This window comes from Hypanus sabinus, chromosome 8 (assembly GCF_030144855.1).
Source record: "Hypanus sabinus isolate sHypSab1 chromosome 8, sHypSab1.hap1, whole genome shotgun sequence".
NCBI lineage: Eukaryota > Metazoa > Chordata > Chondrichthyes > Myliobatiformes > Dasyatidae > Hypanus > Hypanus sabinus.
This window is the reverse complement of record NC_082713.1, coordinates 71,671,076-71,815,254: the sequence shown is the minus strand read 5'-3', so window position 1 is coordinate 71,815,254 and position 144,179 is coordinate 71,671,076. Positions and strand designations below refer to the sequence as shown.

At 41.5% G+C, this 144,179-nt stretch overlaps 2 protein-coding genes across 2 annotated transcripts; one reads left to right on the top strand and one right to left on the bottom strand.

Moving 5' to 3' along the window:
• Positions 1-77,672: 77,672 nt before the first annotated feature.
• On the bottom strand, positions 77,673-129,678 carry LOC132397634 (interleukin-10 receptor subunit beta-like). The gene is made up of 8 exons (XM_059976406.1): positions 129,527-129,678; positions 123,886-123,986; positions 118,303-118,432; positions 110,949-111,124; positions 88,807-88,985; positions 81,363-81,525; positions 79,658-79,791; positions 77,673-78,607 (listed from the first exon to the last, which is right to left on the bottom strand). Exons 2-8 carry the CDS (start codon positions 123,935-123,937, stop codon positions 77,774-77,776), a joined length of 1,668 nt encoding a protein of 555 aa, XP_059832389.1. The 5' UTR covers positions 123,938-123,986; positions 129,527-129,678; the 3' UTR covers positions 77,673-77,773.
• Positions 129,679-136,303: 6,625 nt separating this feature from the next.
• Positions 136,304-137,382, top strand: LOC132397762 (general transcription factor II-I repeat domain-containing protein 2-like). The gene is made up of 2 exons (XM_059976527.1): positions 136,304-136,988; positions 137,074-137,382. The coding sequence occupies exon 1, from the start codon at positions 136,382-136,384 to the stop codon at positions 136,982-136,984; it is 603 nt and encodes a 200-aa protein (XP_059832510.1). The 5' UTR covers positions 136,304-136,381; the 3' UTR covers positions 136,985-136,988; positions 137,074-137,382.
• Positions 137,383-144,179: the final 6,797 nt, after the last annotated feature.

Below are 144,179 nucleotides of genomic sequence, written 5' to 3'. Positions count from 1 at the left end.
GGGCAAGAGAGTGGCAAATGAAATACATGTTGGAAATGCATGGTCATTCACTTTGGTAGTAGAAATAAATGTGTGGATTATTTTTTAAACAGGGAGAAATTCCAGGATTCTAAGATGCAGAGGGACTAGGGAATCATTGTGCAGAACTCCCTGAAGGTTAACTTGCAGGTTGAGCTGGCGGAGGGGAAGGCAAATGCCATGTGTTGTAACGTGAGTATTAATAAAAGTAAGTTAATACTAATCGGTGAGCTGTTGGTAGCAAGAAGCGGGATCCGGGGTTGGCGGGGTCTTTACTTCCACTCTTTTTACTCCCAGTATGCATTGTATATAGTTCCTCCACCCATGCTGCACGAGGTACCTGGAAGCCTCTGTATTATAAATATCGTTTGCCGTCCCAGATAAAGATGCTCTTTTGGCCATCAAATTGTCAAGTGGTCTTTTTGTAAAGTAGAAGTTACCACACCATGTTAGCATTCTTTTCAAGCGGTCTACAACATAAGAGAAAGGATGTGAAGCTGAGGCTTTATAAGGCACTGGTGAGGCCTCACCTTTAGTATTGTGAACAGTTTTGGACCCCTTATCTTAGAACTGATGTGCTGGCATTGCAGAGAGTCCAGAGGATGTTCACAAGGATGATTCCAGGAATGAAAGGGCTACCATATGAGGAATGTTTGATGGCTCTGGATCTGTACTCACAGGAATTCAGAAGGATGAGGGGGGATCTCATTAAGACCTTTTGTTTGTTGAAAGGCCTAGAAAGAGTAAATGTAGAAAGGATGTTTCCCATGGTGGGGGAGTCTAGGACAAGAGGGTACAGCCTCAGGATAGAGGGGCATCCATTTAAGATAGAGATGCAGAGAATTTTCTTTAGCTAGAGTGTGATCAATTTGTGGAATTTATTATGACAGGAAGCTGTGGAGGCCAGGTTGTTGGGTGTTTTTAAGGCAAAGCTTGATAGGTTTTTAATTGGCTACAGCATCAAAGGTTACGGGGAGAAGGCCGGGACTGGGGCTGAGGAGGGGAAAAATGGATCAGCAATTATTGAATGGTGTAACAGACTCGGTGCGCTAATAAGACCGTAAGACCATAAGATATAGCAGATGTAGGCCATTCAGCCCATCAAGTCTGCTCTGCCATTCAATCATGGGCTGTTCCAATTCTTCCAGTCATCCCCACTCCCCTGCTTTCACACTATACCCTTTGATGCCCTGGCTAATCAAGAACCTATCTATCTCTGCCTTAAAAACATCCAATGACTTGGCCTCCACAGTTGCTCATGGCATCAAATTCCACAGATTTACCACCCTCTGACTAAAGTAATTTCTCCACATCTAAATGGATGTCCTTCAATCCTGAAGTTGTGCCCTCTTGTCCTAGAATCACCCAGCATGGGAAATAACTTCGCCATATCTAATCTGTTCAGGCGCTTTAACATTCAAAATGTTTCTATGAAATCCCCCTTCATTCTCCTGAACTCCAGGGAATACAGCCCAAGAGCTGTCAGACATTTCTTGTATGGTAACCCTTTCATTCCTGGAATCATACTCATGAATCTTCTCTGAACCCTCTCCAATGTCAGTATATCTTTTCTAAACTAAGGAACCCAGAACTGCACGCAATACTCCAAGTGTGGTCTCATGAGTGCCTTATAGAGTCTCAACATCACAGCCCTGCTTTTATATTCTATAACTCTAGAAATGAATGCCAACATTGCATTTGCCTTCTTCACAACTGACTCAACTTAGAGGTTAACCTTTAGGATATCTTGCACAAGGACAACCAAGTCCCTTTGCATCTCTGCATTTTGAATTCTTTCCCTATCTAATCAATAGTCTGCCCATTTATCTCTTCTACCAATGTGTATGACCATATACTTCCCAACGTTGTATTTCATTTGCCACTTCTTTGCCCATTCCCCTAAACTAGTGGTCACCAACCTTTTTAAGCCCAAGATCCCCTACCTCGGTCTTAATAAAAGGCAAAATTGACCCCAGATCAATTAGTTACTCGTATGTGCACCGGGGCAGAAAAGACTGGAAGTAAAACCCCACAACCCGGAAGTAGAAATAATGTATAAACACCAGGGGTACCCACCCATTTTTTTGCAAACGTGGACCGGTTTAATATTGACAATATTCTTGCAGACCGGCCGACGGGGGGGTGGGGGTGTTAAACATGATGGGAATACAGCAATACTTGAAGCAGGTTTGTTATGTCCAGTGTATTCAGCAATTTAGTTTTCGCAGCTCTCGGCACTTAGCTTTTGTCCCGCGCTGCTCACGTTTTTTTTCCGCTGAGAAAACTCAACGGGTTTGTCTTTAAATGCAGGGTGCTTGGACTCAGGGCCGAAGCAGTTTTGAGGGCTTCATTGCCTCATTAGACAGCTTTCGGGCCTGAACTCCAGACTCTGCCCGCCCACCGCCGCCAGACGCCTTGGCCAGGTGCAGCTGGTCATAGGTGGGGTGAGAGGATGAGGTCAGGGCCAGAGGTCCCCGTTTCGGGGCCATGGCGGTCACAGTCCAGAGAGAGCGAGCAACTAAGCGGAGAGTGGGACAGGATGCCCGCCCACCCCCCCCCCCCCCCGTAGGATCTATCGGCCGACAAAAGTTTGCTTCAGTAGATCGCAGAGAAGTAGCTGCTCTGATACTTACAAAAATCTGAGCCCGAATTAGGTTGTCTGTGAATATTTTAGCACTGGATTCCCTACGATTCCATTCGGTGTGCTAAACAGGTTTAGAGGCAGCACTCCAGGCCAGTAGTGACGGCATTTACCGCCGCCCACCTGAGTCCAACCTGTGATCCCTGGCATCAGGGTGTCGCTATGGTTAGGCGACTGATGACCTTGTGTGTATTCAAGTTCAACAGTGGGCATGACAGGAACGGAGGAAAGGTGCAGCTGACTCGTGTCGGGGAGCTGCATGCATGTGCACTGGGCAGAAAGAACAGAACTAAAACCCCGCAAACCGGAAACAACAGTATTTGTGTATTTATTCTTTATTTTTTTTCGGGATCTGCTGGGAAAGTCTCAAAGATCGACGGGTTGGCGACCACTACCCTAAACTATCTAAGTCCCTCTGCAGGCTTTCTGTTTCCTCATCAATACCCACTCCTCCACCTATCTTTGTATTGTTACGTCCGTAGCCCCCTCCTTTGTGAGAATTGCAAGGTCATCGTTGGGTTGGGTCAAGGGGCCCAGGAAAGGAGAATGGGACGTGCAAAATGCCTTGTTTCCCCGGCGATGTAAAGCTACGGGACATGGCCATTGTCTCCGGAAGACCAAGTTGTGTATTGAGTACTGTACTATTCATTGAAGCCCCTCAGGGGATGACCAAAGTGGGCTGGTTGAGGGATTGCATTATCCCAACCTGATTGACATCTGAAACCCCGTGAGGAAGTATAAAAGAGGGTCTGGGGAACAAACCCTTCAGACGCACCAGAAGAAACATTAAACGACCACGTAACAGCAGGAAGTCATCTGAAGGAAGCCACGTGCGTTTGATTCCATGGCTTTTAGCTAACAACGGGGAAGCCCACTCCCCTGACTCAACAGATCGGCATCTTAAAAGACCTGGGGCAAGTTTAAACCACATCACTTTTAAACCCAACAACGCTGCAGCTTGGACGAACTGATAGTGACTGTTATCTTTCCATCGGACAATACATTAACCCCTAGACAATGATAGAGCTATTTCTTATTGGTTATTATTATACCTGCACTTAGATTTAATATTGACGATGTATGTTATCTGTATGTTTGCATTAATCTTATTTTTGTGCCCTTTATCAATAAATACTTTTAAAAATAGTACCATCAGACTTCAATGGACCTCTCTATCTTTGCTGGTAAGTTATCCAGTTAAGGGAATTCGTAACAGTATCACTAGCAAATTTAGCCACAAATCTGTTAACACTGTAGTCCAAATTATTGACATACATCGTAAAAAGCAACGGTCCCAACATTGACCCCTGTGGAACTTCACTGGTAACTGGCAGCCAGCCAGAATAGGATCCCTTTATTCTCACTCTCTGCTTTCTGCTGACCAGCCAATGCTCCACCCACACTAGTAACTTCCCTGTAATTCCATGGGCTCTTATCTTGCTAAGCAGCTTCATGTGCAGCACCTTGTCAAAGGCCTCCTGAAAATCCAAGTACACCATCTCATTTTTCTACCCTGCTTGTAATTTCCTCAAAGAATTGTAGTGGATTTGCCAGGCAAGATTTTCCATTCAGGAAACAATGCTGATTTTGGCCTATCTTGTCATGTGCATCCAGGTACTCTGTAATCTCAACCTTAACAATTTCCCAACCACTGATGTCAGGCTTACAGGTCTATAGTTTCCTTTCTGCTGCCTCCACCATTCTTAACCAGTGTAGTAACATTCATAATTTTCTAGTTGTACCAGAGTACAATGCCAGAATCTATCAATTCTGGTTAGACCATCGTTAATGCCTCTGCAATCTCTCCAGGCTACTTCCTTCAGAACCCGAGGGTGCATTCCATCAGGTCCAAGAGACTTATCCACCCTCAGACCATTAAGCTTCCTGAGCAGCTTCTCTGTTGTAATTTTCACTGCACAAACTTCACTTCCCTGACACTCTTGAGTGTCCAGTAAATTGCCAAAGTCTTCCACTGTGAAGACAGATGCAAAATATGCATTCAGTTCCTCTGCCATCTCTGCATCTCTCAATACAATATCTCCTATATTGTATTGGTCCTATATCTATCCTCGACTTTCTTTTACCTGTTATATACTTTAAAAAGCTTTTAGTACCTTCTTTGATATTAGTCCTTTTATCATTAACCTGTTCCTTCCTAATGACCTCCCAATCCTCTATCTTCCCACTAGCCCTAGCTTCCTTGTATGCCTTTTGCTTTCACTTTGGCTCTGACTTCACTTGTCAGCCACAGTAGTGTCCTTCTTCCCTTTGAAAATTTCTTATTTGGAATATATCTGTCTTGCAACTTCCCGCATTTTGCACAGAAACTCCAGCCATGGCTCCTCTGCTAACTTTCTTGCAAATGTCCCTTTCCAGTCAACTTTAGCCAGTTCCCCTCTCATGCCATTGTAATTTCCTCTATTCCACTGAAATTCCAACATATTGACTATTTTTCCCTCTCAAATTTCTATGTGAACTCGATCATATTGTTCTTTAGCCTTAACCTCTTTTATCACCTCTGGATCATTGCACAACACCCAATCCAGATCCCCTAGTGGGCTCAACAACAAGCTGTTCTAAAAAGCCATCCCTTAGGTATTCTACAAATTCTCTTTCATGAGGGCCAGTACTGACCTTTTCGATCTCCTGCTGTAATTTGTAATCCACATCCTGGCTGCTGTTTGGAGGCCTGTATACAACTGCCATTGTGGTCCTTTTACCCTTGCCTTTACTTAACTCATAAATGGCCTAATCCTGCTCCTATGTCTTATTGTCTATGGTCTTATTGCCAAATAACCAACACCCTTTTCTAATAGGGATTGGCAAGTTCTTTAAAATATACAAGAAAATGCTACTTCAAATGATTTCAAGAGCATAGTGTTATCACATGATAACTCTATCATGTCTACCTTTTACAGACAAAGGGTGTCTGACAGAATAGTGCAGGAGAAAAGTACATGACAGCTCTGGAGGGAGTGCAGAGAAGATTCACCATTATATTGCCCGGATGGAACATTTCAGTTATTAGGAGTGACTGGCAAGGCAGGGTTTGTGTTCCCTGGAAATGAAGAGTTTAAGTGGAACATGAAGGAGGCGTTAGTGGAAAAAACGCAGAAATGTTCTGGCTTGAAGTGAATAAAACTAGAGGACATAGATTTAAAGGAGAGGCAAGAGATTTTGAAGGTAATTGAGTGAATTTCTTTTCACTGAGAGAGGGATAAGTATCTGGACCACACTGCCTAAGAGAATGGTGGAAGCCCAGATGCTGATATTATTTAGAAAACGTCTAGATAAGCACTTAAATTCCTTTGACACATGATGCTATGAAATTAATACAGTTGAGTCAGTCTGGAAGTAGTGGGTTGAATGGCCTGTTTCTTTGGTGTATGACTGTGCCAACAGTGCAAATGAGTAGCAATAATAAATATTAATATGCAAGTGGATATTAAGCTTGGATCAAATTATTCGTGATTGCTTTAAGTTACAATGCAAGTCAAATTTCTCATTAGATTTTTTTTTCCTTTTTAATCATCTCCTAAAAGCAATCCATCCAAATTTCTTCTCCTTGGAGTTGCAGACAAACTTTCTTAATGAAAACTGATAGTCTGACAGAGGGATCTGGAAATGTCAGTGACAAAGGAGCACTGAAAGAACTGTCTGACACGACAAGAAAGAGCTGTCCATTAAACACCTGAGCAAATCAACCAGAATGTTTCAATCAGGAGTGAGTGCCTCAACTCCATGGTCGACCATCCATCTTCAGGACAATCATCCAATTAACATGACAAAGAATCGTAACAAATGGAGCGAGGAGAATCTTCTGTGAATTTATTTGCAGCACTAAATACCATGATAGATCTAAAGAGAACTTCCTTTAAAAGAGGAAGCTAGATAAATATAAAAATGAACAGAAGCTAATGTTAAAAAAGGGTGAGATACAGAGTGGGTGGATGCTCATGTGGAACAGAAACAGCAGGATGGACTGGATAGAGAGTATGGCCTACTCGTGCTGTGCAATCAATGCACTTTTGTTCATTTTTAAAAATTCTCTTTTTATCTTATAAATGTTTTTTTATTTTGTCACAACATTTTAATCCTTCACTTTATAATTTGAATCAAGAAATTATAAATGCCACCTTTCAGTGACAGAAGTATGTAATCTATATTGAATTTGGAAGCAATTCATTCTACTTGCTTCTTTGTCTTCACTGCAATGAAGATGACTTGTTTCCATTCTGATTTCCTGCATTCTGAGGTGACCAATGAAGCCAATGTGGAAACCACAATCCCTCTACAGATGGGAAAGGAATGCTTATCAAAGCAGACTAGTTAATAGCTTATGAACTGGGACATTACTTCCATCAGACACACAGAACTTGTTTGTGCTCTTGATCCATTGACTTGAGATTCTCTAAGCAATTGCAAATACCCTTTCATTTTGAGTGGACGTGGGCCATGGATTCCAGGGATGCAAAGACTGTATGGATCATTGCATTTTTTTCAAGGAGACTGAGTCTTTTTTTCTTTGAACTTCGTAGTATCTATTTGTGATAGAGCATTGAACAGACTGTCCTGTTTCAGAAGGATGGGTGTGGCCTAAGCGCAGCCTTCCCAACAGAGCTTAGCATTCATAAATAAGGGAGAGGACACTGACTTCTTATACTCTTTTAGTGAATTAGGGTGGTTTTGCAGAGAAATGGTTGGAGACATCTTTCCACAGTCTACAGGTGCCTTCTTCTGTTTATCGATTAGAGCCAGGCTAAAGGAGATAACAGAAAGGTGGGTGTCAATCCAGTAGTCATCTGAGCCTGCTATAAAATGCGTGATGCAGAACTGTTTGAGGTCTCTTGTTGGATACCAATGCTTGGACCAGTGATGGGCTATGATGTCCTAAGTCTATCCTTCTGATGAAGCATGTATTTATTCTGACCAGTCTGTGCTCCAAGCGTCTTGTCAAGAAGTTGACTCCATTCACTCAATTGGTAAGGATTGCGTCTTTTCTAAACCTGGTATTGAAGTTACACAGGGATGCCAACTACATTTATTTATGCAGTCAGCCTTGGTCCAACCAAGTAGATGTATGGCTAAGAAAGCACAACAGCACCTACAGTTCCTCAGAAACCAGCAAGTCCCTGATTTTACAGATGCACCATAGAAAGCATCCTAATAGATGCACCACAGCTTGGTAAGGCATTTTCTCTGGCCAAGACCACAAGACAACCCAGTTCATCATGACAACCGTCTTCTCCAGCCCAATAAGCCCACACTGCCAAATTATACTCACATCACCATTTAATGTACTAACCTCCATATCAATACATCTTTGGAATGTGGGTGGAACGTATAAACTCCTTACAGATAGCAGGGGAAATTGAACCCAGGACACTGGCACTAAGCATAACGCTATGCTAACAGCTCTGCTGCTATGCCACATCTATTGACTCTATCTACACTTTCCACTGACTTGAGAAAGCAACGAAATGTCTTTCCCACCCCAGTCATTCTCTCCTCTCCCCTCTTTCACTGGGTAGAAGATATAAAAGTTTGAAAACACAGTCCACCAGGTTCAAGGTCAGCTTCTGTCCCATTGTGATGAACTCTTGATCTCCCATTCTACCTTGACATGGCACCTTATTGTCTACTTGCACTGAACTGTCTGTAATGTTAACTGTAACACTATTCTATATTTATTATTATCTTTCACTTTGCAATACGTTAATGTACTTATGTTTTGGATTTATTTGTGTGGAAGGCACCCAAAACAAAGTCTTTCACTTTATCTTGATTCGTGTGACAACAATGAACTAATTAGATAGAGGGGTTTTTTTGTCCCTGTCCTAGTCCCTGGCTTCATTTCCACACTAGAATCACAGTCTAAAGCAGATTTAGTTGAATACTTGTTTCATGTTCCCAGTCTCAGATCTGGCCACACACTGACAGTATTAAATAACATAAAACTGAGAGAAATACAGTATTGATGGTACTACTGTGCTAGAAATCTGGCGTGAATACCTGCCCCCCCCCACACACACACACACACACCATGCTTAGCAGCAATGTACACAACATTGATCACTGGCTAATAAGCTGGTTGTCAGAGACAAAATCAAGAGCTACACACCTAAAAGAAAAAAAAGGCATCAGCTTCTGTTTCATGCCACATACCCCATTATTGTCATTATTGTACCAGGGAGACAGACTGAAGGAGGAAGAGTGGCTATAGTCGCTGTGAAGTCCCATAGAATGCATTTTATGTTCCTTTTCAATCAGGGCATTTGATGAGGGAATACTACACAAGACATAAAGGAGGTGATAAATTACTACAAGACACTGAAGGGAGACAAAAAGAGAGGGAGAGGAGAGAGAGAATGGAAAGTTAGATAGATCAAGGAGAGAGAGAGAGAGAGACAGATGAAGAGGGAAAGAGGGGGACAGGTGGAGAGAGTAAGAGGAAAAAAACATGCAAGACATTAGTGCAAAAAAAAACAATCAGAGACAAGTGCATGATAGAACGAGAGGTGATCTGTAATGCTCCATTACTGAGGTAAGGTTAGTGTTGCGCAGGCAGTTCCTGAACCTGATAGTTGTAGAAAAGCAGCATTTTCTGAACTCGTTGGTGTGGGATTTCAGACTTCTGTACCTCCTGCCTGAAGGAAGCCGCAAGTGGAGGGAGATCCTTGATGATAGATGCTGCCTTTTTGAGATATGCAGTTAATAATTAATAATATAAATGGCTATTGTTCAAAGTCTCATTATGTTTAATTGACCATGAATATTTATATTGTTATATATTCTTTAGAAATGTAAATTCTGAATCTATAATTTGTCCATGGAAAATTGTTTCTTCAAGTTATACAGAACTAAAACAGGCTCATTAGTCCATCAAGTTAACTCTGACCTTCAAGCAATCATGAACATTAATCCCATTTTATGATCCTCGCATTGTCTTTGACTGCTCCCCCATCATCACTCACCTTCAAACTACGGGCAATTCACAACAGACAATTAACCTACCAACCAGCATGTCTTTGTGATGGGGGACGAAACTGGAGCACCCAGAAGAAACCCACAGAGTTACAGGCAGTGTAATGTATGGATCTATTTCTTTTAGAGCAATGACTCCCCTTAGCACTATGCATGATCATTGTCTACACATGCACAGTGCTCTCTCTTGTTCTCTATCTCTCTCTCGCTGCAATGTGAAAGCCATCACCAAATGAGTGAAATGTAGTTGCACAGACACAACAAATTGGTGACAAATACGAACATGAATGTCAGAAAATATCATGAACTGCACCAACAGTTATGGGACGAAACAGTGAGAGGAAAGAATTAAACAGTCCGAAGGCTGTCACAAATGCTAACGAAGGGATGTGTGGTTAAAAAGACGCAACTAGCAAATTTAGAGTAACAATGGCTTTATTCGGAAAAACTGACGAATTTGATAGCACTAATGAAGTATGGGAATCATATATTGAGAGAGTTGAACTAGAATGGAAGGCAAACGACATGGTTGAGCGAAACCGTCTTTCCACTACATTAAGCGACAGGCTTGAATGTGGCATACATAGTCAAAGCACTCAGAAGAGGCTACTGTCAGAAAGAGACCTAACCTTACAACAGATGTTGACCATTGCAATATTGTTAAGGCCTGCAGCAAAGGATGAAGCAGAGCTACAGAAAAGGAGGTTAGGATGTGAAATGCACAAAATGTCCCTGAACGGTGCAAAAAGCCAAAAGTGTTATCGATGTGGCAAATCCTTCCATGATGCAAACGACTGTTGGTTCAAAGAAAAAGTCTGCCGGAAGTGTCACAGACAAGGCCACAGAGAGAGAGTGTGCAAGGTGGATAAAAAGCACAACCAAGAGAAAAGTTTAAAACACAAAACTAAGCAAATGCATTGTTACCAAATGTGGAACAGACTCAGACAACACAGCATCTGACAATGGTGAGGTGTCATGCCGAGAACTGCATAGTATAACTGAAGCAGATCACAAATTCATATGGATCTCAATAGTTGTGTCTGGTATCAAACTGGATACAGGGTCAGCTTTGGATATAATTCCAGAGGCTGACCACAACAGATTGTTTTCTAAGATACCATTAGAGGAGACCTCACTGATGCTAAAGACCTACACAGGTGAATAAGTGTCTCCCAAAGGCAAACTGAAAGTAAATGTGACATATGGAGGCCAAACACAACAGTTAGAGCTTTATGTATTGAAAAGTGGAGGGTCAGCACTTTTCAGATGTGAATGGTTGAGAAAAATCCAACTAGACTGGCACTCAGTCAAAGTTCTCCGTGAGGCGTCAACAGGCAATGGTAGCACTAACCCAGAGGCTGCCGCAGCTGCTTAATGCTAATGAGAAGGTGTTTGAGAAGGGGATTGGTAATCTCAAAGGCACAGAAACCAGAATTGAATTGAATGAAGCAGTAACATCAAGATTCCATAAAGTGCCATACACACTATGTCCTAAAGTGGATGCTGAATTTCAGAGCTTGGAGACATCTAGAATTCTCTCCAAGGCTGAGTGAAGCAGTTGGGCCATGCCCATTGTCCCAATGATCATGAAAGGAAAAGCCGGAGCCATTCGCAGATGTGGGAATCTCAAAGCGAGATCAACCCTGTGCTGCAAACTATGCAGTATCCCCTGCCACAAATAGAAGATGTTTTTACATCTTTGGCAGGCAGGGAGAGGTTTTCAAAGATTGACTTGTCACAAGTTTATCTGTAAATGGAGTTGGAGGAGTCAAGCAGGAAGTTCCTCAGTATCAACACTGACAAGGGACTGTCCAGTATAATCGTCTTGCCTTCGGTATCACATGAGCTCCAGCAATTTGGCAAAGAACAATGGACCAAGTTCTCCAAGATATCCTAGGAACACAATGTTATCTTGATGACATCATCATGACTGGCAAGAATGATGAAGATTACCTCCAGATCCTTGGTAAGGTACTTACCAGGCTGAGTGGGTATGGTCTGCGTGCAAAGAGAGAGAAATGTGAGATTTTCAAGAATGAATCTGATATTGTGGACATGTCATTGACAAGCATGGCTTACATAAGTCACAAGAGAAGAATGAAGCAGTGCTACAGGCACCCAAACCTGAAAATGTATCACAACTCAGGTCATACGTGGGCCTTGTAAACTTATACCACCGGTTTCTCCCAAACATTGCTACAGCACTGCACCCAATGAATGCACTGTTACAGGCAGGAGTAAAGTAGGAATGGTAATAAAGATGTGAAAGAGCATTCAAGGAAAAAAAGGGACTAATAACATCAGATGAACTGTTCACCCACTATGACCCTTCTCTGCCCATCAGACTGGCATACAATGTGTCCCTTGATGGTGTTGGTAATCATTTTGTCACACACAATGAAAGATGGATCTGAACGCTCGATTGGATTTGCATCAAGATCACTGAGAAGCGTAGAGCGCAGGTGCACACAGATCAACTGAGAGGCCCTTAAATCTAGTATGGGGAATAAAGAGGTTCCACTACTATGCCTATGGATAAAAGTCTACACTAGTGACAGATTACCAGGCCCTTGTGTCCATTTCCAATCCCAGGAAGGGAGTTCCAGTGATGTCTGCTACCCGGTTACAACATTGGGCACTATTCTTAGGAGCCCACTCTTAAGGTATAGAGTTCAAGGGCACCAAACAACAGAATGCTGATGGATTGTCATATCTTCCACTATCAGTAACTGAAGAAGTCTTCATACTGTGACCCAACAGAAGTGCCCCACACAGCATTGTTGGACCAGTTTCCAGTAACAAAATTCAGCAATACAGTGGGAAACAAGGAATGACACACCATTGCCAATGGTTTGTGACATCACCATGCAAGATGGCCAGCTCATGGTAACCCTCTGTCAGTGAGACAAGACCAACTGTCAGTATGACAAGGAATGCTGATCTGTGGATCTTGTGTTGTGGATCCCTCCAGACTGTACACCAGAGTGTTAGAAAATCTGCATGAGGGACAGCTAGGTGCAGTCAAGATGAAGAATCTCACCCGGAGCTACATGTGGTGGCAGGGAGTAGATGAACAAATGGAAGACTTGGCCAAAAGCAGATCAGGATGCCAAGAAATTCAAAATGCATTCCACAGGCACTGTTATACCTGTGGGAGCGGATATGGCAAAGAGTCCATATTGACTTTGCTGGGCCAATCATGGATTCCATGTTTCTGATTCCTGTGGATGCTCATTCAAATGAACTGGAGGTTATACTAATGAAATCAACCAACTCAGCAAAGACTGTCTCTGCTCTACGTATCTTCACCAGAAATGGCTTCCCAGAACAAATTATGAGCGACAGCAGACCATGACATTTCAGAAAAATTCCAACTGTTCATGAAGAAAAATGGCATCAGACATTTCAAGTCAGCCCATCACCACCCAGCAAAGAATAGGTTAGATGAAAGGTTTATCCAAACATTCAAGAAGTCCATTAAAACTATGGACAAGGAAGACATTTTTCTACAGCACAAGGTGGACAACTTCCTTCTTGTGTATCGGAATTCTGTTCAAACAATGACAAATCAAATACCTGTAATGCTATTCATGAACAGGAATCTGAGATTTTGCATAGACCTCCTTAAACCCGATCTACAGAATAAACAGTTCAGCCAGTTGCCAAATGAAGCAGCAAGGAGCTTTCAGATTGGACAGAAAGTCCTAGCACATGATTACCAAGAGGACAAGTGGACACCGGGTAGAATAGCTACAAGAACTGGACCACTGATGTACACAGTGGATGTTAGAGATCAGACTTGGAGTCGTCATGTGGAGCGGATACCGGATGCTCAACTGAAGGACAGCTTTGAGTCGATTGCATCCAACGAGACGGACATGTTACAATCACCAGACTTACCTCTCAGTGATGATCATGTCATAGGCAGCAACGTGACACTGGAAACTGAGAATGTTGTGTTGGACCCCTACCAAACCTGTTGCCACTCCACAGGTCCAGAGGTGTGATGAGAACGATATTGTTGACAAGATCCCTACCGAACCTGATGCCACTCCACAGGTCCAGAGGTGTGATGAGAACGATATTGTTGACAAGATCCCTACCAAACCTGATGCCACTCCACAGGTCCAGAGGTGTGATGAGAACGATATTGTTGACAAGATCCCTACCAAACCTGATGCCACTCCACAGGTCCAGAGGCGTGATGAGAACGATATTGTTGACAAGATCCCTACCAAACCTGATGCCACTCCACAGGTCCAGAGGTGTGATGAGAACGATATTGTTGACAAGATCCCTACCAAACCTGATGCCACTCCACAGGTCCAGAGGTGATATCCTGAAAGAAAGAGAGCGCCACCCAAAAGACTGAATCTTTGAACAATGAAGGTAATTATGGACCTGTTATTGTGAAAGCATGTTTATTTGGAAGGTGGGTTGAAAAGGGGAAATTGGACATTCTGTACATATGCAGTTTTATGTTACATTAATCGAAAGGGGAGGAAGTGTAGCACATGTATCAATTTCTTTTAGAGCAATGACTTCCTGTAGCAGGATGCATGTTGTGTATCGGTTGTCTACACATGTGCATTGCTCTCACACTCTCTTTCTCTCTCGCTGCAATGTGAACACACCAGTTAAAGGCATCTTCCATGTTGCGTGCTTTTATTTGCTTGATACGTCTTTGCACAGACACAACATAAGCAGCACCCAATGTCCATATTAAGTCTGGGTCACTGGTGCTGTGAAGTAGCAGCATCACTCCATCACTGTGTCCCATGTTTGTGTTTACTGATAAGCTGATCAGTGGCAATCTTCCCCAGACAACCATGCTTTGTAAATTAATCGAGTGCTACATGGAGTAGCAGTAGAGAAGGGCAGAAGAATACCTTGCCTTGAATAATGAGCAAAAGCTCACAGCAGATATACTGAGAGACCTTATACTGAAAATCAGACACAAAACAGATACACTTCTGATCCTGACATCCCATGAGGGAGGCAAATCATTGTAGTGAAAATGATACACAGTTGTCCTCACCATTGTCATGCAGCACTGTCACACTGATGAATGGCATGCACACTGGATTCTGGAGAAATCATGAAGGACACAGATCAGAGAAGTACAGGAGCAGCCCTTTCACCCAGCAATGTTTGTGCTAATCATGATGCTAAATAAAACCAAACCTAAACTGAACTAAACTTGCTAATAGTCCATTATCTCTCTGTTCCCTGTCTGCTCATATATCTGTCTAAGCACATCTTAACCACCATGTTTTCTTCCACAAGCATCACTGGGAGAATGTTCTAGGCATTCTGCTTCTGGAAAAAAAACCCTAACCTTATAGATCTCCTTTAAACATTTTCCTTCTCAACTTAAAGTTATCTCCTCTAGTGACATGTCTATACTGGATAAAAATTTTATTACCATCCACCCTATCTATTCCGCTCATGATTTTACATATTTCAATCAGGTCTCTACTCTGCCTCCAGTTCTCTAGAGGAAACAAGGCTCTCTTTATGCCTAGTACTCTCCAACCCTGGTGAATCTCCTTTGCACCCTCTCCAGAACTTTCACATCCTTCACGTAATGGGTTGACCAGAACAGCACACAACAGATCAGATGAACCCCAGTTTACACAGATGCAACATGATTTTCTGACTCTTATACTCAAAAAGCCCCCCTTCATCCTTGTTGTCTTGCATTAGTAAATGTAGAAAGAAAACAAATCTCAAAAACTACTTGTCTATCAAATAAAAGGAAGATTGTGGTTAAAGACAGTCAGTACAATTCAACAACACTAATACCATTCTGATCACTTTGCACTAAAATAGACTGTTTATTCAATGTAATTTTTCTTATTTCTTGTTTAATGTTATGTTATGCTTATATTTTTCTTGTGAATCCTACTTATATGATAATATGCACTTGTGATGCTGCTGCAAGTAAGTTTTTATGGCACTGGACGTAAATGTGATAACAAATAATGTTCTGACTTCACTCGTTGCATTGCTCCTGGAAAGTGTTCTCCACCAGTCAAGCAACAGAAACCTTGTCCTCTCCTTACATTACTCACCCCCTGAGTTGCCCAATCCTGTCATCTCTCTGATTACTCTATATCAGAGTTCCAGGGAACTCTATATATACTCTATATCTATATCCTTACTCTATATCAGACACTATGCAGTATAGACTCCAGGTAAGCACAGAGTTGACTAAAAATAAAATTCCCGCTAACTGGTGCGGATATGCTTCAGGTACGTGCATGGTTGCAATACTGAGCGTCGATTACTGCTGTAATGATGTCGGAATGAAGATTTTTCTCCTCAGGAATAACTGTATTCAGAACTCACCATATTTTCTGACCTATCATTGTCAATGATTCACCAGTCCCGATGAAGTGTCTCAGTCCGAGTTGTCGACTGTTTACACCTCTCCATTGATGCTGCCTGACCTACCTGTTATGTTCCTCCAACATTTTGTGTGGATTCTCCAGTTGATTTGGGTAACCTTGAGCCATGTTTGGTTTATTTTTTTTAAGGATCCAGGATCTTATCCGTGGTATGATCCAGGAAATAGGCATGATATCCCTATTTCCTTTCTCTTCTTGCCTTGATCTGTAGTTACTTGCTAATCAATGACATGAAGGATTGCCCCCATGATGGTAGGATGTACAACACAAAACAGACTCACAGAAAACTTGAGCCCCACTTTGCTAACTACCGCATTGTTCTTCCTGGAACATTAGGAACTTGAATCATTGTCTCAGCATGTCAGATGGTGAACCTTGCACCCCACTTCTGTGACTAGTGTTCTATTTAATTGCTCTAAGGCTATTTGTAGAAAACTGGGTCACTCAGTAAAAGCATAGAATGGAATACCTTATGTAGCTCTTGCTACACAGAAACAAGTCATTTCACCAAAGGTCATTATGATGCTGTTAATGGTCCAGATGAGCTTCCTGCCACCCAATTTCATCTCAGTCAATCACCAACTTTCAGTTCCTTACAGCTATGTGTTTCTTCATCAATTTCTTGGTAATTCCTTGTACTCTTCTCCTTCTCCTTGACCATACAATATTTGCCCTTTTCCCTCTTGTCTTCCCTCCATCCAGAGGTACAAAACAATCCTTCCAGGTGAAACAGTGATTCACTTTCATTTGGTAATCACCATGTGGACTTCTCTACTCTGGCAGAATGAAACTCGTTTTGTAAATCACGCTCATTCTATCAGCAGTAGCAACTCTGAGCTTTCAGTTGCCCATCATTTTAATTTTCTGTCAAACTGCCACCCTGGCCTTTGCTTTTGGCCCCCATCATTGTTCTAATAATGTCCAATGCAAGTTCATGGACAGTAGAGCATTGCATTTAACAATTGCAGGTAACACACAGAGCTCCCCCCACCCCCTTGCAGATTCAGCTGCAACATAATCTTTCAATACTGTGGAAAGCAGTTGGTCCATAACGACAGATGAAGAAGCTCTTTAACTCAACAACAGCTTTATTGTGATAGACACAAACAGACCAGGTACCATGATCCAGAGAGTGAACCCAACCAGTCTCACACCAAAAGGGGAGGTGACCTTCACACACCCCGGTTACAGTTCTGGTGAGCCACAAATACACAAGCAAGTAACTGTATAATGCAAACTAGAATGTAACAGTAAATGAACTGGAACTTCCCACCATAATTCAGTAAAAGCATTTTAGCACAAGAATAATAAACAGCACGGGTCATTAGAAACGCAGGGACGGGCTGTCAACGACACCCTCACCCAGAACATCACAATACGTTTATTTTTCTCTCTTCTGTCTCCAGCATAATTGCTACCATGATGGCTCTGTTCTTCCCCCTTTTACAAATATTTTCTTTATTCTCACCACCTCTCCCTTCCTCTGAAATTTAAGACATTAATGTACTCATATTTCCAGTTCTGGTGAAGTGTCAATGGCAAAACCTTTGACTCCATTGCTACCACCTGCTGAGTTTCCTGCATTCTGTTGTAGTTTTGTACTTAATTCACATTTCCCTTAAATGCATGAAGGAAGGAAATCAAATAATAATACTATTAATGCTATAGGGAGAGAACAGATTTAGTATTTATTCTTAAGCAAACAAGAATAGTACAAGTCAGCCAAATGGGGAATGCATGTGAAAGCAGCTTTTCACAGCGTGCATTCTGTATTAATATGCAAAGCATAGTTATGGCCATCAGAGGCAGACAATTTATAAGAATTCCAAAGTACATGTTGACATAGTGGCAAAAATATGCATAACATTCTCTTGCTCAATTCTTCTAGGGGTCTAAAGGCTCTATCAATAATGTTACTACTTCTTTGCAAGCATAGAATGTTGAATAATTAGAACATTTGGAATGAATTCTAATTTAGATTGAAACCAATGGAGTAATAAAAAGGCTGACACGTAGCTTTATCTTATAATGAATACTATCATCATGATACCTAAACTTAGAACTTGTGACATTGTTCACCTTTCATTGAAGGAGAATCTTTTGAATGCCTCAGTTCATAGTGATTAGCACCTTACAATTCAAAGGAGGAATTATTCTTGGATTTAAACTGAACACTAGACTATTTAACTCTCACATTCCCTTTGGTTGCTGTGACAAAGTTTTGTGTTTATTGAGTCTATCCCATTACAAGTGGATAAAAACAAGTAAGAGAGAAAGACCCCAGTTAATAATGCCCAAGAAATACACGGGGGAAGAAAAGATATGTGTTTACAGCATTTCTGATAACCTCAGGATATTCTACAGTATTCTGTGGTTGACTTTTTGAAGTGAGATTTAACATAAAAATATTGTGTGTAGTACGTATAGATGACTTGGGTGAGAATGTAAGTGCTCTAAGATTGGAAAGTATCGAGAATTGGTAGAGTCATAGCTAATGAAACAAATCATCTCAGGATGCAGCAAGATACATTGTAATTATATACATTTTTATACAACTTTGTAATTATATAAATTTCTACAAAATCACTCCTCAACCTCATACATTCCATTGAGGTTAAACCTAGTCCATCCAGCCTCTGATTATAACTACACTCCTCCATTCTAGGCAACACCCCGGTGTATTATTTCTGCATGCTTTCTAAAGCTACCATATCCTTCCCGTAACATGGTGACCAGAACTGAATACAGTACGTCATATTGCGGTCTAACCAAATTCTTTTATTTGTAGTTGCAACCTGACATTCCAGTTCTTATACTCTGTCTCAGCCCACGAAAACAAAAAGGCCAAAAATCTTTGACGTGACTGTCACTGGATAGGATGGATAGTCTGTCTTTTCCATAGAATATGGGAATCTAAAACTAAAAGGCACAGGTTTAAGGTGAGAGGGGAAGATTATAATATGTTCCGGGGATAAGCTAATTCACACAAAAAGTAGTGTGTAGACAGAACAAGCTGCCACAGGAAGCAGTGGAGACAGATACAATTACATTAAAAAGGAACTTTAGACAGAAAGAAAATGCACAGAGGGGCATGGACTTTAAGCGGGTGAATAAGATTAGCAGAAATAGGCATCATAGTTGGTATGGACAAGGTGGGGTAATAGAGCCATTTCTGAACCATTTCTAAACAATTCTATGAATTTATTATAAAGCTGGATTTCTGTTATTGCAAAAATTGTTGGTTTGCATTTTGGTGCAATTAGAGGCAATAATGAAAAATTTAAGTTATAAGACAGTAAATCAGTGGGGTGAATCAGTGGCGAGAAAAAGTAGCAAGGGTACTTCAGAAATCTTCCTGAAGATTTACTGCAATTAATGGAGGGAGAACACAGAATAAATATTTTGGGAGTAGTGGGGATGGAGAAAGAGTGAACAAAGTGAACAGGTGAGCTTTGTTCCTATATAAATAATCACCTGGATGTGCAAACTTGGACAGACAACACAAAGATAAAAGAAGCATAAATACATTTTTATAAAAAAACAGCACAAAATTACAAAATACCTCACAAAAATGCAGACTTAACGAAACAGCTCTGGCTGGCAAATCTGCACAATGAAAAACTCCCAGACTCAAATTTATAGCTGGGTCAGGTGCATATTGTTGGTCTGAAGTGCCTTGGACTCATAGGCACAGCATGGGTGTTACAAGTACTGTATCCTGAAGCCATTGGCAAGGCAGGGGTGTTGCAAAGTATGTGAGCTGTTGGACATCACAGAAGTATCCAAAGATATTTTGAGAAAATACCATCATATTTCTGATGGAATACAAGATAAATAAATTGAATATGGATGCATGTGTTTCAATTATAGCACTGGGCTCAGACTGAGACATTCAGTGAATGTACAGAACTCAGCAGCAAGATTCAGAGAAGGTACAAAACTCAGAAGTTGATGGAAACTCTTAACCTCTGATCTTACAGATGAAGAAAATTCATCTCTAAATTATGTGACTAGACATCTATTATATCTTAAGGTTATAAATGAGATCCAGAAGCAAACTAAGCAAAGAAAAAACTGATTAACAAAGCTAAAAGTAGGTAACATATCTACAGAATGTGCTTAATCCTTCTCATTACCTAGATATTCAAAGTGAATAAGAGTAAAATCAGTCAAAGTGTTTCTTGCTAATTGGAAGATATTTTGATATTTCTCAAGAAGGGACATGTGTTGTGTTAAGGTTTGCTGAAAAAATTAATTCACTAAATGGTGTATAGGCGCTCCACCTGGTTAACAGTCTGAATTCGCCATCTGTGGTGACTTCCACCACATTAATCTGATCCAGGTAGGGAAAGGGCACTGCAGACGCTGCCATAGAAAGGTATTCCTACAAATTAGGGGCTACAAAGCCTGGCTTTTTTTATGGGTGGCCCTTAAATTACTTTTAATTGTGTTGTCACCCTGTGGGTCTACGCTTCCTCACACTGTATTCAATCTGCCATTTCTTTGCCCATTCTTCTAATCTGTCCAAGTCCTTCTGTAGTCTCTCTGCTTCCTCAATACTACCTGCTCCTCCACCTATCTTTGTTTCATCTGCAAACATTGCAACAAAGTCATCAATTCCATCATCCAAGTCACGGACATCCAACATAGACCCCTGTGGAACATTATAGTGACTGGCAGCCAACAAGAAAAGACTTCCTTTATTCCCATTCTTTGCCTCCTGCCAATCAGCCAATGCTCTATACATGGTAGTATCTTTCCTCTAATACCATAGATTCTTAACTTGTTAATCAGCCTCACGTGTCGCACTTTGTCAAAGGCCTTCTGAAAATCTAAGTGCACAACATCTACCGATTCTCTTTTGTCTCTCCTGCTTGTTACTTCTTCAAAGAATTCCAGCAGATTTGTCAGACAAAAATTTCCCTTAAGGAATCCAAGATGACTATGGTCTATTTTATCACCTGACTCCAAGTACCCCAAAACCTCATCCTTATTAATCCACCATCTTCCCAAGCAATGAGATCAGACTATATGGCCTATAATTTCCTTTCTTCTGCCTCCCTCCCTTCTTGAAGAGCGAAGTGACATTTGAAATTCTCTTTTCCTTCAGGATCATGCCAGAATCAATTGATTGTTGAAAGATCATTACTAATCCATCCTCAATTACTTCAGCCAGCACTTTCAGAACCATCAGGTGTACACCATGTGGTCCAGGTGACTTATCTACATTCAGACCTTTCAGTTTCCCAAGAACCTTCTCCCGAGTAATGGTAACTTTATACACTTCTGCCCCTTTACACTCTCGAATTCCAGTTTACTGCTAGTGTCTTCCACTATGAAGACTGATACAAAATACTTATTCAGTTCATCCACCATTTCCTTGCCCTCCATTATTATCTCTCCAGCATTGTTTTCCGGTATCCACTCTCTCCTCTTTTACACTTTATGAATCTGAAGAATCTTTTGATATCTTCTTTAGTGTTATTGGCTACCTTAATTTGTATCCCATCTTTTCCTTTTTATGACTTTTTAGTTGCCTTCTGTTGGTTTTTAAAAGCTCCCCACTCCTCTAATTTCCCACAGATTTTTTTCTCTATTATGTATCCTGTCTTTGGCTTTTTTGTTGCCTTTGACTTTTCTTGTCAGCCATGGTTGTTTCATCCTGCCGTTAGCATACTTCTTTCTCTTTGGGATATATATATCCAAGATGGCGGCATGACGCAGCATGCAGCGTCCACTCCGGAGCTGATTATCTGTTATTTGTGAAGCGGGGTGTTGTGCGCAATCATAATCAGTTGAAAACGGAAGTGGGAGCATGGAGGGACATTTGGAAATCTCCAGGAAGACCTTCTTCATTGCTGCTGCTGCTGTGAGGTCCGGGTCTCTGCTGGGAAGAACAGGCCCCCAGTCCTTGGGGTCGCATTGCCAATAGCCGTTGGCAGGGGCGTCTTAATACGCTCGGCAGAGGATGGTGCTCATAGAAGCTGTGCTGGAGGGGATGGTCGGAGGTTTGACGGACTCTGAATCCGCTGCGGTCACATGACTTTCACTGCGTGCTGCATCTGCGAGGCTGGGTTCAATGGAGCTTTCACTGTGTGCTGTGTCTCCGAGGCTGAGTCGGGCAGTGCCGTGGAAGTCCATAGCGGTGGTATTCCCTTCTGTCGTTGGCGTGGGATGATGAGTCTGTCGGGACCCTGAGGACTTGTGGAAACTGTATGGTGGTTTCTTTTGAACTTATAGTCTTTTAACATCTTTGGACTATTTTTACTGTACCCATGGTCTGTTTTTTTTTTATCAATTATGCTATTGTTTGCACTGTTGTAACTATATGCTGTAACTATGTGGTTTTGTACAGGTCTTGTAACTTTAGTTTTTGGTCTTGTTTTGTCTGGTGGTTTTGGAGCTCCTTTCTGGGAAACGCACTAAGATGGTAGCGCGATATTAATATGCAGCAGCCTCTCCGGACTTTTGATTGGGGATTGCCAAACGTTACGGGGTTTTCTGGTGTAGTCTGTTTTGTCATATGCTTTTGTGATAACATTCTGGAGGAACGTTGTCTCATGTTTTAACTGCATTGCATTGTGGTTTCTAAATGACAGTAAACTGAATCTGAATATATGCTGCACCTTCCGAATTGTTCCTAGAAATTTCAGCTACTGCTGCTCTGCCATCATCCCTGTCACTGCTCTTTTCCAATCAATTTTGGCCAGCTCATCTCTCATACTATTGTAATTCCCTTTATTCCACCGAAATACAGATACATTTGTAATCCTCTCAAACTGTAGAGTGAATGCTGTCACATTATGATCACTTGTACCCTAAGTGTTCCCTTACTTTTAGCTCTCTAATCAATTCCGTTTCATTACACAACACCTAATCCAGAATAGCTAATCCCCTCTTGGGCTCAGTCAAGGGCTGCTTTAAAAAACATTCCAGGCATTCTTGAAAATCCTCCTCTTGGGATCCAGCACCAATCTAATTTTCCTAATCTACCTGCATTCTGAAATCCCCCATAACTATCATAACATTGCCCTTTTGGCATGTAGTTTCTATCTCCTGTTGTAAATAGTAGACCACATCTTTACTATTGTTTCAGGGTCTGTATATAACTCCCGTCAGGGTCTTTTTACCCTTGCAATTCCTTAGCTCTACCCACAACGATTCTACACCCTCTGATCTGATGTCACCTCTTTCAAATAATATTTAATGGAATGGTTCCCAGGTCCTGAAGAAATCTACCTTGGGCTCATGAAGGAGGCAAGGGAGGGAACACTGGGATCTTGACAGAGGTCTTTGTATTCTAGCAAAGTCACACAAGACTGGACATTTGCTTGGATGTTATGAATGTGAGTGAATGTGGTGAATGAGTACCTTGCTTCAGTATTTACCAAGGAAAAGGATATGGAGGACCACAGGATTAGTGCTGTATGTATTTAAGGCATTTAAGGCTTAGGGAGGAGAAAGTGATGGGCCTCCTCGTGATTATTAAGGAGAATAAATCCCCAGGGCCTGATGAAATTTACCCCAGGTTATTGAAGAGGCAAGGGACGAGATCTCTGGGGTTTTGACCAGTATCTTTGTGCCCTCTATAGTCGCAGATGAGGTCAAACAGGACTGTCAAGTGGTTAATCTGGTACTTCTTCTTAAGAAAGGAACAAGGGAAGATCCTGAGAACTATAGACTGGTGAGTCTCAATTCAGTTGTAGGGATATTGTAGGAGGAAATTCTTAGGGATAGGATATATGAGCATTTGGGAACCCATGGTCTAATTAGGGAGAGCCAGCATGTGAAGCCGGTTGTGTCTTACCAACTTGATTGAGTTTTTTGACAAGGTGGCAAGAGAAATTAATGGGGATAGGGCAGTGGATATTGCCTACACGGATTTTATTAAGGGGTTTGACGAAGTCCCTCATGGGAGGCTAATGCAGAAGATTAAAATGTATGGGGCCCCTTCGAATTGCTTGTTTGGATTCAGAACTAGCTTGCGCATAGAAGACAGAGGGTAATAGTCAAAGAGACTTATTCGAGCTGGATGTTCTGCAGGGATCTGTGTTGGGACCTCTGCTGTTTGTGATGAATATAAAAGACGTATGAAAATGTAGATGGGTAGGTTAGTAAGTTCATAGATGATACCCAGATTGGTGGAGTTGTGGACAGTGTAGAAGATTGGCAAAGAATACAAAACGATATAGATCTGTTGCAGATATGAGGATTGAAATAGCAGATGGAGTTTAGACCAGATAAATGTGAGGTTTTGCACCTTGGTAGGGCAAATGCAAGGAGACAAGTTAACTGTTCAGGACAAGATCCTTAACAGTGTTGCTGAACAGAGAGATCTTGGGATCATAGCTCCTTGAAGGTGGCTACACAGGTTGATACGGCAAAAGGAATGCTTGCTTTTATTAGTTGAGGAATTAATTTCGAAACTCAAGAGGTTATGTGGCAACCTTACAAATCTCCGGTTGGGCCACATCTGGAGCATTGCGACAGAACTGGTCACCTCACTATCAGAAGGATGTTGAGGCTTTGGAGAGAGTGCAGAAAAGGTTGACCAGGATGCTGCCTGGATTAGAAGGCATGTGATATTGCGAAAGTGGATAAACTTGGGCTGTTTTCTCTGGAGTGGCAGAGGCTGAGGGGAGATCTGAAGGAGGTTTATAATATTATGAGAGGTGTAAATAGACAGGGATGATCTGTTTCCCAGAGTTGAAATGTATAATACCAGAGACATGCATTGAAGGTGTGAGAGGGAGTTAGCTCCAAGGGGTTGTGGGGGGTATGTTTTTCACTCTGAGAGTCGTGGATGCCTGGAATGTGCTGCCTGATATGGTGATAGAGGCAAATACATTATATGCTTTTAGGAGATGTTTGGATAGGTACGTGGATAACAGAAAGATAGAGCGATCTGGACATTGTGTATGTAGGAGTATTTGGATGTTTTTGATATGGCTTTTAGCTGGCTCGACACATTGTCTGCTGAATGGCATTTCCTGTACTGTACTGTTCTATTCACATTTAGCAAACATGGACTGCGAAGTCAGCAGAAATTTGTGTGGGGAAGGTTCTGCCTTACAAATCTGATCGAGTTTTTTTTTGAGTAGATGACAAATATAATTGTAGTGGATCTTGTCCACATAGACTTTTGTAAGGCATTTGATAAGTTCCCTCACAGCAGGGTGGTGCATATTAAGTTACATGGGATTTATGGTGAGTTGACAAGTTCAATACAAAATTGTCTTAGTCATTGATGACAGAAGGTAGCAGTAGACGAGTGCTTTTCTGCTTGGAGGTCTGTGACCAGAGTTGTTCCACAACAATCACATTGGGACCTCCAGTTGAAATGATTTGGATGAAAATTTTAATAATATGATTAGTAAGTATGAAGGTGGCACAAAAATTTGTGGATTTGTTGATGGCGATGCAGTTGTCAAAGATTACGGCAGGTTGGAATGTTGGGTGGAAAATAGAGATCGAGTTTAATCTGGACAAGTGCTGGATGCTGCACTTTGGGAAATTTGATGTAAGATGAAAGTATACAGTAAACGTCAAGACCTTTAGGAGCATTGATGAAACGGAGAAGCTTGGCTACTATGGACTTACAATCAAGACCACTCTATAATTCACTGATCCTGGCCACTTCACACGACCAGATTAAACTGAATTTCCATACTTGCCTTCATCAGTTGGGACACTGAATATGAAGGCTGAGAAGCTGCAATGCAGTTGTATAAAACTTTGGTTAGGCTACATTTGAAATATTGCGTGAAATTCTGCTTGCCCTGCTTTTGAAGGGATGTGCTGGCTTTGTGAGAATGCAGAAAAGGTTGTTCTGAATGTCTCCTGGATTGGTGTGTATTAGCTATAAGACTGGAAAAACTTAGATTGTTTTATCTGCAGCATCAGAGTCTGAGGGGCGAACTGATCAAAATAAGTAAATTTTGAGAATCATAGGTAGTTAACATACTTCCCCAGATGGAAATGTCAATTGCTAGAGGCCAGAGCTTTATGGTGACAGGGGAAAGATTTATAATGGAGTGGTGGGTGTCTGGAATATGCTGTCAGAAGAGAATTAGATATGACAGCAATATTTAAGTGGCATTTAGACAGATAAATGAACAGCCAGAGATGAGAAGATGGATTAGTCAGATTGGCACGATAGTTGAGAACCAAAGACCTGTTTCTGTGCTGTACTAATCTGTGTTTTGTGTTTCAAAGCCAAAATTACACCAAAGTGAGTAAAAATAACCCTTCAACCTAGACTGGACTTACAGGCCCACAGCATCATTATCAATGGACAAACCTGCATCTAGAAGAATGAAGAGGAATTAAGTTTCGATGTGTTTCCATTCAAGTTATTAAAAATGCTATTTGGCATAATTTATCTTTTGTGGCCTTTGTCTTCTCAGTGAGGTTTGTTTTCCCTTGGGAAGATATATTGGCATAGGACATCTGAAATAGATGGTTGGGCATGAAGAATGATGATGAACAGAGAAACGTGGGGGTCATAGTTCCCTGGAAGAGGCAGCATAGGTAGATAGGATGATGAAGAAGGTACATAATTTGCTTGCCTTTATATGCCAAGCATAGGGAAAGAAGAAATAGAGTTGGGATGTAACACTACAACTTTAAAACATACTGGTTTGGCTGCACTTGGACTCACATTTGCAGTTCTAGTTGACAGTCTAAGAGTAAGGTTGAACTGGAGAGAATGCAGAAGAGATTCACAAAAAAATTGCCTGGATTAGAAAATGTTAATTATGGAGTGAGATTAGATCTATTAGGTTGCCTTCCTGGAGTGAAGAGGTCTGAGGGGCTGATCTGCTAGTTGAATGTACGCATGATTATGAAAGACAGACAGGTTATATGGGCAAAATCTTACTCCCGTAGTAAACGTATTAAAAACAAGGATTACAGTTGAGGGTGAGAGGAAGGAGTTTATAAGGGGATATAAAGGAAAAGCATTTTTTTAAAAAAAAGTGGTTGTCATCTGAAAAAATACTACTAGAGGAGGTGCTGGAGTCAGTTATGTTATTAAGTTGAAGAGGCAATCCAGCAGACACCAAATAAGCATGGCATAGAAAGACATGGTCCTAATACAAACAAATGGGCAAAAAAAAGTTAACATGGACAGGATTGGCCAATGGACCTGTTCTGGTGTTTTACATTTCTATGACGATAACACTGTAAAACATTTTGTGGATTGTTCGCCTCCAACTTACTAAAGTATTTTCATACAGTAATAATAAACCTGAAGGTCTAACTCTCATAATGGACAATCATAACCGAGCTTTGTCTTGAACACATTGCTGGAGGAGTGAGTAAACAGTTTGAAGAATTGGCATCAATTCTGAGACTGTTACAGTTAACTGAAACCTGAATCAAAAGAAAAACATAAGATCCATCCAGAGAGATTTTCAAAAGCTGGGATATCCATAAGATAGGAAAACTAGTGTCAGATTTGGAACAGTCACATGAGTTCATCAAGATAGAAAGGTTAAGAAAGTAGCAATCCTCCAGTAACTTTTTCCAAAGTGGCTGTAAAACAAAAAAAAAGGCTGTATGTAAAATAGAAATTAATCAGGCTCTGATTTTTGATATGAGTTTGACTTTCCTTCATCACATTGTGGAAGATTTATGGTAGACTTTCTATCACACTGACCAGTATGAGAGCTGAGATCTTATTTTCCTGTATCAGCATTTGTCACTTCATCCAAGAGATCTTACAACAGCAAGGAGGAGCCTGTCACTATTATGAAAGGAGCAATGACACTCCTCCTCTTTAGACTTCTTTGTACTACCCACTTGTAACTCTCGCTTCGGCTAGTGGCTTAATATAGGGAGTGATAGCCCCTGGCCGGGCCAAACTTCAGAAATCTCATTTGGGTGGATGCTGCACGATATGTTAATGTTACTAATCAGTGCCACCAAATAACAAAAAATACACAATATGTGAAAGAAGGGCCCAATCTTACTAAACAGTCTGTTGTGCAAAGTTGGAGCTCACTGATAAGCTGATCATCCACCATCGACCTCCTCCGAACATCGCTGGCCTTCGGACCCTCGCTCCAAGTCCACTCTGTCCGGCGGTCTACCAAATCTCTCCATTCGCGTCTTCTCTCCTCATCTCTCCCCGGCAAGAGCCCACGAGAAATCTCCTTTCAGGTTCACAAGACAGGGAAACAAAATCCTGATTGGCAAACGTGCATACCACAGTCCCGTTATCTCCAGTCATAACCCAAACATTGCTGCTACAGAGAAACCATTACCTCAGCAGTGAACATTACAGAGAAGCCATTTCATCAGCCTTAGCAGAGAAACATTACAGAGACCATTACATTAGCAGCAAATCCTTACAGTGCGTTACACAATTTATCAGAACCAGTCAGACTCTACTGGCCCTTTCTGGAAGGAAAGAAGTTGCAGTGGCTGATATCACAGTCTACCAAGCAGATGACTGCAGAGTAATTAAGTCGTTTCTCTTGTGGCTTGACTGCAGTCACAGAAAATAAGATTCGTAGTTTTGGTTAAGCCCTCACTGTCACAGCAGGAAATACATTAACCAGAGTTATCTATCAATCAGCTGACTAAGTGCTTAAATGGTTGATGATAAAATTAATCCCACTCAAGCAAACTACAATGGGAAGTAAATAATTGCAATCGTGTGGTCTTTGGTATGTCCCTACATCCATTCCTGTACAATTTCTTCTATTTGCAAAACATTCTGATTCGACATATCAACGTCTTCACCAAATCCTCCAATACCAATGGCGGAATATGCAAACCAATGTCAGGATTCTCTTCCAAAGCAACACACCTAACGCTACAATTACTCTCAGGCCACTCTTCTCCAATGGTCATGTTGTTCATATGTCCAACGCCAGTCTCCTGAAACACACTATTATTTCAAGAGGTTGACAGGAGGACAGAGGAAAAGATTTAATGATGTTCTCAATAACTCCTTGAGGAACTTCCCATCCACTGCTGGATCGTGATGGCTCTAACTGGAGTATTCAGACTGGCACTGAGGTCATGCACTAGAGCAGGGGTGGGCAAACTTTTTGACTTGTGGGCCACAGAGGGTTCTCAAATTTGACAGGGGGGCCGGACCAGGAGCAGATGGATGGAGTGTTTTGGTAATACACCTCATAAGAGAAAATAAAATATCATGGGATATGTAGAAAACATGTGCTTTAATTTCAATTGAAAATGAACAAATGCATTACAACAAAATATCTGTCTTTGAAGTCCCATGGTATTTAGCTATTTATTGAAATGACTTTTAAAACACTGAAAATTAAATGAATAAAATACAGCTTTTTTTTAATAGTAACAGTTATTATTTTAAAGCACTGAAAATTCTGTTATCCTTCAAGATATTATCATCATCACTCTCCTCCTGCCTGTCTTTCTTTCAAAAACGGTAGGAGATGCAGGTCTACTTGTCCTGCTCCTTCTTATTCAATTGTCCCCTGTGCCAAAACTCAACAACCACCAGCACAAGGACAGAACAGTGACAGCGCGCCAGTATGCGAAGCGCGTTATTTGATCTGGAGCACATTTTTAAAATTTGAGAACGTACATGCACCTGCGCACTTCTCATGTCCATCACTTAACAGAAATGACATGTAACATGTAAGGCTTATTGAAAAAAATATTTTCAAATGCATTTTTTTACATAACACAATGAAGAAACTTATTTTTAATTTCAGTGGAAACAGTGTTGTTGGTCTCCTTTTTTAGCCAGCACATCAAAGTCTGGATTTAGTTTTGTTGTGGCGTTTCTCAGGATGGATCTGAGGTGTTGGTCAGTTAACTTGGATCTGTGGCTGGCTTTGTTGATGTTCATGAATCTGAACGTCTGTTCACACAAATAGGTCGAGCTGAACAAAGAGTAAAGCGCAAATGTGGAGTAATACGCTGCACCTCAACAAAGGTCAATGTATGTAGAGTGCGTCATCTATTGGGAAAACGCCAGAATTGCGGGGAAAAAACGTTAACAAGGTTTATTAATATAATTTCATCAAGTTCTGCGGGCCGGATTAAAAAGCTTAATGGGCCGCATATGGCCCCCGGGCCGTTGTTTGCCCATGCCTGCACTAGAGGCAAACAGATCACCCCCCATTTGGCTAATAGCAATTTACTTTTACAGAGTTCACAAACCACTGCCCCAAAATATTGAGATACAGAATAAAATTCACTCTTACATAATTTGTGCAAAAGTAGTAAATAAATAAAATCACCGATTCTCTTTTTTAGATTAATTTCATGATGTATTCACAGATCACAGCGCAGATGCAGACAGTCTGCACTGTGAGAAGGATATGGGGGGGGGGGGCGGGGGGGGGGTCACTCACAGAATCTTTCCTCCAAGACAACCACTTGAAAAAATAAGTTGTCACCGAGGCTCTGGCAGAGTACGGCACACAAAAAAAATTCACAGATCACGCGGCTTCACATTGCAGAAAAACCATAATACAAACAACTTTCTAGGAACAGCCACGCAAGACCCTCTTACCCAGCACATGGCAGGTTCTGTGGGTGCCACATTAACTGTGCTAGTCACTTCAAAGCTCGCAGGCCGCAACATCAATGTAAATAGACAGACAAAACCACCACACAAGGCATTTATTGTCAGGTCAGCAAAGGCATTATCTGAAGCAAGGTGTAAATAACAAGAAAAATAATCTTTTTCTTAGTGTACAGTAGGCCTTTGATCATTACATCCTTGCCCACTTGTGGGATTTAAATTACTCTCATTCAATAATATCCTGTAACGAATTCTGAAATCTTTCAATTCTTTGTATTCATTTCCAGGAGCGATGAGTACATTGTAGGAGAGAATCATTCATCTATTAACCGGAATAGGGCTAAATTTGGGGGTGGATTTAGATAGGTTTTAACAGAGGTCAAATGGTTGAGCCTGTTTGAAGGGAAAGGAATGAATGTCAAGTGGAAGGCTTTTCTAAGTGTCTGGGAGCAGCATGACCCTGTCAGGATGAAGGGCAGTTTAGGGAATCTTGGCTGATGAGAGATATTGAGGATCTGATCAAGAAAAAAGGATGCATACATAAGGTTTAGGGGGGTTGGGATCAAATGAGTCCTTTGAAATCAGGAAAGCAAAGATAAGGTATGAGATTGATCTAGAAGGTAAGTTTAAGGAAGGTTCTAGGGGGTTATATCACTATATTAAGAATAAAAGTGTTTCTAGGGAGTCCTTGGTGTTCAGCAGGGCTGCTTATGTCTTCAGCTGCGGGAGATAGATAGGATTTTAACAAATATTTTCCTTCATTTTCTACTGAGGTTAAAACCATGTTTGCTCAAGAGATAAGGGAAACAAGTGAAGCTGTTTTGGAGGATATTCCTATTACCAGGGAGGAGGTATTTGCAACCCATTAAAGTGCATAATTCCTCAAGGCCTGACCAAGTGTGCCCTTAGACTTCACAGAAGGCTAGAGAGGAAATGGCAGAGGTCCATGGGGAGATATTTGCTTCATCGCGAGCAAATGATGAAATTCCCAAAGACTGGAATGTGACTAATGTTGTTCCATTGTTTAAAAAGGGTAGGATCAAGCCAGGCAACCACAGGCTGGACAGATTGACATCAGTAGTGGGGACATAACTGTAGGGAATTTTGACAGGCAGAATCTACCAGTATTTGGATAAACAGAGGCTGATTAGGATGAGTCAGCATGGCTTTGTGCATGGGAAATCATATTTAATGAATGTTTTAGAGTTCCCTGAAGAAGCAAAATTAGATGAAGATAGAGCAGTGAATGTTGTCTATTTGGACTTTTACAAGGTTCCACATGACAGGCTGGTCTGGGAGGTCCCATGGAATCCAAGGAGAGAAAGTTCAGTGGATTCAAATTTGGTTCAGAGGTCAGAAAAAGAGGATGGTGGTTGATGGTTGTTTCTTTGAATAGAGGCTGGTGACTAGTAGTTTGCCACAGGGAACCTTGATATTTGTTGTTTATATTAATGAGTTAAAATACAAATGCACCAGGTTTGATCAGTAAGTTTGCAGTTGACATGAAATCAGGAGGTGTTGTTGACTGTGCAGATGATTATCTTGATCAGTTTAGGAAGTGGGCTGAGAAGTGGCAAATGGATCTTGATACAGATAGGTGTGAAGTGATGCACTTTGGAAAGTCAGACCAGAGTAGAACTTAAACCTTGAGTGGTATGACTCTGGGAAGAATAGTGGAACAGAGGATTGAGGAACACAAGTACACTTTTCATTGAAAATGGCATCACAAGAAGACATGGTGGTGAAAAAGGTGTCAACACACTGGCCTTCATCAGTCAGGGCACTGTATAGAGGAGCTGAAACATTATATTGCAGTTGTCAAAGTCATCGGTGAGGCTGTGCTTTAAGTAGTGTGTACTGTTTTGATCAAACTATTATAGGAAATGCACGGTTAAACGGGAAACAGTGCAGAAAAGATTGAAGAGGATGGTTCCAGGACTTAAGAGCCTGAGTTATAAGAATTGTCCCAGCTAAGTCTTTATTTCTTGGAATGTAGAGTAAGGGAGAAATGTTTAAAATTAATGAAAGACATAGGTAAGGTTAATGATAATAATTTATTTTTCCCTCGTGAAACAGAGTCCAAAAGTAGGGGATTAGATTTAGGGTGAGAGGAGAAAAATATGAAAGGAAACAGAGGAGCAACTTCTTCCATGCAGAACTTGGTGAGAATGTTATGTTTGAGCTAGCTTTTAAGCTGCTCTGCAGCTTGTAGTTCCAAAAGGTAGAGACTCCAGTATGCACTTCAATGCAATAGATTTTTCATTATGTGAGGCTTTGTAAAATGAGTTACACATTATACTCTATAAATAATGTTAACAATCAGTAAATGATTATAGTTGCCTCTACACCTCTTTTGCACTTGCTTAAACATAATTAGGAAGAAACTTGTCAATCTAGAGAACTGTGTGGTTTTTTGCATTCAAACAGGAAATAAATGAAAGAAGAGTCTTACAGATCAAGTGTGTGCAGCAACTCTAATAACTCGACCACACTATAAAGATCAAATCCCCACGTGACAGTTCTGTAACGTTACAACCACCTACAGAGCCAAACAACTTCTGGGCCAAGTCTGAAATTCAGACACAGCATTTGTTGATAGATTTCAAGGTGGGGCGCATTCTTAGTGTTATTGTCCCCAGAGAAGGTACTGCAATTATTTAGGAGGGTGGGCAGAAAATAGAGACTTAGAACAATACAGTACAGACACAGGTTCTTCAGCCCAATAACCCATACTGACCAGGGGAACCACCTAGCTAATCTGTTTCTTGCATTTGACCCATATACCTCTAAGCCTAGGCTGTTCCATGTACTTATTCAAATGTTTCTTAATTACCACTACTGTGCCTGCCTCAACCACTTCCTCTGGTAGTTCACTCCACATTCTCACCAAGTTCTGCATGGAAGAAGTTGCTCCTCTGCTTCCTTTCATATTTTTCTCCTCTCACCCTAAATCTAATCCCCTACTTTTGGACTCTGTTTCACGAGGGAAAAATAAATTATTATCATTAACCTTATCTATGTCCTTCATTAATTTTAAACATTTCTCCCTTACTCTACATTCCAAGAAATAAAGACTTAGCTGAGACAATTCTTATAACTCAGGCTCTTAAGTCCTGGAACCATCCTCTTCAATCTTTTCTGCACTGTTTCCCGTTTAACCATGCGTTTCCTATAACAGTTAGCTGTTAACTAACATCAGCAAGGCACTTTGATATTCTCCTCTACTACCCACTGCCTCTCAGTCTCACCTTTATAACAAGTACTCTTACAATGTTAGTTTGTATTAAATGAGGGAATTAACAGTGCTGTAATACCTGTCAGTCTCTTAGAAAACACAAAAAATATGTTGCAACTGTTCCCACAAGGCTGCTCTCACTAGATGTGATTTTTTTTACTTTAAAGGGAGCCAAGATGGGCAAGAGGGAGTCTGACATGAGCTGATTATTATGTTTAGTTCCATCCGCACAGAAGTCAGTTTTGAATCGGACAGATACAATTATAAATTTTGTACAATCAACCACTTTGCTAAATGTAAATTCTCCGTAACTTCCACCACCTCCAACATGATTCCACTACCAAGCACATCTTTCCCACTCCTCCCTCTTTCTGCTTTCCGTAGGGATCACTCCCTACGCGACTCCCTTGTCCACTCGTCCCCCTCCCCACCCCATCCCTTCCCACCGATCTCCCTCCTGGCACTTATCCTTGTAAACGGAACAAGTGCTACACCTGCCCTTACACTTCCTCCCTCACCACCATTCAGGGCCCCAGACAGTCCTTCCAGGTGAGGCGACACTTCACCTGTGAGTCGGCTGGTGTGGTATACTGCCTCTGGTGCTCCCGGTGTGGCTTTTTATATATTGGTGAGACCCGACGCAGTCTGGGAGACCGTTTCGCTGAACACCTACGCTCTGTCCGCCAGAGAAAGCAGGATCTCCCAGTGGCCACACATTTTAATTCCCCATCCCATTCCCATTCTGATATGTCTATCTATGGCCTCCTCTACTGTCAAGATGAATCCACACTCAGGTTGGAGGAACAACACCTTATATACCGGCTGGGTAGCCTCCAACCTGATGGCATGAACATTGACTTCTCTAACTTCCGTTAATTCCCCTCCTCCCCTTCTTACCCCATCCCTGATATATTTAGTATTTTTTGTTTTCTTTCCCCCTTCTTTTTTTCCTTTCTCTCTCTGCCCATCACTCTGCCTGCTCTCCATCTCCCTCTAGTGCTCCCCTCCCCTTTCTTTCTTCCTAGGCCTCCCATCTCATGATCCTTTCCCTTCTCTAGCTCTGTACCCCTTTTGCCAATCACCTTTCTGGCTCTCAGCTTCAACCCACCCTCCCCGGTCTCCTATCATTTTGCATTTTCCCCTCCCCCTGCTTTCAAATCTCTTACTATCTTTCCTTTCAGTTAGTCCTGATGAAGGGTCTCAGCTGGAAATGTCAATAGTGCTTCTCCCTATAGATGCTGCGTTCCACCAGCATTTTGTGTGTGTTGTGTTGCCTCAGTCTCCTTGCTTTTCAACTGTCTCTCACTATTGTTCACAATCTTGTCTCTCCAAAGATAGAGCAAAGTCATTTCCATAACACATTAAAAATGCTCAGCACAAGCCAACAGTTTTCAGAAATCATGAATAGTGAGTCAGTATCTGAAAACTGTTTTGCTGCACTCTCTTCTCACTCGACACCGCAGAAAGCAGATGAGAAACAGGTGTGTGATTTGACTGCACATGCAGCAGCCTATCCAAAGTGTGATCACAGCTACAGAATATTCAAAGGGAAAGAATTTTCAGTGTTGCCCTTTTATGTGTGGGTGCATGTATTTATGTTTATCTGAAGATTTCCAGATAGAATGCCAAAATGTTAACTACTTCAAGATGTTTGAAGAAGTCAAGGCAATGATAATGTGATTGGAAGGAAGCACTCTGTGGCAAATCAACAATGTGCATGCAACATTGCCCAGCTCCACATTTGAGAGAAGCTGTGGGGTTTCTTGTAGTTCGATCATGTGATAAGATTGCCGAATTTTTTCTTCATCTCTGCCACATTCTCAATAGAGCTGTGCAAATGCTTACAGGGGAAGCAGTACGCCCAGCCTTTTCCAAGGGTGTCTGTGCAGTTCACTTCTGTGATGCTTGGAAGAGCTTTATGAAATCTCATCTCTCCACGAGGACAAGATAATGAGTGCAGGAACTCTCTTGCAGCAAGTGCTGGGTTTGGAGCTCCAAAGCAGCATTCCCAAAAATAATGGTTTTGATATTGTCTTTCCTATGATTTGATCCCAAAGTGTCAGCTGTAAACAGCATTAACTATATATCTTTTCTTTTTCAATCTTTTTATTAGTTTTAAAAAAAACATAACATAATATTATATTACATATGTTATGAATACAATAGATTTGAAATTGAGTTGATAACAAGATAACAATATCTTATTAAACTATCAGTGAAAAAGGATCATACAATATCAATCTAATCTATATTGATTATACATGAAAAGATTAAAAATAATCATCAATAGAAAAAGAAAAAAATGTAAAATATAAGAAAAAATGTATATTTAAAGAAATAATAAAAAACTAAACCTAAACTAACATGGGCAATAATAACAGTTTATAAGTATATGATAGTGTCAAAAAACTCCGGAACTCCATACCTGAACAAGAATAATAAGAGTAAAGGTCTGGAAGAAGTCAAATTAATTCTTGTGAAAGTGTCGAATGAACGGTCCCCAAGTTTCTTCAAATTTAATTGATGAATCAAAAATAGTACTTCTAATTTTTTCTAAACTTAAGCAAGAAATAGTTTGAGAAAACCATTGAAATGTGGTAGGAGGATTTACTTCTTTCCAATTTTGTAATCTCCTGGCCATTAATGTTACAAAGGCAATCATTCGTCTAATTGGAGGAGAGAATCGACTATCATCTTCATTTGGAATACCAAAACTTGCAGTGATAAAATGAGGTTGTAAATCAATATTCCAAATTGAGGAAATGGTAGCAAATATGTCCTTCCAATAATTATGTAAAGTAGGACATGACCAAAACATGTGGGTCAATGAAGCCACATCTAAATGACATCTGTCACATTGAGAATTAACATGAGAATAAAACCGAGCAAGCTTATCTTTAGACATATGAGCTCTATGTACAACCTTAAATTGTATTAAAGCATGTTTAGCACAGATGGAAGACGAATTAACCATTTGTAAAATTTTTTCCCATTTTTTCGTTGAAGTATTGTATTGAAGTTCTTTTTCCCATTCCTGTTTAATTCTACCTGATATCTCTGGTTGTATCTTCATAGTCATATTATAAATAAGAGCCACTAATCCCTTCTGACAGGGATTTAAAGTAAAAATCATATCTGAAAAATCTATCAAAGTTGAATTAGGGAAGGATGGTAAAACTTTATATAAAAAGTTTCTAATTTGTAAGTATCTAAAAAAATTAGATTTAGGTAATTTAAATTTGTTAGAAAGTTGATCAAAAGACATCAAACTACCTTCAGAAAAAAGATCGCGAAAACATATTATACCTTTCCTTTTCCATATACTAAAAGCTTGATCTGTTAAAGAGGGTTTAAAGAAAAAATTAAGATAGGGCTATCAAGAACAAAGTTTTTTAGAGTAAAAAATTTACGAAATTGAAACCAAAAGCATTAACTATATATCAACCATGAGAAAGAATAATTTGCAGCAGTAAAGGGAAATAAGACCCTAATGACCATACGATATAGGAGCAGAATTAGGTTATTTGACCCATTGATTCTGCTCTGCCATTTCATCATAGCTGATCAATTTTCCTTCTCAGCCCCAATCTCCTGCCTTCTCCCCTTATTTCTTCATGTCTTGACTAATCAAGAATTTATCAACTTCTGCCTTAAATATACCCTTCACAGTTGCCGGTGGCAACTAATTCCACAGATACGCACTTCCCAGCTAAATAAATTCCTCCTCATCTCCATTCTAAAAAGATGCCCATTTATTCTGAGGCTGTGAATTCTGGTCTTAGTCTCTCCCAGCATAGGAATCAACCTCTCCACATCCGCTCTATCGAAGCCTTTTAGCATTACAGGTTTCAACAAGGTCACCCCTCATTCTTCTGAATTCCAGTGAATAGAGGCCTAGAGACATCAAATGCTCCTCATGTGACAAGCCTTTCAATCCTGGAGTCATTTTCCTGAACCGCCTTTGAAGCCATTCCTATGTCAGCATATCCTTTCATAGATAATGGACCCCAAACTGCTCACAATACTGCCAATGAGGCCTCACCAGTGCCTTATAAAGCCTCATCGTTACATCCTTCCTTTTATATTCTAGTCCTCTTGAAATAAATACTAATATTGTATTTGCCTTCCTCACCACAGACTCAACATAGATTAACCTTTAGGGATTCATACACAAGAACTCCCAAGTTCCTTTGTGCCTCAGATTTTTGAATTTCCTCTCCATTTAGAAAATAATCTACCCTTTTATTTCTTCTACCAAAATGCATCTCCATACACTTCCTGACACTATATTCCATCTGCCACTTTTTGCCCATTCTCCTAATCTACCCAAGTCCTTCATTAGTCTCTGCTTCCTCAACACTACCTGCCCCTCCACCTATTTCAGGATCATCCGCAAACTTTGCAACAAAGTCATCATCGTGGTCCCAACACAGACTCCTATGGAACATGACTAGTCACCGGCATCCAACAAGAAAGGGCTCCCTTTATTCCCACTCTGTCTCCTGCCAATCAGCCAATACTCTACCTATGCCAGTATTTTTCCTGTAAAACTATGGACGCTTAACTTCTTAAGCAACCTCATGTGTGGTACTTTGTCGAAGGCCTCCTGAAAATCCAAGCACACAACATCTACTGATTCTGCTTTGTCTATCCAGCTTGTTATTTCTTCAAAGAATTCCAACAGATAGATCAGGCAAGATACTCGCTTAGGAAAACCATACTGACAAAGCCTATTTTATCATGTGCCTTCCTCCAAATACCCTCAAACCACATCCTTAACATTCAACTCCAACATCTTCCCAACCACTGTGGTCAGACTAGTTGGTCTATAACTTCCTAAAAGAAATGAATTATTCCTCCTCAGAGCAGACACCACAGCGTAAACTGTTAGGTTTCACTTCCACGTGTAACGCTTGATGTACAGGTGCACAAAATATTGGTGCCTTATTACAGCAAACACGAGGAAATCTGCAGATGCTGGAAATTCAAGCAACACATACAAAATGCTGGTGGAATGCAGCAGGCCAGGCAGCATCTATAGGGAGAAGCGATGTCGACGTTTCGGGCCAAGACCCTTTATCAGGACTCAAAGCCCCCATTTACCACTTCATCTGGCAGCTCATTCCACACTCCCATCACTCTCTATGTGAAGAAGCCTCCCCTAATGTTCCCTTTAAACATTTCCCCCTTCAGCCTTAACCCATGTCCTCTGTTTTTTTTTCTCCCCTAGCCTCAGTGGAAAAAGCCTCTGCCTCTTCTTGCACTACTTATTTAATTTATTGTTTATATTTATTTCTTATTGTAATTTATAATATAAACTGCTATTCATAACATATGCCAGTGATATTAAACCTGATTCTAAATCAGGTCCATTGACTAATACCATTATGTAATAAAAGGCACTGTATGACATTTGTCACAATGGATGAAGGATTAACTGTTTAATACCACCAAGCTCAAGGACGGCTTCTATCCCATTGATACAAAACTATTGAATGGACTCTCACAATCACATCATCACAGCCTTGCACCGTTATGGTCTCCACTGCATTTTCCTCTGCAAAATCTAACACCGCATTCCAAGGTTCAAGACTGTTTAATGTCATTTCCAGTACACAAGTGTAAAGGAGAACAAAATAATTGTTACTCTGCATCCGATGCAGCACAAACAAAAAAAAATAAAGAACACAATAATAATAAAAACCATAAATATAAATACACAAGATAGCTTAAAGACAGATTGATTGTATGTCCATAAAGAGATGCTTGGCACAGGAGTGTAAGTTGAGAGACAGGAGATTATTAAGTAGTGGGGGTTGGGGTTGTGGAGTGATGGAGTTAGTGGGTGGAGGTGGTGATCAGCCTCACTGCTTGGGGAAAGTAACTGTTTTGGCGTGGATACTATGTAGTCTCCTTCCTGACAGGAGCAGGAGAAACAGTCCATGAGCAGGTTGGGCAGGATCCTTTATGATGTTACTGGCCCTTTACCGGCATTTTTCTATATATAGATGTCCTTGAAGGTGGGTAGGCTGGCATCGTTGATGCACTGGGCAGTTTTGACTACCTGTTGTCGAGCTTTCCTCTCTGCCACAGTACATTCTCTGTACCAAGCATTAATGCAGCTTGTTAGGATGCTCCCTACTGCACATCTGTAGAATGGTATAAGTATAGATGTGCATAGTCCAGCTCTCCTCAGTCTCCTCAAAAACAAGAAGTGTTGGTGAGCTTTCCTGGTTGTGTAGAATGTGTTCTATGATCGTAAAAGGTTATGGCAGGTGTGCCCGCAGTTTCCGCTGCTGTTCTGACAATGTGGAGGGTATGAGTGGTGCAAATTTTCCTGAAGTTGCTAACCGTCCTGTGCACTGGTAACACTGAGGACACCAGGCCTTGAGCTCTTCCACCTCCTCTGTTGGTGATGATCCACACCACTGTCCTGTCCTCAGCAAACTTGGCAATATGATTACTCGGATGTACAGTTATGTGTAAACAGAGAGTACAGTAATGAGTTCAACACTCAGCCTGAAAGGGGGGTGGGGGGTATCCATGTTGATAGTGAAGGGGAGGGAGGAGAAGTCTTTCCACCTGACTATGTGAGGTGTACCGGTTAGGAATTCCAACAGCCCGTTACACAGAGGTGTATTTAGACCAAGGAGTAGGAGTTTGTTCACCAAGTTCTGTGAGACAATAGTGTTCAATGCCAAATTGAAATCCAGAAACAGCATTCTGACATACTATAAGTGTCCTTGTTTCCTTGATTTGTCAGGGCCAGTTGCATGATTGATGCTATGGTTTGTTGGAAAATGTATTAGTGAGTGTCCAGTGTGGCAGGAATGGAATTTTTGATATGTCCCACTACCAGCCATTCAAAGCACTTCATGATGATTTGTGTCAGTGACACCAGGCAGTATTCATTTTCCAAATGTGCAGTGTTTTTAGGTCCAGAGATGATGGCAGCTGATGTGAGGATGAGAGAAGTGTTAAAGACATTCTGAATCTGATTGACTGTGAAGACATAGTGAGCTGGAGTGCACACTCTGTATTTGGCATGGGAGGTTGTCTGGTCCGGCTGCCTCCCTGCAGAATCACTTTCACGTGGCCGGCGTTGTGCTGCGTGCCTCGAAGAGTGCATGGAAGTTGTTCAGAGTGCCAGGGAGGGAGGCGTCGACATGGCATTTCCTTGCACAGTCAGGAATGTCCTTGATGCCCATCCACCTGGGCTGGAGATCGTCATCGCAAAGGTGTTCCTGAATTTTCTGAGTGTAGATCATCTTTGCCCTCTTGATACCCAAGATGAATTTCTCATGACTGCTCTGAGAGATGTCCTGTTATCAGAATTGAAGACAGAGCCCTGGGCTTCTAGTAGGGAGTGAACCTGTGTAGAGCCAGGGCTTCTGGTTGGACTGCTAGGTGACCATTCTTGAGGGACAAATGTCATCTACACACTTGCTGATGTAATGGTGACAGATGAAACAGATTCATTGAGATCTGTGTATACTCTGTTTATGGCAGCCACCTTGAACATCAGATAGTCTGTTCAAAACAGTCCTGAAGCAGAGAGATTTCCTCATTAGACCACACGGTGATGGTCCTCTTGCAAACACGAGTCCTGACAAAGGGTCTCACCCCAAAATGTCAACAGTGCTTCTCCTTATTGATACTGCCTGGCCTGCTGTGTTCCACCAGCATTTTGTGTGTGTCAGCTCTGTATCCCTTTTGCCAATCACCTTTCCAGCTCTCAGATTCACCCCACCCCCTCCAGTCCTCTGCTATCATTTTGCATTTTCCCATCCCCCTCCCATTTTTAAATCTCTTACTATCTTTCCTTTCAGTTAGTCCTCACGAAGGGTCTCGGCCCGAAACGTTGACAGTGCTTCTCCCTATAGATACTGCCTGGCCTGCTGTATTCCACCAGCATCTTGTGTGTTGCTTGATGGTCCTCTTGACTGGTTTCTCCATTTTCAGCAGTGGTTGGTATGCTGAGATTAACATTATGGAGATGTGCTCAGAGAGCACAGGATGAGGGTTTGGGATGGCTTTGCAAGTACCACGACTGTTTATGTAAATATGGTCCAGTCTGTTTGTTCCCCTAGTGGCCATGGTGATGTGCTGGTGGAATTTGGGTAAAATGGTCTGCAGGTTAGCTTGATTGAGGTCTCCCTACAATTATGAAGAGACCATCTGAACGTTTGTTCTGTGGAGAGTTGATTATATTGTTAAGCTCTCCTAGTGTGCCCTTGATGATTGTGTTTGGGAAGATGAGGACAGCTGTGACAAACACAACAGTAAACTCCCTGAGCAGGTAATGTGGCCAGCATTTAATTGTAGATGCTCACAGTTTCCTCAGAACAGTGACTTCTAACTACAGATAAGTTTATTTACCAACCTTTAACGTACACACAGATTCCACCTCCTTTGGATTTCTCCAACGGAGTTCCTGTCTGTGCTGAACAGAGTCATCCTGACAAGTTGAAACGCAGAGTTGTGCATGTTGTTATTTAACCATGTTTCAGTGAAAACCACAATACAGCAGTTTCTCATCTCTTTCTGTGCATTCGTTCTCAGTCTCAGTGAGTCCATTTCATTTTCTAGCAAGTGGGCATTGGCCAGGAAGAGTGGTGGCACTGTCAGCCTGGTCAGGTTAACATTATCTAGCTAGTTCCTCAGCTCTCCTGCTGTATTTCTGCTTGCTTTTACAAAGCCTGCCTCTGCTGCATCCTCGGACAAGCCACCTAGGCTATGCCATGGTCACATAGACAGTTTATTCTTGCTAAGGAGCATTCTGGGATGGGACACAGAAAGGGAAAACCAAACTTATTTCTGTACGGTAACTTGTCTCATATAAAATACTCTATGTTCCCAGAACAGCATCTCTCAGAAAAACAGAAAAACATATTAATAAAAACAGAACTATGCTACACTACCAATTGAAAGGAATCTGTTTTAGAGCAGTTAATTTCAGGGAAGAGAGGTAGAGACACAGCTAGCTGCAAAAGAAACATTTTTGCTGCCTCAATTTTCTAAGTGACATTTGAAACCCAAAAGAAAGGAAATCTAGAATTGTGAGCAACAGATTTCTAGCAACACTTAAGGGCACGAGATTCTCACCAATGTACTCCATTAACATCAGGAAGGGAAAATGTATTTCAGTGATATGATTCATAAATTTCCAGGCTGGACATGGAAAATTCAATTGCAGTACCCATCCCTCAATCAGTCATTTAAAAACATGCTAATACTTCCAACTACACTAAGTCTTAACCGGCAGAACATTACACAACGAAGGGGATCTCTTATACTAATGACAACACTGATAAAGTTCCTGTGGTTGTGGTTTGACTTTCAGTTGTGGAGAAATGAAAATAAAATTAAAGTGTATAAATTGAAACCACTCATTTGTAACTCTCAGCCTTTTAAACTTAATGAAGATGACAAATATTAGAAAGGAAAAGGAGCATTATTTCAATTGGACCCAATTGCAATCTTCAAATTATCTTTTGAAAATAATCATTCACATAACAAATAGAGGAACAGAAAGTGGGAACTTGAAGGAAATCAGTGTTTTTAATGTGGCCTCATACAGCTCAGCAAAATCATTCAAATATCCTCCTCAAAAATATACACAAGTTATTGGGAATAAGGGGAGAATTCATCATTTGACATGCACTTGTAAACTGTAAGCTAGATCATGACAAGTTTATCTCCTGATATCCTATCCAAACATATCCTACATTTCAATAAACAGGTGATCCAGATACAGGCATCTTAACTTTCTCTAACAATTTATCCAGAACAATCCATGTCTCTTGCCATTTGTTCCTTTCATTCATCAAGGGCTTGAAATTAAAAAATGCCAAAATTACTCATCAGGTCAGGCAGCAGAGTTTGGCATTGTAATCTTTTATCAGTTTTCATTCTTTAAACTCAAGAACCTTTTCCTGAAATCCTTTATTTACAGCCTCTACAAATGCAAGATACATCTCTATATTCAGAATGTTTCTTGGTTTCTAGATTTCCTGATCATTCTGATCAAACCAGTCCTGATGTTTCCTACTCCATTCTTAAAAAGCTTGTCCCACATCTGAGATACAGAAAAATAACCTTCCCAAGCAACTGATGCTGAGCTCAGAAAAGGAATGATTAGAAAGGATGGTGCATGAAAAGCTAACTCTAGTGGAATTCTCTTCCTTGCAAAATAGCTAAATTTCTTTGATATAACCAATGCTTTCTTTCACCTGGCAGACATACACAAAACTTCATCAATATCCCATATGTCCAGGCAGTGGCACTTGGCAATATTATCATCGGGACTAGAAAGATGTCAAGGAAAAAAACCATTGGCCTGGCCAAATTGTTGCCTCTGTTGTTTCCATTACCCAGGCCCCAATACAACAGCAATGTTACCAGAAGAAAATCAACAGTGCAGGTCTGTAGGGCCTTGGAACAACCACTCTTCTCAGACAAGTGGGGAGACATCCTCCAGTGCAGTTCAAATATCTATATAGAGATAAAAATGCTCTATAGAAGCAATATTACACAAGGACAACATGGTTCCATTTCTTAGGCAGCCCCCCCCCCTCAGAATACCTATCATTCTCTTTCATAACTTATTTACACTAGGGGTGTTGCAAGGACGTGGCAGTGGAACAAACCCAAGTGCAGAACACAGGCATGGGGGCAGAGTCAGGAGACATTATTAACATAGCAAGCATGGAGTCAGTATCCAGGAGTAATGCTAGACCTAGAACTGATAGTCCTAAGAACCATGAAACAAGGTACCTCTTACCAAAGACAAACCAGCAGTACCTTACTGGGTACAGCACAGGGTTTTTATACTGCAGTTGCTGATGAAAAGCAGGTGTTTGTAGTTAGTGGGACCTGGGAATGATTGGAACTAAACAAGGTGATTGAGGCCCAATTCCTGAGGTAAATAGCCAGGTGGGGGATTGCCAGAAGGGACCATGTCAAGGGGTCAATTATTGCAGCCAATCAACCTATCAGCATGTCTCTAGTACAGTAAATTCTAAAATCTTTTTCAGCTGGCTAAGAAATACAAAAAAATAAAAGCTGAAATATATAAAAGACTGTACTACATAGCCTGTGGTACCTGCTCTTCTATTCATTTGTGGACCTTTTACCTCTGTACCCCTTTCTTGTACTAAACTTGTATTCATTTACAAGGATGTTGCCTGAATTGGGGAGCATGCCTTATGAGAATAGGTTGAGTGAACTCGGCCTTTTCTCCTTGGAGCGACGGAGGGTGAGAGGTGACCTAATAGAGGTGTATAAGATGATGAGAGGCATTGATTGTGTGGATGGTCAGAGGTTTTTTCCCAGGGCTGAAATGGTTGCCACAAGAGGACACAGGTTTAAGGTGCTGGGAAGTAGGTACGGAAGAGATGTCAGGGGTAAGATCTTTACTCAGAGAGTGGTGAGTGCGTGGAATGGGCTGCCGGCAACGGTGGAGATGGATACAATAGGTTCTTTTAAGAGTCTTTTGGATCGGTACATGGAGCTTAGAAAAATAGAGGGCTATGGGTAAGCCTAGTAATTTCTAAGATAGGCACAACTTCGTAGGCTGAAGGGCCTGTATTGCACTGTAGGTTTTCAATGTTTCATTGACTCCCTTATCATCTATTTATCTGTTCTTGAACCTTTCCAGCAACTTCACTGTCATAGGTAGAGAATTCCAAAGAGTTACAATCACCTGCATGAAGAAAGATTGTCTTAATGTGGTCCTGAGTGGGCAACCCTTACTTTGACATTGGTTTAAATACGCCCCAGCCAGAGGAAACATCAACTCTGCAGTGACCCAACTGAAATTCAGAAGACTTCTTATTAGTTTCAATGAGATCACCACCTCTCATTTTCCTACATTTTAGGGAATAAAAGCCTTATGTCTGCATATATGAAAACCTATCATTTCAGGAATCTATAAGCCCATTTGATGATAATATACAAGAACTGAAGTATCCCATTTGGTCCACCAAGTCAGCTCTGCCATTCAATCATGGCTGATACTTTTTCAAACCCATTCTCCCCATAAATCTTAACTCCTTACTAACCAAGCACCCAGTAGTCTCTGCCAAATAACTTGGCCTTCCTTCACAGCCCTCTACAGCAATGAATTCCACAGATTCACCATGCTCTGGCTGAAGTTACCCCTCCTCATTTCAGTTGTAAAGGGATGTCCCTTTATTTTGATTATGTGCTCTCAGTTTCTGAACTCTCCACATACATTGTATTCAAGCCTCTCAGTATTCAGTAGGTTTCAGTAAGATTGCACTCCTCCCCTCAATGCTTTATTGAGCACAGGCCCAGGGCCACCAAATGCAGTTCTAATTTTATCAAAGGGAACATGCCTCAAGGTCATTAACTTATCACGAATAGAAGCTATTAAGCTTTTACCCAATGGATTAATACAAAGGAACTGGTCCACAGCATTTATCCACATTTTGGCTTCTGCCCCTTATTTTTAAGTGGTCCTCTTTTGGTTTTTAAAAGGCTTTCTAATTCTCTGGCTTCTCACTAATTATCTCCACTTTTTATACCTTTCTTTTTACTTCTATGCTGAGCCGACTGTCCTCGTCATTTGCATTTGCCTTGTCCTGTCATTGCTACTCCACCATCTTCCCTGCGAGACTCCCCATCCATTCATCTATGGTCAGCTTTCCCCCCATTCCTATGATGCACATTCTTGTGCACCCTCTTACTTCTTTTACTTAAGGACGCATTGATATTTAATTCCCAGTAATGAAGATCTTCAATTACTCCTCTGTGATAGTAAATAGATGGAATACATTTATTTCTACTTTTGTTTTTAATTCAGCAAGCTTGAAATGATTAATTTGCACATTGGCTAAGGAGCTTTCAGTTTCATCATAGTACCACTTTCTCTGCTTAGACTCCCAATGGATGTATATTCCTATATATGGTTCCTCTTTGATTCCAGTTATTGTTACTCGCCATACTATCCTGAACTATAGTTTTATCTTTCCAGAGTTCAAAGTTCCTTTGGCAGATCCTAAATTTCTTCTGACCAGAGCAAACTGTCTGCCCCAAAATTTTAATTTTAAAGTACTTGCAACTCTAGCTTTTTAATTTGCTCAGACACTGGTATGAGAGGAACTGTGCTAATGGAGCAGCTCTTTGTTTCCTCAGACCTTTTATCCTACTCCATTTTCCATGCCCGCATTCTTCGGCAATCGGTAGATCAGTCAGCTAGTGATTCAGAAGTTCACCTTGTCACTCTGCATTTTAAACTTATACCTTTACTGCTCATGTTCCTTTAGCAGAACCTTCTCTTTCTCCTAACTGTGTTACTCAGTTCTAACACTGAACATATCTTTACTTCCCCCCCCAATCCACTTTCTGCTGTGATCACTCCCTCCACAATTTCCTTGACCTTTCATTCCTCCCCACTTATCTCCCTGCAAGCAGTCTAAATGCAACAGCTACCCACTCACCTCCTCCCTCACTGCCATTCCTGGCCCCAGGCAGTCCTTTCAGGTGAGATAACATTTCACCTGTGAATTTACCTGGGTTGTCTGTAGTACTTGGCACTCTCGATGTGGCCTTCTCTATATTGGTGGGGCCCGTCGTGAATCAAGGGAAGGCTTTATCGATCAACTCTGCTCCATCCACCACAAGTGGGGCTTCCTGGGTGCAGAAGTAACAGCTTAAAGTATACTCTGTCTGGGCAGCCTCTGGCTGGATGGCACGATAGTTGGTTTCTCCTTAGAGGTTGGTGACCAGTGGTGTGCCTCAGGGAGAAGCACGTAGGTGCAGAGGAGATGTCAGGGGTACGTTTTTTACGCAGAGAGTGGTGAGTGCGTGGAATGGGCTGCCAGATGCGGTGGTGGAGGTGGATATGATAGGGTCTTTTAAGAGACACCTGGATAGGTACATAGAGCTTGGGAAAATAGAGGGCTATGGATAAGCCTAGGTAGTTCTAAGGTAAGGACATGTTCGGCGCAGCTTTGTGAGCCGAAGGGCCTGTATCATGCTGTAGGTTTTCTATGTTTCCTTTCAGTGACGAAATCTCCCCCTTCTTCTATTTCCCACTTTGACCTTTTACCTCCTCTCACTGCCTATTACTTCCTCCTGAGTCCTCCTCCTCCTTCCCTTTCTTCTACAATCCACCCTCCTCTCCTATCAGATTCCTTCTTCTCCAGCCCTTGACCTTTCCCATCCACCTGGCTTCACCTGTCACCTTCCAGCTTTCCCCTTCCCAAGTCCTGGAAAAAGGTCTCCGACTGAAACTTCAACTGTTTATTCATTTCCATGGATGCTGATGGACCTGCCAAGTTCCTCCAGCATTTTATATGTGTTGCTTTGGATTTCCAGCATCTGCAGACTTTCTTGTGAATATGTTACTCTGTTCACTGTTCCTTTCCAAGCCCAAGAAATGTCGTGCCATAGTGTTAAAGATAGTATTCAGGATACAACAGCACCAAACCTCTAACCTGTACTGTTCCCTACTGCCATTACATTCCTATTCATGCTCCAGCTTCACTGTACCCTGTACCACCATGCCATAGTTAGCTTGCTCATCCACCCTGCGGGTAGTTACATGCATGAGTCTCTCACCGACTTTCAAAGTTTTTTTCAGAATCATTGCAACAAATGATTGCAACAGTCAATAATTAGATAAATAATTTGCATCTTCCCTGCAGAAAAAAATATCTGATGTGTTTGATATGGAGGGAGAGTGCAGAGAAACATTTGGATGCCTGCCTCACAGGTTCATTGATAACCCTGCTTGTACAGCATGTGACGCCTCCCATATGGGACTGGCTAACTGAGTGGCATAGGAATAACACTATTAAATACATCTCCCCTTCTTGAAAAAAAACTATCTGTGTACTTGGCTAGAGCACTGCATTGAAATTGTGTAAGGAACACATAACTCATGCTCCTTACATAAACGTAAAGAAAGAATTCTCAACATTATAACAGTCTTTCTCTTTGTTTTTCACAGTGAAAATTGCAAGTTCTCCTACCAGAACAAAATTATTTAGATGTGCAATCTACCCTCCCCGTCTCCAGTCCCCCCCCCCCTCCCTCCCTCCTATAGACAGACATTCCACCTCTCCTGGAAGTTCCAGGAGCCTCCCACATATTGATAGTGGCTTCCTGATACCCGCAAATTATATACAATATCCTGGAAATCGATTTTTTTGAGAGCAAGTGAGCAGAGGGGAGGAGACAGACATAGCAAGAGAGTGACATAGAGAGCATCCTGATTGGTCTCTCTTTGTGCTAAGTAGACCTATCAGTTTTCTCTGTGGGCGGGCTTTACAGTCGACCTCTCTCTCTTTCATCGTCCATCAGTTCAGTTTAGTGTCCTGCAGTGCCATAGGAGAGTGTTCCAAAAAAAAGAAAATATAAAACGTACTTCACCCAGACTACATGGAAGTGTACCCTGTAGGGGTCAAAAATAATGGCAGTGTTGCTCGCTGCACTGTTTGTAACAGTGACTTTTCTACTGCCCATGGAGGGTTAAATGACTGTAAAAAACATGTTGAGGAGAGTTTAACAGGTGTCATTCGTTCATTAGTATAGTTAATGTTATTTAAACTAGCTGGCTAGCTGCTAAGGAGCTACTCTATTGATGTCCTATGTGATGAGACCAAACTCCCTGTAGACTTGCTTAAAGTTGTAATAGAATTATAAAACAACTACATAATAATATAATATAAGTACATATTTTAATGTCACATTTTCTGCACAAGACAATATAATAAGGTTATGCTTTTATTTCTTTTAGGGACCACAATATATTAGGGAAGCTAAGTGCAGAGAAGGTTGCTCAAATATTCCAGTTCTTTTCAGCAGAAAACCAAAGTCTGACAGAGAGCTTGTCTGTCTAGCTTCACTAGAGCTGAGGTGTACTTTACATCTTTCATCGTTGAGCGTAACCTGACATTCCAGGCGTGTAAGCACACAGGCAAGCTATTCAGGAAAATGTTTTCTGATTCAGAAATAGCTAAAAACTACGCCTGCTCATCAACCAAGACAGCAGCTAGTGTGAACATGGCACTGGAACCTGAATGTTCAGAGGATCTGTACAAGTTCATCCGGACAGAAAAAAGGCCGTACAGTATTTTGGTTGATGCAAGCAATGATATCATGTGTGAGAAGGAATGTGCCATTTTAGCCAGGTACTGTAATGAAACACAGGATAAGGTAACAGTTGGATTTGTAGACATGCCATTGTGCAATGATGCCAAAGCTGAAAAGCAAACCACATCACAGTACAAGGGAAGTTTGCATAAAAATAGAAAAGCCATTTACTAGGATGTTACCTGGGTTTCAATACTTAAGTTACAGAGAAAGGTTGAACAAGTTAGGTCTCTATTCATTGGAGCGTCGAAGGTTGAGGGGGGATTTGATCGAAGTATTTAAAATTTTGAGAGGGATAGGTAGAGTTGAGGTGAATAGGCTGCTTCCATTGACATCATTTGAGAGTTAGGGGGCAAAAGTTTAAGGGAAACACGAGGGGGCATTTCTTTACTCAGAGTGATAGCTGTGTGGAATGAGCTTCCTGTAGAAGTAGTAGAGGCCAGTTCAGTTGTGTCATTTAAGGTAAAATTGGATAGGAATATGGACAGGAAAGGAGTGGAGGGTTATGGGCTGAGTGAGGGTAGGTGGGACTAGGTGAGATTAAGAGTTCGGCACGGACTAGGAGGGCCGAGATGGCCTGTTTCCGTGCTGTGATTGTTATATGGTTATATTTGTATTAGCACTTAGCTTTTACCATTGAGACTGCCAACAAAATGGAATATATATATGTGAGTGTGTGTGTGTGTGTGTGTGTGTGTGTGTGTGTGTGTGTGTGTGTGTGTGTGTGTGTGTGTATATAAATAGTTTCAATATGTGATCAAATAAATTGTTGTGTTCTTTCACAATCAAATGTCCTGTATACATACACTCTTTGAGGTAGACCGGAGGGGGGGATATGGGGTTGTGGAGGACGGGGGGTTGTGATGCTACCTCCCTGAAATGACTTTTTGCAGGGTGGGATATCTGTATAGAAGAAGAAACAGTTAATATTTCCAATCAGAGACTCTTGTTCTATTTTGGGATAAATCACTTTGATGAGCACTTTTGTTCCATCTGCCAAGCTAGCTGGGATCTTCACGTGGTCAGCCAGTTTAATTCCACTTTTCATTCTCACACAAATATATGTGTCCGTTGCCTCCTTCACCATGTTAAACTAGTTCAGATTAGAAGAACAACACTTCATAGGCCACTTTGGCAGCATTCAACCTGACAGCCTGAGCACTGATTTCCCTAACTTTTAGTAACCACTCTCCTCTGTCACTATTTTACCTCTTTATCCCACTGATCTGCCATCACCTCATCCCTTCTTTTCATCACCCTCCTTTACAATCTGCCCATCAACCACACATTTCTCCCGCTGGTTGCTCACCACACATCCTACATTTATTCCATGGATTTGTTCCGAAGGGACGGTTTACACCTGAACTGGAGCAGTACTAACATTCTTGCAGGGAAGTTTGCTAGTGCTTCTTGGGGGGGGTTTAAACTAAATTTGCAGGGGGCGGGGATCCAGAATGTGCGAGAGGATAGCGAGAGGAAGATTAAAGGACAGGTGGGGACTACACGGTTCTGGAATATTAAGTGTGTAGCAGAGAAAGGTGAGGCAGAACAAGTGATAAGGAGGACACATGTACAGAGGGATGGTCTGACGGAACGTGGAGTTAAATGTGTTGAAAGAATAAGTAAATTTAGGAAGGACAACAAAATTCTAGGGGTGTATAGCCCAATGGGAGTTCGGGGAGCTGGGTTAAGCACAATAAGCAGCGATTTGAACATAGAGAGGAGAAATGGGCTAAAAATTCTATATCTGAATACACGAAGTGTCAGAAATAAGGCGGATGAGCTTGAAGCTCAGGTGCAAATGGGTAACTATGATGTTGTTGGGATTACAGAGACATGGCTGCAGGGAAATCAGACCTGGGAAATGAATGTACAAGGGTATACGTGCTATCGTAGGGACAGAAATGTAGGCAGAGGGGGTGTGGTGGCCCTGTTGGTGAGGAATGAGATTCAGTCCTTTGCAAGGGGGGACATAGGGTCAGGAGAAGTAGAGCCTGTATGGATAGATCTGAAGAACAGTCAGGGCAAAAGGACCCAAATGGGTGTTGTCTACAGGCCACCAAACAGTAGCATGGATATTGGGTGCAAGTTGAATAGGGAATTAACATTGGCATGTGGCAAAGGTAATGTTGCAGTAGTTATGGGGGATTTCAACATGCAGGTGAACTGGGAGAATCAGGTTGGTGCTGGACCCCAGGATAGGGAGTTTGTAGAGTGCCTACGGGATGCATTCTTGGAACAGCTTGTACAAGAGCCAACCAGGGACAAGGCTATTCTGGATTTAGTGTTATGTAATGAACAGGATTTGATAAGCGATCTTGCAGTAAAGGAGCCATTAGGAGGTAGTGACCATAATATGATAAGTTTTTATCTGCAATTTGAGAAAGATAAGGGCAGCTCGGAGGTGTCAGTGTTGCAGTTGAACGGGGAAACTATGGAGCCATGAGGGAGGAGCTGGCCAAAGTTGACTGGACGGATAGCCTAGCAGAAAAGACAGTGGAACAGCAATGGCAGGTATTCTTGGGAATAATGCACAAGGTGCAAAATCAGTTCATCCTCCAGAGAAGGAAGGATTCAAAGGGGGGAAAGGGGCCACAGTGGTTGACAAAGGAAGTCAGAGATTGCATAGCATTAAAAAAAGGAAGTATGACAGAGCTAAGGTGAGTGGGAGGACAGATGATTGAGAAGTTTTTAAGGAACAACAGAACTTAACTAAAAAGGCAATACGGGGAGAAAAAAATGAGGTACGAACGCAAGCTAGCCAGGAATACAAAGGAAGATAGCAAAAGCTTTTTATGGTATGTGAAGAGAAAGAAGATAGTTAAGAACAATGCTGGGCCCTTGAAGAATGAATTGGGTGAAATTGTTATGGGAAACAGAGAAATAGCAGAAGAATTTAATGAGTACTTTAGATCTGTTTTCACTAAGGAAGACACAAGCAATCTCCCAGATGTATGGATGGGCCAAGGACATAGGGTAACAGAGGAAATGAAACAGATTGACATTAGGAAGGAAACGGTGATGAATAGATTGATGGGACTGAAGGCTGACAAATCCCCAGGTCCAAATGGTCTGCATCCTAGGGTACTAAAGGAGGTTGCCCTGGAAATTGCGGATGCATTGGTAATCATTTTCCAATGTTCCTTAGATTCAGGATCAGTTCCTGAGGAATGGAGAATGGCTAATGTTATCCCACTTTTTAAGAAAGGAGGGAGGGAGAAAACAGAGAACTATCGACCTGTCAGCCTGACATCGGTGGTGGGGAAGATGCTAGAGTCCATTATTAAGGATGAAATAGTGGCATGTCTAGATAGCAGTGATAGGATTGGGCTGAGCCAGCATGGATTTACCAAGGGTAAATCATGCTTGACTAATCTGTTGGAGTTTTTTGAGGATGTGACCAGGAAGTTAGATGGGGGAGATCCAGTGGATGTAGTGTACCTCAATTTTCAGAAGGCATTTGATAAGGTCCCACATAGGAGATTGGTGGGTAAAATCAAAGCTCAGGGCATCAGGGGGAAGACATTGACATGGATAGAAAACTGGTTGGCAGATAGAAAGCAAAGGGTAGCAGTGAATGGGTGTTTCTCAGAATGGCAGGTGGTGACTAGTGGGGTGCCTCAGGGCTCGGTATTGGGACCACGGCTGTTTACGATTTACGTCAACGACTTAGATGAAGGCATTGAGAATAACATCAGCAAATTTGCTGATGATACTAAGCTGGGTGGCAGTATGACATGTGATGAGGATGTTAGGAGAATTCTGGGTACCTTGGATAGGCTGAGTGAGTGGGCAGATACTTGGCAGATGACGTTTAATATGAATAAGTGTGAGGTTATCCACTTTGGGAGTAAGAACAGGAAGGCAGATTATTATCTGAATGCTGTAGAGTTAGGTAAGGGAGAAATACAAAGAGATCTAGGAGTCCTTGTTCATCAGTCACTGAAGGTGAATGAGCAAGTGCAGCAGGCAGTGAAGAAGGCTAATGGAATGTTGGCCTTTATTACAAAGGGAATTGAGAACAAGGGCAAGGAAATCCTCTTGCATTTGTACAGAGCCCTGGTAAGACCACACCTGGAGTATTGTGTACAGTTTTGGTCTCCAGGGTTAAGGAAGGACATCCTGGCTGTAGAGGAAGTGCAGCGTAGATTCACAAGGTTAATTCCTGGGATGTCTGGATTGTCTTACACAGAGAGGTTAGAGAGACTGGGCTTGTACACGCTGGAATTAAGGAGGTTGAGAGGAGATCTGATTGAAACATATAAGATTATTAAGGGATTGGACAAGATAGAGGCAGGAAATATGTTCCAGATGCTGGGAGAGTCCAGTACCAGAGGGCATGGTTTGAGAATAAGGGGTAGGTCATTTAGGACAGAGTTAAGGAAAAACTTCTTCTCGCAGAGAGTTGTGGGGGTCTGGAATGCACTGCCTCGGAAGGTAGTGGAGGCCTATTCTCTGGATGCTTTCAAGGAGCTAGATAGGTATCTTATGGATAGGGGAATCAAGGGATATGGGGACAAGGCAGGAACCGGGTATTGATAGTAGATGATCAGCCATGATCTCAAAATGGCGGTGCAGGCTCGAAAGGCTGAATGGTCTACTTCTGCACCTATTGTCTATTGTCTATTGTTTACTGTCCTCTCAATCGGATTCTATCTTGTTCTACCCCGTGTCACTTCTGTATGTCACCTCTCAATTCTTTCATCATTCCAATCTTCCTCCTCCTCACCTGCCTATTAATCCGCTGACCTGGATCCACCAATCAGCTCTTCTTCCGCCCCTTCACCATTTTATACTAGCCATGCCCACCCCGCCCCCACCCCCCAGCTCCCGGCACACACTTTTTTCGTGTCCTGATGGAAGGTCTCAATCCAAAATGTCCTAATTTAGTGTCCTATTCATAATAGTTCCATCAATAAAACTTGAAATTTGTTGATGGTGCTTAATGTTTATAATTCCGTATTATTGTTGTGAATGATAGTGGCCTAGTGACTATCATTTGAAATGCCACAATGTTATTTATCATTTTTTGTACTCAACTTCCTGATCAGTCTGTTGTCGGAAATTCAAATACCAAACAAATGTCACAGCTTATAAGAATGTTAAGCATTTAGTTCTGGATGCAAATCAAGATGGTGTTAACAAGACACTATTGAAGTACAACCATGCAAAAGCAGGTCTTTGGATATTGTCATACAATATCTCAGTAGCTTATAAGTTTATGGAAAAATATAAAACTGAAGTAAAACTGATTAAGGCAAAGTGATTAAGAATTTGTACTACTAAACACAGTTCTGTAGTTCCTTATATATTTCATTGATAACAGAAATTAATTTAAAAAAAATACAGAAAATGTCAGAAACTCAGCATACCAGGTTTCATCTGTGGAAAAAAAAACAGAAATAATGCTTCAATGTCAAGACCCTTTGCTAAAATTATTATTTAGTTCCATAAAAATTGGTTGTACAATTGCTTAATTGTATATGGTTACGGGTATTTAATTGTATATGGTATGGTATATCATTGTATATGGTTGTGTAATTGGTTGTGAAGAAGGTTGTATAAAGTCACAATGAGATCTAGATCAATTGGGAAAGTGGACAAAAGAACAACAGATGGAATTTAACTCAGCAACAGCAAAATGATGCATATTGGGAAGTTAAAACAGGGGTGGAGATACATCTCCACCAAGGGAGGTGTAAGGCATTCCTTCTCTCTATTAGTCTACAGGTCATCCTTGGGCAAAGTGTAGCACTTGCTTAGCCCACCAATCAGAGTCATGTGAAACAATGGGAGCAGGTGGAGAACGGTCATGGGAGCAGGTGGAGAACGGTCGTATGAGCATCAAAGTCCTGGTTAATGTGACTACTGATGCCAGGCAGACAATCTCTGAAGAGTATTGATAACGACTGGGGTCACCTGCTTTGTAAAGACACTGCCCAGAAGAAAACAATGGCAAGTCACTTTTGTAGAAAAATTTGCCAAGAACTATAACGCTCATGAGAACAAAATCGCCTACGTCAGATAACCTGGCGCATAATGATGATGATGGAAGCAGGGCAAGCCATCTGCAGGAAATGGCAGGGCCTTGGGGAGTGTTAGTGAACAACAAGGCCTTGAAGTACAAGTACATAGTTTCTTGAAAATGGTGACACAGGTAATCAGAGTGAAGGCTTTCATCAGCTGAAGCATTCAGTTTAAGAGTTGGGTGTTAAGTTACAGTTGTACAAATTATTGGTGAGGCCACACTTGGATTACTGTGTACACTTCTGCTTGCCATGTTGTAGAAAAGAGGTAAATAAGCTACAGAGGATACAGAAAAGATTCACAGCATGTTGCCTTTGCTGGAGGGCTTGACTTATAAATTGAAGATGGTATCAGATGGCTATCAAAAGCAACATCTTCAAGACAGGTCACAAAGCAACTTTCACTTCTTTTACACCATTTTATTTCAGATGTGGTTCTGCTACTGCTGGAGCCTGATATCTACGATCTGTCAGTGTGAGCCTCAACCACAGATTCGGCAGTTGTGCTTGTGTGTATGCATGTATCAGTTAATTATTATTTCATTGTGATAGTATTTAACCCCATTCATTCCATCGTAGTTTTTGTCAAGACTTGAACCCAGGACACAATAACACTTCGCTGCCTGAATCCCGCCTTGCCTGAGAAATTGGACTGTTGAGTCAATTGAACCTGAAGACTAGTGGTATTTGTTCAATTCTTAGTTGTTCTTTTCAGCCGCAGCGTAGGCTTTGTTTTCCATTTGAGAGTTTTAGTTAACGGTCCTCTTTGGCCTAGCATTTATTGTTTTCCTTTCCCTTTAACACTGTTTGCATTAAAGTCTGTGAAATATCAACCTCTTTCAGTGTCTCTCAGTCCACATTTTGGCCATTGTCCGCACCATGGTGAGTGTGCTTGTTGGCTGATTGGGCGAGTTGACGCTTTGCCAAGAGTGCTTCACGAGGCTGCAGGCAAGGTATGAACTTCATGAACTCCAGGAGACAGGGCTCAGGCCCAATATCGACAGCATCTCTCGTTGCTTGCTTGTTTTGTTTTTGCTGCTATTTGTGCAACTTGTGGGGGTTGCACAAGTGGGGGTTAACTTTTTATCTTTGAACGGGTTCTGTGGTTCACTTTGTTTTGTGGCTGGCTGTGGGAAAGACGAATCTCTGGGTTGTATTCTGCATACATCGATATTCAACGTACTTTAAATTCTTTGAAATTGGATAGGCTGGTATTGCTCTCCCTGAAGTGAAGGGGTGACGTCAACAACTGCTATTTATAGTATGCTTCCATCTGGAAAAACAAGCACTGCTGTATGGTTAGATGTTTCCTGCTTCATAAACAATGTGAAGCTTCACCTAATGTTCACCATATACAATATATAGGTGTATTGTGTACAGTTCAATAGTACAGGTGAACTTATTTTCTCAAAAAGCTATTTAAATTGGATTGTAAATATTATGTCTTGTTTATCCTTGACAACTTAAAACCCAGCTGAAGTACCTTTCAAATTCATGATGTTGTTATATAAAGTAATAATTGCTTCTTCCTCCTCTTTAAAGCACATGCTCTGTGGAAGGAATGATCATGAAGCAAGCCTGCTGTTCTTTAAAAAGTAACCATATCTGCAGAAGTGTTACCTAGAGTACTGTATGCTACACAGTAAAACAATATAGCCAGAAAGCATTGTTCATTTTTAGAAGTACTTTTACTTTTGTGGTCTTGCTTGCACTTCAGAATTTTTTTTCTTACAAAAGAAGCATCATTCCATGCAAAATTCACATATTAGGCCTTTTCAATGGGATTCCACTGCCCCTCCTACCCCATCCTTTTGGTCTGCAGCAAAGCTAAGCAAGGTTGCACGCCTTACACATCCAGTTTTCATCAGTTGAACAGGGGAGTGCAGAAACACACTGGAATGGGAAGAATGACATCCTTGAAAGAGAGTATTGGTTTTGGTGGGGACAGACCAATACGAACAGAGGTGTTGATACGAATGGAAGGGCCAAAGACAACGTACCTGGAATTTTGAAAGTGCAGTTGTACCAGAGCTTTTAGATGGAAACCAATGCAGAGGTTTAAAAGGAGGTGTGGATAGAGGATGAAGCAACAGAGGATGAAAATAAGATTTTGGAAATTTTGTAGGAATTTACAAAGACTCTGCATGACATCTAAAACTTTGACAAACTTCTATAGATGTGTATGGACAGGTTGTATCACAGCCTAGTATGGAAAAACGAACGCCCTTGAATGGAAAATTCTCCAAAAAGTAATGGATACAGTCTAGTCCATCACGAGTAAAGCCCACCACACCACTGCGCACATCTACACAGAGTGTTGCTGCAGGAAAGCAGCATCCACCATCGGGGACCCCACTGACCAGGTCATGCTCTCCTCACACTGTTGCCATCAGGAGGAAGGTACAAGAGCCTCAGGACTCACACCACCAGATTCAGCAACAGTTTTTACCCCTCAACCATCAAGCTTTTGAATCAGAAGGAGTAACTTTACTTGCCCCCATTACTGACCTGTCCCCACATTCTCTGGACTCACTCTCAAGGACTCTTAATCTCATATTCTCAATATTTATTGCTTATTTATCTATTTAGTATTTACACAATTTGTTGTCTTTTGACTGCCTTAGTTGTACGGTCTTTCATTGATTTTACTCTGGTTATTGGATTTACAGAGCATTCCTTCTAGAAAATAAATCTCAGGGTTGTCTTCGGCTGTCCATCGATTTTCGATGATGACTGAGTCCTGGGCAAGGTTGTATATGGTGGCATACCTACAGTAAAGGTACTTTGATAATAAATTTACTTTAAACTTAGAACTTCTGAACTTTAAAACCAACATGAGTATACTGAAAGTAAATTGATGCCAATTAACTTGAAATTTTGCTATCCTTAAATGACAGAGAGGATCAACAGGTCAGTAGTTTTCTCAGAGACAATTAAGAAGGTGAAACATTTGGCTGGTCCTAGACTCGAGGCCATCAAATAAATAGGGGAAAAAAGCTAAATTAAATCAAAGAGGGAAATCTAAATTAAAAACAAAAAATGGTGGAAATATTCAGTAGGTCAGGCCACATACCATATGTGGGAAGAGAAACTTAACTTATGAAGCAGTCAAATGAGGTTGTTTCCCAGACAGAAGGAAGGTGAACTCTGGAGATCCCCAGGTTCTCTGACCTTTACTTTTCCTTTATTTTAATGACTATGATATGAGTGATTAGGGCAAAATCTCTAAAATTTGCATCTAGGAGATGTGTAATATGAGAATTAAAAGATCTGAAGAATAACTGCAGCCCGATGTAAAGAGGATAGGTGGCAGATTATCAGATTACTGCTGATAAATATGAAGCATGACATGGCAGGAAGAACAAGCAACAGCAATGTATGCTAGAGAAGACTATTGAAACTATTAGACCATGAACTGTGGTAAATATGCATTCATTGAAAATGGCAAGTCAGGCTGAGAAAGTGATCTTTAATAGCAGATAGGGTTATTGGCTTTATAAAAGAGGCATAGGCAAAGAAATCAAGTTCAGCATGTATAAAACCCTTGTTCTGTCAGAATGGACTCCTCACTTCAGGAAAAATCTACTAGCTTTCAAGAAGGTGCAGAAGATATCTACAAGCATAAGCCCAGGGATCAGGGACCGAACACACGTCAATTGATTGGAAAAGATGATTCACTCTTCTCGGAAAAGAGCATGTCACAAAGAAATCTGAATTTTAGCTTCAAAATGGGAAGATATAGGAGGCAGAGGGGAATTGTACCAATTTCCAGAGAGAACAAGACCACCAGGAGACATAGAATGAAGGAAATTTGCAGAAACAAAGTTATCATAAATTCATGATATAGTATACTGTGTATATACGAGGGATGATTGATAAGTTTGTGCCTAAGATAGAAGGAGATGAGTTATTAATTTCAAATGCATTTTTTTAAACCAATGCTCAGTTCAGGTCTGGAATGCAATGTAAAAGATAATAATGTTGGAACATACAATTCTATTGCTCAATAAGGTACTGGATAAGCAGCTTAAAAGGGAAAAGTGTATAGGATTATGGGGAGAAGGTGGGTTGTAGGTCTTGCTAAATAACTAGAACATAGAGTCTGAATAACTACTACATAGTGCACTTTGGCTATTGCGTTACCAGTCAATCATTTGTGATGCAATTAATGTATTTTTAAATATAACCTGTAATTAATTATTTAAATGAAGAAAAATGCTTAATTAAACATATATAAACACACACAGATCACACAAGTATTATTGAAATAGTTCCTCCCAGCCTAGATATCAACTTCAACTCAATAGAATGCAACTCATCTCCTTCTACCTTAGGCCACAAACTTATCAATCACCCCTCGTATATATACACAGTATACTATATCATACAACTACTATTTAGACATCATAGTATTGTAAATTTTGAATTGCCCCATTGAGGCATAAAGATTTAATTGCTGTACACGATTTTTTATTCTTGTGGGATAACATCTTTCCTGACAAGTGAGATCATGTTACTTAGCTAGTAAGACTTATGGCTGTGGAAGCAATCTCAGGTTCAGGGATATCCCACATGGTGGTTGTAGGAGTTGACTCTGAGACTGCAGGAAGTGGTTCAGACTACATCAATCCCTTTCTTCTTCTTTCTCACATTCCTTCTCTCTTTCACACCATTCTCTTTCTCATTCACATTCTTTCTCTCCATCTCTTCCCTCCTTTTTCTTCTTCTAGCTTGTGCAACGACCTTGGGAATGTCCATTTAGTTCACTGGAGTATTCTCTTATGAATCCTTTTGATTGCTTCCTTTGCAATCTGATCTCTCCTCTTGGTTTCCTCATCTACAGCATCATCTGATGAATCCTCTGTTTTCATACCTCTAGTGGCTTTTTTCTTTTTGGCCTTCCATTCGTCCAGCTGTGCTTTTGTCTTTGCATCTCCTTTTACAAGCAGCATTTTGTCTCCAACTTGCAGTTTCTGCAATAAACTTAATGCATTCAGAGTAGATTCTGGCTCTTTATGCTCACAAAAGCTGAAAGCTTGCAACTTCCCTGAAGCACCCTGCACTCTCTTCCAGCTTCAACCAAGCTACATTTTGCAAGTAACTGCCTGATGAACATAGCTAAAGCTTTCTCAGGTGTGCTGCTGACAAAAAGTGCTGGCCTTCCTGTTTTTATCACATATAAGCTCAATGTGGCTTGTTAGTTGTTTTATTTCAGTTATGGATGTCATTCTCACAGGAGTTATCTTCTGCCAGTATAAGTTGGATATCTGCAGTCTTCAGTTTGGTATCTTTGAAATCCCTTTCAAACTCATTTTGTGGAATGACTGGAACAGCTGAGCCAGTGTCTAATTCTATGTTAATTAATTCACAATTCCCTTCTGGTGTAAGCCATATCATTTGTATATTGTTAATTTTCACACTGTAAATCCTAAGGCTACACAGTCCCGTGACACTCTCATCGTTATCAGATTTTTTTCACTAACAGTGTGCAGATGAGTATAATTTTTGAAACTGAAACTTGACTTGTTAGCATTTTCTCTCCCCGCGCAAACTATACATTTTTGTCTGCCTGATATGCTCTTTGTATGTTGAATTGAATTGACTTTATCCCTTACATCCTTTACATGAGGAGTAAAAATCTTTATATTACATCTCCATCTAAATGTGCAATGTGCAATCATAGTAATTTATAATATATAGAACAGCCAATGTAATGTAGAGTACACTCAAGTCAGCATGAGTTCATCATTCTGATGGCCAAGTGGAAGAAGATGTCCCAGAACTGTTGGTCCTGGCTTTTATGCTGTGGTACCACTTCCCGGATGGTAGCAGCTGGAATAGGTTGTGGTTGGGATGGCTTAGGTCCCCAGTTATCCTCTGGGCCCTTTTTACACACCTGTCCTTGTAAATGTCCTGAATCATGGAAAGCTCACAACTACAGATGCACTGGGCTGTCCGCACCACTCTCTGCAGAGTCCTGCGATTCAGGGAGGTACAGTTCCCATACAGGCAGTGATGCAGCCAGTCAGGATGCTCTCAATTGTGCCTGTAGAAAACTCTTAGGATTTGGGTGTCACGGTTCGGTCCATGAGGTCCGCGTTCCGGTTCACAGTCCTGTCCATGAACTCCGGACTCCGGGTCTTCTGGCTGTCCATTGTTTCAGTTGGGCTTAATCACCAGCACCTGATTCTCATATTAGGGCTGGAATATAAATGGCCCTGGGTTCAAGTGTGGCTGCTGGTTTGTCTTGTTGGTATCTTGTCCTTGTCTCTGTGAGGTAAGTCAGGCTGTTCTTGCTGTTACTTTATGGTGGGATCTGTCCCTTCCTGTCCTTGCCTCTGTGGGGTAAGTCAGGCTATCTTTGCTGTTACTCTGAGGCTGGACTGTTCCCTTTTCTCTGTCTGAAGCCTGGCCTGTAGCTCTGCTTGGCTACCATGCCTGTAGCCCTGCCCAGCAACCTTGCCTGAAGCCTTGTCAGCAATCTCGCCTGTTACGCTGTCAAGTTCTGCTGCTGGGGTGAGACTAGAGTCTTGCTATGCCAACAGAAGGAACTATCTATTGTTGAGCTTGGAACTGTCTCTTTGTGTCCCTGTGTTTAGTGTCTATATATGAGTCCTGGCCCTATGTCCCCTCCCCAAGGAGGAGTCCCGACTCTGTGTAAAGCTGTGGCTATATGTCCTGTTCCCAAGGAGGGGTCCTGGCTCTGTGTTCTGTGTTCAAGTCCAAGGAGGTTCCAGTCTGTGTCCAAGTCCAAGTCATAGCCTAGGCCCTGAGTCCTGGTCTTGTCCAGGGCTAGTGTCTGTGTCCTGCTATGCCTCTCCCCATTTCTGCTTTGCTCTCCCTGGACCAAGGCTCCTGCTCTCCCTCGATCAAGACCAAGTCTAAGCTTCATGTCCTTGCCCAGCCCTGGAGTCCCGTGTCCTGCCCCCACGTCCAGTCCTTGCCTGGATCTGGAGTCTGAGCCCAACTCAAGACCTGGGTTCTGGGTCCCTGTCCAGTCTCTGGCTCAGAGTTCTTGTCCAGGTTCCTAGTTCCTATTCCAGGTCCCACTTTCCTACTCTAGTCCTAGCCCATGCCCAGTCTCCTAGTCTTGTCCAGTGTTGTTTCTTCCCCACTTCCCTTGCTTTCTTGATACACTTAGTCCTCTCCCTAGTACTTCAGTGCCTGTGTCTTGCATTTGGGTCCATTCCCAATGCCTCATTATGACATTCGGGGCCCATACCAAACTTCCTCCTCCTGAGGTGAAAGAGGTGCTGTTGTGCCTTTTTCACCACACAGCTGGTGTGTACAGACCACGTGAGGTCCTTGGTGATGTGGATGCTGAGGAACTTGAAGCTGTTTACTCTCTCAACCCCAGATCCATTGATGTCAATAGGAGTTAGTCTGTCTCCATTCCTCCTGTAATCCACAACCAGCTCCTTTGGTTTTGCAACATTGAGGGAGAGGTTGTTTTCTTGACACCACTGTCAGAGAGATGACTTCTTCCCTGTAGGCCACCTCGTTATTGTTTGAGATAAGGTCAATAATATATTGTCGTTGGCAAATTTAATTAGCAGATTGGAGCTGTGGGTGGCAATAGAGTCATGGTATACAGGGAGTAAAGGAGGGGACTCATTACGCAGCCCTGAGAGGCTCCTGTGTTGGGAGTCAGAGGGTTAGAGGTGAGGGAGCCAATTCTTACAATCTGCTGGTGATCTGACAGGAAGTCCAGGATCCAGCTGCACAAGGCAGGGTCAAGGCCGAGGTCTCTGAGCTTCTTGGCGAGCATGGATGGAACTATGGTGTTGAATGCTGAACTGTAGCCCAAGAACATCATTCTCACATAAGCATCCTTCTCAGATGTGTAAGGACAGCATGTAGAGCAGTGGCTATTGCATCATCTGACTTAAGTTGTGTTGGTAGGTGAATTGTAGGGAATCCAGTGTGGGCGGTAGCAAGCTGCAGATGTAGTCCTTGACCAGCCTGTCAAAGCATTTGCTTATTATTGAGGTGAGTGCGACAGGACACCAGTCATTCAGGCATGTTACCTTGATCTTTTTTGGTACAGGGACAACGGTGGATAATTAGAAGCAGGAAAGCACTGGGAAAGGGAGAGATTAAAAATATCAGTAAACACACCTGCCAGTTGTGCTGTGCTTTGTTGCATTTTCTGCAAGTTTCACCTTTAAACTTGTTTATTTGGTGTATGTGAGCCCCTGTCACAACAGTAACAGTTTGTTCAGCTGGGCTGGTTTCTGTTTGGAAGTAATTTTGTTCATGCTCACTTTCATTCCTGCATCAGTGTCTGCAGTTTCCATTGAAACAGCTCTTTCAAAGGTAAGCTGACTTCAGTTTGGAGCCAGTTTTGAATGCTTTCTTTTAAAATTCTACAAAGTGTATCATTAAGCTCATTACTGAACTGGCAAAGCTCCAACAATCTCTTCAATTCAGCCACGTATGCTCTAACTTTTGACTCCACATACAACACCTAAAGCGTCAACAATGGCTTTGTTTCTCCGAGTTTCTGCCTCACTTTTATAATAGTAGCAAAGCTTATTTGTGATGGTTTGGTTGGAGTAGTCAAACTTTGAAGCAAACTGTATACCTTTAAACCTAATACACTCAGCAAAATTAGCACGTGCCTCTTGTTGGTTATTTCATTTGCTTTAGAATACTGTTCCAATAGCTCAGTATACATGAACCAATTACCCATCGTGTAATCAAACTTGTCAATCTTCCTGATGTAGCCAGCCATTTCTGATTTTTTAAAAAAAATTATTATTACTTGGTACACACTCTTTACAAACCCATAGATTCTTCAGTTTTTTGACTTTTTAAAAAACTCAGTTGTGTCTTTGCTTCCAAAGAACATTTTGTTACTCACTGTCTTTTATTTTAGTTCCACTTCAACATGTCGGTAGCCATCGTGAGTTCATTTTAAAAGTACCTCTCATTTCTAATGTTATGTTTTGTAACTTCAAAACATTAAATGAATTCAAAGACATTCATGGGAGTTTGGGAGTGCAGTTGTAGCTTCACCTTTGCTTTAAGCGAGGTGCGCGCGTATCACATGGTAGTGTGATGAAGTTTGCAATTTACATATTTTTACCTATAACCAATAATTAATTATTTAAGCATGCAAGAATGCTTATTCAAACAATATAAATATATCTGTGTGTGTATGTATGTGTGTGTATATTTATATGCACACACATACAAGATCACACAAAAGATCACTCAAATGTTATTGAATTATTAAATACACAGCTGATCTCTATTGTGCACAGAGGGTGGGAAGGAAGCAGTAAAAGGGAATCATAATTGGGAGAAAAAGGGATGAAAGAACAGAAGAAGGGAGAAGTTCCCTAGAGATGTTCTGTAATGATCAATTGTTTGGAATCGAATGACAATACCTGTTGTCTCAGGGATGAGTGTGCCTGCACCTGCACCCTGACACTGGGTATGCCTTCTTGGCCACTTACCTATGCCTCTCTTACAAAGTTCAATCTTGCCATTTCCAACAGATTTACAGACTCGCTCTCCGCTTCACATGGTCAAATGCAGTATTGAGCACAGTACTGTGTTGTAACCTGATAAAGCTTCTGCAAAATTTTACAGCTGAGCAACCAACAATCCAACAGTGCACTAAACAGCACCCATAAAGCAATAATTATTCCTGTGTAGCCAAAGTTTCCTATCACTACACTTTAAAATTCAAGTTGGCGTAATCAATGATTTAAGGATGAAATTTTTTTTCTGATTTACCATTCCTGAACTACTAGAATGTGAATTTGTGTCTTTCCTGATGCTGATAAAATGACATTGGTGGATGACACATGTTGCATATTCAGATCCAATAAATAATTAAACAAAGCAGCCAGACTGAACAAAACTACAAAAGCAGCTGCTGCTCTGCATCATAAGTCCTGTTTATCGTTCAAAATGATAATCTCAGGATGCTTTTTTATTTTTATCCAAATAAAAACTGCTCACTGTCATTCCTTACTTATTTTGCTTGTGCTAATGATCAAATTTTAGGGACAACAATTTTCAACAAAATAAAACCTGCCATAGAACATAGAATAATTAAAGTTAACTCACTGTTAAACATGCATACACAGATTTGAGTCTGTATGTATTTAAGTTTAGATAACATCTGCAAGGATTTGAAGGAAATTCTGACAAAGTTTTAGACCAGATGTTTGGAAATTTTCAGCCTGCTTGCTCTCTAACACTTCTGCAGAGGGCAATAAAGCACATTTCTGCACATATGAAATAAAATGCTTAACTTGCAGCTTATACGTACAGTACAAACTTCAAACCAAGGATATGCATGATTTACAAGCCAAGGAAAAGCTGCAGTAATCATGCATCTTGAAAAGTCAAACCCAGGTAGGACCTTCACATTGAAAGGTAGGGCTCTGGGAAGTATTGATACACAGAGGGGCCTTGGAATTCAGGTACGTGATTCACAGGCAGACAGAGTGGTGAATGCAGCTTTTGGCAAGTTGGTCTTTAGTCAGGGAACTGAGTCCAGAAGTTGTGATGTTACTTTGCAGTTGTTCCCGACATTGGTAAGACTTCTTTTGGAATAGTGTTTAGTTTTAGTCACCTCGCTATTAGAAAAACACCATTAAGCTGGTATGAGTGCCAAGGAGATTTACTAGGATGTTGATAAGACTTGAGAGATTGAATTATGGAGAGAGTTTTGACAGGTTTTCTCCTTAGAGTGTAGGAGATAGGAGAGGTGACCTTATAGAGGTGTATAGGGTGAATGTCAAGTAATAAACCTAGGGTTAGGGAATCAAGACCTGGGGGGATAGGTTTAAGGAGGAAAGTTAAAGATTTAATCCGTACTTGAGGGACATTTTTTAATGAAACACATTGGGTGGTATATCTATGTGGAATAAGCAGCCAGAAGCAGTGGCTGAAACAGATACAGTAACATCTTTAAAACACAAGAGATTCTGAAGATGCTGGAAATACAAAGCAACACATACAAAAAAATACTGGAGGAATACGGTAGGTCAAGAAGCATCTATGGAGGGGAATGAACAGCCAATGTTAAAAGGCTGCGAACCTTCATTAGGACTGGGAAGGAAGGGGGTAGAAGCCAGTATAAGAAGGTAGATGGAGGGCAAGGAGTTCAAGCTGGCAGGTGAGGGGAAGGGTGGTGGTTGAGGGAGGAGTGGATGAAGTAAGAAACTGTGATGTGATAGGTGGAAGAGGTAAAGGGCTGAAAAAGAAGGAATCTCATAGGAGAGGACAGTGGACCATGAGAGAAAGGGAAGGAGCACAGGCACCAGAGGAAGGTGAGGAAGAGAGAAGGCACAAATGGAGAGCCAGAATGGAGAGAAATTACTGGATGTCAGAGCGATCGATGTTCATGCCATGAGATTACAGACTTCATGGACGGAATTTGAGCTGTTGCTCTTCCAACTTGAGTGTGGCCTCATCACGGCAGTAGAGGAGGCCATGGACAGATATGTTGGAATGGGAAGGGGAAGGTGAATTGAAATGGGTGGCCACCACAAAATTTTGACTTCTGTGGCGGATGGAGTGAAGGTGCTCAATGAAGTGGTTTCCCAAGCGGTTCAGTTATGGGAGCTCTGTGTGGATCAATATCTTAATACAAGCTATTGAATCATTGTTTAGTCTGCAAAATGAATATCATGTCTACTGTTCTGGCTCTCGCACAGCAGAATTCAACAAAAAAAAAGAAACAAACTTGCAAAGTCACATATTTTAACAAGCCACAACTAGAGTCACATTGTGGATTTTTTCACTGCTTAAGGTGATGTTTCTAACACAGGCAGACATGACTGAGAAACTTCCAAACCAAGCACAGGCTGCACAAAAGCTCCCCCGATTTCGCCACTAAGTGTGTACTCTCAGTGCTTAGCTGCTGAGGTTCTGATAGTGAGTACCTCAGTAGTAATACTATTGGTAACACTCCATTATTTGAGCGATCCAATATGGGTTGGATAGTCCACTTCCCTAACTGATCAAGATCCCCATGTAATCTATGATAACCTTCTTCACTCTCAACATCTAACTTCATGTCCTAAAGGTCTGAGTGTTTTAGGTGATGAAGCAAATCTCTTCAAACTCTTAACGAAATATAGCCGGTGTCTTACCTTCTTTATAGCTGCATTGATATGTTGGGACCAGGTTAGATCCCCAGAGATCTTAACACCCTTGAGCCAACACTCTGTTTCTTACCTCCAAGCCAATTTTTAATCCAAATTCGATTGCAAGTGATTGAACCTTCCAGACTGGCCTAGCATGTGGGACCTTGTCAGAAGCCTTGGTATTGCAGTCAACTACATACTTGGGACTAAGAACATCATCTAAAGGTTTTCAAAATGGTACAAAAATAGCAATATAGCAGGAGCAGGTGGTTGGCTTTAGGTGGATGGCTGAATTGCAGACATATGGCAGGTGTGATTTTTTTATATGGTCTACGTGTGAAGTGATGGACTCTGAGACAGTTTTTTTTTCTAAATGGGACAACCAAGTCAGGGGACAGGGGCAAAGTCACTCAAGTACATGTTCAGAAGTTGAAAGGGCACATCCGCAAGGCAATAAGAAAGCCATGGCACACATCTAATTTTGCAAACAGGCCCCTAGAGTATAAAAATAATAAAGCAATGCTAACATTTTATGATGGGTAATCCTGTGGTCAATTGCAAGCAATGTAGGGCAACACAGTTAAATACTGTGGTGAGGGTATGGGAAGTGGTATTTATTCCTCTACAGTCCTCTTCTTCAGGGTGTATAGATTTGGCTAAGGTTGGAGAAAACATTGGAAATGCTCAGCAGGTTAGGTTTCCGATGACTGAAATGATTAAACTTGCAAGGCACATGGGAGTCCATGTCTTGCAACACACACACACAAAGTGATTTGTAACTTCACCAGAATGGCTCTTGAAACAATTCTTTGAAAATAAGCATGGTTTCCATGTGATTAGCTTTCTGATTGTTTCTAGTCTATAACAACGCTTGTTCAAATGTACAAATTCATCATATCACAGAGTCAGTGAAAGAGCCATATGGTAAAGATGCTATACAATTCCTCAGAAAAACGAAGAAAACTGATTGCAGCAAAATACAAAGTAATGTAAAGATGCTTCTCAATAATAAAATTACTAGAAATAATTATGAACAAAGCTGAAGAGCTGATGACAGCAGCACTGAACATAAACAGGAAAACAGTCAAAAAGTTACTATTGAGTGCTGTTCACAACAGGCCAGTGTTTGAATTGCTTCTTTTCTGTCCAAGATGACACTCTATCAGACTATCTTCTGCATTATTCTTAAAGATCTTTGCTGTCCTCTTGTTGTTAAACTATGTTGTCTTTAGTCCTTACCTAGGTCTTGGAGCCATCAGGCCATTGACTTTGCTCTGTGATTAACACCAGTGGCTCACTATTTAAAATTTCCATTAATCACTTGCCTGAAACTGTAGCCTGTATCTTCCCATTTGTGGAATGCACATTTGATGGAGGCGAGACTGATATCATAGCAAGTCCTTCCTGTCAATTGACAAATCCCTAAAAAAGCTTTAATTAGGCCATTTCACATATTAGTCGTTACACATCAGTGGTTCTTAAACAACGTTAGTTGCAAATATCAGTGTTCTTAAAGTAGACTGTGCAATACCATTATTCTGGAGACATTACCGAGTTCCTTCTGTCTTCTGCATCAGACTCGGAGTTGTAGGGCACAGAAACATTCCACTCAGCCTAACTCATCCATGCCAACCAACATGCCTTTCTAAGCTACTCCCATTTTCATGCATTTGGCCCGTATTCCCCCATTCCTTTTCTATCTGTGTACCTATCCTGACGTTTAAACCAACACTGATTCTATTTTCATCTAGCAGCTTCGTCCAACATACCCATCCCTTCCTGTGTTCCTTGAACCTCAGAAATTTATTAAATATTTCCTCTCTCACCTCAAGCCCATATTTCCTAGTTTTAGACTCCCTTATCTGGAAAATGTCAGTGACTATCTTATCTATGCCCCCACACCCAATTTTTATAAACTGTTATATGATCAACCCAGTCTCCCATTCTCCAGCAGGAGCTGATATGTATTTAATATTTCAGTAATGTTTGGTTAACCCATTTTGTACTCAGCAACCACCATCCCAGTCAACAATTTTCAGGGTGTCATAAGCCTTACCACTAGCTGTTTGATTATGGTTGCAACATTTCGACATTATACACATCAGATCTGCGCCATTTAATCTCTGACTCATTACCATGTCACACTTTACAATGGCATTGGTTGCCCTGTGGCATGGGATTTGGTTAGGGACATCCCCCGCCCAACCACACACTCACACATATAGAAGTTCCCCTTCCTGTAATTTTTCTCTAAACTCCATGGCAACATTTTCTGCGATTTCTCCATGAATGGTTTCCATTCAAGTTTGGCTGACTTCTTAGTGGTCAGTGCTGCCAGGATATGTGAATTAGCAGCTTTTTCATGCAGCTGTTGGAACCTCACTGATTCAATTCCAGGTACTGTATATATTACCTCTACACTGTTTCTAAACATTTCCAGATGCTTTGCAAAGGATCTGATGGGGCTATTAGTAGCACATCTTGAGAAATGGTAAGAGTTGGGTCACATGGTGAAGTGAAAGGTGGGACCAAACAGTATTCAGAGCATGGAGACTACAGCAACTTAATGGTTAATTTACCAGCCAGCAGACAAAGTCTGAACCACAGTTGTGAGTTTGAGTCCTACCCTAGCAGAGGGAAAGATGAAACCCAATTGCAAGGCAGTTACAAACCATGTTTTATCAGCTCTATTTGAGCCAACCCCCCCCCCCCCACATGTCTTCAATGTTAGTGCTCCCCTGCAGAGTCAAAGATGGAGTACAAAGTCTCCACGGGGGGGATGATGTCAGATTCGGGCTTCACAGAAACACTGCTATACTCCTGGGCTGTGATGTGGGCAGCTTTGAAATCGGCTGGAAGAAAGTGTGCAACTCCCAAACCACCCCCACCACCCCATGTTAACAGTCAATCTCAATGCCACGTTGGCAGTATTCTGCATCGGGCTGCTATCTTTTTGACCCAGACTAGCTCGAAGCTGAGTTCTGAAGAAAGGGACTGAGGTTCCATGAGTCACACATACTTTGGATAACTTTTTCCATGGAAGTGTAAACCTATTCTATTTAAAAACCGTACCATGGATGAGACACTAGCAGCCGGCAAAGACGCTCCCACCTCGCTCTTCAAAAATTCGAGGAATGATATTACTATGGTCTTTTACATCTCTGGTCAGAGAATGAATGCATTCAGTGCATCCAGAAGTATATGGATCTTCAGATAAAAAACTGGTGTGAGACCTTGCCATAAAGTCACGATTCTGCAGATATGGAAATCCAGGGCAAAATGCAAAAATTCTGGAGGAACTCAACAGGTCAGGCAGCATCTATGGAGAGGAACAAAGAGCTGATGTTTCTGTCTGAGACCCTTCAATAAGGAATGAACATATTTGTTTCTTTCCTCCTGAAAGGTGGCAGATATTCATAACTAGATGAACAGGTACCTTTAAGTTAGCTAGCGCCTTTGCAGAGAAGCAAAATGCAATGATCTAATGCCTTCATTCCCACACTGACAGAAGGGAAAAGTGGTGTTAGTGAAGTGGAATCATCTCTGATCTTGCAACGATAAAAGCTTAGTGACATAATAACACAAACCTGTGATCACTTATACAAATTCCTGCAGATCTCTATGAAGAGGAGCCAGGGATGGTCTGTCTTACATGTGCTGAGAAAGGAATCTTCTCCTTTTCACACTGTCCTACAGGACAATGTGGAAATGATTCACAATGTCAACACAAGGGCATGACAGAGCAGAGGTGAGTGCGAGATGCAGCAGTATGAGCGAGTGAACAATGCATGCTGGCAGTAGAAGACATGGTGAAATGGTTGGTTGTGTCCACACGTGTGTGTCTAAGTTCAGCAATCTGGGATTTGCTGAATGTTTTTTGAGTTGTATGGCATGTTCAGGGAGTACTACCTCTGGGGTAGTTGCTCATCTTAAGACCCACCAGATACTCAGTTCTCATCTGTGGCTCCAAGTAGCTGTTTGTGATAGCTACCACAACCTGGCACACTGCTTTGAGAGGTGGACTAAATCAGGTAGGGATAGCTGATGGGCCTCATACCCCAGTGAGATAGGAACATGCCTGTTCCAGCATGCGATGTCAGCCCCAGTGGACTGGGTGGATGAGATCCAATGGTCAGGAAGTTGGTTTTGCAACACTTCATGGAGAGCAAAGGGCATGACAAGACACTAAAGAAGCAACCAATGAAGACCCCAGTTGGGATGGCTACTCGTACTACTGGACATCAGCTTCTGAGGTCAAAGGAGTAGAAATGGGTTGCAATGGGTTGTCTATTTTAAAAACTCTCTGGAAAGTGTTTTACTGTCATTGCTGGATCTAATGGGCAACCAACAAATCAATCATTTGAGGCTTACAGTGAAAACCTTCACCGAGTGTGAACATGGAACTTCTTCCTATACTTCTCCCCATAGCTGCCACTATTCTCACTCCATAGGGTGGCCGCAGTTTTTGCAGTCAGCAGGTTCAATTTTGTCTACAGCAGCAATAAGTCAACATTTGCTAGCACCTGCCCCCCAGCTCTCTTCCAATAGCCTTGCTGTAACGCATAGGTACACAAGTCAGGGATGAACTGATCCACACACTGCACTTAGCCAGTGGTCTGTACAGAACTATCAGCAAAGATAGGTGTGGTTCAGGCTGATAGGGGTGAACATGGAGACTTGCTCTATCAGGTAAAGTATGCTTTGTGACTTTATGTTGGAGGAGAAACATTACTGCTGGTGATGCAAAGAGACCAAATAAACTCATCAAAAAGGCTGGATCCATCCTTGGCTACAACCCAGACTCTTTTGCATTAGTGGTGGAGAGGAGGTCACTAAACAAACTGTTAACCATTATGGACAATCTGGTACATCCTCTCCGTGACCTACTGAATAAGCAGTGGAACACCCTTTCGAACAGGCTCATTCAGCTCTGCTGTCACAAGGATTGTTACAGAAAATCCTTCCTCCCTAATGCAGTAAGTACATACAACAGTTCATCTCTGTGCAACAGGAGAACAGAGTACAATAGACTATTATTTCATAAATTATTGCACATTGGTAAATTACTATTGTATATTATTATTCTGTACTCTATTATTAGTTACATCTGCATACTGCTAAGTGTGTTTCTATACCATCTTTTCCTAATTCAACTTTAGTGGATTTTACAGATTTGATTTTTACCTTAAACCCTTTGTCAGAAGGGATTAGTAGCTTTTATTTATAATATGGTTATGAAGATACAACCAGAAATATCAGTTAGAATTAAACAAGAATGGGAAAAAGAACTTCGATATAATATATCAACAGATAAATGGGAAAAAATTTTGCAAATGGTTAATTCCTCTTCTATATGTGCTAAACATGCTTTAATACAATTTAAAATTGTACATAGAGCTCATATGTCTAAAGATAAACTTGCTCGATTCTATTCTCACATTAACCCTCAATGTGACAGATGTCATTCAGAAGTGGCCTCATTGACCCATATGTTTTGGTCATGTCCCACTTTACATAACTATTGGAAGGACATATTTACTACCATTTCCTCAATTTGGAATATAGATTTACAACCTCATTTTATTACAGCAATTTTTGGCATACCAAATGAAGATGGTAATCAGTTTTCCCCTTCAATCAGACGAATGATTGCTTTTGTAACATTAATGGCCAGAAGGTCTATATTACAAAACTGGAAAGAAGTAAATCCTCCTACCACGTTCCAGTGGTTTTCTCAAACTATTTCTTATTTGAGCCTGGAAAAAATTAGAAGCACTATTTTTGACTCATCAATTAAATTTGAAGAAACTTGGAGACCGTTTATTCGACATTTTCATATGAATTAATTTGGCCTTTTCCAGACCTTCTTTCTGCTTATTCTTGTTCAGGTATGGAGTTCTGGAGTTTTTTGACACTATCATATACTTGTAAGCTATTATTATTGCCCATGTTAGTTTAGTTTAGTGTTTTATTTTTCTTAATATATATATTTTTTCACATATTTTCAAATTTTTTCTTCTTTTAACGATTATTTTTGTTTTTTTCATATATAATCATATGGAATTGATTGATTAAGGTATTTTTTTCTGTTGATGTTTAATAGGATATTGTTATCTTATTATTAATGTGATTTCAAGTCTATTGTATTCATAATTTACTCATTATTATGTTATGTTTTTTTTATATGTATATATGAAACAATAAAAAGATTGAAAAAGAAAGAAAAGAAAGTGTGTTTCTAAATGTCAAAAGAATTCCCCATTCAGGATCAATAAAGTATTTATTATTACTATTTCGGCCATGGACATTGAAAGCTCCAGACAACCTCCAATAGTAGAGCATATCAGTTGCTGTAAATTATGCATGCTGAATGAATTATTAACCATTAATAAAATTTAGTGCAGTGTGCACAGATGTGTGCATGTGAAACACAATGAACAAACAAGAACTCAACTCATGAACTTTATTCAAGGATTCTTCACCAATTCCTGTAGGATTATGTCATATGATTGACTGTCCAAAGAGCCTTTGGTTATATGACAACCTTAAAGTAAGGATTGTTGTCCACATCATTTAATTTACATTGCTTTCCATGTTTTGGAAAATTTAAAAAACAAAAGCTGATCTAATGTACTTACAACTCTTATAAATATAGCCAAGGTATAAGTTTTCACATTATCTGTAATCTTCACCAAATGCCAGCATCACAGAATGGCTGAGTCATAAAGGAGTCTATTCTGTACATTAAGTCCATACTGTTTCAGCACAGTATTATCTGGATAATTGAACAGTTACATGTTCTCCATAGTTCTTTCCTTTCAGATACTTGTCTATTTCCCTTTAAATACTACAACTGAAATTGCTTCTACCATACATTCAGCAGTGCATTTCTGAGCACAACTACTCACTGTGTAAACCAGCTTTCCATTTAATACTTTAAGTTCCTTTGTCAATCACCTTCCTTCTTTGTCTTCTAGTCGTTGACCATTTCATTAGAGGATAGTTTCTCTCCAACTCCTATATCTATGCTCTATATGTCTTTTAACTACATAGGTATGTGGCCTGGGACTGAAGACAATATGATGGGTGATTGATAAGTTCGTGACTTAGGGTAGGAGTCAATTTTAGATAAACTAGCACATTTATTTTCAACATAGTCCCCTCCTACATTTATGCACTTAGTCCAGCAGTCATGGAGCATCTGGATCTTGGACCTCCAGAAAGTGTCCACAAATGGGTGATTGATAAGTTTGTGGCCTATGGTAGAAGGAGATGAGTCTTACAGCTCTCGTTACATGCACATGCAGTTCAACACTGAGTGATTATACAGAAAGTTTGAAGTTAATAACTCATCAGTAACTTCAAACTTTCCTCATAATCACTCAATGAGTTGACCTGCATGTGCATGTACCAAGAGCTGTATAACTCATCTCCTTCCACCTTAAGCCACAAGCTTATCAATCACTCATCTGTGGACACTTCCTGGAGGTCCAAGATCCGTATGCTCCACGACCGCTGGACTAAGTGTATAAAAGTAGGAGGGGACTATGTTGAAACATAAATGTGCTCGGTTTTCTAAAATTGACTCCTACCTTAGGCCACAAACTTATCAATCACCCCTCATGTTGGTGTTTTATAAAGGTTTATCTTCTTTGCTATTATACACTTTCTCTATGAAGCCTGGATCCCTTCAGCTTCCTTATATCTTCTCACCTTGCTCTGCTACTTACAATGAACTATGCTCATATCACTCCAGATATTTCTGATCTTCAATCCTTTCTATAACAAATTAATATTGCCTTTTCCCATTCATGCTAACAATCTGTCACACTCCCAAACTAATGTCTCTCTATTAGAGAATTTAAGTGAAATACCTGCCCTTTTACCTCTTTGCTTCCCACTATTCTGGGATTGAAAAACACTGCATCCATGTGAAGAAATAAATCATTTGCATTTCTTTCAATTTAGCATACTGGATTCAGTGCTCACTCCACAATGAAGAAATCAAAATACATGTAAGGTTTGTGGAACATCTTTGCTGAGTATCATAGGATGGTCCCTCAGCTTCCAAGTGCAGGTCACATTAATTCTCCATTCCACTGCCACTCCATATTCATACCCTAAGTTGTAAAGCTACCCAAGTGTAACATATGAAATTATTTAAGATTGCATTTGCCCTCTACGTAGCAATAGAGAAGGCCAACAACAGACAGATTGATTTAGGTGTGGGAAGGAGGGTTAAATGATATGTAACTGGAAGCTCACAATGGTTGCTGAGGACAGAGCATAGGTACTCTGCAAAACAAATGCCTAGTCTATATTTGGTTTCTCCAATTTAGAGGAGACCACATCATAAACATTGGATTCAGCAATCTCAGATAACTAGTCTTTGCAATTTGGAAGGTTATCGAACTGAAATGTTTACTTTGGTTTCTTCTCTCCACAGATGCTGCCGTCAATTTTATATTATATTTCTAGCATTGGATGTTTTGTGTTTTTTGCTTATTGAATGACAGAGTAATATGCTTTACTCCTGCACCATTTTCCAAAGCAGGACCATTCGTATCCAGTTTATGTTACTGAATCCTCTAAAAGTGATTTCTTAAAAGACTTTAAGGTGCTAGCTCTGTCATAACAAAATAAAATCCATTACTTTTTCTTCATAAAATTACTTTACAATTTACTTCTGAACAAAAAAAAATTAATTTTCAGATAAGTTGCCTTTTTCTAGTTTAATTCATTACTAACCATGGAACATTTTATACTTGGGTAATGTTAAATTTAATTTGTTCTCATTGGGGTTAGGAATGCATCATCCAGACTCTCAAGAGTACCTTTGGTTGGGGTGAAAACAATTAAATGCAGTAAAGGAATGTGGAATATCGTGCTACTGCTTGTAAAGACCATACGACCAAAATATATAAGAAGCAGAATAAGGCCATTTGGCCCATCGCATCTGGTTTGTCATTTCATCATCGCTGATCCATTTTTTTCCTTAAAGCCCCAATTTCCCAACTTCTTCCCTTATCCCTTCAGCCCTTGACCAGTCAAGAATCTATCAACCTCTGCCTTAAATATACACAAGGACTTGGCCTCCACAGCTACCTGTAGTAATGAATTCCACAGATTTACAACTCTGGTTAAAGAAATTCCTCCTCATCAGTTTTAAAAGGGTGCCCCTCTATTCTAAGTTTGTGTCCCCTGGTCCTAGACTCACCCCCAATGAAAATGTTATCTCCATATCTGCTCTGAAGATGTTTCACCATTGGATAGATTTCAATTAGGTCACCCTTCAGTCTTCTGAATTCTAGTGAATAGTGATCCAGAGCCATCAAACACACTTCATTTGACAAGCCTTTAAATTCTGGAATCATTTTCATGAACCTCCTTTGAACCGTCTCCAGTGTCAGCATATCCTTTCTAGATAATGGGCTCAAAACTGCTCATAATACTTCAAGTAAGGCCTCACCAGTGCTTTGCAAAATCTCAACATTATATTATGTCCTTGCTTATACAACTGTAAAATATCTGTCATTTATTTGACTAGACAACTGTAGTTGTGCAAAGACTTGATGCTTAAAAAGGTGGGGGGGGGGGGGAGGAGTCCTTATTGGACTGGATTTAAAAGCAGAACAATTTCATGGGAAAAGTGCATACATAACAAAATGGCACAGATCATCTTCATTCTGAACAACATATCTCAACTTTTCTTAAGGTTTTGTGCTTCATATCCAAAGTGCTTCATCCATGTTGGTTCATAAATCTGAGTGCAGAGATTTGGAATCATGTTCTGAAAGCTGCAGTTATCTGCAGATTGAGGTAGATTTATAGATCGTTCTTGATATACCTGGATGTCATTTTGAGGAGGATTAATAGTTGCTGCCAAATGAGAGGTAGATAAGGTGCACAAGCCATCATCACTCAGATGATCAGACGTTCCATCTGCACATGAGTCAACTTCCAAATCATCTTTCTCTGCATTGTCATTGATGGAAAGTTTCACTGAACTTAAAGGAACATCGGAACAGTTCCAAAACTCCACGTCTGTGATCTCCATTTTAATTTCCTGAACTGTACCAAAATGGTGTACTGCTTCTGGTGCTGCAGCCTCTTCAGTGCTATTATTGCTGCTTGCTTTGTTGGTATTTTGTACACCTGAAAACTTTTGGTATTGTAAATGAAAGGATGCCGGGTCTCCAGGACTTAAGTTTTGAGTATAGTTTGCACAACCCTTATTTTCTGTAGGTGGTTGTAAGGAGGAAGGAAGTCTCACATTGTCACTGTCTGAGCAACTATCTTTTCTTTGCAATAGGCTGTTACACTCATAACCCTCACACTTCAAGCCATTACTTTGGTAACAAAGATGTTCATTCATATCATCAGTGAATGAAGCTGCAAGTTCTACTCTCTGACTTCTCCGGTAATAATCACTTGAGTGATCATCCTGTGTAATGAATGAGATATGATCATCTTCTGGATTTTCATCAAGTTCTTGGCATTGCAGATTCACATGCAAATCCTGAGAAATTATGACCTATTCAAATAAAGAGACATTAGTTTTAAGCATTATTTAGCATTCTGTTCAATAGGCTTGATGCACCATCAATAACTCACACTGAGACGTAAGGCGAGATATCGGCTTTTATTGACTGGAAGAAGGAACCAGGAGTGAGTGTCTATCATACAATGTCCTGGAGACTGAGGCCGAGCGTCAGGCCTCAGATCTCCTTTATGCAGGGGGCTGTGGGAGGAGCCACAGGAGCAGTCAGCAAGGGGCGTGTCCCGACAGGCACATAGTTCACCACAAGGCTTAAACCTCAAATAAGAACAAAAGTAATCCTGTCTAACAATCTCATGTTCAACAGATCATGTAGCCATGGTGTATGATCCTTCTGTATCTCTATCCCATGACCTTCACCTTGAGCAGAAGGAAATCAGACCATGCCTGGAATGCGACAAGGAAATCAGCCTGAAAGCAAATGTGGTCAGTGAGTGTCTGGGAGGAGAACTATAACAGGAAACCCATGGAGTTTAAACTATGGATCTGATCTTTTACCTGGGACTTCTCCATCATAATTAAGGATATCAGAATTCCCTGGGCTGTGTGATTTCGAAGAGACTGGATAGTTATTTGTATATCATTGCCACTCTCTGTAATTCAAATACATTGTCTTTTGGTTTAGTAATTCAACATACTTCCTGCCTTTCCACCAATTCTCTTCTCCTAAAGGTATTTTCTTCTTCAACTGCCATAACCTTACTGACATCACTGTTCCCTCTTATGTGCTCCAAGCAAGCTACCCACAAGCAAGTCTCAGCAATGAGCTGCAGGAGGCAAGCCAAGCCTTCCATTCTTCCCACATCCAAGAACACACACGTGCAGCAAAGGATAGTCAACGTGGAATCAGAGTCGCTTTAGCAGCCCGTGGTACTGCTTCACTGTGGAGCTAATTCAGAAACCCCAGCCTGGACTCCTGCTATTTTTCAGGGTTAATTAACACATTGGATCAACCTTTTTAGTGCTATTTTGGAAAGGTCCAAAATGTAACTATACAGCCAGGTGGAGTAAAAGTGATTTACATACCAAAGATTTGGGAAGTGGTGTCTGGACCAAGTGTAGATAAGTAAATTCTTTCAGTATGCAGATCATAAAACCAGCTCCTATTACACCCAGAATGAAAACTGCTGCAGCTATCAAGGGTGCAATCCACATTATATCTATCGAAGAAGAGAACAGACAGAAATCAGTTTTAAGACCTCTGCTCAGGCAAATCATCATGGAAATCACTTACATTTTAAGTCTCATAAGTTATCTGCATCCTTTGTAATAACATAAATAGGTGGAATTGTTCATGGTTAATTTGGGTTCAGTAAAGCTTTGAGACACCAGAAATTCTGCAGATGCTGGAAACATTGAGCAAAACACTCAAAATGCTGGAGAAACTCAGTAGGTCACACAGCAGCTATGGAAAGAAGTAAACAGTTGACATTTCAATCTGACACCCATCATGGTCCTGAAACGTCAATTGCTTATTTCCCTCCATTGATGCTGCCTGACCCAATCAGATCCTACACTAAAGATTTGTATGGCCCAATCACACAAGTAGAGCTGCTGCCTGACAGTTCTAAGGATTGGTTCAATCATCACCCCCTTGTATGTGTATGTGGAGTTTAAATAAGGTTCCAAGTGCCCATTATTCCTTATCTGGTTCTAATTATCACCTTCCTTATCAAATTCCAGAATCTGATCTGCAACCCTTTGTTGTCTCTGCTTATCATGTTCCAATGTCGGAAACTACCTCTACTCTCTCACGCCCCTAACTGGCTCCATTAGTCCAACATTCCCCTCCACATCTGGATCCACCTATCACCTTCCCCTGATCTCTTTATACTATACACTTTCAGTCCTGATGCAGGAGAGAAATTGCCGACTGGAGGCAGGGCTGGCTGTGATCATTGGCGGTGGGTTTGTTCTGCTGGGTGAACAATTGCAGGATTATAGCTGGGCGAGCAGTGATCAGTGAATGAGAGAAAAGACTAGGTGACGTTCTTACGACGGCTGCTGTGTTTGCTACTGCAGTGGGGACGAGGTCTCCATGTGACAGCTAGAGAAGCATTCTCATACATCCTCATACCCATCCCTTGACCGTGAGCCTACCTACCAATGATCATCAGGCCATTGTCTCAATAACATCACAGATCATAATCACTTCAGGGGATTTATCCTCCACAGCCTGCAAACTAGTTGTTACATAACTCTGTTCTGTTCATCAGCTCAGATGAAACGCCTCAATCTGAAACATCAACTGTATCTCAACCCTCATCCCCCCTAAATGCCACTCAACTCACTTAGTCACTCCCACCTCTTGTTTGTTGGTATAAATTCCAGTATCTGCTGTCTCTTTTGACTCTGCAGTTGATTTCCCTATACTAGACTTGGACTTCCAAAGAGCTCCCGTTGAATTACCCAAAAGCAGACTCAGCTGGTGTCTCCACAAGCAACGTTCATCAATAGACTCTGCTGCACATTTCCAGTGTCCTCAGCATGTTATTTGGAAATCACACAGAGAAAGCAAAGGTAAAAACCTCAGATTTTCCATTTGCTGTGGTAGATCCCCAATTAACCTTCATGTGTTAATTTTTATGTAAAAGAATCACTTAACATGCAAAAAAATTACATCATTAAAAGCAAAACAAGCAATTATTTGGTAGCAGAATAATTCTAAAAGGAGAAAGTAATATTGAAAATAATAACTTATTTTTTTAAATTAAGCATTAAGGTTATTTACCTGTATTTTGGGGTGAGATAGTTAAGCAAATCTTTTTAGAATCCTTTAAGTGAATGTTAAGTAATGATTCAAACCTTGCTACAACACAGTATGTAAAGTTGGGTTTTAGATTTTTAAACAGATAATATCCTTTCCCCAGTTTATCAGGTTCTATTTTAGCATCCTGTTGGGAAAAACACAACCATTAACTACTGAGCAGAACGACATAAAACTAAGATACATCATTTCATAAACTGATTTCAAAATGCAATGCAATTATGAATATATACAGCAAACCTGCAAAATAACTTATTTAATTGCCAGGTGCAGCAAGTACAGTAATACAGGTAATTGCAGACATTTTTTTCTATGTTCACAGTTAATGTTCACAGTAGTTAGTAACAGTTAACAGTAAAAAAAAAAGTACATTATCTTTTCATCAAGGTGCGGTTTTGGTCAACCAAGATCAATGACAAATAATGAAGGGGCTTTTCACACATATATAATAAGCTCCAATTGTCCAGTAAAACATCTTCGAACTATCAGGGTAGAGGTGGGTCAAAGCAGAATTCATTGAAAACATGGTAACTGGACAAACATGAACTGCATCAGTCAGTTACTCCGTTATTAACAGAAATGACTGTCTCCTTGTGCTGTTCTGACCTGATCAACTGACCCTAGGACTTAAAAAGAAGAAATTCAACCCTTTAAATTTGCTCATTTACTCTAATAAATATCTCAAAAAGCTATAAACATAATTTCCCCCTCATAAATCTATGCTCAACCATTTTAGCTCTAATGTCACAGGAGCCCATCGTGTCCATGATAGCTCCCAGTAGATCCATTAACTCTATTTCCCTGTCACCTATATTGTTTCCCCACATACCCATCAATTCCTTTTTGACCTTGTCTGCCATTAACATACTGCTCAGGAGGCAACTGATGTGCCATCATGTCTTTGGGTTATGAAAATCATCATCTCCTCCTTACTGACCAGCAACACAGGAGCATCTCAGGGCTACATACTTAGCCCACTGCTCTCCACTCTCTATAAAATACCTCCAGATGTGTGGCCCAGCATAACTCCAATGCCATCTACAAATCTGCCAAACACACCACTGTTGTCTACAGAATCACACGTGGTGTGAGGCAGCATATGGGAGCGCTACGAAAAGAATGTTGTTCTTCAGCAGCAACCTTGCAATCAACATCAGCAAGACCAAGGAACTGATGGTGGACTTTATGGAAGGGTAACTCAAGACAATACACACCAATCCTCGTTGAAGGATCTGCAGTGAGAAGGGTGAGCAGCTGCAAGTTCCTGGGTGTCAACACCTCAGAGGATCAATCCTGCCCCAGCCATGGAGAAGGCTTGCCAGCTTCTCTACTTTCTTAGAAGTTTATGGAGATTTAGAACTCTGACAAAGTTCAACAGATGGATAATAGAAAGTATTCTGACTGATGCATCATGGACTGGTATTGGAAACTCTAATATATAGGAATGCAAGAGGTTATAGACAGTAATGGACCAAGCCAATTTTAGCACTGGTACATCTTTTCCCAACATCAATGACATCTACTAGAGGTGATGCCTCAAAAGGCAACATCCATTATCCAGATCCCACATGAGGGCCATGCCCATTTCTCAATGCTGCCATCAGACAGCAGGTATGGGAGTCTAAAGATCCACACCTCAAAGATTCAAAGTGCATTTATGATCAAAGTATGTATACTGAATACAACCTTGAAATTCATCCTCGCTCAGATGGGCCCAAAACAGAGAATTACCATGGAACCTGTTCAAAGAAAATAGCAAACACCCAAAACGCAAACAAGGAACAAATTTCGCTACAGCAAAAACCAAGTGAACAACACATAGAATATCAAATGTCAAACCAGGAATCCAGTAGTGCTCAGTTTAGTTCAATTCAGCTCCAGCTGAGTATAGGCTGTAGAACTATTCTGTGCTGAAGTCCTTCAGTCTGCATTGATCACCCCAATCAAACCACTCAAAAACAGCAAAAAAAAGTAATCAGAATCTAGAAACACATGCAGCATGAACCTCTAAAACCCCAAAATGGGTCCACAGCTTTGTCGATCCATCCCAACACTCATGTGCTTTTCTCCAATAGCAGCCAGCTGGAGCGAGAGGAAAACAGATCAAACATGACAGATGATGCTGAACACTCACCTGTCCTCATCAGTTTCAACCTTGCATGATTCCTCAGAGAGGAGCAATGGAGTTAATCATGGGCCCATGACTCACATGCAGGCCTCCAAGCTACCAGGCCATCAGGCCACATACTATGCTCCCAATTTCACCACATTCCCTTAGACAGAGCAAAGCCTCCACTCGTTCAATAGACCCAAAAACAGATCATCAAAATGTAAATCACAGCTTCCAACTGCATGCAGTGTGGGTAAAAAAAAAAGTAGCAGCTTTGTGAACTGCCTGCAGGACACCACCATTACTCACGGTGCTTGCTGGAGCTATCTTAAAGATCAAAATAAGACAGCAGCTTCTTTCCCAAAGTCATTGGGTTCTTGAATTAACCTGAGAAGCCACATTACCTCAGAATGTATTTCTTTTTCCACTCTGTCAGTCTTGTACCAGCGTTGGTACAGTAATGTTATTTTGTGGTTTACTTTTGTGTCCATTTGAATTATGGATAATCTATGATAATTTACATTTATGTTGTCTGATGTCTGTAATGTACCATACTGCTGCTGCATAAAGCTAATTTTCATGGATTTATGTGCCTATGCATGCCTATTGGCAACAAAAATCTTAAACTTGGGAGGAAACCATTGAGTCATATAAGGGATATTCACTACACCGATACCCAAGATCGGGACTGACATATGAAATCTGTGAAACAATAGATATTAGTGACATATTTTTTATAGTTTATAGCACAAAGTATTTGTTTTAATTCCAGTCCCATTGCTTTATTCCCATTACTAAACTTTCCTGTTCTGTAAATGAGTTATACATTTCTTTTTATAATAAAGGTCAATATAACATCTGTCTTCCAAATAAGTAGTTGTATCTGTATGTCAACGTGCAGTGTACAAGGAAACACAGGTTCATCTCAACACCAGCACCTTTCCATTTCTTGTTTTCAGACTCTGTGGCTCAGAAGGGAAGGGGGAAAAGAGGGGCACTATAGTGATGGGGCTGAGATGAAAATTGGATCAGCCATGATGAAATAGCAAAGCAGACTCAATGGGCCAAATGGCCTGACTCTGCTGCTTTTTTTATGATCATATGGTGATAGGGGATTCAACAGTCAGAGGAGCAGACAGGAGATTCTGTGGATGTGAAAGAGATGCGTGGATGATACATTACCTCCCAGGTGCCAAGGCTAGTGATATAGTGGATCAGCACTCTGAAGATGGAAGGTGAGCAGCCAGAAGTCGTGGTACATGTGATATCAGCAACGTAACTAGGAGAGGGATGTCCTGAAGGGAAAATATAGGAACTAGGTATAAGGCTGAAAAGTAGGATTTCAGGGGAGTAATTTCTGGATTTCTGCTTGTGCCACACACCAGCGAGTGTCAGATAGGATGATATGACAGATTAATGCACGGCTGACTAATCTGGGCAGGGGGATAGGATTTCAGATTTCTGGATCATTGGGATCTCTTCTGAGGAAGGTACAAAAAAAAGGACAGGTTACATCTGAACTTGAGGGGGACTAATATCCTTGTGGGCAGATTTGCTAGACCTGTTGGGGAGGATTGAAACTAATTTGGCAAAGGAATGGGAACTAGAGTGATAGGTCCAATGATAGTGCAGTCAGTGTACAGGTAGATGCAGTACGTACAGAGTCTGTGAGGAAAGATAGGTTTAAAACTGTAGTCAGTGGTATAGATTGATGTATGTCTATTTTAATGTGAGAACTATCAGGAACAAGGGTGATGAACTTAAAGCATGGGACAATACATAAAACTACGATCTTGTGGGCATTCATGAGGAAATCTGCAGACGCTGGAAATTCAAACAACACACACAAAATGCTGGTGGAACGCAGCAGGCCAGGCAGCATCAATGGGAAGAAGCGCTGTCGACGTTTCGGACCGAGACCCTTCCTGACAAAGGTCCTGACGAAGGGTCTCAGCCTGAAATGTTGACAGTGCTTCTTCCTATAGGTACTGCCTGGCCTGCTGTGTTCCACCAGTACTTTGTGTCTTGTGGGCATTACAGTGATTTGGCTGTCAAAAGAACAGGAATGGCTGCTGAATGTTCTGGAGTTTAGATGCTTCAAAAGGAACAAGGAGGGAGGGCAAAGGAGGTGGGAAAGTGGCATTGCTAATCAGGGACAGTATCATGGCTGCAGAAAGGGATGACATCATGGAGGAATTGCTTACGATGTCAGGGTGTGTGGAAGTCAGAAACAGGAAGGGAGCAATCACTCTATTGGGAGCATTCTATAGACTGCCCAATAGCAGCAGTGGCACCGAGGAACAGACCTGGAGGCAGATTTTGGAAAGGTGCAATAATAACAGGGTTGTTATTCGGAGGTCTTCAAATGTCCTAATATTGATTAGCACTTCCTTACTTCAAAAGGTTTTGATGGGGCAGACTATCTTAAGTGTGTCCAGGAAGGAGTACTGTTAGAATATATAAATAGGTAGACGAGAGGAGAGGCCATTTTGATTTGGTATCAGGTAATGAAACAGATCCGGTGTCATATCTCTCAGTGGGAGAGCATTTCAGAGATTGTGACCACAACTCCATGATCTTTACAATATCCTTGCAGAGGGATAAGAACAGATGGTATGAGGAAGCATTTAACTGGGGGAGGGTGAATTATAATGCTATTTGGCAGGAACTGGGGAGTATATATTAGGAACAGATGCACATAGGAAAAGGCAAAAGAGAACATTCTTTAGGAGCACTTGCTGGGACTTTGCATAGGTCTGTCCACTGAGGCAGGGAAAGAATGGCAGAGCAAAGGAACCACAGTTGACAAAAGGTGCGAAACATTTAGTGAAGAGGAAGATAGAAGCTTAATGTTAAGGAAACAGCGATCATAGGGGCTCCAGAGAGTCACAGGGGTGGCCAGGAAGGAGCTGAGAAATGGACTTAGGAGAGCTAGAATGTTGCATGAGAAGTCCTTGTTGAGGAGGGTTAGGGAAAACTCCAAGGCATTCTACACATGTGAAGAACAGGAGGATGGCCAAAGTGATGGTAGGAGCAATCAGGGACAGTAGAAGAAACATGTGCCTGGAGTTGGAGGAGTTAGAGGTTGTTCTTAATGAGTACTTTGCTTCAGCATTCATTAGTGAGGGGGACCTTGCTGACTGTGAGGCTGATATGATAGAACATATTGATATTAAGAAAGAGGAAGTGCTTGAGCTTTTGAAAAATATTGGGATAGGCAAGTCCCCAGGGCCAGACAGAATATACCCAGCTTACCATGGGAAGCAAGGGAAGAGATTGCTGCACTCTTAGCATCTTTGTATCTTTGTATCTTTACTGGCCTCAGGAGTAGTACCAGAAGGCTGGAGGATAGGAAATGTATTCCTATGATCAGGAAAAGGAGTAGAGGTAACTCTAGGAATAATAAACCAGTGAGTCAAATCAGCGGACAAATTATTGGAGAGGATTCTTAGAGTTAGGATTTTTGAGGATTTGGAGAAGAATAATCTGATTAGCAATAGGCAGCATGGCTTTGTGAAGGTCAGGTCACGCCTCACGAGCCTGATTGAATTCTTTGAGGATGTGACCAAGAACATTGATGAAAGCAGAGCAGTGAATGTGGTGCATGTGGATTTTATTAAGGCATTTGATGAGATTCTCCATGGTAAGCTCATTCAGAAAGTCAGGAAGCATGAGTTCCAGGGAAACGTGACAGGGTAGATACAGAATTGGCTTGCCCATAGAAGGCAGAGGGGTGTTTGTAGATGGAGCATATTCTGCCAGGAGGTCAGTGACCAGTGGTGCTCTGCAGGGATCTGTTCTGGGACCACTGCTCTTTCTGATCTTTATAAATGAGCTGGATGAAGAAGTGGAAAGTTGTGTTCATAATTTTGCAGAAGACACAATGGGTTGTGGAGTTGAGGGTACGTGGAGTGTTGTTGTAGGTTGCTATGGAACATTGACAAAGAAGGTCTGAGAAGTGGCAGATGGAGTTCAAGTTGTAAAGTGTGAAGTGGTTCATTTTGGAAGGTTGAATCTGAAAGCTCAATGAAGGTGAACGGCATTCTTAACAGTGTGGTGGAACGATAGGTTAAATATTTAGCTCTGGTCATCTCATTAATGGAATGTTGTGGGACCTTTAGAGTGGTGCAGAGGAGATTTACCAGGATGCTGTCTGGACTAGAGGGCAGGTCTTATGAAGATGGACAGAGTGAACTAGGGCTATTCTCTTTGGAGCAAAGAAGGATGAGAAATAATTTGATAGGAGTGTACAAGATGATAGGAAATGGGCAGAAATGGCTAGTACAAGGGGGCATAATGTTATGGTGATTGGAGGAAAGGATGGGGGTGTCAAATGAAAGGTTAAGATCTTTACACAGAGTTGTGGGTATGTGGAATGCCCACCAGGGGTAGTGGTAGAGGCAGATACATTAGGGGCATTTAAAATACTCTTAGGTAGGCAAATGGATGAGAGATAAATGGAGGGTTATTTACTAAGAAAGGGTCAGATTGGTCGTAGAGCAGGTTACAAGGTTAGCACAGCCTGTATTGTAATGTTCTATGTAACAGTGCTGGAGGCCATTAATTGATAGGAATTTTGAACTGCCTAGTCCCAAACACTATTATTGCTGTACCTCACTAATCACTTCTGAAAATTAAGTTTATTCCAACTTGATTTTCTGTCCATAACGTAATACTTAGCCCACACAGGTATATTAATCCCAGTCCTATGTGCTTTAATTTCATTAGAAGACCTCTTTTTATCTGCAAGTCCGAATGCCCCATATTCATTAGTTCTCCTTTATCTACTTTGCTGGTTACAATCTCCCTTAAAATAGATATATCACACATATCAATATTTTCTCAGTGACTCAGATCAGGCTAATTAGATTGTGGCTCATTTTCTCTCTATCTTTAACAGTGGGGTTATTTCTTTATTTATTCAGGGACATGAAAACAAGAATGGAGCATGCAAACACTTGAAAATGCAATGGCATTCGGTCAGGTTACAGCCGATCATTTACCAATGGGAAGTAATTAAGAGATACGTTCACATGTTATGCAGTTCGTCATCTGTGTGGATCAGCTTTATTCTAGCTGTAGGAAAAAAAGCAAACATTTACATGTGGTGGTGCTAACTTGGCTCTGATTTTAAGAGAACGGATTGTTTTAATAGTGGCTATTCTTTTAACAAATAGTTAAGTAAAATATGTGTATGGATGATAAAAATATAACTTTATACATTGTATTCTCAATACAATATTATCTTTGATACTATTAATATTACTAGACTGGTTTAAGTAAAATATTCATACTTACCATATAATGTTTGCCATTTTTGTCAAATAAAATAACAATATAAATCAAATGTGGATCAATATCCTTCAGTATCTTTAGTTTATTATCTCCTTGCTTGTGTGGTGTCAGAGGCATGTCAAGCATAACTTCAATGGTTTGGATATTGTTCTTCACATGAATAATTGGGGGACCCAAGATGGCTGCATGAAATTGAAACAAACTTTAGAAGAGTAACAAGAAGATAGACATTTTAAAAATTACAGCATATTAAATAACAGTTAGACATGCTGATGATGATGATGATGAAGTCGACTCAGGCCTAGGCCAGCATCGGGCATTTTCATGCCCTACAAGGGGCAGAATGAAAGAACGAGAGAAAGTGGCACGCCACTCCTCACACAGACATATTGCAGTATTTTTCTTTATTTTACGAGGTGAAGTTGTGAGCTCAACACTCAACCCGGCACAGGTGCAAAGCATACTTGAGAACTGAATGCGAACCCGACTGGATTTGAACCCAGGAACCTCCGGTCTGGAATCTGGTGCTGATGTCACTGAGCCAACAGCCAGAATCAGTGAACACAATATGATTGAATTCTACTTGAAATTTGATAGGGAGAAAGTAAGGTCTGACATAGCAATATTTCAGTGGAGTAAAGGAAATTACAGTCATATGAGAGAGAGGATCTGGCCAAAGTAAATTGGAAAGAGATGTTGGCAGGGATGACAGCAGAGCAGCAATGGTGAGAGTTTCTGGGAAAATGAGGAAGGTGCAGGATATATGTATTCCAAAAATGAAGAAAGACTCAAATGGCAAAATAGCATAATCGTGGCTGACAAGGGAAGTCAAAGCTAATAAAAGCAAAGAGAGTTTACAACAAAGCAGAAATTAGTGGGAAGATAGAGGATTAGGGAGCTATTAAAACCTAGAGAGAGTGACTAAAAGAATCATTAGGAGGGGAGGGAAAAGATGAAACATGAAAGCAAGCTAGCAAACAATATCAAGGTGGCTAGAAAAAGCTTTTTCCAAGTATGTAAAAAAATATAAGAGAGAGATGAGAGTGGTATAGGACCACTAGAAAATGAGGCTGGAGAAATAATAATGGGGGGGCAAGAAAACGGCAGATGACTGAATGAGTATTTTGCATCAGTCTTCACTGTGGAAGACACTAGCAGTGTGCCTGATGCTGAAGGGTATGAGTGAAGAGGAGTGAGTGCAGTTACTATTACAAGGGAGAAGGTGCTCAAAAAGCTGCAAGACCCAAAGGTAAATAACTCACCCAGACCAGATGAACTGCACCCTAGGGTTCTGAAAGAGGTCGCGGTAGAGATTGTAGAGGCATTAGAAATGATCTTTCAAGAATCATTGGACTCTGGTATGGTGACAGAGGACTGAAAAATTGCAAATGTCACTCCATTCTTAAAGAAAGGAGGAAGGTAGCAGTAAGGAAATTATAGACCAGTTGGCCTGACCTCAGTGGTTGGTAAGATGTTGGATTAAATTATTAAGTATGAGGTTATGGAGTACTTGGTGACACAGGACAAGGTATTGCAAAGTCAGCATGGTTTCCTTGAGGGAAAATCTTGCCTGACAAACCTGTTGGAATTCTGTGAGGAGATTACAAGTAGGATAGATAAAGGGAGTGCAGTGGATGTATATTTGAACTTTCAGAAGGTCTTTGACAAGGTGCCACACATGAGGTTACTTACCAAGTGAAGAGTCCGTGGTATCACAGGTAAGTTACTGGCTTAGTTAGAGCATTACCTGATTGGTAGGAGGCAGTGAGTGGGAATTAAAGGATCCTTTTCTGGTTGGCTGCCAGTGACTAGTGTTCCACAGGGGTTGGTATGTGACCACTTCTTTTTATGCTGTATATCAATGATTTTGTTGATGGAATAGATGGCTTTGTTGCCAAGTTTGCAGATGATATAAAGACTGGTGGAGGGGCAGGTACTGTTGAGGAAACAGGTAGGCTGCAGAAGGACTTAGACAGATTAGGAGAACAGGCAAGTAAGTGGCAAATAAAAATACACTGTTGGAAAATGCATGATCAAGCGCTTTAGTAGTAGAAATAAATGTGCACCATTTTCTAAACAGGGAGAAAATCCAAAAATCTGAGATGCAGAGGGACTTGGGGCTTGTGCAGAACACCCTAAACGTTAACTTGCAGGTTGAGTCAGTGGTGAGGAAGGCAAATGCAATGTTAGCATTCATTTCAAGAGGTCTAGAATGCAAGAGCAGGGATGTGATGTTGCTGCTTTAAAAGTCACTGGTGAGGCCTCACCTTGAGTATTGAGAACAGTTTTGGGCTCCTCATCCAAGAAAATATGTGCTGGTATTGGAGAGGGTTCAGAGGAGGTTCACAAGGATGATTCCGGGAATGAAAAGTTTATCATATAAGGAACATTTTACAGTTGTGGGTCTGTATTTGCTGGAATTGATAAGGATGGAAGGGGAATCTCCTTGAAATCTTTCAATAGTTGAAAGGCCAAGACAGAGTAGATGTGGAAAGGATGTTTCCCATGGTGGGGGAGTCTAGGACAAGGGGATTCAGCCTCAGGGTAGAGCGGCATCCATTTAAAACAGAGATGCTGACAAATGTCTTTAGTCAGATGGTGGTGAATTTGTGAAATTTGTTACCACAGGAAGCTGTGGAGGCCAGGTCACTCGGTGCAAATAAGGCAGAGCTTGATAGGTTTTTGATTGGACACTGCATCAAAGGTTACAGGGAGAAGGCCGAGGAGTGGGTCTGAGGAGGGGATAAAAGGATCAGCCATGACAGAATGGGCCACACATTTGACCTAATTCTGCTCCTACGCCTTAAGGTCTTATCACTGGCCAGTTAAGCTGATGGCATACGTCTACCTTTGGAATATGCAAAGAAAGATCACCCAAAGGAAACCATTATGGTCAGAGGGACAATGTACAATTTCCATGCAGACTGCACCCATAGTCAGCATTGAGTCGATTACTCTGACAGCAAGCAGCAGTGGCTCTTCTGTGAGTGAATTCTTCTTCCTCCTAAGTATTATAAATTATTTCCAAAAGGTAAAAGACTTCAATTTTTCTTAAATAAATTTCCATGCTTCAGTTTATTTGGAAAACAATTAATCTTCTTCCTAAATATACCATGACACAATGTTTACTTGCTATATCTTTGTATATGCAGACTAAATTTATCAATGAGGCAATATTAAAACAACTCATTCTGACAGTTCATGACTGTCATCTAAAAAAGGTCACATAAAGGCAATGAGCTGAATGACCCATCAACCAATGAGAAAGTTCTTGCTAATCAAACACAATCTCCATTACACAGAAAACAATATACCACTGATTTCAGAAATATGGAATAAAAACAGAGCCTACATCTTCTAACAACACACACAAAATGCTGGTGGAACACAGCAGGCCAGGCAGCATCTATAACGAGAAGTGCTGTCGACGTTTCAGGCCAAGACCCTTCGCCAAGACTAACCGAAAGGAAAGATAGTAAGAGATTTGAAAGTAGTAGGGGGAGGGGGAAATGCAAAATGATAGGAGAAGACCGGACGGGGTGGGATGAAGCTAAGAGCTGGAAAGGTGATTGCCGAAAGTGATACAGAGCTGGAGAAGGGAAAGGATCATGGGATGGGAGGCCTCAGGAGAAAGAAAGGAGTGGGGGGAGCACCAGAGGGAGATGGAGAACAGGCAAACAACTAAATATGTCAGGGATGGGGTAAGAAGGGGAGGAGGGGCATTAACGGAAGTTAGAGAAGTCAATGTTCATGCCATCAGGTTGGAGGCTACCCAGCCGGTATATAAGGTGTTGTTCCTCCAACCTGAGTTTGGATTCATTTTGACAGTAGAGGAGGCCGTGGATAGACATATCAGAATGGGAATGGGACGGGGAATTAAAATGTGTGGCCACTGGGAGATCCTGCTTTTTCTGGCAGACCGAGCATAGGTGTTCAGCGAAACGGTCTCCCAGTCTGCGTCGGGTCTCACCAATATATAAAAGGCCACACCGGGAGCACCAGACGCAGTATACCACACCAGCCGACTCACAGGTGAAGTGTTGCCTCACCTGGAAGGACGGTCTGGGGCCCTGAATGGTGGCGAGGGAGGAAGTGTAAGGGCAGGTGTAGCACTTGTTCCGTTTACAAGGATAAGGGCTAGGAGGGAGATCGGTGGGAAGGGATGGGGGGAACGAGTGGACAAGGGAATCGCGTAGGGAGCGATCCCTGTGAAAAGCAGAAGGGGGGGAGGGAAAAATATGTTTGGTAGTTTTCTCCACCTCCAACGGGATCCCACTACCCAAGAGGGGTATTCAAGATCCCACTACTCAAGAGGGGCGTAGGAGGGGTGAGGGGTGGAGGAAATTGGGTGGAGAAGAGGAGGTCGAGGAGAAAGGATTGGAGGAGAGTGGGTTGGAGAGGGATTTCAGAGAGAGGATGGAGAAGATTGGGTGGAGGAAAGGAGTTGGAGGGTGGGTGAGCAGAGGGGACAGAAGCTGGGGGTCATCAGGAGGCATACAAGAGCAAGGTAGATCAGTTGGTGTCACAACAACTTTGCACTCAACATTAGTAAGACCAATTTGGTTTTGGAATTCAGAAAGGGAAAGTCAAGGGAATAAACACCAATCCTCATCAAGGTATCAGTGGTGAAATGGGTGAGCAGTTTCAAGTTCCTGGGTGACAACATCTCAGAAGACCTCTCTTGGTTCAAGACAGCAACTTTCCTACAATCACCATGTTCTTAAACTGACCTGCACAAATCCAAACCCTAACTTAGTAATGCAACATACAGATAGTCTTGTACTACCACGGACCCATCACTAATATCTTATTCACTTTTTCCCTCTTTGCTGCCTTGTATATTTTATGTATAACTTACAGTATGTTCTGTGAGTTGTCCGAAACAATGTGACTGTGATGCAAGCTCCTTTTTCACTGTACCCATACCTCATCGTATTGGTGTATGTGACTTGATATTTTGTCAACAGGAAAAATATTTGGATTTTTGCTCAGACTAAGTCAGGAGAATGTTATTATTCTCAAAGCATTTCTTTAACACTATCAGTAAACATGGAAACTGAAATCGACAGCACATTACATAGACATTGTGCCAGCCATGCAACCTACTCTAGAAACTGCATAGAATGGCCCTACCACACAGCCCTCTATTTTTCTAAGTTCTATGTACCCAACTAAGAGCCTATCCAGTTAGGCATGATGGAAGGACACCACCAACATGGGCAGTCAAAGAATAATACTTGGAAAGTTCTGTTGCCTGCTGAAGGCAGGAGAGTAGCATGAGATGAGTTAATGTCGCCAGTGTAAATATCCTCTTGTTTGTCTCTTCATGAAAGCTCAAAAGTCTCAGTAGCAATGAACTAGAAGGTAACAAACAACAGGCTGAATCTCATCAGGCTGTAGTGAGGTAAGAGTTGAGGGTCTCTAAAGCTATCTCCAAAACTCCCAAGACCACACCAACAGATGGCAGAGCTGCCATTACTAACGTAACAGGAAGAAATGGAGTTCAGAAGTAACTCAATGATGAGGCCTGGCTATGAGACCAGTGGATCTTGAGGAGGGGGTCACGGTGGGTGTCTGATTGTACATGATAAAAAAGACAAAAGTATGCAATCACTCCTTTCCCTACCTAGATTGGCTCATAGATGATAAATAAACTGTTACACGTTATAGAGCCATAGAGCATTGAATCAAGCTCTTTGGACCTGCACATCTGCATTGCCTAACAGGCATCCATTTTGAGGCCAGCCTTATGGGCACGTGCATCCATGGATAGCAAGCATCATTTTGTTCCCTCCACATTTCCATCATTTCCTGTTTTATGAAATTGTTTTGTCTTGTCCTGAAATACTATGTATGACAGGAATGATTCTGTGCCACGATTGAGGGGACTCAGGAATACCGCTGAAGCTGAATTCTCCCACAAATATGCCAAGCTTCTTGCTTAGACATCAGCAGATTGTGTCAAGGTTGTACTTTGAAAGCACCCACACAAGCATCTAATCAATAAAGACAGTGATTCACTAAAAATCTTTTGTGGCTAAAAATCACAAGGAACATAATTTATGGAAAACACTCAGCAGGCTCAGGTAACAACATGCCCCCTGCTACTTTAACAGGGTTTTTCCGCCCCAGAAGGACTGATTGAGACAGAGTTCATTAGAGTGGAATTTGTAAAACACGTCGAGACAACAGAACTCCAGTCAAATTGATCTTTGCAGTGTTTCAGGAAAACATGATTTTTAAGTTGACAGTATTATTATAACAAATCGTATACTATTGGTGTTTAAGAAATAAAATTGGATTTGACTTGTATCTTCAAGCCTGAACATTCAGGAATGATCTGAGTTCAAAGTTTGATAGTACACACAGACTGGGTGTGAAAATCAGAATCAGGCTCATTGTCACTAATAACTGTAGAATATAGAATAGTACAGCACAGTACAAGCCCTTCAGCCTACAAGGTTGTGCCGACCCTTCAACCCTGCCTCGCAAATAATGCCCCCCTTAAATTCCTCCATAAACCTGTCTAGTAGTTGCTTAAATTTCACTAGTGTATCTGCCTCCACCACTGACTCAGGCAGTGCATTCCACAAACCTACCACTCTCTGAGTAAAAAACCTTCCTCTAATATCGCCCTTGAACTTCCCTCACCTTACCTTAAAGCTATGTCCTCTTGTATTGAGCAGTGGTGCCCTGGGGAAGAGACGCTGGCTATCCACTCTATCTATTCCTCTTAATATCTTGTACACCTCTATCATGTCTCCTCTCATCCTCCTTCTCTCCAAAGAGTAAAGCTCTAGCTCCCTTAATCTCTGATCATATGCATACTCTCTAAACCAGGCAGCATCCTGGTAAATCTTCTCTGTACCCTTTCCAATGCTTCCACATCCTTCCTATTGTGAGGGGACCAGAACTGGACACAGTACTCCAAGTGTGGCCTAACTAGAGTTTTATAGAGCTGCATCATTACCCGTCGTCTCTTAAACTCTATCCCTCGACTTATGCAAGCTAACACCCCATAAGATTTCTTAACTACCCTATCTACCTGTGAGGCAACTTTCAGGGATCTGTGGACATTTACCCCCAGATCCCTCTGCACCTCTGCACTACCAAGTATCCTGCCATTTACTTTGTACTCTGCCTTGGAGTTTGTCCTTCCAAAGTGTACCACCTCAAACTTCTCCGGGTTGAACTCCATCTGCCACTTCTGCATCCCATCAATGTCTCTCTGCAATCTTTGACAATCCTCACCAATTGCCAATTCTGAATCCACCTTGCCAAACTTCCCTGGATCCCATGCCTTCTGACTTTCTGAATAAGCCTACAATGTGGAACCTTATCAAATGCCTTACTAAAATCTATGTAGATCACATCCACTACACTACCCTCATCTATATGCCTGGTTACCTCCTCAAAGAACTCCATTAGGCTTGTTAGACACAATCTGCCCTTCACAAAGCCATGCTGACTGTCCCTGATCAGACCATGTTTCTCTAAATGCCCAAAGATCTTATCTCTAAGAATCTTTTCCAACAGCTTTCCCACCACAGATGCAAGGCCCACTGGTCTATAATTACCCGGACTATCCCTACTACCTTTTTTTGAACAAGGGGAGAAGATTCACCTCCCTCCAATCCTCCGGTACCATTCCCATGGACAACAAGGACATAAAGATCCTAGCCAGATGCTCAGCAATCTCTTCTGTCGCCTCATGAAGCAGCCAGGGAAATATTCTGTCAGGCTCCGGGGACTTATCCATCCTAATATATTTTAACAACTCCAACACCTCCTCTCCCTTAACATCAACCTCACTCATATTATCCTCACCGTCATCAAGTTCCTTCTCATTGGTGAATACCAAACAGAAGTATTCATTGAGGACCTCGCCCACTTCCACAGCCTCCAGGCACATCTTCCCACTTTTATCTCTAATCGGTCCTACCTTCACTCCTGTCATCCTTTTGTTCTTCACATAATTGAAGAATGCCTTGGGGTTTTTCTTTACCCTTCTTGCCAAGGCCTTCTCATGCCCCCTTCTTGCTCTTCTCAGCCCCTTCTTAAGCTCCTTTCTTGCTACCCTATATTCCTCAATAGACCCATCTGATCCTTGCTTCCTAAACCTCATGTATGCTGCCTTCTTCCACCTGACTAGATTTTCCACTTCACCTGTCACCCATGGTTCCTTCACCCTACCATTCTTTATCTTCCTCACTGGGACAAATTTATCCCTAACATCCTGCAAGAGATCCTTAAACATCGACCACATGTCCATAGTACATATCCCTGCAAAAACATCATCCCAATTCACACCCGCAAGTTCTAGCCTTATAGCCTCATAATTTGCCCTTCCCCCAATTAAAAATGTTTCTATCCTCTGATTCTATACTTATCCATGGTAATGCTAAAGGCCAGGGAGCGGTGATCACTGTCCCCCAGATGCTCACCCACTGAGATATCTGTAACCTGACCCAGTTCGTTACCTAATACTAGATCTAGTATGTCATTCCCCCAGCCGGCCTGTCAACATACTGTGACAGGAATCTGTCCTGGACACACTGAACAAACTCTGCCCTATCTAAACCATTGGAGCTAATCAGATGCCAATCAATATTAGGGAAGTTAAAGTCACCTGTGGTAACAACCCTGTTATTCTTGCACCTTTACAAATTCTGTCTCCCAATCTGTGTTCAATACAACAAAGATTGTATTGGAATTTGTTGTTTGGCAGCAGTACAATGCAGTGTATAAAAATTACTGTATGTTACAATGGGAAATATAAATATATATTTGAAAAGATATCAAAATATAGAGGTAGTGTTCATGGACTGTTCAGAAATCTGACAGCTTAGGGGAAGAAGCTGTTTCTAAAATGTTGAATGTACATCCTCAGGCTCCTCTACCTCCTCCCTGATAGTACTGATGAGAAGAGAGCATGTCCTGAGTGATGAGTGTCCATCACTTGCATTTGAAGACATTCTCAAACGTGGGGATGCTAGTGCCCATGGAACAAGATGAGCCTACAACCCTCTGAGATTACACTGTAGCCAGAGATGCAACCAGTTAGAACAATCTTCATGGTACATCTGCAGAAATTTTAGCGTTTCAGTGGCATACCAAATCTCCTCAAACTCATAATAAGGCTCTGGCATGCCTTCTTCATGAATGCATCAATTTGTTGGGCCCCAGGTAGAACCTCTGAGATGGTGACACCCAGAATCTCGAAACTGCTAACCCTTTCTACTGTTGATCCCTCCATGAGGATTAGTGTTTTCTCCCAACTTCACCTTCCTGGTCCACAATCAATTCCTTGTAATAACTGAAGTTCAGTCCAATGTTGTAATTCTGATAGAATTCAACCAGCCGTTCTTTCTAACTTCTCTACGCTCCCTCATCATCATCTGGGATTCTGCCGAAAACAGTTGTCATTGGCCTTTAATCTACTAGCCACGCAGTCATGAGCGCAGAGACTAAAGCAGTGGGGTTAGCATGCATCTTATCCATAAATTCTGTGGTGATGAAATAAAAGTACCACATCACAGGGCCAGAATCACAGCACAGCTCTTCATACTCCTGTGAGATGAGAGCCAAGTACCCACTTGGTAACCGTGTAAGCTCTTTGCTACTTTCATTAATTAGTAATAATTGTTTCCATTGCATTACAAATAGTATGGAAACTGATTACCATATAGTGATGGTTCCTCAATGTGTACAAGTACTGTTTTTGTCAGAAAAAAACTGAGATGACTACTGTAAACCTCACGAGTATGCACATCCAGTATAGCAATCGATGGGTAACAAGGGCTACAAGACCTGCACAAAGCCACATAGTTACAACAGTGCAAACAATAGCATAATTGATTAAAAAAAAGACCATGGGCACAGTAAAAATGTTAAAGGACTGTAAGTTCAAAAGAAATCACCACACAGTTTCCACACGTCCCCAGGGTCCCAACAGACCCGCCATCCCACGCCGGCAGCAGAAGGGAATACCCCCGCTATGGACTTCCACAACACCGCTTGACTCAGCCTCACAGATGCAGCAGACAATGAAAGCTCCGTCGAAACCAGCCTCGCAGACGCAGCACACACTGAAAGCGACCTGACCGCAGTGGACTCCGAGTCCGTTGAACCTCTGAGCCAACGACCATCCCCTACGACACAGTTCCTCCGAGCACCATCCTCTGCCGAGCGTATTAAGACGCCCCTGCCAACGGCCATTGGCAATGCGACCCCGAGGACTGGAGGCCTGTTCTTCCCAGCAGAGTCCCGGACCTCACAGCAGCAGCAGCAATGAAGAAAGTCTTCCGTTTTCAATCGATTATGATTGCGCACGGCACCTCACTTCACAAATAACAGATAATCAGCTCCAGAGTGGCCGCAGCAAACTGCGTCATGCCGCCATCTTGGATAATATTATTTATATATCATATCATTTATACCAACTCTCTGCCTTCTATTGGTTAACCAATCCACTATCCATGCTAACACACTTCCTCCGACTCCATGCATCCATATCCTATTTATAAGTATCTTGTGCGGCACCTTATCGAACACCTTCTGGAAATCCAAGTATATGACATCCACCAATTCCCCTCTATCCACTGCACTCATTATGTCCTCAAAGAACTCCAGTAAGTTTGTCAAATCACCTGCCCTTTCTGAATCCATGCTGAGTCTGTCTAATGGAACCACTCCTTTGTAAATGTTTCGTTATTTCTTCCTTAATGACAGCTTCATGCATTTTCCTGACTACAGATGTTAAGCTAACTGGCCTATAGTTGCCTGTCTTTTGCCTACATCCTTTTTTAAAAAGTGGCATGACATTTGCTGTCTTCCAATCCGCCGGGACCTGCCCAGAGTCTAGGGAGTTTTGGTAAATGATTACCAACGCATCTACTATAACCTCCGCCAATTCCCTCAGCACCCTAGGATGCATCCCATGAGGACCAGGGGACTTATCTACCTTCAGGCCCTCTAGTTTGCTCATCACTATCTCGGTAGTGACAGTGATTTTATCAAGGTCCTCACTTCCCATTTCGTCCATAACATTCTTCTTTGGCATATTAGATGTGTCCTCCACCATGAAGGCCGACACAAAATAGTCATTCAATGCCTCAGCCATTTCCTTATCACCCAATATCAATTTCCCCTTCTCGTCTTCCAAGGGATCTACGTTGACTTTAGCCACCCTCTTCCACTTTATATATTTATAAAAATGTTTACTATTTGTTTTTACATTGTGCTAATTTATGTTCATATTCTATCTTCCCTTTCCTTATTTCTTGTTTAGTTGTTCTCTGTTGCTTTTTAAAGTTTTCCCAATCCTCCAGTCTCCCACTACTCTTTGCAACTTTGTACACGAGCTTTTAATTTGATACTATCTTTTATTTCCTTAGTTACCCAAGGCTGGTTCTCCAACACTTACTGTCCTTATTTTAGACTGGAATATATTTTTGTTGAGCACTGTCCTCCCTCATCCCGTTGTAGTCTCCCTTGTTCAAGATTATTGAATTTGTGACGATTTTGTAGATTGTAATGAACAACAAAAACAGCCAATAATTTTTCTGAATATGCAGATTGTTGCATCAGATTTAATAATAACCTATTATGCAATCCTATGTAAATAGCACAGCTACAACCGCATTCTGTCTTACACAGTGCTCCTCCCCTGACAAAATCTTAAATCTTTGTTTTTCAATGTTACTGTCAACGTCAAGGGAGAGCTGCACCCAAAGGATGTTTACTTTCTGCAGTATCTGTGGCATACATTCAAGGAGACTAACTCTCTGCAAGGAATGAAACCATGCAATGACGTACAAATGACAGGAATAGGAATGGAATTAGCATTCATTCTTCAAGGACTGGCAAACTGAATGGCATTGCAGGAAAATGAGAAAATGGACCGTTCAGTTAAGATGCAAAAAAAAAACCAAACACTTGAACCAAATTGGCAAATCAATAATGATATTTGTTTTTTTTAAACAAATAAATCATGTTTCAAATGTGCAAGAATAAACTTCCACTTCAAATTCACGGGTTTTACTTTTTTAACAAGTCATTTCCAAAAGATTTGTTATAGAAATGTTTATCAAAATCTCTCTACACTAAGGAGTGGCAGTTTCACAGCAAGAAACACTGTTGTGTCACAGTTCCGTTCCAATGGCCTAGTTTCAATCTCTACCTCTAGTTTCATCCATATGGAGTTTGCATGTTCTCCCTTCACTGATCCAAGTTTCCTCTGGGTGCCCCAACCTCCTCCCACAAGCCAAACTACTTGAAACTCCTTCTGACCATAAACTAAATCAGCATTTCTTTTTCTATCCACACATATGGTTTATGTTTATATTTATTCTACTTGTATAATTCCTATTTTTATCTTACTGAAATAAGACATTTATATTTAATTGATCATTTAACTTTACAATTTCACTTTGTTATATAGCTGTGTTTTTAAGGTCATGTTTCAACTGTTCCCATGTTATTTAGAATCCATTTCTGATGCCAAAACTTTCAAATTATCTTGCACATCCAGTACATTGATGTTAATAATTTTTGACTTTTAATAGACTATATTTTTGTGAATGCTTTGCTTAGCCTATTAAAGATTTCCTAAAAGGTATATTCTTATTTGATTTACTCTGGTGATGCTTTTCTGTTTCCTCTAGTCTAGTATCTATTAGTTATCTTGGTTCACCGACTCCTGGACTAAACAAAGTTATTACTTAATGTTAATCATAATTCATAAAAAAATAACTTGGTTGCATTTAAAAGTAGTGCTAACCAGTAGTCAATTAAAAAATGAGGGGAAGAAAAACGATTGAAAATAAAAGATCAGAATGTGGCCAAACCAGAATTTCAAGCAGCTCACTTCTCATCATTAAGAATGTAAACAGGTTTCTCCAATAACATTACTACTGTATGACTGTGGGTCATGAGTGAGTTGAAACCCACAAGCATATTTACATATGCTTTACATTCAAAAACCAATGACTGAAAATGATGAAAGAAGTAATCCTAGACCGTCTCTGGTATCCTTTCATTTTAATGGCTCAAACAATTGATGATCAGTATTGCAAACAAGAGAAAATCTGGATGCTGGAAATCAAGGCAACACACACAAAATGCTGGAGGAACTCAGTCGGCCAGGCAGCATCTATGGAAAAGAGTGAACATAGAATAGTACAGCACAGTATAGGCCCTTCGGCCCACAATGTTGTGCCGACCCTTAAACGATGTTTACCATATATCCCCCCGCCTTAAATTCCTCCATATACCTGTCTAGTAGTCTCTTAAATTTCACTAGTGTATCTGCCTCCACCACTGACTCAGGCAGTGCATTCCATGCACCAACCACTCTCTGAGTGCATGAACATACACTTTCCAACATTGTATTTCACTTGCCATTTCTTTGGTCATTCGCCTAAACTACCCAAGTCTCTCTGCAGGCTCTCTGTTTCCTTAACACTACCTGCTCCTCCACCTATCTTTGTATCATCGACAAACTTAGCCACAAATCCCTTAATACTGTAACAGTTGACATTTTTGGCCAAGCCCCTTCATCAGGACTGAGAGTAGCATTAGTTCTTGCAGAATTTCTTTGGCTGCAACAGCTGATTTCCTGCTCTGCATTTTGCTTTTTGGACTGTCATTGGTTCCCTGCTGTTCTTGCTGCCTGCTGAGAAATGTAAGTCAAATGAAAATTCCATCTCATACATCTCTTCCTTCTGTAGGTGTTCATACAGTACATGCTCACACCGATTAGATCAAGGATTCAGCACATAAATATGCTCAGTTCCACCTCTCAGTACTGCTTTGATTTAATATGCCATCCCACAATCTTTCATTCTCTTTATTTTAAAAACCAAATAATCAAATGCTTGTAAAAGAGAGAACAGCAGATTCAGCAATTTGTACCACAAGTTCAGCAGCAAATTCTGCTCCATTAACTCAGCAAATAACATCTCAAGAAATTAAATCAAAGCTGACTTATGGATAGATGGATTGTGTTAACACATTAAAGTCTCGCATGAAGAACCTACTAATGTTTTAGTTTTCTATTTCATTAATACTATTCATGTGTTTTCTTTATAAATTCTCTTAAAGACACATTTTCTAAAATTTTCTTGCCTAAATTCTCCACTACAAAATTTTACCTTAAAACTTTCTTCATTAGCTAAATGTTGGATCACTATGTATTCCACTGTACTTCCAATAAGGTGGCAGCATGTTCAGATATTACAGCTTCTTAGGGTCCAACCAAAGGTGTTTTATTCTTTTTTTTAAAAAAGAAACAATCGCAAGACAATGCAGGACCCCAAGAACTTTGTGTACTGCAAACTACCCAATCAGTGAACTGCTTCTTGGCAGGGGCACTAGACTAGGTGCAGTCTGTGCTGCTGCCTGCTACAGGAAGGGATTGGAGTTGGTGTGTGAAAGGAACATGTAGTGTAACCATGGGTGATTGTCCTTGACATTTCTCTTGCAATAGTAAAACGTTGTTGGACATTGATAATGTAAGATGCCGCAGACCTGGTTCCTTGTTTGGCAATAGATGGCGGGAGAGTTGCATAGCCTCGGTTGTAGTGAGGAGTAGGCCTCAAGCCGTGGGCTTGCTTGCTGTTGCAGTCCATGAGAGGCTGTGCAGCATGCATCGGTGCTCAATTGGCGGCTGGCTTCTCCCATTGGTGCAGCCCTCCATAGTTCAATCAGTGGAATGACAGGCTGGACTACATGCAAATGTTTGTCTGCATACTGGCAGGAACTACACCATCAACTTGCAGGACATATCACTTGGACTTGGGTTAAATATGTGGTTTTTTTTTGCATGACTATGTGTCCTTACTATTTTGTTTGTGTTATTTATGATCTGTACCTTGGCCCTAGAGGAACACTGTTTTGCTCAGCTGTATCTATGCATGGTTGAATAATAATTAAAGTTGAATTTGATTTGGATTTTGCCTTGTTCGTTATCTGCATGTCAGAGTCTATCAGATGCTGTAACTATGGACTACCCTGGGACTTTAGGTTATGTCAAAAGCACTGTGTAAAAGCAAGTTGGCTATCTAGCACTGGACTTCACATCACTTTACCTTTAAAGTCCAACGTTTGTTATTCAGGTAACTTAAAATCCACAGAGACATTCATTCATGAAACAAGTATTAAAAGTTTCCAGGGAATTTAACTGCATCCCCCAATCACTTGTTCACATGAATAAGTATTATAACCATGGATTTTGATCAATTTAGCTGAGAATATATATTTGTCAATCATATGCTACTTTTTTCCCCCCACAGTAGAGCCCAAAAAGCAGGGAAAATTGAAAAGCATGATTAACTAAAAATTCAAAAGCTGAAGTTCAAAAGTATTAATCTCTCCTTGCTCAGTATTTAGTTGAACCACCTCTCACAGCTGTTATAGTCAGTAGTACCCAGAAAAGGACAAGTCTCTAATAGCTCTGAATAATGTGATGGAGCAAGATTTGCCCAATGCTCCTTGCAAAATTGCTCAAGTTGTGCTATATTTGTTGGGGAGATCAATTCTCTTCCATTGAAGCCACTCCATGGTTTCTCGGGCAGTGGACTTCAGATCATTGTCCTACTGAAAGATGAGTTTCCTCCCCAGTTTAAGCTTTCTGGCAGAGGCAGCAGGTTTTTATCCAGGATCTCACTACATTTAGCAGCATTCATCTTTCCATCAATTCCAAAGAGATTTCCAGTCCCTGCTGCTGACGATCATCCCCTTAGCATACACAAAGTACACTGCAGATGCTGTGGTCAAACAAGCTGGATGAACTCAGCAGGTCGGGCAGCATCCATTGAAACGAACAGTCAGCGTTTTGGGCCAAAACCCTTCATCAGGACTGAAGGAGGAGGGGGCAGGGGTCCCATAAAGAAGGTGGGTGGAGAGTGGAAAACCAATCAGAGGAAAGATTAAGGGGTGGGGTGAGAGGAAGCAGGAAAGATGAAGAAGTAATGTAAGGGGCAAGCACTATGGGTAGTAGTAGAAGGCAGAATCATGAGAGAGGTGATAGGCAGTTAGAAGAGGAGGCAGAGTGAAAGGGGGATGGGGGAAGGGAGGGGGAGGGAATTACCAGAAGTTGAAGAATTCAATGTTCATACCAAGGGGCTGGAGTCTACCCAGGTGTTGCTCCACCAACCTGAGTTTGGCCTCATCATGGTGGTAGAGGAGGCCATGTATGGACATACCCGAATGGGAATGTGAAGCAGAGTTGAAGTGGGTGGCAACCGGGAGATCCTGTCTGTTGTGGCGAAGCAGACCCCCAATCTGCGTCGGGTCTCACCGATGTAGAGGAGGCCGCACTGGGAGAACCAGATGCAATAGATTACCCCAACAGACTCACAAGTGAAGTGCTGCCTCACCTGGAAGGACTGTATGGGGCCCCGAATGGTGGAACGCTTCACATTCCCATTCGGATATGTCCATACATGGCCTCCTCTACTGCCATGATGAGGCCAAACTCAGGTTGGAGGAGCAACACCTCATCTACCATCTGGGTAGTCTCCAGCCCCTTGGTAGGAACGTCAAATTCTCCAACTTCCTGTAATTCCCTCCCCCTCCCTTCCCCCATCCCACTTTCACTCTGCCTCCTCTTCTAACTGCCTATTATCTCTCTCATGATTCTGCCTTCTACTACTACCCATAGTGCTTGCCTCTTACATTCCTCCTTCACCTCTCCTGCCTATCCCCTCCCTCACCCCTTGATCTTTCCTCTGGTTTTTCACCTGGCACCTTCTTTGTAGGGCCTCTGCCCCATCCTTCTTCAGTCCTGATGAAGGGTCTCGGCCCAAAACATTGACTGTTCGTTTCAACAGATGCTGCCCGACTTGCTGTTTGTACATGTTGATCCCCTTAGCATGATGCTAACTCCGCCATACTTTGCAGTTGAGATGGTGTTATCTGGTTGATGTGCAATATTAGATTTACACCACAAATACTGCTTGGTGTTAAGGTCAAAAAGTTCCACTTTAGTCAAATTTGACCACAAGACCTTCTTCCACATTGCTATCTTCTATGTGGCACATTGTAAAGTCTTTGCAGGCAAGGATATGTTTTTTTTAAAGCAAATGCTTCTTCCTTTCTGCTCTTCCATAAATGGCCTCTTTGTGCAAGGCCTTGGAGATTGTGGAGCCTTGAGCTCTTGAGCTTCATCGCAAGTTGCAGCCACCAACTGCTAAAGCTCACTCAGAGTGACTGTTGGTATCAAAGTAGCCTCTCTCACAAGTGCCATTCTTTTCTGATGACTAACTGTAGAGGAGTAGCCTGACCTGGGCAGTATGGCTGTGTTTTATATGCTCTCCACGATGGCTTGCACTGAGCTCTGAGGTATATTCAGTGCATTTGAGATGGACTTGTGCTTCTCTATTATTTCCCTGACTTGTCTTTAATGCTCTTTTATCTTCATTTTGGTTTGGTCTGTTGAAAACCTACCATTCTGTTGGACCTTACAGAGGAATTCATTGAAAACAGGTGACCCTCCAATTTTCTAAATCAACACATTGAGAGAGTTTCTAAGGTAATATGCAGTACTGCTCTTGAGGAAAGTTAGTATAATAACTACAAAGGAGATAAATAGCTTTTCAGCCTCATAATTTCTCTTTTTAATTTTTAGTAAACTATTGACAAGTTTTGGAATTTATCTTTTGATTTGACATGTTTTGCAGATTAGCTCAAGAAATCCTACTTCAATATACGTTTGTATTATAAATTTAGAAAATGAGACATTAAAATGTGAAAACAGTCATGCAGGCTAAATACTTTTTCAAGACACTGTATGTTGCATGATAAATGATAAGAATGGAAATAATACAGTTGACTGTTTCTGAAAAAACATTGTGTAAGGAGCAAAAACCCAAAACCAGTACTTGGCTTCTGACAGAGAAGGATTAGGGTTGAAACACATCTTCCATTCACCCTGAGATTCTGGGGAGCGCTATGGAGCCACGAACCAAGATGGCAGCTTAATGTGGAGGCTCCATACAACCTTGCACTAAACAACTTTAAAACCACAAGTTAACAATACCAACTGAACTTGGGTTATGTCAAAAACGACTACAATCAAGGACTGTGATATCTTCACCCAAAAACGTGGCTCAAAAAAAATTGAAAATCAACACCATCAACGAGGCAAGAGGAGGACGTTTTTAGCAATATGGCAGCTAATAGCAGTGCTAGATGAATTAAAGTTACTTCGCTCTGAGTTTGGATCCAAACTGGACAGTATAGTTGACCGCCTGGGTAAGATGGCCAGCTCTGTTGTTGCCTTGGAAAACAATATATGTCGGAGGTGAAGCAAAATGTTGCTTCTAATACCTCACGGACGGTACAGGCTGAAAACTGAATAATGGCAGCAGAGGAGCACGTGGAAAAGAACGAGGCTGAGCTAACCAATGCGATAAAATGAATCGCCTACCTGGAATTCAAGACTGAGGACCTGGAGAATTGGAGTCGAAGGAAAAACTCGCGGTTGTTCGGCCTCTGGGAGGGCGCTGAAGGAAAACTGCTGGAGTTCATACAAAACATGCTATCGCGCTGGCTGCAGCTGGACATTGACAGATCCTTCATCCTAGAAAGAGTTCACCAAACTCTAGCACCGTCAGAACCAAACCAGAACAGAGCGATTCTCATTCGGTTTCTGAAATTTCAAGATTGGGAGTTTGTTTTCCGCTCCATTAGACAGCATAATGATTCGTATGAAAGAAACAAGCTTTTCTTCGCTCAAGACTTCTGAGCTGACACCATATGGCAGTGAAACAAGTTTAACGCGGTCAGAAGAGTGTTTGAAAAAGGAACTTCCACTGATTTCAACATAATCCATGCAAGATGAGAGTCCTCCACAATGGGAAAATATACCTGCTTTCATCACCAAAAGAGGCGGAAGGTTTCCATCGAGGACACGCCTGAGGGGTCTGATTAAGGCAGTTGTTTCCTTCCATACACATGAGGATCAGCTGATACTGATGACTTAACAGGTATAAGCCTACACTGAGTCCCAGAAGACATCTTTTTTTCTCTCTTCCTTTATTTTTCTTTTACTAGAACTGCCACATTAGCCTCTTTTATTCTATTCTTGAAAAGATACTGCATTTCAGAGGTTGTTTATACTGCCAGAATAGCTCTATTATTTTGCCAATTTTTATTGTTTACAACATTTTTGTTTGTTGAAACCTTAATTCTATTGAGATGGGATTCCATGGACCTGAAAGAACATTTATAATAGGCAATACTGACATACAGTTCAGTGGCTACTTTGACTTTATTTCTATGCTAAATTGGTTGAGTATATAATGTTCTAAGATATAATAAGGTGTGTGGTTGATGGACACCACTCGTTGCCGATGGAGTTAGGTTCGCATAGTTGAGGGGCTCCTCCACAGAGAGGATCAGCACAAACTCCACAGTTCTTTGTTTTAAGTAACGGAGGGGGAATTCAAGTGTTCAAATGTCTATATGTGTAAATATATATGTGTTTTTTGTTTTTCTATATGTATGTCATGCACCCAGCACAGCAGTAATAGTTCTTTTCCTTTTCCTGGTTTAGTTGACATATACTATATATGGAACAGATGAGCACTCAGAATATCTTTAATACAAAAGTCACAAGCTGGAATGTTCGGGGACTAAAGAACTTAACCAAACGGAAACAGGTTATGAATAGGATCAAACAGCTTAAGTCCAAAATAGTTTTTCTTCAAGAAACTATCTGACAGTTTCAGATATTAAACTGGTACGGAATAGACAGCCTGGCCAAGTAATATATGCAGCATACAACAACTATGCTAGAGGTGCACTATTCATAGAACGATACCATTTCAAATTATGAAAATAATCCAAGACTCAGCCTGAAGGTATGTTATTGGGCAAGGTAATACCCTCTCTATCACATTAAACCTAGTCAGTATATGTGGCCCAAATGAGGACAATCCCAAATTTTTTCCAAGATTTCTTCCTTACTTTGTCCACTTTACAAGGCTTTTGTATCATTGGAGGAGACTTTAATTGCACTTTAAACCCAGTGATGGATCACTCTACAGGCTGTGATACCTATAAAGCACAAACTAGAAAATTACTAAAACAATACATTGTGGATATAAATTTGGTTGAAGTATGGAGAGAACAAAATCCTGGCAAAATAGAATACTCTTGCCATTCAAGTATATGTAAATTTCGTTCTCGTATTGATTATTTTCTTGTCTCAAGAGAGCTCTTATCAAAGATTAAAATTTGCTCGTATGATAGCATGAAATAAGTGACCATGCTGCTATTTCATTAAGTATTCACAGTCCCCCTAACTGGCGATTTCAGGTGAGACGGCTACAAAACCCGGACTTTGGTAAATTTGTGGGAACTAAGATAGATAGTTATTTTGAGTTAAATACAGATTAATGCCAGCACGAGATGGAAGGCATTCAAGGCATATATTAGAGGAGAAATAATCAGTTATACAAGCTCCAAGTCCAAACAGCAAAAAATAGAGATGGAAACTTTGTAAAAATAAATTAGATCTTTAGAGATAGAACTAAATGAAAGGGATGATCCAACAAAACAAAGATCTGCTACTTTTGAGAGCAAGTATAATAAATTATCTGCTGATAAAGCTGCAAAAAGTTTAATGTGGCTGAAGCAATCTTATTACAATCAAGGAGAAAAAGCTGGGAAACTTTTGGCATGAAGAATTAAAAATACAGTCTGATAGAGCAATTAACAGTATAATAACGTCAAGAAGCCTAACAGACCCATTGGAAATTAATAACAGTTTTAGAGAATTTTATGAACATTAATATAGATCAGAATGCCCCCAAGACTCTGAAGAACAGGACATATTTCTTGATCAGTTTCAATTCCAGACACTGACGGAAGATACAAAAAAAGGGGTTAAATAGAGGTTTAACAATTGAAGAGTTATCACAGGCTATCCAAAGTATTAACAGTGGTAAAGCACCACTGACAGCCTACCAATTGAATTCTATGAAACATTTCAAGAAAAATTACTAGCCCCACTCTTAAACATGTATGACGAATCTTATCGGAATGGAACTCTCCCACCCTCTTTAAGGCTGGCAATGATAATGCTGATCTTGAAGCCAGGCAGACCCTGAGATTCCATCTATCCTTAGACCATTCTACTTCTTGAACATGTTCTTAGGCACATATATCTGCCCCAAGCTTATTGCAAAGTCCCCGCATCCTGCATAGATCAAATCATCTCCTATCACCCAAAACAACACATTAAAAAAATAAAATTACTAAGGATCACTCAAACATACTTAAAATAAAACACTCAAACCTACTGATTTAACTCATTCAGCATCTGCTTCTTCCCATAGAGCATAGCTTAGCCTGTGCAGGTTGTGATTTGGGAAATACACAGAAGTCTCCACAGCCACTTTAACACTGATGGGGGCTTCAGGTATCTAGGGGCTGTTCCATAACCACAGAGACAGACTTGTGCTCAGGAAGCCCAAACTTCCACTGAGCCAAGCTGACTGTTGGTGACATCACTATTTATTAGGTAATTATATTGAAAGCTCCAGTCATTTGTTTAGAATCTTACATTAGTTAAAATTAATTTGAATCTAATCCTCTATTGAAGGGGTTCCCAACCTTTTTTATACTATCGACCCTTACCACTAACTGAGGGGATTGTGGACCCCAGTTTGGGAACCCCTGCTCTATTATGAAACTGATAGCTAGCATGCAATTCCTACCCAATTTCATTCTTCTTTAAAACGATGCCCTTGACTCTATTACATCCACTACAAAAGAACACGCTTAACCCTCTTCCAAAGTGCAACCTGAAGTGCTGCAAGGAATATCAACCTAAACAGCACGCTCTGGTCTCTGCAGTTAGATCCAAACTATCCTCACCCGACTGAGGAGTAAGGGCGCTCCCAGCTAAGGAGGAAACATGAGGAAATCTGCAGATACTGGAAATTCAAGCAACACACACAAAATGCTGGTGGAACGCAGCAGGCCAGGCAGCATCTATAGGAGAAACACTGTCGACGATTCGGGCCGAGACATTTTGTGTGTGTCCCAACTAAGGAACTATTTCCTGGAATCAAAATTGATGGTATGGAGCTTTTGCTAAATTATCAGAGCCAAAAGCAAGATGGTTGTGCACTCACTGTCACGGTTGGGCAGAAGCTCATTCGATTCCATCCACGTAGATTCAGTCTGGTTTGTGACACTCTTAACACGAACCCAGTAAAGGCTGGAAAAAGACCTGAACCTCTGTGATAGGTCACACGACAGTTTTGTAATGTTGGTGCATTTCTTCACTGGAGTGAATATCCCTTTAGCACTGTTTTAAACAAAATAAAATAATAAATGAGTGAATCATACTGCAATGCATCAGAACCACTTAAGATTTCTGTGGAAAAAGCATTTGATAGAGTTGAATAGCCATATTTATTTAATACATTGCAGCATTTTAATTTTAGTTCAAAATTTATATCATGGATTAAATTAATGTACTATAAACCCTTGGCTTCGGTCTTTACCAATAATCAAAGTCTCCTTTTTTTCAGTTATTCCGTGGTAGAAGGCAAGGCTATCCTTTAAGTCCTTTACTATTTGACATCGCTTTGGAACCTTTGGCTATAGCCATTCGTGAATCACCTAATATTCTGGGTATTACTCGTGGGGAAGGGATGCATAAGTTATCATTATATGCTGATGATTTGTTACTATACATATCCAACCCTGAGAGATCTATTCCTGCTATTTTGTCCTTGCTTGCTCAGTTTAGTAACTTTTCTGGTTATAAATTGAATTTTAATAGGAGCGAATTATTTCCATTAAATATGCAAGTTCCAATTTATAAACATTTACCATTTAAAGTTGTTACAGAATATTTTACTTATTTGGGTATTAAAATTACTAAAAAACATAAAGATTTATTTAAAGTTAATTTTTTACCTTTAATTGACCAAATTAAGCAACTTGCTACCAGGTGGTCTCCACTATCTTTGTAATTGGTTGGTCGAATTAATGCTATTAAGATGATGGTATTGCCCAAATCCTTATATTTCAAACATTACCAATTTTTATTCCTAAATCCTTTTTTGATATTTTTGACTCCAAAATATCTTCTTATCTGTGGCAGAATAAAAATCCTAGACTAGGTAAAAAATATTTATAGAAGCCTAAGAAGGAGGACGGTTTGGCTTTGCCAAACTTGAGATTTTACTATTGGGCAGTTAATATACGATATTTAATATTTTGTACACAAGAATCGACTATAGCAGCTTGCCCACAATGGGTAAATTTGGAATGTAAATCTGAACAAGACTTTTCATTGTTTTCAATTTTAGGATTTTCACTTCCTTTTTCTTTATCTAAATTGAATAAATAAATAACTAATCCTATAGTCAAATACACATTGCGAATTTGGTTTCAATTTCGTAAATTTTTTGGTTTGAATAAGTTCATTTTATATATATATATAATATCTAACTTTTTTTCGGCCCTCTTTTGGTTTTGTTTTATGCTTTTTATCAAGCTTTTGTTTTATGGAGAACAAAAGGTATAACATGTTTTCATGATTTGTTTTTAGATGATAGCTTTATGTCCTTTCAACAGCTAAGTAATAAATATAATTTACCTAAAACTCATTTTTTTAGATATTTGCAAGTTAGAAATTTTTTGTATAATGAGTTACAGTCTTTTCTGAAACTATGTTCATTGGACATTACAGAAAGAATTTTAGCTCTGAATCCTTGTCAAAGGGGTTTAGTAGCTGTCATTTATAATATGATCATGAAAATACAGCCAGAAGTATCAGAAAAAATTAAGAAGGAATGGGAAAAACTTCATTGTCTAATATCCAGTGAGCAGTGGGAGAAAATTTTACTATTAGTCAATTCGTCTTCTATTTGTGCTAAACATGCCCTAATACAATTTAAAGTTGTACATAGAGCTCATATGTCTAAGGATAAACTTGCTCGATTTTATTCTTACGTTAATCCAACCTGTGACAGATGTCATTCTGATGTTGCTTCTTTGACCCATATGTTTTGGTCTTGCCCTTGTTTGCAAAATTACTGGAAAAATATTTTCAGTATTATTTCAATATTTCTGAATATCAATTTCCAACCGCATCCTATACTGCAATTTTCGGTTTACCAATGGCGGATAATAGTTGTTTATCCCCCTCATCTCGACGAATGATTGCATTTGTTACATTAATGGCTAGAAGATCTATTTTATTGAATTGGAAAGAAATTAATCCTCCAACTATATTTCAATGGTTTTCTCAAACTATCTCTTGTTTGAGCTTAGAAAAAATTAAAAGTGTTGTTTTTGATCCAATTAAATTTGAAGAAACTTGGAGACCATTTATTCAACATTTTCAAATGAGTTAAATTGTCTTTTCTTAAACCTCACTTTTATTATCTTTAATTATTTGGATGGAGGTTCGGAGTTATTGGCACTACTGTGTATATTTGACATTATGCAATGGCCCATGTTGGGTAGTGTTTTTTTTTCTTTTTTTGGGTTTTTTTAAAATTTCTTTTGTTCATAAATACTATGAGTTTGGGAGGTTATATATATTGATTATTATATATTTGAATGCCTACTTAAACTATTAACTATGTACTCTCAAACTCTTTGTATTCATTTTTCATTTATGTTTGCTTAAAAATTAATAAAAAGTTTTAAAAAGAAAAAGATTTCTGTGGACAGATTGCCAAAAAGATTCACATAAAACCTAAAAACAGTAAACTGACCAGATTTCATTTAAATGAAAGAGACTGGTGCAAAGTTATCTGAATAATTATTTATAACAAATTCATTTAAATACATCATTGAATGTTTACAAAACAATACAGGCATGAGTATTTTGTTTCAGCCATTTACAGAATCTTATCATACATCTGTGGCCTCATTCAGGTAATGTGTGATAAGATAGCAGATCGTATTGAATAAGCACTTATAGATCCCCAATTAGGCCCGAATATAAAGTCATATAGAGTAATAGAACCATCCAACATGGAAACAAGCATTCAGCCCTCCTCCACACAGACCAAGATGTCTATCTAAGTTAGTCCCATTTGCCTATTTGTTTTTAAACCTTTCTTTTCCATGAACCTGTATAAACATCCTTCAAACACTGTAAACTTGCTTCTACTGCTCCTGCTACAAGCTCATTCGATATACCTGCCATCTGAGTGAAAAACTTGCCTCAGATCTCCTTTGAATCTTTCCCCTCTAATCTTAAACCTCTAGTTTTAGACTCCCTACCCTGGGAAAAAGGCTACAATATACCCCATATACACCCTCGTAAGTTTATAAAATCCTTCAAATTCACCCTTCAGCCTCTTCTGCTTAGCCCCATTCTATCTAATCTTTTCTTACCACTCAAGTCCTCCACTCTAGGCAACATCCATGTGAATCTTTATTGCATCCTCTCTAGCTTAATCACATCCTTCCTGTAATGTGGTGACCAGAACTACATACAATACTCCAAGTGCCATCTAACCACTGGTTTCAACAAGAGTAATAAGACATCTCAACTCTTGTATTCCACCCCACAGTTAATGAATGGAAGAATACCATACACCTTTATTCTGCCATCTGTGTTGTCACTTTTTAGGAACCACATACCTATACCCATAGATGTTTCTGTTCAATTACACACTCAGGGTTCTGCCATTGGTTAAGAATATCTCTGTAGCATTGGGCAAGAGGCCCCAACTTGTAAATGACAGGTGCAATGACACACAAAAGTATGTATTTTACAGTATTGATAAAATGAAGGAAAGACTATCCCTTTCCAAGTTAGGATGCTGTGGAAACTGGACAAGACTTATAGGTGGTATGTTCTCTTGCACAGGAAGCATTTGAGCTTGTTGGTGATGGAGGTCATTAATTTGAAAGTTGCTACTGGGGTAGTCTGGGCAAGGGTATTTTACACAGGATACATAATTCAGCTACCCATGATGGGGAACTGAATATTCAGGGTGTAGGATGGGATACCATTCCACTGGTTGCTTAATGCTGCATTGCGAGTTCAAGTTCATAATCAAGGTCAAGTTTTTTGTCAAAAAGTTTGTTTTATTATCAAAGTATGTACTCAGGATGCAACTGAGATCTGTCTTCTCCAGATAGCCATGGAATACAGAAAAACCATGGAAGATGGTGAAAGAAACGTCATCAACACCCCTCCTCCACATGAAAAAGAAACAGAACTTTCAAACCCAACTCCTCCCTCGCACAAAAACTGACAGATTGTTATGGGTATAAATTCCATGAAAGTTACCCTTTTACATCAAGCTTCCTGAATGTTATTGAGCTGCACTTATCCAGGAAAGTTGTAAATTTTCCATCACACACCAGATTTGCACATTGTTTTATGGTGCAATGGTTTGGGAAATGAGGAGATGAGTAACTTAGCACAGGATACTGTGCCTAAATCATGTTCTTGAAGCTTTAGTACATACCATATTTGGCTGGTCTAGTTGAGTTTAGTTCAAAAGGGATGGCAGAAGACTCGGTGAGTACATGCAATTGAATATTGAGTGGTTAGACTCTCTGTTTTTGTGGAGGTTGACATTACTTGGCAAAATGTTGCTTGCCACCTACCACACCAAATCTGAACGCTGTCTAGATCTTGCTGTGCAGACATGGGTTGTGGAAAGAGAAACAAAGCTAGTGTTCAGGTTGCTCTGACAGAGGGCTTTGACCTGACATTTTATCTTGCTTCTCTTACAACAGGCAGAAGCCTGACCTGCTCAATATTAATAGCTGTTTCTTTTTTTTAGATCTTAATTTTCCAGCATCTGCTTTTTTAAATTTTCATTTACCTGAAAATGTTCATTTTCAGTATTGTTGATGGTCTTTGTCTTGAAACATCAACTTTTTCTGTTACTATGGATGTTGCATTGTGTACTGAATGTTTACAGAATTTATTTATTGAGCATGGAATAGGCACCTCCTACTTTTCGAGCCCCGCCTACCAATTTTACCCGAGTTTAATCACGGGACAATTTACAATGATCAATTATCTGGTAGGTCTTTGGACTACGGGAATGAACTGGAGTTTCTGGAGGAAAGACAAACTCACACAGATCGGAATGTGTAAATATCCTTTCAGAGGACACCAGAAATGAACTCCAAACTCTGGTGGCCTGAGCTGTAACTGCATCATTGTAACCACTGTCTACTGTGGCACATGGTTTTCTGTTTTTATTCGTTGAGAGGTCCAAGCTGAACATGTTAGTTATTGGTGCGGACAGCTCTGTCCATGCCATCACCCAACACTTTGCTGCTGATTGAGAACGGAACTTCTGTCTGATAGAAGTTTTTCAATATTCACGTAGATTTGTGTTGCAGTATCACTGGGTCTGAACTTTATTTTCTGTTTTGCCTGGAGCTATTCTCAGTACACTGTTATGTATTTCTGACTGAACCAGAGCTGAACCTCTGCTTTGATGCTGAGGGAGACACCAAGCCATGAGATTTCAAATTCTGATTTTATACTTCTAATTTATCATTACTGGCATGCCTTGCTTCAGGGATTCTCAGTTTTGAGCTGTAAGCTCTGTCCTGAGTCTATTGTATTAGCAACACAACATAATGGAGACTGTGTTTGCTGGTACAAATGGTGCTTTGTCCACAAGAGTTGTGCAGCACCTGTCACTTTTTCCCATTTTAGGGAGAGAGAGAGCCTCTGGTATGTCGAATACTGGGTGAACGAGTAGTCTTTGGGGTGCCGCAAGTCTGTGTCTTTGCCGTTGCTTTGCTGCACGCTTGAGTGCTCGGTGGGAGATACCAATGCTTTTTGCTGAAGGGAGAGGGGGGACGTTGCCTTGCCTTGTGTGTTGGAGCGGGGGAGCTAGGGGTGGTCTTTGGGGTTCTAACATTTGATTGTTATTCATTCTTTGGGGAACTCATCTGTTTTCATGGGTCTTTGTGAAGATAAAAAAAAATCAGGATGTTTATTGTATACATTTCTCTGACATTAAATGTACCTATTGAACCTAATGCAAAAGACATGCATCTGTCACACAAAGCCAAATGATAGAAAGACCAGGTAATTTTATTCTTTGTCCTTTTTCTCTCAGGATGAGACACAGAGCGCAGTATGGCCACCTTCCCCTTCAGGGATCTTTCAATTAGGTAAGTGGAGGAGTTACAAGCCACATGGTATTGTACATTCAAATCCCTCAGCCACAGTGCATTCAATGTCCTTTCTCATTCCAAATGTTGTTATGGAGAAGGAGCGAGTCACTGGCCAAGGAAGGTGGCAAGTATTAAATGTCCTCATTTATATTTGTCTGATGGAGACTTTATTGAGCTTGCTGTCATTACTGTCACCAAATAATGGTGTAATTGCTGAGGACTGCCAGGAATAACTCCCTTCACCTATATATATATATATCTTTTGAGCCTTTTTTTTTTGCTTTCTTGTTTGAATATGATCAGGATGAGCATCAAAGTTCCAGAAAGGATAATGGAACACTAGAAGCACATAAAAGCTGGCATGTTGAATATTTACAATGCAGAAGAGATGCAGAAAATGTGTTGTGGTATTGTTCAGCCACCCAACTATAGAGACTAACGCTAACTCACTCACCAAGGGCACATATTGGGCTTTATGTTCCATACCTATGTGAAGAATTATAACTGTTCCTTTATTTAGCAATACAGCCTCAACTCATGTTTTAGGTGCAGAAATCTGAAGGCACACACTCAGTGATTCAGAAACAGCTTCTTCCCCTCTGCCGTCCAATTTATAAATGGACATTCAACCCATGAACAAACTCATTACTGCTGTTTTTAATTTCTGTTTTACACTACTTATTTTAATTTAACAATTTAATATACATATATACTTACTGTAGTTTATTTAAAAATATTTATCATATATTGCACTGTTCTGCTGCAGCAAGGTTAACAAATTTCACCAATTATGCCAGTGATATTAAACCTGATTCTGGTTCTCTTCTCCACAAGGTAGAACAGTACAGAATAGGAAGAGGCCCTTCAACCCACAATGCTGTGTCAAACTAATTAAACTAGTAATTAAATGCCTAGCTAAATAATTTCTTCTGCCTACACAAGTCCATAATTCTTTATTCTCCGCATATGTGCCGAAGGTCCTCTTAAATGCCTCACTGTATTTGCCCCCACTACAACCCCTGGTAGTGTATTACAGGCACCTACCACTCTATCTAAAAAAAACACAACAACTTGTCCCACACATCTCTTTGGAACATATGTACTCTCATCCAAATGCTTTCCCTCTACTACTTCTACACTGGGTGAAAGATACCTGCTGTCCACACTATCGAAACCTCTTGTAATCTTATAACTAAATGAGTGACACAATTTAAATCTCACCAGCAACTTCAAGGGCAACCACAGATAGGCAAGAAGTGCTTTAGCACTGACGCCTACACCGGCGTCGACCATCTAAGAAAATGTAAAGCATTCACCAGATTAGTTCTAAAATTCAATATAGAAACTGATGCTTACTTCAAGTTGCAGGCCTCAACTGTGTATCGTGTATCTGGGGGTGACTCAGCTCCTGGTTTCCACGTCACAATATACCTAAAGTTTTCTGAAATTAACTTCACATTCTGTGGCGCTTCCAGCTGACTGAAAACTAAAGAGTAAATGCATAATAAGATTGTCAATACAAAAAGTCAATGCATATTTCACAGTATGCAAAATTTTACCACAAAGCACAAAAAAAACTGCTGAAGGAACTCATCGAGCCAGGCAGCATCTGTGGAGGCAAAGATATGGGTGATGTTTCAAGTCAAGAGCCTGAATCAAGGAGTATAAAGAGGAGAGAGCAGGTATAAAGAAGTGAGTGGGAGGGAAGCAACAGCTGGCAAGTGATAGGTGGATCTAGGTGAGGAATAGTTAATGAGCGGATGAAGCAAGGAAGAGGTGGAGATAGTGACAGAGATGAAATGGTAAGTGGAGCCAACAGGGGACTGCAGATGATGGGATTTGATAAGATAGTAGGTGATAAGTGGAACCAGACAAGGAATCGATGGTGGGCAGATTGGAACAACAGGGGAAGGAGATAGGAGACACAGAGGGTTGAGTGTGTTGACGATAGGTAGATGAAACCAGCTAGAGAAGAGGAAAGAGGAAGGTTATAAGGGGTTGTAGGGTGAAAGGGTTTAGTGGAGTGATGTTATGCAAGTGGACCCGTGTGGTGAACTATGTGCCTGTCTGGACACGCCCCCTGCTGACTGCTCCTGTGGCTCCTCCCACAGGCCCCTGTATAAAGGCGATCTGAGGCCTGATGCTCGGCCTCAGTCTCCAGGATGTAGTATGATGGACACTCACTCCTGGTTCCTTCTTCCCAGTCAAAAAAAGCCGATATCTCGCCTTATGTCTCAGTGTGAGTTATTGATGGTGCATCGATTTTATTGACTGGAAGTTTTAAAACATGGAAACCGTTTTGCGTCCGGAAAGGTTGGATTTGGACCCTCAAGACCCTGACGCAGCTCTCGCTTTTGAACACTGGCTTGCATGCTTCCAATCGTACTTGGAGGAGGTTCGTGCAACTGAACCCGCTGTTATGCACAGAATTCTACTCTCGAGGGTCACCCCCAAAGTTTACTCCATTATCCGGGACCTGCCGACCTACGATGGGGCACTGGACGCCCTCAAAAGACAGTACCTGCGGCCGGTGAACACCGTCTACGCAAGACATCGTTTAGCTACCCGGCAACAGCGGCCTGGAGAATCGTGCGCTGAGTTTCTCCGAGCACTACAGACACTCGTCCGAGCTTGCGACTGCAAGACGCTAACGGCAGAACAGCATGCGGAGCTGCTAGTGCGAGACGCCTTTGTGACGGGACTGAGGTCAGTGTACATGCGCCAGCGGCTGCTGGAAAATGCCGACCTTACCTTAAGCTCGGCGATGGAGACGGCCAACGCTCTGGAAGCTGCGCTGCACTATGCCGACGCTGTCCAGTCGCGCGATTCCCCGCCGATTCCGTGGACGCCTCAGCCCCTGCCACCGCTGGCTCCCGTGAGTGAAATCGCCGCTGCCAGTCGCGATTCCACGAGCTCCCCGAACCCGACCACAGCGGCAGCCCGTCGGAAGCCTGTGCTTTCTGTGGCCATAAAAAACACCCTCGACAACGCTGTCCAGCGCGAGAAGCGACCTGCTCCAGCTGCAGAAAGCGGGGCCATTTCGCCAAGGTCTGTAAGTCTCAACCTCAAGCGGAGTGCAGCGCTGCGGGTGAAACGGGGGGGCCGCCATCTTGCATGCCCGGATGTGAGCGGCCATCTTTGTCGACGTCAGCATGCCCCGACCCCGACCCTCCGATGCTTACTGGGTACCCCGACGGCGATTCAACTCTGGCCACTATAACCCTCGACCAAAGCGCCCCACACCAGCTTGCAAGGTCCATGATGGACATCCGGGTGGAGGGGCACAGGACTAGATGCCTGTTTGACACGGGCAGCACTGGGAGTTTTATTCACCCGGACACAGTGCAACGCTGCGGACTTGCAACGCGGCCGGTAAGTCGGAGGTTCCATTTGGCTTCTGGGTCGCATTCCACAGACATCCGGGCGGGTTGTGTAGCGACATTGGTGGTGCAAGGCACAGAATTTCGGAACTTTGAGCTACTGGTCATGCCTAATCTGTGCGCACCTGTGCTATTGGGGCTGGACTTCCAGAGCCATCTCGAAAGTGTGACTATGGCATATGACGGGCCCCTCCCACCACTCACTGTCAGGAATCCTCAGTTTTGTGGGACTTCTTCACATACCCCGCTACTGACCACACACACACACGGGCACACACATCCCATCCAGAACCAGGCCGACAGCTGCGCTACCGACACCACTTGCAGCCTCTCCACTCTCAAGGTCCCTCCCCCACCGCTGTTCGCCAACCTGACCCCTGACTGTAAGCCTGTGGCAACTAAAAGCAGGCGGTACAGCGCGGGGGACAGGGCTTTCATTCAGTTGGAGGTGCAGCGGCTGCTCAGGGAGGGGATCATTGAGCCAAGCACAAGCCCTTGGAGGGCCCAGGTGGTTGTTGTTCGGACTGGGCAGAAAAATAGGATGGTGGTGGACTATAGTCAAACCATCAATAGGTTCACACAGCTTGACGCGTACCCCCTACCCCGCATCGCAGATATGGTCAACCAGATTGCTCAGTACAAGGTGTACTCGACAATAGATCTGAAATCCGCTTATCACCAGCTCCCCATCTGCCCAGAGGACCGCCCCTACACCGCCTTCGAGACGGGCGGCAGGCTCTATCACTTCTTGTGCGTCCCTTTCAGTGTCACGAATGGTGTCTCTGTCTTCCAGAGGGAAATGGACCGGATGGTGGACCAGTACCAACTGCAGGCCACATTTCCCTATCTGGATAACATCACCATCTGTGGTCACGACAGGCCAGATCACGACGCCAACCTCCAACGATTTCTCCAAGTGGCTGCAGCTCTGAACCTTACTTATAACAGGGACAAGTGTGTGTTTGGAACCACCCGCCTTGCTATACTTGGGTATATCGTGGAAAACGGGGTTATTGGCCCTGATCCCGAACGTATGCCCCTGTTAGAACTCCCTCTTCCCACCACTCTCAAGGCCCTCAGACGGTGCCTGGGTTTTTTTTCCTATTACGCCCAATGGGTCCCTCATTACACAGACAAGGCACACCCCCTGGTCAAGTCTACCTCGTTTCCCCTCTCTGCTGAGGCCTGCGCAGCCTTCAGCTGCATTAAAGAGGACATTGCCAAAGCTACGACGCATGCCGTGGACGAGACCGCTCCCTTCCAAGTGGAGTGTGACGCCTCCGATTTTGCTCTGGCTGCTACCCTCAACCAGGAAGGCAGACCAGTAGCATTCTTTTCTCGCACCCTCCAAGGCTCCGAAATTCGGCACTCCGTGGTGGAGAAAGAAGCCCAGGCCATAGTGGAGGCTGTTAGGCACTGGAGACACTATCTTGCTGGCAAAAGGTTCACCTTGCTGACTGACCAGCGCTCGGTTGCGTTCCTGTTCAGCAACCAACAGCGGGGCAAAATCAAAAATGATAAGATTTTGCGGTGGAGAATAGAACTCTCCACCTACACCTATGATATCCTGTACCGGCCTGGCAGACTCAATGAGCCCCCTGATGCCCTATCCCGGGGAACATGTGCTAGCACACAGCTCGACCAACTGTACACCCTTCATGCACAACTTTGCCATCCGGGGGTCACCCGATTTTACCATTTTGTGAAAGCTCGGAACCTGCCGTACTCCCTGGAGGACATCAGGATGATGACCAGGGACTGCCAAATTTGCGCTGAGTGCAAATCGCACTTCTACCATCCTGACACCCTGACACGGCGCAACTTGTCAAGACCACCCGCCCTTTTGAACGACTGAGTGTTGACTTTAAGGGCCCCCTTCCCTCCACTGACCGCAATGTCTATTTTCTCAGTGTTATCGACGAGTACTCACGGTTCCCCTTTGCCATCCCCTGCCCCGACACCACTGCCACGACCGTCATAAAAGCCCTGCACCAGCTCTTCACTCTGTTCGGGTATCCCTGCTATATCCACAGCGACAGAGGGTCCTCCTTTATGAGTGAGGAGCTGTGCCAGTACTTGCTAGCTAGGGGCATTGCTACCAGTCGGACCATGAGTTATAATCCCCGGGGTAATGGCCAGGTGGAGCGGGAGAATGCCACAGTGTGGAAGGCCACACTTTTAGCCCTTAAGTCAAAAGGGTTGCCGGTCTCTCGATGGCAGGAGGTCCTCCCTGAGGCACTGCACTCTATCCGCTCTCTGTTATGTACATCCACCAATGCCACCCCTCACGAACGCCTATTCTCTTTTCCCAGGAAGTCTGTCACTGGGACCACCCTACCAGTTTGGCTGGCGTCCCCGGGGCCAGTGCTGCTCCGGAAACATGTGAGGAGCAATAAATACTCCCCGCTGGTAGAGAGGGTTCACCTTCTACATGCGAACCCCCAGTATGCTTACGTGGTCTTACCTGATGGGCGGGAGGACATGGTCTCCATCCGCGACCTGGCACCCGCAGGTGCAGCAGAAGGCTGAAGGCTCTCCGGTAACTATGAACCCTGCACCAGCGGTGACACCATGCTCACCAGGCCCTACACAGACTCCTCACGACACTTGTATACCGGGCGTTTCGTACGCATTTATACCAGGCGCCTCGCACATGCGTGAGGGATCACCGGCGCCTAGTGGGCAGGAACATGCGCAACCTCCGTCCCCTCTGCAATCACCAATGTCGTCGGCATCCATGCGATCACAGCCGGTGCTACGTAGATCACAGCGACAGATTCGACCACCTGATAGACTTGACTTGTAAGAAACTTCGCCACATGGGGACTCTTTCAAACAAAGGGGGGGTGAATGTGGTGAACTATGTGCCTGTCTGGACACGCCCCCTGCTGACTGCTCCTGTGGCTCCTCCCACAGGCCCCTGTATAAAGGCGATCTGAGGCCTGACGCTCGGCTTCAGTCTCCAGGACATAGTATGATGGACACTCACTCCTCGTTCCTTCTTCCAGTCAATAAAAGCCGATATCTCGCCTTACGTCTCAGTGTGAGTTATTGATGGTGCATCAACCCGAGTAGAACAGAAGGAGAGAGAAGGGGCAGAGGGGTGCAGGTTTTCTGAATTGGCAAGTTCAGTGATCATACCTTTGGTTTGTAGACTACCCAGGTGGAATATAAGGTGCTGTCCCTATACTTTGTGATTGGCCTCACCCTGGCAGTGGACGAGGCCAAGGAGAAACAGGTCCGTAAAGGAACGAGGAGATGAGTCAAAGTAGATAGCAACCAGAAATTCAAGATAGCAATTGTGGAAAGAATGCAGGCGCCCGTGTCTTTCGTGTCTCCATCTTTTTAAAACACACTTTAAGCAGCTTTCAAATGATCAGGGATGAATATCTCAGACTGAACATACTAGTCTGGAACGAACATGAAACACCAGAGACAAAGAAGAAAAGGCAAATTCGGGGCTTTGAACACTGAAAACAAATACAAAACATTGAACAGTATGATTGCCCTTTAGTTTAGCAAAAGTTGAATTATTGAAATACGAACAATTCAAACTTACCATTTAAGCAGAGATTCATGAATATCAGTATCCAAACCACTGAGTTAATCATCCTGCTAATGTCCCATAAAGCCGATTGTTCTTCATTGACATCTTAAAGCCTTTGGAATGAATGAGAGAAATAGTTGTTGGGGTTTGCATTTGAAGTTTTGCAGTACAAAACTACAGGAGATGGAAGACTAGGAAGCAATTTGGATTTATTTCACAAGATCCTCTCCAGTTTTTCTGTGGACTATTTAAGTCAGAGTATCTAAGCACCAATGATGTTTGAAACATGCAAAGTAAATTATATATGAATATAATGTCGACTGGTTCATGTTGCATAAATTTGCAGAATTCAATTTTACTTTTTTTTAAGAATGGTAATTATTATGGATTCAGCAGTTACAGAATCACGTGCCTATGGCAGGTATTAATTCAAACAAGCACCAGTGTTCAGTTAAACATGCTCCAATGTAAATTCAAACTTTAAAGTTCAAAGTAAATTTTTTTAATCCGAGTACATATAGGTTATATATACAACCCTGAGATTCATTTTCTTGTGTGTACACTCAATCAATCCAATAACCATAATAGAATCAATGAAAGACTGCACCCACAGAGCAGACAACCAGTGTGCAAAAGACAGTAAACTGTACAAATACAAAAAGACAAAAAAGGCAATAAATATTGAAAACATATGATGAAGAGCACTTGAAAGTGGCTCCATAGATTGTGGGAATAGTTCAGTGAGGGGCAAGTGAAGTTGCGTGAAGTTATCCCCTCTGGTTCAAGAGACTTATTGTCGAGGGATAATGACTGTTCCTGAACCTAACAGTGAGAGTCCTGAAGCTTCTGTGCCTTCTTCCTGATGACAGCAGCAAGAAGTATGGCCTGGGTGTTGGAGGTCCTTGATGATGGATACTGTTTTCTTGTGACAATGCTCCAGGACAGGTTCTCTGAAATGTTAATGCTGAGGAATTTAAAGTTGCTGACCCTCTCCCCTCTGATCCCCTAATGAGTACTGGCTCACAGACTTCCGGTGTCCTCTTCCGGAAGTCAATAATCAGCTCCTTGGTCTTGCTGACATTAAGTAAGAAGCTGTTACTGGGGCACCACTCATCCAGAATTTTCAATCTTTCTCCTAAGTGCTGCTACAACATCAGTAGTATCATCAGCAAACTTAGATATGGCATTGGAACTGTGCTTAGCCACACAGTAACAAGTGTAAAGCACCTGTATTGATGAAGTTTATGGAGGAGATGCTGTTGCCAATCTGACCTGGCTAGGGTCTGCAAGTGAGGAAATTGAGGATCCAGTTGCACATATCCAAAATATGTATCATTAATCTAATTGGTAGTTGGCAAGTTGCTTTGTCCAGAAATACTTAATATATTTTCCCAGTGTTAGTTGCACATAAATGAAGCCAAAAGAAGATGAGCTGATCATTTCTGAGAATTTAAATTGTAGATTTTTATCCATGGCTTTCTTTACACCATGCCTGATCATCCCACTGCTTCCTAACCCGTCAAAAGTATGTACTTTAAGTGCAATCTGTAAAATTCAAATGTTCAAATATTTTTATGAACTTCAAAAATATATTGAAATTTTTTTTTCTTCTATTACAAATTCTTTTTTTAAAAAAAGGACCACATTTGAGGTAAATGTGGAACTTCATTTACAATTAGACTGGCAGGTTCTGAAACTAAAATAGGGAAGGATGATGAAGAAATTTATTTTATACATCAGTGAGACTGTCATAATTTCAATAGTTCCACAATGGTGGATGGAAAGAGCCACTGATTTAGTGATGCTGTGTTGCAACATTTGCATTTATTCTTATCTTGAAAGCTATGTTTAGTTTGTTTTCAAAGTTATAACAGAGTAAATGTTATCAGAAGGAAGCTCAGCTAACCAACAAAATTTGCATTTGCACATCAGTATTTCTGGCTACAGAGAGTTTTGCTCCTAATGCCATTGTGGAAAACAACTTCCCGAACAAATTTGGATAAATCTCACATCCAATCAACTTTATATACAGCACTTTCTGGTGGGGCCTAAAATAAGCATTGATCATGTTAAAGAAACTGAGATATTTTAGTATTCAACTAAAAACAAAAATGTAAAATGTTATACTGGCAATCCTCCAAGAGGACATAACCTTGTTATGGTTTTGAGGTCTGCATGCCTCAAAGACCTGGAGAGCTTTGTTGGCTGGAGTCAGGGCCTTGCTTTGGATTTTGATAGGGTCACTCTTGCCAACAGGTCAAAGAGTAGAAACCTAAATAAGGGTAGTTCACTGGTCCTACAGTTTTGGGGGTTCAGCTCAGGGCGAATAACTTTGACTGAAAATTCCTCCTACCTGGCCAAGGACAGACAGATTGAGGAACTTCATTGCTAACCTAAACAGCAGCGGCATATTCTAGGCAATGTAATGTACACTTTAGTACCTCATGGTTAGGGCAGAGGTGGAGAACTTTGCTTTGGTCACCACACTGTAGAAGGTAGTGAACGCACGGGAGTGGGTATAGAGGAGATTCACTGGAATGTTAAAAGGAAATTAATCAGGATGTACTTATGAAGAGAGATTGGAGCCAAGGAAGCTGAAAAGGGTCCTGAATGAAGAAGGTGGAATTATTAAAGGCCCTGATAGTAAAAAACCTTTCTTCAGATCAAACACATTTGAAACCACAGTGCTTAGGATTAAGATATGGGATTTAAAGGTAGAATGACTGGGAACAGAAACACACACTGGCTGATAGCGATGGAGATAGGAACTCTTATAACATTTCAGATGTATTTATCAAGAGATAGAAGGCTATGGACCAAGAGCTGGTAAATGGAAAGGTCCATGTCAATACTGTTTTCCAAAAGGATTGTGTCTGCTATTTTAAAAGAGATGTTCACCTGATTGCTTCAAAGTTATATCGATGTATTGAAATCTGTACTTGTACTCAATTCCATATTTTCTATATCTAGATTCTGAATTTAAACCAAAAATAATAGCTTTTTACTTGAAAAGCAAACTTATAAAATGCTCTAAAATGCCACAAAGAGTGACAAATAATTTCTAAACATGAATGGACTTACACTATCTAGTTCTTCACCAAAAGACACTTGATACATTCATCACCATTTCCAAATAAAACCACAGTTGCATTCTCTGTCATCTGACTTTATATTTTTCTCCATTTCAATAGATGTTATTGATGCTAGAGGAAAATGTTTTGTTTTGATCCTGCTGATTAGTTTACATTCTGTTACACTTACATTCCTCTACTTTATAAATGTTAGTTATACTTATGTATTTTGATAACTGCATTATAGGGCTGTGACAATATTTTAGGCCATTGGTAAACAATTGATAATCTTTTGAATTTATGTTAAGTGAAGGAGGACCTTCATATACTCGATCAGTGTGTCTATATATTTTTCGCTCTCTTTCTCTCCTCTGAATTTTATCTCATGTACAGTTAATTAGGTTATTACGGCCTTTTGTTACTCTTCCATTACCAATATTTTTCCCTTTCTCGCTTGTGTTTTTTTTTTGGTCTCTCTCCTTGACACTCCTTCCCTGATCCTGTCACTGATAATTGTTCCCGTCGATGATACCTCTTAGTATTCACCCAAAGGAAGTTGCTTCTAAGTTGAATGTCAATCAAAAAAAACTAAAATAATTTAGCGATAGCAAGCTACCGTCCATCATCGACATCCCCTTAGCTATCTCCACTCATTCCCTTCTCAGCAAAAAATGTTTGCTCTCCAAGTTTGCTTCATTTTGATGAAAGGCCATTGATGTGAACTCTACCTCAGATGTTGCCATCTATTGAGTATTTCCAGCACTTTATGCTTTTACTTTAGATATCCTGTATGTGCTGTTCTTTTTTCTCCTTTTTCCATCATTAACAGGAATCACCTCAGCATTTTTAAAAACTATTTTTACAGTGCTTTCCCAGTATATATAATGAATAAACTCTTCTGCAGTTTCTAGCCAGGTACAGGGATCCCTGAAGATGGCAGACTTCGTCATTCAAGTATCAGTTATAATCGATAACTGTACCCAACTAGAAGCTCAAGAAGAGTTTATTCTAAGTTTTACTGCTTTAAAACAAGTGATATCTGTATTTTAATTATCAACTATTATCAAGACAAGTAAAATTGAGACTGCTATGATCAAAATACATTTTGTTCTTATGGAATACACTTTAGAGTTTGAAGAAGCACTGATTAGTATTATATATCCATAGCATCGTACATAGTTTGCAAGATCAATAAAGTCCAAACCATTTTCCTATCTACATTCTAAAACATCTTAAAAGTATTATAACATGTAGAAATGATAGTGTGAGAAATATTTAAATCGTAAGAGTATACTCCAGTGATTCTACTGCCTTGGGAAAGAGTTTGTTGCAGGTGCTGTTTAAATGGTAGCCTTTGTGCAACACAAGAAATTTATTTATTGAGATACAGTGTGAATAGGCCCTTCTGGCTTTTTGTACCATGCCACTCAGCAATCCCCTGATTTAATCCTAGCCTAATTATAGAACAATTTACAATGACCAATTAACCTACCAAACGGTAGGTCTTTGGACTGTGGCAGGAAACTGGAGCACCCGGAGGAAACCCAAGCAGTGGGATTTGAATCCAAGTCACTGATACTGTAAAGCATTGTGCTAACCACTACACTACCATGGCTCCCAAGATCCTTGAGCCTAAGCTTCCTAGTACAATTTTCCCTCTTCACAGCATCACACACTTTTAATGTGAAGGATTTTTTAAAAAATGCCACTTGTTAGAGGAAATACTGGTAAACATTTCAGAGAACTGGCAACAGGTGAAAGTTGAAAACAATGAATGTACTGCCCCAGAAAATAATGGGTTAGGAAACAGAGCAACCAGGCCACTTAGGAAATGATTACTCTTACTGGTTTGATGCAAAGATTGTATTTGGTTGCATATACATGTTGGCACAAGACCAAAATAGAACTTACTTTGTTGCAGAAGTAACTGCACAACGAAAAAAAATGTTAGATCGGAGGGTAGTTGCTTCCCCTGTTAATTCACTTTATAATAATACAAGCCAATTTGTTTTGAGTACTTCAGTCATGGAAGATAGAATAGGACATGGACCAAGTTGGTTCAGTGCTGTGTGACTCCAAAACTCTATGAAATATTTGCAATATTGAAGGAAAGCTTTAAACAACATTTACCAAGCTCTTTTCTTTTAGTTAGCCGGCAAAATTAAAGGTGGGGTGTGCGGGGACCACTGTGTTGTCCCGATTTGTTATACTTGTCAATTCTCCATAATTTGATTTCTGAACAAATTCAGAACTAAGCATCATTTCCATGTGAAGCTAATCTAATGACATTGAAAAGGACACGAGAAAGTAGATATTGAAAATTAATGGATGTATTTTAAATATAAGAAAGGGTATATAACTTACTTTTACCTGATGTTCTTTCACTCTGCAGCAGCAATAAAGCAGCAAAGAACAAGAGACAATTCTTTTGTCAAAGCCACTGCGGTTTCTTTTATAATCTTTCCATTCCCTTAACGAAACGAAACGCTGAATTTCTCCTTAAGGTGTAAACTTCCCCTATACACGGCTGGAATAAATCCATCACGCGTGCTTCTTCCTTAAACTCCAGAGTTGTAACTTACCTTTAAATTCAGCGATACTTTCTGGCAAACGGGGGCCGCCGCTGTTTTCACACTATCGAGTAGATATTAATAACCTGCCGCTGCACATTTCCGTGAAGAGATACGCCTTCGTGCATGTTGTTAATACTGCTGTCCCATTTCCTGGATACCAATCAGAAGTCTCATCTCTGCTCCAAAGCACCTGGAGGCGGCTCCTTGGTGCAGCAGAGATGACAATGATATTGTGATACCCTGGGAGGGCGGGGTCGACAGCCCGCCCCTGCGTTTCTAATAATCAGTACTGTTCATTGTTCTTGTGTTAAAATGCTTTTGTGGGAATATGGTGGGAAGTTCCAGTTCATTTACTGTTACATTTTAGCTTGGGCTATACAGTTACTTGCTTGTGTATTCGTGGGTCCCCCTAACTGTAACCGGTGTGTGATGGTCACCTCCCCCGTCTGTGTGAGACTGGTTGGGTTCACTCTCTGGATCATGGTGCCCGGTCGGTTTCGTGTCTATCACAATAAAATGGTTGCTGAGTTAACGAGCTTCCTCGTCTGTCATTATGGACCAAATGCTCGCCACGATATTGCCCCCATCCTAGATATGTAAATCTTAATGCTCAAAAACACTCCTGTGGTGATTTTCGATTCTTTGATGTCAATTTCTGAAGCTAAGTTTATTTCGCTCTTGCAGCAGGTGATCACAAGCACGGTTGCACTACAATTCGCTTGAAAAAAAATAGCAGGCACGAAACGGGGAGCTAATGCTCACACACTTAGATCAACTGCCCTGGCACTCTGCTATGCTCCTGCAGAATACTGTGCCCCTGTGTGGGGCAGATCAGCCCATGCGAAGAAAATAGACCCGTTCCTTAACGAAGCCTGCCGAATAATCACGGGCCGACTGCGCCCCACATCCACTTACAGACTTGCAGCATCCGAAGACACACTACAACAAAAATTGAAAAAGGTAAACAGATCTCGGACCCACGGCACCCACTACACCATCATGTGCCAGTTTCCAACAGCCTAAAATCGAGGAAAAGCTTTGCTACAGTGGAGGAACTACCGCACGGAACATCCCCCCAAACATACAGGACTGACCTCTAGCAACAAACAGAAGCCAGAACCCCATCAAATACAGTGCAGACCCCACAGAAATGTTGCCAGACCCCGGGGGCACTGCTTGACAGACGGAAGTGGTGCACTCTCAACAGAGCGAGAGCGGGAGTGATGCACCATCAATAACTCTAGGAGACTGGAAGTGAATGATAGGCTTTCATTAACAGCGAAGAAGGGACAGTTGAAGACTGAGGGAGGAACAGTGTCCCCAGTCGCCTTTATACAGGGGTCTGTGGAAGGAAACACCGGAGCAGTCAGCGGGGTGGGGCGTGTCCAGACAGGTATACCTAGTTTACCACAGGGAGACGACATGGTGAAGTGGGGTTTAAAGACCAGCGAATCCTATGAGTGTGGCGAAAGGGTGCAGAATATTGAACACGTTCTCACCCGATTTAGCTGACGCTGACCTGTTCAACATCAACCAAACAACACTAGAGTGCCTGGCTGTCTGGTGTGACAAGTTCAACTACTTTGCCCGTTTGCTTAAAAACAATAAAGCAGATGCTGGAAATCTAGAGCATCGCACCCACAAAATGCTGGAGGTACTCTGCAGGTCTGAGGACATCTAGGGAAATGAATAACTTACAGGGCAGAGATCCTTCATCAGGACTAGAAAGAAAGCAGGACGAAGCCAGAAGCTAGGGGAAGGGGAAGGAGTATAACTAGAAGATGAGAGGTGAAGCCAGATGGGTGAAGAAGTGGGGGGGCCAGGAGGAATGAGGTAAGGAGTTAGGAGGTGAGAGATGAAAAAGGTTAGGGGCTGGATATGAAGGAATTTGATTGGAGAGCAGAGTGGACCATGGAAGAAAGGGAAAGAGGGAGCACAGGCAGAGGTGATGGGCAGGTGAGAAGACGTGGCGGGCAGAGTGGGGAACTAAAGAAGCGAGAAAGGGGAAGAACAAAAATTATCTGAAGTTGGAGAAATCAATGTTCACGGCATCAAGGTTGAAGGCTAACTTGCTGAGCCTAGGCAACAAGTCTCAGACACATCCTTTTGCTTACCCCTTGCAAAGGACTCCAGCGAGAGCCATCAGGACACCATCACCAACCTCGTTGACTCTGGTGATCTCCCATCCACCAACCTCATAGTTCCCTTATGCTGCACTAATTTTTCTATCCTCTACCCAAGATCCACAAACCTGACTGTCTGGGTAGGCCCATTGTTTCTGCCTGCTCCTGAGTCACTCATCACATAGGCTCAACTCCATTTTATCCCACGTGGCTCACTCCCTTCCCACCTACATCCGCAACACTTCACATGCTCTTGATCTCCTCAACAACTCTCAATTCCCTGGCCCTGATTGCTTCATGTTCTTATAGATGTCCAGTCTCTAAACACTTCTATACCCCATTAAGAAGTCCTTAAAGCCCTCTTCTTCTTTTTCAACAACAGAGCTGACCAGTTTCCTCCACCACCACCCTCTCCACTTGGTGGAACTGGTTCTTACCCACAACAGTTTCTCCTTCGGCTCCCCCCACCTTCTGCAGACTCAACAAGTTGCCATGGGCTCCCACATGGGCCGCAGTAATGCCTGCCTTTTTATCTGCTACTTGGAACAGTCCATGTTCCAAGCTTTCCCTGGTAATGCTCCCCAACTCTTTCTGTGATACAGTTAATGACTGAACTGCTGCTGCTTCATGCACTCATACTCAGCTCATCAGTTTCACAAACATTGCCTCCAATTTCTAACCTGCCCTTAAATTCACTTGGTCCAATTCTGACACCCAAGAAATGACTTGGATCTGCTCCAATTTGCCTGCTGGCACAATAGGTCCACAGCAGATGCCATTTCATTTGCTCTTCACTCAACCCTGGAACATCTTGTCAGCGAAGGTGCACATATCAGGATGCTCTTTATTGACTACAGCTCAGCATTCAATATTACAATCCCTTCAATATTAATCAATAAGCTTCAAGACCCTGGCCTGAACACCTCCTTGTACAATTGGATCCTTGATTTCCTCACTTGCAGCATCCAGTAGGTTTGGATTGGCAACAACATCTCCTCCATAATGTTCATCAGCACTGCTGCACCACAAGGTTGTGTGCTTAGTTCCCTGCTCTACTCACTTTGTACTTATGATTCTATGGCTAAGCACAGCTCCGGTACCATATTTAAGTTTGCTTATGACACCACCGTTGTAGGCTGAATCAAAGGTGGTGATGAATCAGCATATAGGAAGGAGATTGAAAATCTGGCTGAGTGGTGTCATAACAGCAACCTCTTACTCAATGCCAGAAAGACCAAGGAGCTGATTATTGACTTCAGGAGGAGGAAACCAGAGATCCATGAGCCAGTCCTCACAAGAGAATCAGAGGCAGAGAGGGTCAGCAACTTTAAATTCCTCAGTGTTACCATTTGCGAAGATCTGGCATGACATCAAAAACTTTGATAAACTTCTATAGATGTGTGATGAAAAGTATATTTACTAGCTGCATCACAGCCTCACCTGGAAACACCAATGTCCTTGAATGGGAAATCTACAAAAAGTAGTTGATACAGCCAAGTATATTGTGGGTAAAACTCTCCCCACCATTAAACACACCTACACTGAGCCTTGTTGCAGGAAAGCAGCACCCATCATCAGGGACCCCCTACAACCCAGGTCATGTTCTCTTCTTGCTGCTGTCATCAGGAATAAGGTACAGGATCCTCAGGACTCACACCACCAGGTTTAGGAAGAGTCATTACCCCTCAACTATCAGGCTCTTGAACCAGTGAGAATAACTTCACTCAACTTCACTTGTCCCATTACTGAACTTTTCCCACAACCTATGGATTTACTTTCAAGGGTTCTTCATCTCATGCTCTCAATATTTGTTGCTTATTTTATTATTATTATTTTTCCTCTCTCATTTTGTATTTGCAGTTTGTTGTCTTTTGGATACTGATTTTTCATGCTGTTGTTTCAGTCTTTCATTGATTCTACTATCTGTATCGGATTTATTGAGGATGCCTGCAAGAAAAAAATTTCAGGGCTGTTTATGGTGACATTTATGTACTTTGATGATAAATTTACATTGTACTTTGTCAATTCTCTCCCTTTCTCAATCTTTGTCTCCTTGTCAACTGATATCTTTAATAAACCAACAGATTCCCTTGGCTATCTTGACATTACATCTTCCCAACTTGTCTCCTGTAAAAATGCTATTCTCGTGTCTCAGTTTCTTCATCTTTCCTGCATGTGTTCCAGGATGAGGCTTTCCTTTCTAGAACATCAGAGATATCCTCCTTTTTCAAAGAACGAGGTTTCCCATTTCCAATATCGATAGTGCCTTCATCTACATCTCCTCCCTTTCCCCAACATCCACCCTCAGCCCATCTTCCCACTGCCTGGACAGGGATAGAGTTCTTCTTGTCCTCACCTATCACCCCATGAGCCTCCACATCTGGCACATCATTGTTTGCAACTTCTGCCATCTTCAATTGATCCCTACCACTAAGTATCTTCACCTCTGCCAAAATTGCCTGCTAATAAAAACTCCCATGTTCTGGCAAAATAATGGATTTCTTTTTCAGTCTGTGGTACTCTTGAATTAGTAGAATGCAGATTGAATCCATTCTTCATGATCTAGTACAAAACCTGTTTAGACTCACCTCAGTTTGAAAGGGAGTGCGGTAGAGAGGGAACCAGTTTCGGAATAAAATGTAATGAAGTTAAATTGGCCATCACACCATCACATGCAAGGACAGCATGTTCAAGCTTAACCAACATCGAGAGGTAGTTAATAGTCTTATGAGCATAAAGGATTATGAATCAAGACAATGGATTCAATTGGAAAAGTTGTTTGAGCCTAACTGACTTTGATGCAGTAAATACGAAGAAATCTGCAGATGCTGGAAATTCAAGCAGCACACACAAAATGCTGATGGAACACAGCAGGCCAGGCAGTATCTGTAGGGAGAAGCATTGTCGACATTTCAGGCCAAGACCCTTTGTCAGGACACTCAGCCCGAATCTTCAACAGTGCTTCTCCCTATAGATGCTGCCTGGCCTGATGTGTTCCACCAGCATTTTGTGTGTGCTGCTCGATGCAGTAAATGTTTGAGTCACCTCAAAATTGACAAGTTAATTAAAAGTCTAGAAATGCAAACTGGGTACAACAAAAGATTTGTGCAATCTTGCTTATTTATACACATCTAATCACAGGTATTTGCCTAAAATAATCTTTATTAGGGAAAGTCAGTATCAAACACTTAGCCAGGATATTGTTGAAATTGAAGATATGTATTTAAATTTTATCATAATTAACCATCTTCAAGGAACATAAAACACACAGCAGGTGTGGCAATATGTTATGAAAGTCATTACCAAAGTATGTTCTACCTTTAAAATATTCCAACCATTCAAGTTCTATTACTTTGCACTCAAGTTTTTTTTTACATAATGCATGCTTGGGAGCTTTGTAATCACAATTCATGTATGATAGTTTTACAATGGTGATTTCTGTTTGGTACACTGTAAAGTAGTGGAATAGTTGCAAATATAATGATACCAGTCATAACATCTCAAAACAATGCCCAATCACCCCCTTTAGTTGAATGAAAAATCACTGTCCATTTGTCTGTTTCAGTCCACGCCTGGTGTCTGATGCATTGAATTCCTCCAGCATTATATTTGAGGATGGCTTTCCTCCACTTGGCTTTGAGAATTCTCAGGTGACAAACAGAACCAAAGAGGGAACCAAAAGCTCTTTCCATCGCTGATGCAGGCGATAAAGATTAAAATAGTCTTTATTTGTCACATACACATTGAAACATAGTGAAATGTGCTGTTAGCATCAGCAACCAACTCAATCCAATGATGTGCGGGGGGGGGGGGGCCAACATAGCATACCCACAACTTACTAAACCTAACCTGTATGTCTTTGGAATGTGGGAGGAAACCCGAGCACCCAGAAGAACCCCGCATGGTCATGTGGAGAACAAACAAACTCCTTACATATAGCAGCAGGGATTGAACCTCGGCCACTGGCTGTGTGAGGCATTACACCGACCACTATACCACCATGCTGCCCCTTGGTTACATGCCTGGTGGGGTGAATGGGTGGCTAATTTGAGGTGGTGCTCTCTTTCTGTTATATACACATGGATTCCAAATGCACCTGATGTATGGACATTAGGTTCTCAAATCACTTTTTGATTGGCAGCTCTCCAGATTGTGTAATCACTTTTGCCCAAGGTGTCTGAGCATATCGTAGAATCATTGGCTCTTTCCTTGTGCAATCGCCTAGGCCGGGGGTCGGCAACCTGCGGCTCCCGAGCCATTTGTGGCTCTTTCACCTCTGTGCTGCGGCTCCCTGTGGCTTTGGGAAATAATTGGTCAGTATTTAATTAAAATGTATTTTATGTTAGTTTGTTAGCTTTTGAAATGTAATTATGGTGATCTTGTACAACCTAAGTGTAGCGACACATTTCCTGCCACATCATAAAACGGCTCACAATTAGCCAGCATTCCGGCTAAGGGAGATAGCCTACGGGGGTTTGTGAGTACGCGTCTTTTGTAGCATCTGCGTCCATGGGGGCTGGGTTGAGGGAAGCTGAAAAGCAAGGCTGTTTAGTTCGAATAAAGCTATCTTTGACTGCAGTTTACTGACACCGCTACAACGTGTTTTTATCGCTGGCTGTCCAGACGGAAGGTGCTGAAACGCTTTGTCGCGTGTCTGGAAGAAGTGAAAACTTTCCTGGGCAGCAAAGGGCTCACCTTTCCTGAGCTGGAACAGCCAGAGTGGCTGGAAAAGCTACACTTCATGGTAGACATGACAGCGCACCTGAACACGCTGAACACAGCTCTTCAGGGGAAAGGACGTACAGCCCTGCACATGTTGGAGGATGTTTTGGCATTCGAGCGCAAGTTGACAGTGCTTGCCAGAGATTTACAGAAAGGCACTTTGTCTCACTTCCCCAATTTGAGAGAGTTCAAACAAGGTCACGACATGATAATTTCGGAGTATTTACATTCTGCAATCATCGCAATGCAAACATCGTTTGGGAAACGCTTCTGTGAGTTCAGAGAGGAAAAAAACACATTATCCTTCCCGGTCACTCCCTTAAGCATCGATCCTTCCCTACTGAATACGACTGCATTGGCAGGTGTGAGTCAACCTGATCTTGAGATGGAACTGGCCGACATAGCCGACAAAGACATATGGGTGTCCAAGTTTAGACGCTTGACAGCAGACCTTGAAGATGTTGCCTGTCAGAAGGCCGTTCTTGCTCAGAAACACAAATGGAGTGATATTGAAAACCTCACAGATGACAGCTTGCGATCCTGTGTAAAGATGAAGGTGACATCATACAGCCCTGATGTGCAGACGCTGTGCGCTGAGGTCCAGGAGCAGAAATCCCATTAACCAAGTATGATAAATATTTTAATTGCCTATTATTTTACTCATATTCATATTTTTTCATTGTTCAGTGAAATAGTCCTTTCATTTTTCAGGATGACAGCTGGCTGACGTTATTTTTGGTTTGCTGCTGGCGGAAAATTTAAGTTCGGCGTTTTTCATAAATACAAGAAGGACTCAAATAGACATTGAATATTTTACTTAAAAGTAACTTTCAACCCAACGTCTTTTTTTCGGAGTTCAAAATGTTTTTGTTGCATGCAGAAATGTAATTTCGTTTTCTCTGCAGGAGTTCATCAATTTCATAAATGCAACACATTATAGTTTGTTTATACATAGCATAAAGGCAAAAAAAAACGTTGTATGCAGTGTTATTTCATTTTAAATGTCAAACGGGTTTTGCGGCTCCCAGTGTTTTCTTTTCTGTGGGAAACGGGTCCAAGTGGCTCTTTCAGTGGTAAAGGTTGCTGACCCCTGGCCTAGGCAAACCCCATTTGGAATAGTGTGTTCAGGCGGAGGGAGGGAGAGAGAGAGAGAGGGAGAGAGAGGGGGAGAGAGAGAGGGAGAGAGAGAGGGAGAAAGAGAGGGAGAGAGAGAGGGAGGGAGAGAGGGAGAGGGAGAGGGAGAGAGAGAGAGGGAGAGAGAGGGGGAGAGAGAGAGGGAGAGAGAGAGGGAGGGAGAGAGGGAGAGGGAGAGGGAGAGAGAGAGAGACAGAGAGAGATTTTCATCTATGGTAGATGTGGCCTGTTTGCAGGTGTAACACTTTGGGTTAACTCCTGGTTTCGATTCTCTGCTTCCTGAAGTCTCTTGATACAAGCAGTCCTCCTTCCTGGCTTGCTGGCTTGCTCCTTGAGACCCAACCTGAGATCTGCGACTGTTAGCACCTCCTTTTGCTGCCCTGGCTCTTCCGGGGCTTGCTCCACAACCACCAACTGTGTTTCCCTGGTTTTAATCTCATGACTCAGAGCTGCTTCCCGGGCTCCCTATCTCTGGCTGCATTTACCCTAAGCACCTCAGCAAGCTCTTTATTCTGGGGTTGATCCAAGGGTGTAGCTGGCACCTCTGGCCATGGCGACACCATCCCACCAGCTAGGCCATTGCCCAGGATTAGGATAATCCCTCTGGCTGTCAGTGAAGGCCTTACCCCAACTGTGACTATCCCACTCACTAGATCTGACTTTAGATGGATTGTGTGTAATGGAACTTTGAAACACACCCTGCACTACATGTGACCCACAAAAATGAGCAGAAAAATCCAGCGCTTCAGAGATGATAAAAGACTGCGTTGCGCCAGTACCAGGCAGCATGGCCACTGAACCCTGTTTGTCTAGTTTACCAGACTTAGAAACTAGCCCATGAAACAAGAAACGTGTGTAGCTAGGATCAGATCAGGCTTGGATTCTACATCAGCTGAAGCTGCATGAACACTGCGGGTAGTTCTAATCAGACCCACACCCTGAGACTGATCCGACTGCTGTTTACGCCTTAAGCTCATGCAGTCTGTGAATAATAGAGCTGGCCTGTGACAATACTTCACCTTCGAACGAGGTGGAGTAGGAGGAGTCTGTTGCTTATCGTGAGCCTTCGCAACGTTGAATCAATCTTTTCTCACTGCTCTGAATACTGCCAGGTGAGACGCAAATATATTCTTGTGCATATTACTAAATTCATCTGCCAACCCAGCAACTTGAAACTAGGAATGTACTTCCTGTTCATCCAGTACAGAACAATACGCTCAGCTAAACAATTTTAAAAGTTCTCCACGAGTGTCAGCTCCCGAAGAGAAACAAACTCCGTCACCTTATTTGACATGCGCTATTTATCAAAGAGATGGCCCTTCTCCCTTGCACACTCCACATAGGTCTGAGTTGTAATCTTCCTATAAAGCACTGTCTGTACACCTCGGGCACCAGCTCATTATTGTATACAGCAGCTTTAACAGAATCATAACTGAGGCTAGACAGTGTCAGAGCAGATCGTACTTCCAGTGCTTTAACCACAAACTTAAACTGGTTTACGAGAGGCCACATATCCATGGGCCATTGCAATGGCACTGCTATGGGTTCAAAAGTGCTGAATACGAATCCACCTCACTCTCGCGAAAAGATGGCACGAATTTGATGTGCTTACCCACATCAAACCCGGGGTGTGGAGTCACTGGGTCAGAGCTCCCAGCGGGCGAGGAGGTATGAGTCGACGCTGCCACCACAGCTGCAGCAGTTTTAATTGCCTCAAACTCCAGCTGCCGCAGTTCGATCTCCTTCTCAGCCTCTGTCCCCAATCTGCTAACCTCCAGCCGCATGCTTAGCTTGGCTTGCAGCACAGCTTTTTCTCATCTGAGGTGAGCTGCAGCCAGGCCAGATGCACACTCAAACGAGGACTGAACGTACTGCCCGGCAAACTTTCACCCTCAGACACAGTGGACACATAAGGTAGCAACATGACTTTGGCCCCAGTCTCCGCCTCCTCTTGCTGTACCTCTTGCCCCTCGGACTTCTCAGCTGTGGGTACCTCTCCCCTAGCTTTTGCACACCAAGGACAGAATCCCCATGCCGCATCAGACCTTCAAACACAGCATGCTTAATGACCTTCTTCAGGGATTTTCACCACAGGAATACTAAAGTGCTCTGCCAGAGCCAGCAAGTCTTCCTTATGGCATTTGTCTCTGTTGTAGGATCACTCAAAAACACCTGCACACTAAACTGGTCCATTTCCACACTGAGAGACTTCACCCAAACGGTAGTGAGTCTGAGCACAATGAGTGACACTAACCAAATCAGCCAGCATAGTTTAAGAGCACTCACCAGTCCCTGCCTACCTAACCAACAAACACTAACTAAATCTAGGCTGTTCTTCAAGTCTTGCCAGGCTTAGGGTAGCTTTAAATGCTCAACTCAGAGACAAAATGTCCAATAGTGTACCCCACCGGGGATTAAATCCTCACCCAGGATTAACTTCCAAAAGGTAAAATATAAAATAACTAACCAGTGTTCCAATGGAAGGAGTGAACACACCCCAGCTGGGACACACTAACTTAACCAAAGAACACTCAATAAAAGAGGGAAAAAAAAACCTTCAACTCACACTTTATGAAAGAAACCGTCTCCATCAGGAAGTACCCCAGGCAAGCCCCCGAGTTATGTTATGCCCCCTGTTGGCTCTAATCTAAGGGTGTCAGGGAAGCTCCATAAAAACAGGTCTACATCAGTGTTGTGCATTGTTTGTGACAAGAAAAGGACAAAGCAGGCACAAGTGGTCCTGTTTGCAGCATATTTACAATATTCACACGTACTTACAGAAGTGATCCAGGGCACCAAATCTAAGTGACTAATCCGAAAGCCAAAATCCACAATACTAAAACAGGTCAGGGCATGAAGACTACAAGTTTGTTAATACACAGATTAGCACAATTCTTTAATTATTAGTTATTCCCAGTGGCATTCTCTCTCCCTCTCTACTTTCCAGATGCCAGGTTCTTTAAATTGCACACTCCAAATCCTGATTCAAGCAGTCCTGACCAGGAGGCAGGGAGGGAGAGGGGGAGAGAAGAAGAGAGAGCGCGAGAGAGGGAGGGGGAGAGGGAGGGGAGGGAGAGAGAGAGGGAGGAGGAGGGGAGAGAGAGAGAGAGCGAGAGAAAGGGAGAGGGAGAGGGAGAGGGCAGGACAGAGAGAGAGAGAGATAAAGATTATAGTATATAGTTCTGGATCACCGGTATTGAATGCCACAGATCTAGCTCTCAGCAGACTACTAATCTTCTGGCTTAACAATGGCTTTTGGTTTGGGTATGTCTGGTATGTTTGTGAAGATACACATTTATCCACACAGGTCTTGATGAAATCGGTGACCAACGTGGTGTATTCATTCAGATTCAAAGACGAGCCCCTGAATATTGTCCAGTGCAGAGACTCAAGTAGTACTGAAAGTGCTCTTTCACTTTCCAAAATTATACCTCCTTGGTAAACTCACCATTGGTGCTGTGGTCTTTAGTCTCTGACTATAAACCGGAGTAGAAGTACAGCCAGATGATCGGGCTTTCTAAAGTGTTGACGTAGGATGGCACAGTGAGCATCATTGATGGTGGTATCAGAAAAATATGTTGCACCTCTGGTTCCACAGGTGATATGTTGGTGATAGCTGTTCAGAGACTTCTTCAAGCTGGCCTGGTTGAAATCCCCTGTAGTGATAGGAAAGGCATCAGGGTATGCTGTTTCATGACTGCTGATTACTACCAAATACATAAACTTACATTAAAACAAATTACAGCAAGGAAGAAAATTCTAGTGCAATACTGCCACTAATCTATAACAATATATTCTCAGACAGAACAAGCTCAACTTCAAAATGTGACAATTTACATTAACAAATCTTTCCACAATTTTGTTAAGCAGAAGAAGCAATATCCTTCACTATCAATGAACTAATTATATAAGATGAACCTTGACCTCATAACAACAAGCAAAATGCTGGTGGAATGCAGCAGGCCAGGCAGCATCTATAGGGAGAAGCCTCAATCTACCTTCTTATGATCTTGCACTTTATTAGTTATCTGTGCTACAATTTCTCTGTAGTTGTCACACTTATACTGCACTGTTATCTTTTACCTTGTCCTACTTTTATGCATTCTCTAATTATTTGATTTGTACAGTATGAATGGCATACAAGGCAATCTTTTTACTGTATCTTAGTATATGTGACATCAATAATATAATACCAATACAGAAAATATTCATTGTACATTCAATATTTCAGTAATATATGAGTAATCTTGTATATATATATATTGGTTGATTAAGCATACTTGTTTGTTTAAATAATTAATCAGAACCAGGTTTAATCCTCATGGAGGGATCAGAAGTGGAGAGAGTGAGAAATTTCAAGTTCCTGGGTGTCGATATCTCTGAGGATCTAGCCTGGACGTAACTTATTGATGCAGCTTTAAAGAAAGCAAGACTGCAGCTATATTTCATTTGGAGTTTGAGGAGATTTGGTTTGTCAGTGAAAACACTCGAAAACTTCTACAAATACACCATGGAAAGCATTCTGACTGGCCGCATCACTGTCTGGTATGGGGGAGCTACTGCACAAGATCAAAATAATTTGCAGAAACTTGTGAAATTACTCAGCTCTATCATGGGTACCAGCCGCCACTCCATCCAAGACATCTTCAAGGAGCGGTGTCTTCGGATCATTAAGGATCCCTGCCACCCATGAGGTCATTCTTCTCATTGTTACTATCAGGATGGAGGTACAGAAACCTGAAGGCACACACTTATCAATTCAGGAACAGCTTATTCCCCTCTGCCATCTGATCTCCAAATGAACATTAAACTCATGAACACTACCTCACGACATCTTTTTATTTCTGTTATTTTGCTCCACTTATTTGAACTTAACTATTTAATAGACATACGTATATACTTCATGTAACCCAGTTTTATTTTCCCATTATTTATTTGTCATGTATCTACCGTAAAATTAACAAATTTCACAACATATGCCGGTGATATTAAATCTGATTCTGAATATCACTGGCATATATCATGAAATTTGATAACATTTTGGCAGCAGTACAATGCAATACATGGGTATTTGATCCTCCACAATATTCCACGTGGGAATGTAAACTGGAGGTGGCAGTGTTTTTTTTACAAGGTTGAAGTGCAAGCTCGGCATCAACCCGGTAGAGATGGTGAGCACGCTCGGGAGTGGTCCATCACTGGATCGAACTCGGGAACCTCCATTCACGAGCCTGCCACTGATCTCACTGCGCCACCAGCCGACCATACATGATAAATAAACAAAAAATAGAATTACAGTAAGTATCATTAGCTATCAAGATTAGTAGTGTAAGAAAGCAGAAATTTTAAAAAAGTATTGAGGTAGCGTTCATGAGTTCGATGTCCATCTAGAAATCTGATGACAGAGGGCAGAAGCTGTTCCTGAGTCACTCAGTATGTGCCAGTATCCTGCCTGATTGTAACAGTGAGAAGAGAGCAAGTCATGGGTGGTGAAGATCCTTGATAATGGATAATTACAGGTTCTACGTAAAGATACGTTAATTGCACAAACCATCACGCTACCACATGATATGTGCAAACCTCACTTAAACTAAAGACAAAGTTTCCTTTGAATTAGTTTAATGATTTGAAGTTACAAAACACAACATTGGCGATGAGGTATTTATAAAATTTACCTGAGGCAGCTTTCGAACTGCTGAAGTGCAGCAAACTAAAAAAAATCAGCAAGAACAATGGTGGGTTAAAAGAAACGGCCAGCACATGCACAGATGGGTCGAGTTTTTTTTTAAAAAACTGTTCTTTGGAAGGGAAGACACGATAGAGTTTTTTTTGAAACAGAACTCAGATAATCCTAGAATTTAGGGTTCATGAATTATCAGTACCAGATGATAAAGTCATTTTAAAAAAATCAGAAATGGCTGGCTACATCAGAACGATTGAGGAGTTTGATTACACAATGGGCAATTTGCTCATGTATACTAAGCTATTGGAACAGTACCTTGAAGCAAATGAAATAGCCAATGAGAAGTGCATGCTAATTTTGCTAGGTTCATTAGGTTTAAAGGCATACAGTTTGCTTCGGCAATTTACAGCTTCAACCAAACCAGCAGAAATGAGCTTTGGTGATACTGTCAAAGTACAAGCGGTGATTGATAAGTTTGTGGCCTAAGGGGTCAATTTTAGAAAACCTAGCACATTTATTTTTCACCCTCCCCTAGTGTTGCCACTATGTCCTCATGGACCTCCGTGGGTAATATGCCTTTGAGGCTGAGGTAGTGGATGACTTCACAAAGGCCAATGTTATCCATTTTCTCAGACAGTGCTTACTTGCAATTTTCAATTATCTGAAACAGAAATACCACAAAAGTTATTAACTTCAAACTTTCTGCATAATCACTCAAAGAGTTAAACTGCACATGCTTGTAACGAGAGCTGTATAACTCATCTCCTTCTACCTTATGCCATAAACTTATCAATCATGCCTGCAATGGACCACTTTCTGGAGGTCCAAGACTCTGACATCTACAAAGAAGGGATCCATGTGCACCACGACCGCTGGACTAAGTGTATAAATGTAGGAGGGGACTATGTTGAAAAATAAATACACTAGGTTTTCTAAAATTGACTCCTTCTACCTTAGGCCACAAAATTATCAAGCATCCTTCGTAATACAAGGACACTTA

What these genes read in the sequence shown, in the direction of transcription:
- LOC132397762 (XM_059976527.1), top strand. Translation starts at nt 136,382, where the DNA reads ATGGTAGACATGACAGCGCACCTGAACACGCTGAACACAGCTCTTCAG.
- LOC132397634 (XM_059976406.1), bottom strand. Translation starts at nt 123,937, where the DNA reads ATGATTAACTCAGTGGTTTGGATACTGATATTCATGAATCTCTGCTTA. An exon ending in CATGAATCTCTGCTTAAATG is followed by an intron (nt 118,433 to 123,885) that starts GTAAGTTTGAAT and finishes TTTACTCTTTAG; the next exon opens with TTTTCAGTCAGCTGGAAGCG. An exon ending in CACCACTTCCCAAATCTTTG is followed by an intron (nt 78,608 to 79,657) that starts GTATGTAAATCA and finishes TTATTTGAATAG; the next exon opens with GTCATAATTTCTCAGGATTT.